This window comes from Cylas formicarius, unplaced genomic scaffold, assembly GCF_029955315.1.
Source record: "Cylas formicarius isolate icCylForm1 unplaced genomic scaffold, icCylForm1.1 PGA_scaffold_4__25_contigs__length_36172078, whole genome shotgun sequence".
NCBI classification, from domain to species: Eukaryota; Metazoa; Arthropoda; class Insecta; order Coleoptera; family Brentidae; genus Cylas; species Cylas formicarius.
This window is the reverse complement of record NW_026844334.1, coordinates 20,672,860-20,817,038: the sequence shown is the minus strand read 5'-3', so window position 1 is coordinate 20,817,038 and position 144,179 is coordinate 20,672,860. Positions and strand designations below refer to the sequence as shown.

The window sequence follows — 144,179 nt, the reverse complement described above, 5'->3', positions numbered from 1 at the left end:
TTATGAAATAACCGTGGAATATTGTACTCATTCAATTTATCTTGATAACGTTTTAATTGGCTGTAACTTTTTTGTTTCTAGAGATATCAAGGTAAACAAAAAAAACTTGAGGTTAATAGCCCAGTTTTTCCAAGTAACGTATAAAACAAAACACTATCAATTTCCCGATATATAAGCGTACATCATATTTTTGTAAATGGAACACCCTGTATATTATAAATGTGTTTAATAGAATATCTTATTCCAATTAAAATGATGTGACACACTTTTTATTTTCGTCCACTCGTTTTTGACAAATCAGCAAAAATAGGAAATTTTTATATAATTTTAAAGACTACCCTGACTGATGATGGTTGATTTATTGTCCATGTCATTATTGTTAAAATGGTTTTCGCGAATTTAGCATCCGCGAAAAGGTTGATATGCTACAAGTATACTCTCTGAATAATAAAAGTGCAACCGAAGGTCGTCGTCAATATATTAGACTTTAACTAGAGCACCGAGAAACTTGCAGAAAATGGTAACGTAACAAATGCTTAAAAGGCATACCGGAAACATAATGTTTTAAATGAAGAAAATACTGCAAACATATTAGGATTCTATGAAGCACATTCGGTTTACTCTATTACTAGAGTATATGAAGAGACAGGTATTTCTCGGGGATCAATCCACTCATGTTTTAAAGAATATAAATATAATTCATTTAAACTTGGTAAAACTCAAAAACTAAGTGCAGAACAATGTGAAAGGAGGATGCAGTTTTGTTTGGATTTTTTAAATAGACATTATGAGAATAATAATTTTATGGACTGATAAAAGTTCATTCATAACACGAAAGGGTTGCAATAGGCAAAATACGCGATATTGGTCTTTAAATAATCTCAGAAAAATACACGAAATAAAAAGGCAGGGGTACCAATCAATTAATGTATGGTGTGGTGTTGAAGATATGCATATTTTGGGTCCGATATTTATAGATCAAAAGTCAACTGAAGATCATTATTTGCAAGTTTTAGAGCACAGAATAATATATTTATATTTAAGATTTACCCCTAAATATATCAGCGCTGATTATATCGCAGCAATATGGTGCCCCTCCTGTTGTTGTGCAAGTTAAATATTTTCTTAAAGTGGAATATCCCCAGCCAACACCCCGACTTAACTTTAATGGATTTTTTCTTTTGGGAACATATCAAAAATCACATGCACAGAACTTCTTGTAATAATGTCGTGGAATTTCCGCAAAGAATTCCAGAGTCAAACAATATGCTAAGAGACAATCCGGAAACGTTACGAAATGCAAGACATCATACAATTAGAGTGAATGAGAAATGTATTCAGGAAAATACAGCAGCTTTTAGAATATTTAAAGAGTTTTTTACTTTAGTGTCTTGTCATTTTCAATGTTTTTGTCCTACCTTTATTCGTAAAACGAGTAAACTAAAATATAAAGCGCATTACATCATTGTAATCAGAATAAGATATTCTTTTAAAAACATGTATAATATACAGGGTCCTTCATTTAAACATATATAATGCAGGCTTATATGTCAAAAGATTGTGCAGTGTTTTGTTTTATACGGCTACTAACCCTACATTTTTTTTCCGTTTACCTTGATATCTCTAAAAACAAAAAAGTTACTGCCAATTAAAATGTTATCAAGATAAATTGAACGCACGGTACAAAACAAAGAAGTTCGGCAGCCATATTTCCAAATACATTCCAAAATGTAGTGATCACCGCCCAGGCATAAACGAACGACGAAAAAGAACCATTCCCAACTTAGCTTATCGGAATCGATAAATAAAATTTGTGAAAAGAAAAACTAGTATGCATACATCTTTATTATTGCGACCGAGGAGACATACAATTTACATATAAATTGGCTGTTAAACAGTCTGTGCAAAAATTCTTTACTGTATCTTTTTGTATCTGCCGCATTAATAAGTCAGCGTAAACGTCACGATAAACAACGGTTTCAAAGAAAAATGACTATTGGGTATTTTTTCCGCCGCCGATGTTTATACGTCTTGTTTGTTAGTAATAAAGTTGGCCCCCGATCATCGTTTTTCCTTTTTTTTCATTCCATAGGAGCCACCATTTTGGTCGCGAAAGAATATAGCACAAAATGTGAACGATGAAAACAAACAGGTTTGAATGAGGAAATTACGGTTAGCTAAAACTTTGCTCAACAATGACAATATTGAGATCCCAATGACTTGGTAATAGCTAGAAAATGTTAGGCTGTTTAAATTTATTCGAAGCTATAGCTTCGCTTGTTTCGATGGGTCAAATGAAAATTCGTTTAGGTAAATTTATAGTATCGGCTTATAATAAATTAGCTTTCTTTAGACTCTTCTCGTTTTTACAATATTTTCTGTAAAAAACGTTTGCAAGAGCAATTATTCACAAAAGCAATTTTGATCATAGTACATTGAAAAATCGACAAAAATAATTTTCTATCAATGAAAAACCACCTAGTTTCAATAATATTATCTTACATTGTATCAAAATTTTTGACAAGATGGTATAAGATTCTGAATATTAATAATTTTTCAAATCTTGTTACGAACAGTTCCCCGGGCAAATAAACCATCTAGCTCTTGTTTGCGAAATCTTTAGGAATATAGCACTGAACAAAATAGTGTTATTTTTAAATATATCAAAAAAATATAATAATTAGTAACTGGAAAAGGTGCAAGGAAATGTCAAATTAAGACGCACAAGAAAATCAAAATTTCGAATATGGCAATCAAATGAACTAATTTAAAATATGACATTTTCAGCGGTCATTATGAAAAATTTTTCAGAAGACAAAGAACGTGAAGTAAAGCTTAAATGATAATAATACATTTTTTTAAAATAACAAGAACGTTTATTTCAGAATTCACAAATCCACACGGAAATTAAAAATATTAAAAAGAAAACTTTTAAAAAGTTAGAAAATATATTTTAAAATTCTGCTCCACGTCTAATTTGACTTTCTTATTTCATTTTTATTTTAAAATTACAATATGATATAATCATAAATGTTTTGTTATAGAATAAAAAATGTTATCCGTTAGTACTTCGACCAACCCTATATATTTATATGCATAATAACTAAAATTATATATTTATGGACCCAGTCGGGCAGACATCTAAATTTAAACATTAAAAATATACAAACAAAAAACAGGCACAAACGAAAATTAATCCCTCTTATTTTAATAAATTCATCTTTACGGCATGTTTATTGGGCACCAAAAGCACCAGGTAACATGTTTCGGGTGTGCCTCCACGGTTACAACTCCCTATCTTGGGGTAATAAAGCTTTCAAAGAGTATCAGTTGCGTTGGCCGGTTTACTCGCCACAGATTCGATAATATCGTGTTTCAGGAAGGCCCGTCTTTCGGACGTTTCAATTTATCCTTGACCAATTTAAACACAAAAACTCCGTTAAAATAAAAAGGGAATTTTACTCCACTACCGCGACGTTAAGTCAATTAAGTAAAGTGCATAATCTGCATCTCTACTGAGAGGTATTTCGTTATATTACAGCTAGAAGTAAAAATAAATTAATTATACACGTTAAATGATGTTTGCTTGACGGTGGCAGACAATAGTTCAGTAGAAATACCATGAGATTGTGGAACTTCTATTGTTTTAATTCTTATTTAAACAAAGTTTCTGCAGTCTGCACTTTATAACTGGCAGTGATACATTTGCCCGAAAGGTTGTGTAAACAATAAATAAAGACAATGTAAGTTCGACAATGTCTTAGTATTAGGTTAAATGATCTTTATGATCTGAATTAATGACTTGACAGAAATGTGTAAATACAGTCCTACCATATTTTACACGAAAAATTATTTCTTTAATACAAAAGACTCTAAAATAGGATAGTAATTAACTGAGTTATAATATTGTAAGGAAAATAAATTAAGTCGTGCTACAAAAACTAAATATTTTATACATTAGTGATTCATTAAATAACTTTAAAAATTGAACTGAGGTGGCTTTTACTTGATGAAAATCCATTTATCAAAATAAATAAGAACTAAAAGTTCAGATTTTCAAGAAATTACCGATCTAGGGTGAGGGAAGCGTCGCTTAACCACGTCAGTTTCGTTTGCCACGAATCCGAGCCACTTCGGGATTTTAACGCACGGGTTTGGGAGCAATCGGATATTTTCGGAGATATTTCCCACGCTTTGAATTTTGACGTTTGTCAATTCTGACAGTCATGTCAGTGAATGTATTCGAGTTTTGCGAAAATGTACCCAAAAACTGACGGTCGTAGGAAAAGTATAGTATGCAACACGTTCGGTAAACTTTTTAACTCACCCGTTTCCCGCACTTGTTGCATAATATACTATTACATGACAATTGTTTCGACAACACCGTGTCTTTATCAATGTGACATTTGATAAAGAGACGGTGTTGTCGAACCAATTGTCATGTAAAAATATATAATTTCGTGAAAATCTGAACTTTTAGTTTTTATTTATTTTGAAGTAAGTTAATATATTATCATGATGCAATTTACTTCGTAGTTTGTTCCAAGCACTACACCATATTGCAATAGGTGTTCAAAAGAAGATACTAAAAATGAGCGGCTGTTCTTTTTCAAAATTTTTCTAATATGGAAGATTTCCGACTATGTACGCACCGCTATATCGTCTCTGTTTTGATCACCGATTAACTCAATTTTTTGAAAAATTAGTATTAATTTTTAATTGTTTTAATTAAGGCATAATCAAAGTATCAAATCGACTCGACAGGTCTAATATGTAATAATAATGTTCATTAATTAAACACATTGGTATTGTATTCATATTGAAGGTGCATCAAGTGCACTTTAGTTACGTTGCAAGCTTGTTGTTAAACGCATTATGTTCAGAATCATAAATAAAATAAAATTTATTTCAATAATATATCTCGTTTATATTGAAACATTTTTTTTTAATTATCTATTTATATTATTTAGTTTTGGTTAATTTTTTTTTGCTCTTCCGCTCTTCCGATGAAACGAAGCTTGTTTCTAATCGGAATTAATATTAATAAATGTATTTTTTTGGTCTAATATAATTGAAAAGTAACAACAGTCAATTAGTTATTATTAATTACAAGCAAAAAAAAAAATACCAAAATAGCTTCACGAGTGACATCTAGGTTCGTTCGGGCAAAACTTAAATCTGCTTAGGCCTATATCGAGCGGAAAGACAAACAATGTACGCTGGAAAGCCTCTATAAACGGCCTCTTTGCAACCCTAGTTCGAAATACTGGATCTACTCGGAGACGCTCGCTAGATGGAGCACAATTTATTGCCAGAGAAAAACCATTACTCGTATTTCCAAAGATGATCTTTTCAATAATGAGGAGATATAATTTACCTATAGATATAAATTGTTTTATTATTTTTATTTTTCGCATCAGCCTTTCAAAAGAGATCTTTTGCGACACAAAATAAAATACAACAAAACCGAACAGAAAATTTTTTTTTTTAGAGGAACTCAATGGCCATAGTCATACTAAGTAAATCCTCTAATGACAAGGTGAATAATTTATACTTTGTGTCCTATTGAAAACAATAGTTCCGTAATAAAAACAAAAACATAATGTCTCGAAAACTACCCCAAAAAAGTGCCAGAATTTCTTACAATACATGGGAGAAATAGTATAAACTAAAAAAAAATTGCATTCCATTTTTTTAAAAATGGTCTTCAAATGTCTTCATTTTCTACGCCATATTTGGGACACTCTGTATAATGTATAATGTTGTCTGACTGTATCATGTTGCAATAGGTAAGTTTAAGTTCCAGCAATATTTCTGACAAAAATCAGCTTCTTATTTTATTGCTAAATTAAGAAACAAATTAATATAAAAAATAAACAAGCTAGCAAGCAAGTTTGAAAACACTTTAGGAACTGCTAAACGAGTGGAGTGGAGAAGTTTAAAAGCTTTGCTTACTATACTTGTTCTAAGGACATTAGTTTCTGGATACATTTTTGCAAAACCGTACGAATACAAAAGTACCGACAACTCACAAAGTGGATTGCCACAATGTTTCTGATAATCGTTATTTGTAATATTACTGCCGTGGGTATGCAAATAAATCACGGACAGGGTCATAAAATTTTCAAAGATGACGCCGCAATAACCATTAAAAATTAACCAGTATTAGGTGCTACCTTAAGGACTGTGGCGCTTAATTAATATTAAAATAGGTATTTAAAAAACTGTCCCGTGGTGTGAAGCTAATAAATTCGAAAAATATACGAGAAATCCTGGTTTCAATAATATGTTTTTTAATATAAGTATTTCGATTCGATGCGTGAATATGCAGAGTTAAAAATTAGGTGATAAACATACTTTTATGTGTGAACGGGGAAAGATTCCAGTTTTTAAAAATTCTTCAGGGAAACGCACTGTTGAGTAGGTATAAACCCACCCATAACGATAATTCCATTGTGAATCTTCTATAGGTAGATCGTAAATGTAAACAATCAATAAACTCAGATTTTATTGCCCGTAAAAAAGAAATTGCACCCTTACAAAATAATAAAAATAGAAAGTATCGTCCATACCCTCCTGCATAACTGACTTCCAACGCCACAAAACCCTTTCACGGGGAGCAGTTACTGTGCGGGTTCATACAAGAATTTCCCAGTTTTATTTTCCTTAGTTTGAAAACTATAGCTGTACTTGTCATGGTGTGGTGGTTAATTTTGTGAAATAGACGTATTATAGGATTGTGCAGTGGAATATTATTTATAAACCAATGAATTAATTAATTGCTATCAGGGCGACTTTTGCAGTGTAGCAGCTATCTCATAACCATTATCTATTCGTCATGTAAGTAAAATTTAGAATAGTTACGCATTAAATTTTAAAAGAAATACTTAATAATATAAATAATTAAAAATATTACCTACGTAAGAAATAATAACTAATAATTATTTTATTTCCTTTTAAAGAAACATTTTATGCCAAACTAGGTAACTGTATCATTTATTAAAATTACTCTGGCTTTAAATTTTGTAGAAATACATATTAATAAAAACATTTAAAAATAATATCAAATCTAATCTGATCTTCATTTATTACAATTCCTTTTAACAAAATATCTTATAACTAAGTAACTACACTTCTCATTAAAATTGCGTCTAAGCAAATTTTCTCGAGTTAAAAAAAATGGAGGACAAATTTTAAAATTAAAAAAATAAAAAATTAACTGAAAGCCCGAAGCGATAATAATTACAAATATTGAATCAATTAATATAATGTATACTAAAATCGGCTTTAAATGCCTCTCAACTTCATAATGTATTTTATAAAGTCAACGCTATAATTATTTAAAATCAAAATTAGGAGCCGCTGGTGCCATCCCAAAGCGAAGACCCAAATTAATCTTAAAACTTACCTCCTGAACAAATCCATTCATAACCGGCGCTCCGTCACAGTTCGGTCAGTGACTCACAGATGGCACCGTATTAAAGCGCTCTAATCCTGAAATTAAATTAACAATTTTTACTATGCTAATATTTTCAGCAAATGGTAGGAGTGAGTGTAATAAATACGTCTAAAAGTTAATAATAAGTTGCAATAATATTTAAATATTGCGTAGATATCTAAATATAATAATACGAAAAATAATTAGGTATTACTGTCAAAACGTCGAAGCCAGTAGGGTCCCAAGGGCTTCCCAAAAAACAAGATTACACATCAAATTACAATGACGTAAGTACGAGTAGGTGTCAGAAAAAGATTTTTATGTGACACTTTTTACCGGCAGTAAAGCATCCGAATGACAGTAAATGGGACAGGGTAGTTGCAATAAAGTAGTCGTTAAAACGACGTTAAAGCGACGTTAAAATCGTAAATATGTTACACAAAAATATACGAGGTTTCCGACAGGTACGAGTCGAAATAATCAATAGACTTATGTGATAATAAATACTATAAATATTATTTAAATAAAGTCGAAATAAGACTCTTGAACATGTTTGCGGAGTTTTTTAAGAAAAATATTCGAATTCAAAATTTTCATATTATTCATTCTTGTGGCAGTGTCAAAGTCAAATCTCACTCTTTACTTTTTTAATAGCTAAAAATTAAGGAAATAAAAGATCAGATTGATATTTTACCTTATTATTTTATATATATTTATATATATATTATATATATATATATATATATATATATATATATATATATATATATATATATATATATATATATATATATATATATATATATATATATATATATATATATATATATATATATATATATATATATATATATATATATACATATATATATATATTACCTCATAAAGGTTTTTGGCGTATAAAAAAAATAAATATTAAATGATAAATGACCTTAACTTAAGCAAAATTGTACATATGCACGACGAAATTTTTCTTTATCCACTTTTGCCAATGTAGAAACCAGGCAGCAATTTTTCCATTGAATAGCTGCAGTGCATGTTTAATAAGTAGCACAAATTCATTTCCAGAATGATAAAAAAAGCCCCACACACAACCAAACCTAATAATAGCATCATTCCGACGTCTTAAAATGAAATAATAAAAAGATAAATTCTTTACGCTCCATAACATATTTTTTCCAAGCAAATTCGCCGCTTAACCTGAGCCCTTATAATATCTTAAATATCCCGCGAAATGTTCTATTTACCAACCTAACCGAATACAGACCCCGTATCTGTAGCCTCGTCGCCGGCGTTACAATGCCATAAAAAGAACGGGAATAGTCGAGTGTGTCGTAACTTTCTTCATTCAAAGAATTCCCAATCGATTTTTTGTACTAGCGGAGACATACCCACACTTTCGCTCTCGCCCGACAACCGAGCAATGAACGAATGAAACGTCCGGCACGTACGTTTCGAAGCGTCTAACCAATAGGGTAATCGTAATGGCCTCCGCATGCTTCGTTACACGGCCGGTAGATAGCAGTTATATTGCACATCGTAAATTTTATTTATATCCCGCCCATAAGCTTCGCAAAGGCGGGTCTTTAACGACGTGACGTCACAGCTCCACCTAAAATGAGGATATCAAGTTTTTCTCTGTCATTCCGTTATACAGTGTGGTATTATTTTTCACGTTGGATTAATCTCTGGCTTGCTAAATTCATAAATTCCAAGTTTGTTGACCGTGTTGGTTAATTGATACTTAGGACGTTTAAATTTTATAAATTGGATATGGAAATTACCTTTGAGTGTGTAGTCCAGATATGTAGTTTGCAGTGTTTTCGGAAATCCTAGCTAATGCATAGGTATGGTCCAAACGTTAGTGTTTATGCTTTGGTTAGATAGCAATTGAATGCTTGCTACCTATTGACACTGCTAGCGGTTTCAGAGATATAGTGAAACTTCTCAATACGGACGCCTCTATTAATCGGACAATGCTCTTTAAACGGACATGTTTTTTGGAACGAAATATTTACCTATAAAACAAACTCCTTTAACAGGACACTTCATTAAACGGGCACGGACAACACTGTCCTGACTTAAAAAAGCATGCCTTTCTTAAATGGACGTGTATCTCCAATAACAGGACAACGCAATGCTAAAATATCGGGGAATTACCTTTTTCATTTTTCATATCATATCGTTTTATTCATTACGCCGCCATTTTATTTTACAAGCAAATGCCGTAAGTGGATTCCACAAATTTTAAAAAGGCACGTACTAAAAACTTCTTACTTTGTGAGAAAAAATAGAAATTATTAACGTTTCGCAAAACGGAAAATTGGTCAGGGCAGAAAAATTTAAAATCGGGAAAACTTAAACTAGCCAAAACTAACAAAGCACTTGCTTTGAAATCCGATAAATGAAATAGTGGAAAGCTTTCCAAGGAGAGGCTTACAATTTTATTTTGTGCCAATATGGCAGGACAAAAAGAGGATTGGCTCGTGTTTGGAAAGACTGCCCGACCTAGGGCATTTAAAAATGTAGAAATTAAAAATTTACCGGCAATATGGAAATTTAACAAGATAGCATGGACGACACGAGATACGAATGAATGGTGGTTACAATTTCCTAGAAAAATGGCACTACAAAAGGGAAAAATTTTATTATTCTTGGATAACGCACGTGAGGTAAAATTACAAAACATAAAAATTATCTTGTCTCCAAATACGACATCACTATGTCAACCTCTAGATCAGGGTATCATACAGAATGTTAAATTCTGTTATTGTGGACTACACTGAAGTACATTTTATCAACGATGGATCAAGTAATGTCCGCCTCAGATCTAGCAAAGTCTGTAAATATTTTAGAAGCACTTTAGTTTATTAAGTCAGCCTGGAATAAAGTTTCGTCAGAAACCATATAAAATAGTTTCAACAAAGCTGGTTTTCAAAAAAATAATGATTTTTCTACATCAATGGAATGGGATCCAGAAGAATATCCCACTATCTACGATACTTGAAATGGAACGATGTGTTAGAGAAATTAACATAACGCAAGAAAGTCTTGGAAACTATGTTGGATCGACAATATTACAGCGACTGAGGAGACTAGTTTGAATATTGAAGAGGCAATTAAAAATATGAAAGAACCAGAACTGGGAGAAGACAGCGATCAAAAATATGATAGTGGGAAACCTAGCACAATTAACAGCTATAATGAAGCCTTAAAAATAATTACATCTCAAAGTTTTTGCTAAAGAGGACTGCATTGGATTTCAACACCTTAAAAATTTAGAAAATCATTTTCAGTCAAGTTTGTTGCAAAAAACAATAAATATGCGTCAGACTAGATATCTTAGAGTTTGTAAATAAATAATTAAAGTTTATTCAAATACATTTTTTTCTATAGTTTTGGTTAGTTTTGGTAGTTTTTAAAGAAATAAACGTAATACATATTTAAGATTTATTTTGTTTTTTTTTTTTTTCATGCACCTCTAATGAGCGGACAAAAAAATTGGGACAAAAATTTTTTACACATTACAAAGATAGAAATTATTTATGAATGGAACAGAGAAAAACGAAAACGAAGATAAACCAGGAATATTTGCTTTTAGAAAGAAATTAATTTATCAGAAAGAATATTATTTTAAAAAATATCGCAGCAAAGGGTGGAGCATTATGTTCATATGAATACAAATATAACATTACATAAAATTACATTATACCGAAACAGTCACATAAAGTATAAGTACTGTAATGTTGTTTCTCTTGCAACCAATCAAAACTCGAATGAAAAATAATTTTATTCAGTGAACTTCATTTCGAAAGGGGAATAATGGTGACGTCGTGATAGATCAGTGAAGCAAATTTTGTAATAAAAACGACGGCTAGATATAAAAGAAAAATTCCCTTATCTCATGCATTAACACGTTATAAATAAACAATCAACATTACGGTCCGGTTCAATTTAAATAAAATTCGCCTTACAAAAACTATTATACTTGAATTATTTTCACATTACTATTTGATGATCAAGCTATATTTTTCTTTAAATATTTGAAGATATAAAATAGAATTTATCTCATTTTATACTATTTGAGTTCACCAAAATTATGAAATGTACATCTAAAAGTGAAGTATAGAAATATAGAAACAGAGGCATTTACCCACTATCTACAAAAAAGCATTCTCGAAGTTACTATTCATGAAGCAAAACATTGTTATATGACGCGCGTTTTCCGTCGGAAGTAAGTAAGAAATTTGTTGGACGAATATGGACGTGCGCACAAATACAAAGTTTTATTAAAATTCAAGACTTCATATTTACAGGCTTTTGCATCTTATGCACTGACCTATCCTACACTTTTTTATAATGCTGTGGTTAGCATATCCGCTCATTTCTTTCAAGGCAACACAAATTTTTGAGATAGGTCGCGATTCAGTCTTTTATTATAGCACCGTATAAATTTCAGCTTTGGCACCAGAACAAATATAATTTAATTTTACAAAAATTAGAAAAAGGCCAATTTGGTTATTTTCCTTACTTATTTTTTTTCTATTTTTAAAGTATGTCCGCAAACCAATATGGGACTGACGATTAGGTAGCTATCATTTTTGGATATAGTTCTCCTTTTAATTAAAAAGCTTCGCACTTATAGGCGGATAAAGGTGATTAAAGTAGAAAAATCATAATTTTTCTAAGTATTTTCCGGCATACTATTTTGTGCTATCGAAGCCACGTACGTTAGTTTTTCAAACATATGTGCAACATATATAGATTTTGCCTTTGCATTTTCAGAGATATAAATCATCTACCTTCCTATAGTAGATTTGTTATCCTACTGTGTTAGTTTGCTAAACAACTTATATTAGCATGTCGATAGATAAACTATAAGATAGTTTATAGATATAAATAGGGACGTACATACCCCACTTATTATTAAATAACATTTTTCTCTTTAGTCTTATGTTTTATTCAACGGACTTGATTTTACATAAATTAAGTCGAACAAAAAACATTTAATTTGAATCCACACTTTGGGGGAAATTAATTTATTCAGCAATAATCTCCTTAATATGTCACTGTCAACCGATAAAGGCAGAGAACCGAAAACTTTAATTAGCTGAAATCTTTTAATCTTGTAACATACCTACCTGATAAATCTCTGACAGTCATACATAGGCATGAGAATGCCTAAAGGAAATACCCACGAATTTCTTACATTACTTTTCGGTACTATGTATTTCTATTTTTATTTAGGCAGGTATAAGTTAAAGCCGTCTTTGGTGTTCGTCACTCAGAATTGAATTTGTTTTTTCTTGGTTTATGAATACAAAAAAAAAAGATTTTTTTAATTCAATTTTTTTTAATTGATACAATCTACGGAGAACTAACTTTGGTGATTTTTCTCAGGTAGGTACAAGGTATAAAGTATTATCCTATTTTTGAAGTTTTGATCGGTTCGACTTCTGGCAAAAAGAATTACTATATAGGTGCCAAACTTACAAAACAAAAAATAAAATAACACATTTTCAAGAAAGACTAGATATCTCAATGACGAGGCGATAATTGTTGAGTGAAAGGCATTACAAATTGTCCAATTGAACTTATTTTAACCGATTTATTCTGACTTTATCTGTGATTACACCAGTGACTGAATTACCGGAATATCCGACTGGAGACGGTGCTTAGAATGTGCATAATATAGCATTTTTGAATAGTTGAGTAGGAATTAGAAAAAAATTTTTTAATGGATTGGTAATTAATGTAACTTGAATATAGTTGTTACCAAAATATATATATTTCATAGTTAAGTATTTGTCTCCTATATTTCTAGTATGAATGTAGCGAATAGAACAATCTTTCTATACAAATATGTCCAAGGATTACGCTTTGCCACTATAATAGATCCTTGTTTAATAAAAATGTGCGAAATTAATTATTTGGTCTGAATTCCATTAGTACTTAGAAATCAGTTCAATAAATAATCCTGACACGGCGGCAGGAAAGTGGGTATCTCCACTTAATAGTAAATGTGTGTTTTTTATTACATATTTCTAGATGGGCTGAATTTTATAAACCTTTCTTTCCGCGTGGCCAGAAATTATATGGCTTGGGTTTTACGACCGCTCCGGAGAGTTTCGAGCCACTTGTCAGTTGTGTAAATTCATTTAACATTTTCCAGAGCAAAATTTACGATCTGCAATTTAATATTTTAAGTATTTTTTTAAAGCGCCGGGTAGGAGATATTGTGTATCAAAAATATAGCATGTAATAGGAATACGATTTATATTATTATACGAAATAAAATAGTTTTGGGTATTAGCTAAGTAAGAGCATATCAATTATTCATATATTTATAATTTTTTGTTGATTGATTGGAAGTATTAGAAGTACAAAAAAAAAGTTTAAATTATTATTTTTTAAAGAATTTGCTTTCACATTTACTGTCTTTGGGTTATTGAAAACTACGCTTAGCAATGCCTCATGTATGGTTGATTCGGTAAATTTGAACGAGAAGCAAGTTTGGCTGGAATGCCACAGATACATTATTGGACAGTCTTCTGTCTGTCATCCTCGTCATAAATGCGTAGGGGCACTGGGGCTTTATGAAGAATCAGTAATCAAGAACTAGTCTTAGATTTAGTGGCTAGGGGTTGACAGATATCCATGAAATGAAAATTAGAGCTATGAGCTAAGGACATAGCGTCCGTCCTTGACAGGTTACATATGGCATGTGGTCAAGAATATGCTCGCTGGAATCAGGGATGGGGGAGTTTTCAGTGACATATCACGTTCTTGTTTGTGTAATAACAATGGTCTAAGATGTTTCCTCTGAAGACGTGAAGAAAGTTGCTAACTTCAATTTTTCATGGAGCGTAAGTTTCGAAACATGAATAGTCAATGCTAGATTAATAATGTGTTACAAAATTTCGCGTTTGGCTACATTCTGCAACTGTAAGATCTAATTTTCCACTGCTGCAGCAGTTAATAGAGATTTCCAGCTAATGTAACCTTTCTTATAGCCTATTGACCATATATGGGATATCATAGGTACAAAGCTGACTTGGTTGCCACATCTTACAATAGGCAGGCAGATTATCCCAATACTTGCCAAAATATCAATAAATTATATGTGGTTGGCTATAACATGGTATGATTTACATTATGTATGTTCCTGGTAACATGAAAATTGTTTGGTTTTTAATTAGCCATATTCTTCTTTTTCGTGTGCCATGCCCGGTCTCCTGAACGTTGGCGATTAAGGCACAGATGCACGTCCATTCTCTCATGTTTTTTAGCTAAGAGTTTTGCCTTCGTCCAACAACCCGCTTGCCTTCTATTTTCTCTTTTATGACTAGCTGTAGAAGATGGTACATTTCTCCGCGTAAGATATGGTTCAGCTAAGCAATTTTGCTATATTTTACCGTTACAATTATTTGTCGGTCTACAATGACTGATCTCAAGAATTCATCACCCAAGTAAGTCAGTCCATGGAACACGCAGCAATTTACGACGAATCCACAATTCCAATGCTTCTAGCTTATTTATCGAGCTGACCGTTAAACTTAAGCATTCCAGCCAATACATCAGAAATGATCAAATAAAACATCTTACAATACGCTAGTGCATTTTAAAGTTCAGGTTATCGTCGCAAAAAAGTGTTCTCATTTTGTGAAAAGTCGTTTTTGTCATCTTGACACCTTATATCAAGTCCGAACCCTTGACCAACTATACTGATCTTGTTTTCGTTAGTTTGTTTGTTTTGAAAATTTCACACCATCAATGTCCAACCAATGAACAACAATCATTTTTTAACGTTGCAATCGCACCCTGCCATTGGGACTTCTTTCATGTTGGGATTCTCAGGATGATATTACATTTTAAATATTTTAATATGGGGACCACTAGTTTGAGCAATCAAAGTACGTAAGAAATATGAAATACGCTACTATTAATAATGGTTATTCCACGTGGTACGAAAACTGACATTCCTATGTCACCATATTATTTTAGAGGTTCTCCTACCAGCTTTAGCTTTAGTTTGGTAAATAAAAAGTTTGTGAACATGTTATCCGTACGTTGTCTTTTATATAACCACGACCAAAAAGAAATTAAGGAAATTATTCTGAGCATGTTAATATTTTATAGTATACTAAACATATATTGTCGGGGTATTTGTAATTTCTTTATTTTCTTTCCCCTATGAATCACCCCGTATAAAATAACGAAACAACAATAAACAATTTTGCTATTCAAATATCGAAGATGCACACAACCCCTCACCCCCAGTCACGAAAACCGAATACATATTTTTAGTCGTCCTGGATCTCCCTGCAATATCTGCAGCAATAAACAAGTCGTCACCAGGCAATCCCGAAGGTAAATATATTAAAATAAAGGCATTATTGAATTCTTCTTCAGATAGGATATTCTTTACGGATATTTTTATTAAACTCGATAAATCCCAATTTTCATATTCCCAATTCGCTGCGCTCTCAAGATTGGCCCTGTGCCATTAGGGACTCACAAATTGCGTTTCCACTGTCAAAACCAGGTTGCAGGAGTTTGAGTGTTTTATAGCCCTGTCACGCGGTACGGTTTGGTTCGGGGCTCTCATCTCTCGGGCCTAAATATCTGTGCGGAGCTTCTTTTTTATTGCTGCGAATAAATTGATATTTGAATTTAATAGCAGCAACCAAAAGCTCAACCATCCATATATCTTATATTTGGTAGCTGTGTGATTGCTGACCTAAAGCATGCGAAGTAGATTTTTACCTACTTTTTCATTATCTTTGTCGGTTTTGCAGTGTGTTTTTGTACGAAGATAAATGCAATTAGAAATGGAAAAAATCAAGTATTTGCTGAAAAAACTAAGAATTGTCCATAAAAATATTGTTCAGCCGTCTCTTTCACATTTTAATTTCAGTACAACTTGAAAAGGAATTAAATATTTTATTCATATTCCCCACTGAGAAAAATTATTTTTTTGAAACATCTTTAGAAAGCCCCGGCAAAAAATAAAATCTTGTCATTGGTAGGGACGTCCCAATTCAATTCTCAAATAGTCATCACAACCTATATAGATTTAGTTCCACGGTAAATGCTGGCGTACATATTTTCAAGGTCATCGTTCTACTTGTTCTGCAAAAAGTCTTGCAGCGATGTAATCATTGATTTGATTTGAGCTTGGTTCGTAGATTAAAAATAGGTCCACTGCGTGTAACCAGCCGTTCAATCGTATAATCATTGACTGATCGTCAGTACATATATATTAATTCAATTCCTCTTTTCTCGGTGAGAAAGTTCCTTCAAACTCGTGCGTTGATGAAGATACAGATTTTAATAACCTGTTCCGATTTGGTTCCATAGTAGATGCTGCAGTACGTGTATTCAAGGTCCATAATTACACTTTTACTGGGAGAAGTCTTGCAGCGATATAATCCTGTTCCTTAAGCTAATACATCTAGTACCACTGGAAAATTACGAACATGTCAACCCCATGGGAGTATGTGACCTGATATGAGGTGCCCTGACCTGGATAAAACTGGGCAAACATTGCCAAAGACACACCTTTATGAACCGCAACGTATATAATAGGCGACGCTGTCATAGTGCTAGCAAATAGCCCACGGATTAACGTGTCGATAACAAGGAATAATCGCATTGTCGCAACCATCTCTAATTCCGTAATGGTTATTCGATACATTCGATATCTCTCCCCAGCATGAAACATTCTACCACCTTTCCTATCGCAATCTCGCACGATAAATTTAACAGACCCATTCTCGTAAAATATTCTGCCAACTACCCGCCTGCCTGGGTGGGTGTAACCAACTTCCACGATAACGCCCGAGCAACACCGGCTACGATTTGTAAGGCATCTTTAATTAAAGTAGGAAGACGAATGAAAAAAGGAGGAACAACGGTCGCTTTTCGGTCAGGTATAAAGAGTGAAATACGTTTGGTAATATTGAACGATATTCCGAACTAGGGGAGCTATCTACAGTGCGTCCAATTAAGTCCAACATTTTTATTAACGAAAAGCATATTTTTTTATATATAGCTTTAGTTTACATATAAAATTTGTTGACAATTTCTATAGAAGGTTTTTTTAAAAATAAAAGTTTTATATATGGTGGCGACTTAATTGAATATAGATGAAATTTTACGCATTGGGAGCTTTGAAATATACTGATTCAAGGAAGTGAATTCCCATCATTTAAATAAAAAAAATGTTTATTTTAATAGTATTTAAAATTTTTAAATATAATTCGGTAATCGTAAATTATGGAATGGTTATTTCCAGTAAATAATTTTAATATAAAATAATCTAAATTAAATTTTATATTGAAAACAACAAATAGGATGTTTACGATTTTGCAAACGGTTTTAATTTTTTTTAAAATGCAAAAAGTCCAATTTACTCCAAATTGAGTAGGAGTTTTGAAAAAATTTAATTTTAAAAAGCCATTGGTGTAATTCATTTTTTAAGCATATGACGAGTGAAAATTAAAAAAAAATTATTTGGCACGAGCGAAGCGCAGCGAATGTTTAATAAAAAGTTTACCAAACGTGTTTCATACTATAATTTTTCTATGAGCGTTAGTTCTTGGGTAAATTTTTGCCAAACAAACAGAATTGACAAACATCAAAATTCAAGCCGTGCGGTAAAATCTCCCAAAACATCCGATTGCTCCAAAACCCGTGCGGTTATATTCCGGAAATGTCCGAAGAGGCTCGGATTCGTGGAACAAGAAACTCATATGAAAAAGTGACGCTTCCCGCACGCTAGATCGGTGTTTAATTGCATTTGCATGTCGCATACAAAGGATTTTGGGACATGTGTTTATACGGACTGCAGATGTCTTGAGCGAAATCAGGGAAACATGTTATGAAAAAATTCCTATCCAAAACTAGTTGCAGAACAATATTTATAAGACCTGTTGATGTAGGTGATCCATAACACGTCCCAAATTCATTTTGAGGTTGGTTGTTGTAAGAATTTTCTCATTTAAAAAAATTCAGAGAAAGTGGTGGACATTAGAGATACGTCCATAAGTTTCTGAGGAAAACATGAACGCTACTCTGAATCATTAAGAAACGAAATTTTATTTTTTCCAGTTTGTTGCATTATCCCATTTCCTCAAACGGGTAATTTGAATTCATTTAAGTACGTCAGTAAGTCTGTAATTAGGACTCGAAAATACTAAGGTGTGATCGACCATGAAATTAAAACCCACTTGGCATCTTTATAGTTGCGTTCGTACCTCTAACAGCATAAGAGTTTTTTATCAAACTGCCAGCAATTGCGAATATTCAATCTTGTCCGAATAGGGTTTTAAACGAGCCACACACAATATAATTTTCGATTAAATCGTCCTCATGCAAAGAAACTGCGCAAAACAGCCATTCCGCACAAAATAACGAAAAATCGTAAATCACATTTGCTAAAATTATATTTGCGACAATCGCAGAGGGATTCACACAATAGTCGTAACGTACCGAACAACACTTCCTAGTTATTATGAAGTGCATGCGCGAAGTTAATGTTCAAAAAATAAATCCCACTACGTCGTGCACTCATCAGAGAAACAATGTTTACAATAATTGCCTTTTCGCAATGACTGATTTATAAATGGCTGAGTTATTGCCTCGTAAATACTCGAACGACTTATTTACGTACTACTTTGTCTATTAATGCACACGTATTAGTCAAGTCGTATTGCTTGTACTGAGCAAGCAATAGAGGTTCGTATTATTAAAACAATAGAGGTTTACAACAATTCTAGGGTAGAATTGTTCAACATTTTATTAGTGCATTACAAACACTGCAAGGTATTATGGTTAGTTTGTTTCACGCTTAATAGCACGTAATAGAAATGCCTGGGATTCTGATTTTATCAATTGATTTCGTTACTAATCTTTTAGTAAAACTTATAAAGCGCTTAGGTACCTATACATAGTTTATGGCATGGAAATGGCAAATCCACAGCATTTGGTTTTCTGTCTCGATTTTCGAATAAAATCAGAACTGCAATAAACACCTTTATATTTATTATATTCATTCCACCCTTGCGTTATCTTGTTGAATTTTGGGGAGTTTCAGTTCTTTGATTTGTTGGCTAGATTTTTTCATTTTCCCTTTACCGAAAAAAAAAATAGTAGTTCGTATTTCACAGACTTAGATTTCAAAGTTTCTAAGTTGTTTCTGTTTTGCAATCATCTTGAACCAGACATGTAGCGTAACGAGGCTATAATGTACCTACAAGGCAACATAAAAAAAATAGAAATTGTGTTTTTGTTGAGTAAATTGTAAGTACTGAATTTACAACTAAAAATAACCAGAAAATTTCAGACATTTTTTCTTGATATAAAAAAACAGTTTCCACCATCACCCAGACAAAAGCAATGGGAAGCTCGAGGATTGATTGGCACAAGAAAAAGGTGTATATTTTACCTGCAAATATTTCACCAAAGCCATCAAAAACGATTTTTAATCCCTGGTCGGCTTCTATGCAAACTGTCACCGTTCTAAATTTATTAGGAGCACTTTTGTGTTTAACCATTTTCTAAGGCACTTACACGAGTATTTCGAATGGTTTGTTTGACAACGGGAGGAGTCTCAAAAATTTATCGTTGTTCAGAATATAACCATGTCAGCCATATTTTTTACAGCCCAGTTTAATTTTCCACATGAAGAAATTTTTGAGTTACATTAAAATACACAATTATTGAAAGCAAAAACCTAGACCGCTATATGTTTCTTTATTTAAATTTTTAGTTTCTTTAGAATTTACATGTGAAATAAGAAGCGTTTTTAATAACCGCCAAAAATTTGAGGATCCTTGACAGAATAATTGATAATTTCGGTAGACCAAAAATCGAAAATCTCTAGAAGCATAATAATACCTGGGTGAATCTGTTTTAAAGGCGATTTTTTCTATGTCTTGTACTTTTTGGTCTCACTGGTGATTAATTAACAATCAAATAATGAAACCATTCTATTAATTAGATGATCTTGAACAAATTTTCTTGATAATGCAATTTGTCATTCAGAGAAGACCTACAATATATCAGCTAAATGTCAATATAGTGGCCTGTTCGTTCATCTATATATAGGGTTATTATTGTCGATGTATAGAACTTTAAGTTGGCATTACTGTTCAAGATGGCGACCGATTTAACAGCTGTCAAGTGATTTATTCTCAGTTTGGTTTGGCAATTCATCAAGAATAGACTCACGCCTGAACAACGCTTGCAAATAGTGCAATTTTATTTCGAAAATAATGGTTCTGTGCCGAATACGTATCGCGCACTACGTCCATTTTATCGTCGACAAAATCGTCCATCAGAGCAATTAATTCGATTAACCATGGAACGTTTTCGCACTACGTTTACTCTTATTGATAACTCGCATCCCCAGAGACGCCGTACGGTGCGTACAGAAGAAGCTATTGCTGCTGTAGAGCGTAGCATTGAGGAAGACTCGAATGAGTCCATCCGTCATCGAGCACAGGAATTGGATCTGTGTCCATCCACTTTATGGAAGTTTTTGCGGAAGGATCTTGGTTTACGCGCTTACAAAATCCAACTCGTACAAGAATTGAAGCCAAACGATCATCAAGTAAGGCGTAGATTCGTCGAATTTCATAAGCGAATTTTGTTTAGCGATGAAGCGCACTTCTGGTTGAATGGCTACGTCAATAAACAAAACTGCCGCATTTGGAGCGAAGCTAATCCTCAAGTGTATGTCGAAACACCGTTACATCCAGAAAAACGGGCTGTTTGGTGCGCTTTCTGGACTGGTAGAATCATTGGTCCGTACTGCTTCAAGAACGATGATGGCCAGAGCCTTACAGCCAATGGTGATCGGTATAGAGCTATGATTACTAACTCTTTCATTCCTGAATTGAATAACCATGATGTCCAGGAGATGCGGTTTCAACAAGACGGCGCAACTTGTCACACAGCTCGTGCCACAATCGATTTATTGAAAGACACGTTTGGTGACCGCCTAATTTCACGTTTTGGACCTGTGAATTGGAAAAGATCTTGTGATTCGACACCGCTAGACTACTTTCTGTGGGGCTATGTAAAGTCATTGGTCTATGCCGTAAGCCATAAACGCTTGACCATTTGGAAGACAACATTCGCCGTGTTATTGCCGATATACGGCCACAAATATTGGAAAAAGTCATCGAAAAATGGACGTCCAGATTGGACTACATCCGCGCCAGCCGTGGCGGTCATATGCTAGAAATCATATTTAAAATGTAATGCCACAAGATTATCTTTCGGATAAATAAAATTCATGTCAATCGAATAATCCATCGTTGTTTTATTGAAACTTAAAGTTCTATACATCAAAGAAAAACACCCCTTATAAATTCTTTTTTTTTGTGCAATAAATCATTTAAACCAATTATCTCATAAATTCTTATTTCGATGATCAAACAAAATTTTTTTTTTGTTAATATTTTAAGTTAACACTGAATTCCGATGCAATAACTTTTGTATTTAAAATTTGACGAATTTTTGAATTTGCATTTATATGACTCGAGCGCCATCTTAAGATTTATGAAACTGAATCATATTGACTGTACGTCATCTGAGTATTGTTTACAAACATGGAGTTGATGAAATAGTGCAAAGAGTTTAGATGATCTTTGAATTTAAATTTATTTTATGTCAGTACCTTGGATAAATCAGTCAGTACTGCGGAACGGAAAACTTGAAATTTGTTTCTCGTTCTTGACAGTTGGAATTTGTAGTAAAATCCCTTCCGGCTTTTAGTTTTAATAGATGAATAATATGCGAAAAAAATCCAAAAGTCTATTTTTAGAATCTTAGAAATTTTAAGTCAAAAAGTAACAGTTAGTATACCTACTTTTTATGTATTTTCACTTCAAAGACATGTTTGACTTGTAGTTAAGGTTTCTTGACAACCCTTCAACAACTTTTCAAATTTTTCCGATGTATTCAAAAATTATTTAGATAATATTTAAATGCCAAATTAACATTACTGTCATTGACCAACTGTACTTTAATTCTTGTTGATAAAACTTGAAGAGGTTTGATCCCGTTTCAATTGTGTGTCCCAGGAGTTTTTTGGAACAAATATATATAATATCCTGTCGAAGGTTATCGATGTTTTTTGGTATTCTTCAACGTTCACATTCATATTTTGGTCCTTTACCTTTTCTCATTAACTCATATTGATAATGCATTTACATTGTCCGGTTTCTTGCTACTTGCATATGGGACAAAGTTGTTTAAAAACTCTATACTTCTATTGACATTTTTTATTGCTGACTGAATCAGATTGCGTCAGCCTGTTGCAAAACATTATCCTGTAATTTGATACTAATCTTAACACCGTAATCCGTTTTCTGGTTAAAGGACTGCCCTCTATGACGTCCATGGCGTATAGAATGGTCACACTGCTTCTGGTTGAGAGTGACAGTGTGACATACGTTTAACGTAATCTTGTATTTCTATTACTATAGCAAGTTGTGATTGTTCTTCACTGTTATTGGTTATTAGTAAGCGACTAAGGGTTAATAAGATCGGTAAATTTCAAGCGCTTCGAAGTGAGAAAATTTATTTTGGTATGTTACAGCGCTATAATAATAAGTTTGTTAGATCCTAGCTCTAATAAATAAATAAATTAATTATGTTCCTTAATATCCATTTTATTTAATGCCTTTTAGTTTAAAACCAAATCCCGACTCGTGAACACGAAAAGAAAAATATATAGGGCAACAATATGTTTTGGTTCACGTAAGGAACATTCCTCGGAGTTTTCTTTTCCCCCTTTACTCTCAATGTAAAGGCCTTGTCGGTTGAAATCGTCGTCTGGATCATGGCGTAGCTGAAAGCGAACTATACGGGCGAAAACGGCTTTAGGCTGCGGGAGAATAGCCCATGCTGAGCCTAAATTGATCAATTCAATAACCGCAATGTGGCACTAAAGTTTCAGCCTCCGTTGTTATATTTATATAAGCCAGTATTGCATATTGTTATTGGGGGTATTCGGTGCGAAAGAAATGGTTACGTGTTTATTGCCGATGTTTTGGTTTGATCGTTGGCATGTTTTCGAGTAAAAATTAGGGTGCGCGCGGTTTTCAATTTAAAGCAATGTTAAAGTGCGCTATTTATAGAAATGAAAAAACGTTTTTGTAGCAAATAATTTAAAGAAAAAATCTTTCCAAAAATCATATCTTCTTCATCGAGGAAATATTTCTAATTTTTGCCAAATTGAGTTAATTTTTTGCTTTGTCGCAATTTTCGGTAGCCATTTTTTTTTACTGTATGATAAATTAACTGCCTAGCCCATTTTGTTTTTTGGATAAAACAGTAAGAACAAATCAAAAAAACTTTTATAAAAAGCGTTTTTAAAAACCAGCATATTTCCATATCTTTTACTCACCAAGATAATTGAATACACGAAATTATTTCCAGCACAAAATATATACAAAATTGGGAGAATCTTGAAATTTCCAAAATATTATCTAAATAATGAATTTAAGAGTCCTTGGCTCACATTTTTTCTTTACTTCATCAATTTAATGAAATGAAAAAAAATCTTTGATATTCAGTGACATCTAAGTCAAACCCTGTCAGTCTGTTGGAGTTGAAATAGCGGATTTATTTTTATTAAGACCAGAACTTTACATACTTATTACCTATAATCCAGTCCAAATAAACTTGCATTGTCGCTTCTTATTTGTCAAGGTTTTGCAACCAATTTGCGAACTACAAGCTACTAATTAGAAATATTTGCGTTTATTTACAGTAGTTACCTACCAATGGAATTAGATTCGCCTCTTTGTCTAACATCGACGCTACCATATTTTCCTTCCTTTAATTCATCGCGAGATTTTCCCTTGGACTCGATTGGTTGTTTTTTGTTTGTTTGTCTTTGAATTGTTTTCTTATTTGAGTGTGTAAGATATGTCTCTGGGTTCGCATCTTGATAAAACCTAATCTTTTCAAAAAGAAAAACTTTATTTGGTCTAGAGTCTAGACTCTACAAGGAGATAAGATGCTGAACAGTTTATTTGGAAGGAGTGTAGTTTTTGAGGGTTGTAGGTTTTGATATTTTAATTCTAGGACAAAAGAAGGTTCAAGATGGCACGAGTTTCTTTTCAAAGCTGTTAATATTTCTACTATCGATTAAAATACTGACCTCTATGTTTTCGTGAGCATTTTAGAATATAGTGTTATATTATCCAGGTATTTATGTTTCTCATGTTTCGGACTAAGGCAGTCAAGTAGTCTCTTAGCTCAGTAGCGCGAGACTACGAACGCTTAGTCTAAATCCTACCACCCAAGAAGGCACCGCCATAATATTGTGGTCGTTGGGTAATAGGAGCTCGATTCATTGCTAAACTCCTCACCAAAGAGGTACTGTACTTCCTCGAGTGGAAACGTGAGAATAGTTCGAGAGATCATCAGAGGACAGGGACACACCGCAGATAGAATAGGAACTCGGTATCCCTGCAAAACCGGTGATAGAATTGGTTATTAGTCATTGTACTTACTCCACGTAAATAATTTACCATCGCCCTTTAACAAGATTAATAATAACAAAAAATATTTTCAAAATAAAGTTTTAGTAGGTTAGATTACATACGGTAACTCTCCATTTGGAGATATTTCCAGTTATTTAATTTATTTCGTTTTAAAATTTACCAGCACCAACTCAATTGAAGTCGCAACGCAAGGCAGAATTCCTATTCACTTAAAACTAGCCAATACTATAACACCAATCTAAAAGTGACGATCTGTGAGCGCGGGTCTCAGTGTCGAGTATAAAAAATTTTATATGCACGGCTTCCAAAGAAATATTTATTCAGTTCAGACATTCTGTACAATACATAATATTAGGTTATACAGTTAATAATAAGAAACATGGCATCGAAGCTATAAATAACAGCACTTTAGTGCTATATTTACTTTTGTTTAATAATATAGTACATTCCATTAACAATTCGGTTGAGAGAGTATGCATCAGTGAAGTTACAATTTACATCGTACGAATACGAAACTTCTTATATATTTAGATACTACAGGTCAGTCAATGAACGATGATTACATTTTTGTAGCGATCTTGGTATTTCAAAATTAAATTACTTTTGCTTCTTTTCAAGGTTTAAATTAGTTTTGCTTCTTTTCAAGGTTTTTTTCATAATTCATTGACAAACGATCTAGAACACTATAAACGTTTTAAGTAACAATTTTTATAGGACAGATAGTCACATTCCTTGCGGTTATTTCCAAAAGAAAAATCAATCGCCCTGTGTAGAAATCATAAGGAAATTCTCTTTTAAATTAAACATATGTTTGAGCATTATCGAACTTTTCATTTAAACTAAGCGTACATTGATCAATTTTAAAACTTAACGAGTATATAATGTTTGTACCAAAATTTTGCTCTGTGTCATTTTTACTTAGTCTAACAAATACACCGCGAACTTTGCTGGCGTGCAAAGTGTTCGAGGTATCTGCGACATCGTTAGAACGACTTCCATTGCACTAAAATTTACCTCTTAAAATTAATTAACAGAAATTTATAACAAATAAGATGTTTTTAAGTGATATTGCACATTGTTAACAGAAATTGTTCATCAATGTAACTTAGTTTAACACGTTTCGAATTAGAATCCTAGCGATTTGAAAGAAAAAAATTATCACAGGTTGGTAATTTAGAAAAACAATACGTAATATTTTTGGAATATTATACACGGTGCTGTTTTGACTGATACCGCTATTGCCATTTTCGAAACTGTAACTGTTATGAGGTCGACTTTTTCTTTAATTGTTGTGAGTTGTGAATGGGAATGGAATGTTAAATAGTATATTCCGTGATCAAAAAGTTACCAAAAGACATCGTATATATTCCATATATATATAAATGGCAAAGAAAACTCTCGAAACGAAGGAAATTCATCATTGGATACACTGGTTCTGGTAGACCAAGGCTTGCAAGAACCCGAAATGATCCAATCCGGGAAATAGAATAATGGATGAGATAAAAATAAAAGAATGATAAATGAACGATTAACAAAACAAAAACTGGCGCAGGAAAAACAAAGACAAAGAAAAAGTGGGAAAATAACCGAGAACTTGGGGGGCAGAGCATTGAACGACGTTGGAGAACGTTTGAATTCGACTCAATGTTGGTGAGTGTTAAAATAGATATGAAAGAAGTGACCTTTTCTCTAACTGAACAGACATTGTAGTGCATAGCGGAGATAACAATAGTGGCATCACTTAAATTGGCTTCCGGTACAAATAATTAGGTATGCGATTTTTAAAATCCGACCAAACCGCCTTTCTCTTAACGGCAAACTTATTATACCCTACTTAGCGCCCCGGTGTCAAGCAAAAACGACAAGACGTCCACTAATACGAGATTCTCTTACTTATATTTACACATTCTGGTGGTTCTGTACAACTAGTTTTAGACCTATCGCAGTTTCAGCTATATAGCCCGAATATTTTTACAGTGATCCTACTCATTTAAGGATGGAAAGCAAATATATTTTTGCGCAGTTGATTTAATACCGTGTCTTTCTTCCAAACAATTTTTAACATTTCAAAATAATAAAGAAATGCCTCATGGTCGGTATATTCATAAAAAGTGTAAGAAATTTACGTCACCTTTAGGATTTCATTATAGACAGAAAAATTATTAGCGTTTTTGAACGTCTTTTATGTATATTTGTTATATGTATATTAAAATTTGACCATAATGACCACGTGACCGTGTGAGACACTTGTGTCGATTTTAATTTACAGTGGCAAAAGTTTCATAAAGGAGAATTATCGAACCATTCACCCGTACCAAAAATTGTTTGGAACGCAAATGAATTTACACCGAAATTGGAACAAAAAATTGCGTATACTCGTATATTTTTTACACACCGACATAAAACGAAAACAGTTGAACAAACGCGTAAAATAATTTTTTAATTACAATTTTTTATAACGTTTTGCTTTTCTTTTTATCGAAAATATTGTACGGGTTTACGTATCTATAATCGTGAGTAGAGAGGCCTCTAGCGGCCATTTCTGAGTGACTATTACATAGTATACATAAAAACAACACCGATGTTAACCTATGAAAATATTTTCGAATTTTACATGAGACGGGAGCAGTTACTTTTAGCCTATGTTTAATGGTATCACACCGAACCATACCTTTCTATAAATTTCAATGTACTAAAAGAGAAAGTGTAACGCTTGATGGTTTTCGCAATAACCGAAATAAGAATTTTAAAAAATCATGTTAACAGCAAATTACATTTCTCAAACAAGGAGAGCATATTTCCAACTAACCAACGCTTTTGATATTTCTTGCATATTCACTATGCTATGGATAAACACATGCTTTCTAAACAATATTTCCATCAAAAATTTTTTAAATAATTACTATGACTATATGAAATTATTTTTAGAAATTGTATGCTATATCCCTAAATGTAAATATCCTAAAGTATAAAATCAAATTTGCGATTAATTATTGTAAACAGGTCATAGTTACCTTCTTTCATGGTAGATGAGGTAATGTAGATTGGTTTAAATCACTGATAATTATTACAAACGATTCAAGGAGAAAAGGAAAATTTGGTACAACATGTTGGAAGTATTTGAAAGGTCTATCAGAGGCAATACAAGAGTTAGATCAAAACATCAGGGCAATAGTTTTGAAATAAAATAAAAAATTCGGAGTCAATGTTAGTAAAAAAATTTCAATTGTCTAAACTTCAAATCAAATTATTCCTTGAAAATTTGAGGAATTGCATCGCGCTTTGGGTCTGAAAGAGGCGATGGTAGAGAACGGAGTTTAAGTTTCTAGTAGATAGAGGACGGAACTGCTGTTTGTTGCCAAAAGAGTTTGAATTTAGTAAGTAGATATGGAACAAGCATCAACAGTCGTTGGTCTGAAGGCTATTGAGTTTTCTAAGATTTATTTAAATTATTATTTAATGTCAATAACCTATTTTAACACTCAACTCATCTCTCCTTTAAAACACTGACATTTACTTTAGATGGGAGAGTATTCAAAGCAGGCAAAGCGTTAACTTTCCTCTTCTTTGGGGCTGATTTAGCGAAAGGCTAAAAACAAGAACATGATTTATTAATCATTATCAATAATTGCAGTTACAATATGTGGGTAATATCAATTGTTCAACAACATAAATCGGAAAACCTAACTTTTCAAATTTTGAAAATAGTTTTTTATACTTTTTGCTTAGTTTTGGTTCTGGTAAAGGTGGCTTAAAATTTTATTACATAATTCAAAACTAAAGCACGCCTAAGGCAATAATTTTTCTAACTTCTGGTCACTATCCATGCAATTAAAAAATATTTGCTTTGTAAATAAGTTAAAAACTGAAGTTTCACAAAATCGAAAATCTGAGGTACAATCGCATAAAAACTTCCAAAATGCGCTAAAAAGATATAGTTCAGTGTATGGTATTATGTACGTTTGATAAGTATAATGTATATAGAGCGTAATTAGAGTTTAAAGTTACGAATAGAGTTTCTGTAATCTTTGCTAAAATGTAATTTTATAGGTTTTCTTTCTACCCTGACACCAAATTACGTATAATGTACTATGAGTTTTTCGCTACAAAAACGGGTTTCAGCTTGCTTGATCCATTAAAATACGTAACAAAAATATATATATGAACTATGTCATAATGCGGCGGATTTCTCTGTCTGAAAGCTTGGCACAAAAACGTGTCTCGTTCAAATAATTTCAAAATATCTCTCTAATGAGTAATTTCGTTTAAAACATTTATTGCTGAATTCATATTAATTTTTCCTAAAATAGGTTTAGTACGTAAAAAATGCTATCGAAGAAACATAAAACTGCCCAAAAAATCAATTTTAAGCACGCGCATGCTCAAAATAACAAAAAAAGTATATCACAACAACTGTTTTTATGTAAAATAACGTTAATAAAATGAGTTTGAGATCAGAGAAGTCTGATCGATAATAATAATAATAATAATAATAACCGTTAAAAAAAATACTATAGAGTTACTTTCAGTATAAAAAAATAACGTGAACACACTACAATTATGTACAACGAATTATTGTTTCAAAAAACACGAACTAACTAACGAAAGCCATGAAACAAAAGAGCCGCTTCATTGAAGTCCGATGTTTAACTAAGCTAGCGCACAACACGTGTCACTTGCGTGGCGTAAAGCTAAAATAAATTAGAACTCTGATTTTCCCGCAGGGACAAAACACTACGAATGAAAGAAAAGAAAGGTAACACTACGAAAATAAGGTACATAAGAAACGAAATCGTCCTCACCCTTGTCCAATATACTCGAATTGTACGACCTCGTACCTACCAATTTAGATTACCATTTGTAAGGTTATCCCAACGGGAAACACCAGCAGAAGCCCAATTTGCCTATGTACACCAAACAGAACATCACCGTCTATACAAAAGAAAAAACGACAAACACAACAAAAAGTCAAAAATTAATAAACAAAAACTTAAATGGCACGTTTTAAGTTGGAACTTTGGACACCGTTTTCAATAGATCCGAACCGCTCGTTTTCTCGAGACTCATCTTCATTGGATCGTGGTGATGCTGGTGTAACGACGAGTGACTCTGCTCTATCTTGGCTTGTTGCTTCTCTTGTTGTTGCTGTTTGTGCCTTTCTTGTTCCTCGCGTTCTCTTCGTGCTTGTTCGTTAATTTCCTTAACCGCCCTTAGTTCCTTTTTCAGCTTCATTCTCCGATTTTGGAACCAGATTTTGATCTGTCGCTCCGTTAGGCACAACGCGTGTGCTATCTCGATCCGCCTTCGCCGCGTCAAGTAGTGATTGAAATGGAATTCTTTCTCCAGTTCCAGCGTCTGGAAACGGGTGTAGGTTTGTCGACCCCGCCGCCGTGGACAGCCATTTGGACCTAGAATTAAAAATGCATATTATTTTTACGCGGCAAATGATCTACCCAATGCATAAATACAAATTGAATTTCAGTCCAGTATACCATTTGCATTCGCAGCATATAGAACACATTAATATAATATACCAAAAACAAGATTACAACTATAAAGTGTACAGTCAACTACCAGAACGAATTGAGTCATTAAACCCTGTGAATCAAAAAGGAAATAAAATAAAATTCCTCTGATATTGAGTTTTTTTATATTGAACTCAATTCATCATGTTTTTTATCCGTCACAAAAGTTTGCATATTATGCACTTATATACTATTACCGAGTTAAAACATGTTTATTACTATGGTTTATAGCCTTATCTCAAAGGGCAGTTTTTTATATAGCTCTTTAAGAGAACCTCAAGATTTATCGGGATTTAGGTCATCAATCCAAACAAAATCTGTGTCCAAGTAATCGAGTTTATGCAAAGGAGCAAGAACGTATTTACCGCTGAAAAGCAGATTCTTCTATATAAATGTGAAACTTTGACGATGATTTCTATTTAAATGTATTTACTGGCTTAGTCTTGTTATATTATTTGTTTAGCAATCAAAAACACATAGTGAGATATATTCTGAGCATATATAGAGAAGCAACTCATCCGAGCACAAACCTTGAAAACATCATTAATGTGGTGAACTTCTATTTCATCCCCCAGAGTTGTTTCAATACATCAAGGTTTCTGTGCCACATTTCTAGTCTAATCTCGTCGCTGGGCGTGGCGACTGCTCAGCGCTACTCGCTACGCAGTCTACAAAGCCGCTACACGGCATTGTATTTCAAAGAAGCCGCTTTGCGCTTGTATAAAGTGCCGTTCACGGTCGCCGAGATTGAAAATCATGGCAAACTTTTTTTACCATTTTTTTGCAGGGTCTTTCAGATTTTTGTCTATAATTGAAGAACCCTCTATATAATCGAAAAAATACTAGAAGTCAAGTTTATAGTACCGGATTTTCCGCGTCTTTTGGTTCAAGAATTTTGCCGGTAGGGTTTATAGTTTTCGAAAAAATATTTTTTTTCAGGGAGACAAAATAACCCAAAAGAAAATAGTTTAAATGCAAGGGCGAACTCCTACCCTTCTGCTAAATTCGAAGTCGATAGATTCAAATTTGACACATTTGAACACACACACATGGGACACTCTGTACAATAGGTGAAAACTTTAAATACAAAAGTTTTAGCTGACAACTGTTATGTATGTATGTATGTATGTTATGGTCGATTAACTTTATAGAGTTTTTTGTGAATACCGGCCACACCCTGTACATTTTTGAAAATTGTAAAGAATAGGAATTTATCACACCCGATCTTACGAATCTTTTCGTTCAAGAAATTTTTCGATTGCATAAACGGTTTTTGAAAAATGACTTTTCGTGGGCCCTTGTAAACGCGATTTTATTTTTATTTTTTTTTAAATACGTCTCGACTCCACACCCCTCCCCCCCCCCCCCCCAGTTTCAATACCAAGCTGCATATATGTAAGAAATGTAATTGCTTCAAATTTCGGAAACTTATCGTGTTTCATAGCGATGTTCAAAAAGCAGTTGAAAATTGAACAAAAAAGATTGCCGCCTATGTTTGACCACGGCCGTTTACACATATCTTGTGCACTCATGGACAAAGGGGCAAAAATTTGGACCGTCTAGCTGAAACCGTTCAGAAGTTATTGTCGAAAATGTCCTGTAACAGAGAACAGAGAACGGACAAACATACAAAAAAAATTTTTTTTCGACGCTGATCATTTCTGTATCAATGGCGGTCCCCTAGGACTTTATACGAGCGTAGATGCTTTCGCTAAAAATTAATTACCGAGGTATAAGTCTCGGATGATATAAATAAATAATATAAAAAATAAAAGTTATAATAAATTTTAGTGGAAAACATTTTTTAAAAAATCGCCTTCGTTCTCTATAGGCACTTTCTATAACGTAGTTTCTAAAAACTCGATTCTCAGAGATACCCCTTTAGGTCGATATTCATGCCAAATAATAGAGAAAGTTTCAACGTTTTTTTTGTTATTCGAGTGCATTAGAGGGCGTCGTAAAACCCTTTCGGATGGGATAGGTAAAAAAATCGGAGAATTCAGCTTTCACTCGAGATGAAAAGGTTTTCTGCGAGTCAAATATAGAGTAGTTCAGTCAATAACAAAAAAGATCGTAAACTATAAAGAGTCCTATTTCTCGGGATGCTGCTTATTTTTAGATAAAAGTGTAATAAAAATGCCGTTAAATCCGGCTTTCTGGGCGGGTATTTTCGGAAAGACGAAAAGCGTTGGGCCAATCGGTCATATGAATTTTATTTTAAATAAAGTAGAATTAAATGATACCATGTTTCAGAACATGGATACGTTTCAGTAAGACATAGAGGGCGAAAAACAAAGACATTGTCGGTGTTCATTCTACAAAAATCGAAATCTAACATTAAGGTTTAAAGTACCAACCAATGCAGACCCGAAAATGGCCACAGTAAAAATAAAATTTATTTCCTAGGGGATGTTTACCGAGAACGCAGTTGGGGTTATCATCTCGTTATGTAAAGTGTCTGTTTACAAACATATATAACTCCGGAATACAACTCCGGCAATTTTGAGATGGTCGGATTTAAAATGTAGATGGAAATATTTCAAGCGATGGTAATTCCGAGGTCGGAGCAGTAATCAAAAATTCAACTAACAAACACAAATAGTTAAAAAGACTTTTAAGAAGACAACTTTTTTTTTAACTATATAGATTTATCATTTATCAGTGGGGTGAATCTTAAGATATAGATTTCGTTATAGAAGGTTGGTTTTGGCCCCCCGTTCAGAGAAGAAAGCTTCTATTATCTATAAAAATTCTATTCTTAATTAGGAAGCAAAACAACCCTATGACACGGTACAATTGGTAAGAAACATTAGGAGCAAAAAAGAATTAAGTATCAAACACATCGTGTCGATCAATTTAGTGAGCCGCTGTTAAATGCGTATAAGCTTTTTTATTTATCGAATGGAACTGTCTTCTCGAAACTAATTTTTAGAAAAATAACGAAAAAAAGTCCACTTCCTTTTAATTCTTTTGTTAATCTTTTTTTAGACACAGACTGCAATGACTTTAACATTTCTCGCTATCCAGACAGACCAAAAAATATATTCGTTAAGAGTGAGTTTGCGTCTAGACATTTAAAAACTAAAGGTTACTAATTTTGAATTATATTTCTGTTAGTTTCTGCTAAAATTTTATGAATGTTGGTTCAAGTTTTAGGTTAGTTCTGGTTCAAGTTTCAGGTTAGTTCTGGTTCGTTTTAGTCTTTGCGTCGTTGATGCGTCCCAATTAAGTCCCGGTTAAGTCTGCTGCGATTCTTGCTGGGAACGTCGAACTGGCCCCATGTTAAACAAAAGGGTCAATAATTTTGCTTAGAACTTATTCTGCTATGCGATACATTTGAATTGTAAGCTACCAAAAACTACATCACAAATTTTTATGTTGTTAAACAGGCAAACAAAAGTCCCATTCCAAAATTTTTAATTTGTGAATAAAGTTAAGTTATTAGTTGTTATCAGTAAACTCCATGGAACTGTAATGACTCTGGTAAATGCATCCATTTTGCTAGGCAAATTTTATATGGAATGTTAGAAGATAGTAGTAGGAGTAGATAAATCGTTTTCTTGGTCATACGCGTTAGTACTAATTGCGGATAACACATTATTTCTCAATTTGTATGCCTGTCTAAGTTTTTCGAACCTCAGCCTTTTAATAACTTATAGAGTTATTATATTATTCAAATATGAATATCTGATATATTAAGTATTTCCATCTTTTAATAAAAATTGTTAATTTCATTTTATCATTTGTACGCCATAAAAAATAATCAGTATTTTGATAGTTTGATTGAAATTAATTAAAAATTTGCACTTTTGCAAAAAATAAAAAATATTACATTAAATATTTAGGCTAACACATATGAATTTTAAATATTTTTTAAAATATTACTCTTCAAAAAATACATTTTTTACATACTATTTTGTTTCAAGATATATGCAATTTTTTGTAATGTTTTTTAAAAAGTTAAGTTTTATAAAAATTGTATAATAAATAATTAAAGAAACTTAGTTTGGTCACCAAATAATAATAATGAATGATAATATATGTTTATTTTTTGCACTTCGCTAGCCGCAAACCAAAAACAATTTTCAAAAATACCAAAGCCGAGTCTCTAATTTCATAGCTACTTATATCAAAATATCTTATGATACATACATAATGTGTCCATTCATTAACATGAAGACATAAAAAAAACCTGTCTTCGGCTAATTATCTTTGACTAATAAGTTGATTATAAAAAAAAATATAATTTTCTTATCAGTTTCTTTACATTATTGGGAACAGCATTATATCATTTGTACACAGTCAGAAAACGGTCTTTCAAACAATGCTTAACGATCTGGGGGAGGAGAAATAAGACCCATATATTGAAGATTCAAAGAGTGGACATCAGTTCGGAATTTTATTTTTTTCATGCCCACCACTGCATGAAACTGTCCATGGATAACCAATTTGAGTTTATACGATATTCGATCATGTCGCCTGACACCGTAAATCAATCATAAACACCACTTTTGCACTCTCTGTATTCTGGTTACATCTTCTTGATCCAAACAAGGTCCATACACCGCATCTGCATAATTAAAATGAGAAAGTACCAGCGAATCTATTAATCTAATTTGAAGGTTAGTTTTTAAAAGGTGACATGGGGATAAATGTTTTTTAAACTCATACGGGCTTTTTGAATGCACTTATATATGTGGAGCTTGAAACCAAATCACTATCAAAGTTTAGTCCCAAATTTCTTGCGCGTTCAGCGCAAATTAAATGTGGATCTTTAAAATGTAATCGAAAGTTACCTCCTTAGATTGACCAAATAACATAAGGTAAGATTTGGTAGCATTTCTTTCGACTTGATGCGAATTTGAAAACTCTTTAACGCGCTTGATATCCCTGTCAATATTTTCCATAGCGTGCTGGAAATTTTCCGAAAAAACTGAAAAATATATTTGGGTATCATCAGCATAGGAATGAATTATGCAGTCCTGTAAACAGCTACTCGAATTGCATGTATAGATATTAAAAAGGAGAAGCCATAATATTGACCCTTAGGATACTCCACACGGAACAAACTGAAAGCGGTCAGTACAGTAACTATGCATAAAAGGGACTTGAAAAATCTAAATAGGGCAGTATTCACAAAAGAACTTCATGATTGATTTCGTCGAAAGCTTTTATATAAGCTCATATCACTCTCCGGAAGAATGTTGTCTGTTATATTTAATAATACTGACCTGCAGCTGTACCCTTTTCGATATCCTGACTGCGAGGAGGGTAGTAACTGGTTAATATCTAAATGATATTTAATTTGTTTTTCAAGAACCTTGGAAAATACGGATAAGGTGCTTATAGGTTTTAATTGACCCTTTGTTGTGATATTCTTTAATTTAGGTAATGGAAAGACCTTAGAGACTTACTAAGTGTTAGGAAATGCGGATTCGATAATGCAGCTATTGATTAGATTCGTGATAAAGGGAAGTATTCTATCAAGGCACAGAAGTATCATTCCCAAGTTCAATTTATCCACACCCATCGCAGGATATTTAATCTCTAGGATATGTCTCTTCGTTTTTTGTTACTGTGGAAAAACTTCTAATTAGGTGGACATCCAGTACCGCAGTTCTTAATCAAATATTTATTAATTTAGTCAGGATTATTTAAAAGGTCAGGAATATCAATTTTGTTATGTTTGTTTACAATGTTTAAGTCTCTCAATGTGCTTCATAATTGTTTCGAGTCCTATTTATTTGTATTAATGAAGTGTTCAAGATATCTTTTATTCTCATTACGGATAGCTATATTGGTTTCGTTTCTAATCTGTTCGTAATATTCCCATTGTGTGTTATTTTTAGTTGCAGTGAATTTTTTATAAGCTTTGTTTTTAAATTTATTTATCAACTTTATGGTATCTGACAACCAAGGTTGCTGTTTGTTATCCCATCACGTCGTTGCAATTCCGATTTGGATGCTGGTTAATATAGAGACCCGAAGGTAAGCTAGGTTCATTGTCTAAATGAGATTGTAACACACTATTACTATGGAGTATTTCGAACAACAAAAATGTTAAAAACTTACTCAAAATGTGAATGTCAAGTGCAGTCAAATTAAAAAAGAAAGCTTAATAATCTTTTGCTAAGAAAAGAAAAAACAGAACTGAATTGCTTGAAATTTGCTTAACACTTTGTAACTCGAAATCGATCATAGGTTAAAACCATGCTAAACCTTTTAAATTGTAACCACGAAATGACGTTAACACCACAAAACATCAAAACGAAACAACGAAGTGTTATCATTTCCAACCCCGGACTTTTTCTTACGCGGCTATAGAGATAAGGCTAGGGCAATTCCCGTGATTGTTTACGACAATGTACTTGGATTGTTGTACGTCGATTCATTACCCTAGATAAGTTCCCGTCGAGGGTTATTAACGGTCGCTGTTACCGTTGTGTACCTACCCTATAAGATAAAGATAAAGCTGTAGAGATAAAGGGTAAAATACGCGACCGACGCGACGATGCCATTCCGCGTTTTCTGGTTTCTGCAGGAGTTCACCTAGCATGCTGTGCAGAACCGGAATAACCCTAAATTCTTCCATCTTTAAAACGTAACATTTGTTAATCTTAACATAATAAAAAATGGCAATGGGCAAAATCAAGGAAATATATTTGCTTGTTTTAACGAATAGTTTGAATTGACGTACCAGTTTGTTTTCTATTTTTGGCTGTAAAATTTGAGCAGCATAACAGAATTCTCTTCGGTTTTAATTTTAATTTAATTCATAAATTGCCAAAACCCGACAGAAAACACATATTTTAATAACATCTAAGATAGGCATAAATAAAACCATCAGTAATATTTTTTATTCCGAAGGAAGCAAAGAGTCTCTGCTTAAAGTTAAAAAATAATTTAGAAAAGTTTCGCATATTGTAGGAAAGCTCATGGCGGTCCAAGTGATCGGTCCATATATTATTAGACAAGAAAAACATCAAGCCCATATTTTTACATTCAAAATGTTTTCTTCCGCGGACAACAACTAGAATTTCAATGATTTGTACATTCGTAGTTTTTTCTTGTACATAAATAATAAATAAATTAATGCTGACTGGATTTCACCGATTTGCTGGTTTGAAGGGGTGGCATATAATGAGGCAAAAGATACTTGAGCCTCCAACGGGATGCTGCTGTTTAGATATTTTTTAAATTAACTATCTAAATAATATTATTTTCCATGCAGTTTCCCTACTTTTTTTGGAATTTGAAAAATATTTCTTAATATATATATATTTCATTTTTGTATTTGTATTTGTCTGGCATGACCATTACAATATTTTCAAATTTACTTTCACCACAAATTTTTTGACATGTATAAAAAATTCATATTAACTGAATTAACTAAAAATTAATGTGACCTGATTCCAAGTATTAAACAAATTGCTAACTAATTGATTGTACTTATTTCCGTTAAATAAGCATTTATTTTACCAATGTTACATTGCGTGATAATTCTCTCATGTTTACGTGAATTTTAATCGCAATTACAAAGCGAATATTCAATTTTCCTATTAAATTTTAGTTCAACAAGATTCAAGCAAATGAAAATGACACTAAAATTTAAAAAAAAACCTTTTACAGACTCTCAAACTCGCTTTGATTCATATCTACAACTTTCCAAATTGCAAAATATTACGCAGCATCATCGTTGGCAGCATTAAAAAATGGTTAATATCTACTCAATACACCTGCGGAATTGTCTCTACTAATTTCTCTTTATGCGCGCCAACAATGGAATCCAACTAGAGGCAATATGGCGTACGTACTCGGTCGTTGCTATGGCGACCGGCCCTTTTCATCAGGGCAGGGTTGCAACGTCGATTTCCACCCTTGCTGCAGCAGAGGCGGCGGTGCCGTTCCCGATAAATCATCGAGATTGGCAAAGTGACTTACGGATGGTGCGCAGATAGTGCAATTAGTAGAGGCGATAGGTTTGCTGCTTTACTAAAACTTGTCTAACTGGGATAAGCAAAAGTTTAGAAAGTCGTATTTATGTCGAAATTGTATTAATTGAATCTTTAAAGATTATATGCTATAAAAAATCACCAACTAATCCTAATCGACTATTAGAATACAAGGTATAAGTTAGCTCGAAATACTAACAATGATCATTACCTCACACTTCCTTTTTGGATTTCTTGAGTTGATGATTTGCAGCATATTTTCCAGTGCAAAGAAAACCGATAAATTGTTTAATGCTGTTTAGAGCAAAGGTGGTAGTTATGTAGCTGCTAGTTTTATCGTCAAGAGTGTGATAACTTGACTTTTATATATGCATAGAAGAAAGGACAAGCCCAAAATATTTACGAGTTGACATGTAAATAATATTCTAAATGCACATGATTATGATTTCACAAATTTTGCAGATTTAAGATCTTAATCATATCTTCCATAGCCCAATTTAATAGTGTTACGGTTTAAGTTTAATTATTAGAGAGTTTAAAACCCAACAATCGTTTTACATCGTTTTAAAATTTATTTTGCATTAAAAGTGTAGAGTAATAAATTGAAGATACAAAATTTTCAAGGTTTGTAAGAAATATATCGATTGACACAAAAAGAAACACCAGTTAGTTAGCAGTTTATATATTTGAATCATGTCACATGGATATCAGTTACCTTTTAAAACCGCTCAAATTAATATGGATTTCTGTTATTCTAATTATACATGTTATACGTATCAGGCTGGGTATTTAAAAACGTTGAAACTGAAAACTATTAACAAATACGGTCTCAAAGTAAACCGAGATATCCAGCTTAAGAATAGTAATATTATAAATAATTTTGCAACATTGTTATTGTAAATATTTTTTTTTTCATTTCCACCTTATTTATTTTATGAACACCGAACACTATCGCTGATTAAATTGCTACAAACAGCAAACTACGCGAGATGCTAGAAATCGCACAAAACATTTGCTTTCTTATCTAGTAGTTTTCTTCCAGTCAGTCGATTGAGCAAACACCCTCCGATTACCATTAAGGGATTAAAATAGGACGAAAACAAGCCGTTGTGGGGTTTTGGAGTTCAGTCTGCGCCAAGACCTTGACGAAACAGTGGATTGAATCGAAATTAGAAGGAAACTGTTGCAGATACGAATGTACGTAGGTAAGTCTATTTTCATTACAAAAAAAAAATAGTGCGGAACTAAATCGCACAAGAGTTGTATTTTTGCGCTTGACATGACTATTAGGGTAAAAAATTATTATTGTTAAAATATATTTTTTTGTAAGTTGATTTTCGTGGTATCAATCATATAATATAAATGAAGTAAAGTATGTTATTAAGATCTCAATAGTGTTTTCTTGAACTTACACTCAAATTTCATTGGTTGTGAATCCTAGATTTCAGTATAAAAAAGGCACTACTTTTGAGATTTTTAATAAAGTGGAGACAAAATATAAAATTGCCTATCGTCATATTCGATTAATAGAAGTAAGTATACAAGTCTCTGCAAACATTAGCAAAAGAGTACAGAGTATCATTACAATTACGCTAAAACCAAGCATCGATGACTTCCAGCAATTGATTTCCAATACCGATTCTCTCAGACGTCAAAAATATATGTATATGTAAGAATAAGTGTTTTTTAAATATCATATTTATTTTACTTTCGCTTGAGCTACGAAGCAACAATAATTAATATCGCCGATTTAATACCAAATTATGAAACTATATATTAATAGCCACTACTTTTCCTTTTCAACTCTGCGTAGGTAATTATCATTCCCAGCACGTATACACCCTTTTCCGGATCTTTCCGAACTCCGTTTCAGTACACCCGGTGCATGAATCGTGACTTCGTTGATATTAGAACAGTGCTCGCAATAATTTACTCCGGTTGAATTTTTCTATTGCTGCGACCAATAATTTAATTAAGGTCCACCGCAGTCACCTAAATAGCACAATGAGAAAAATTATTGTGTTTTGTCAATCATAACCATTGATTGACGGTTTGATAAATTCCAATGTCTATTAAGAAAGTTTGAATTACCCAAAACTTTAGGTTACACAAACATTACATAAGCATTATCCCTCTCCTCTCAAACCACAAGATATACAATGAAAAAATTTAAGCAACACAGTTCCACCCAATCGGTAAGCCAGTTTTTTGGTGGCAATGACTTGGTTAAAGTGCTTGTTCATTTCGAAACTAATTAAATAACAGTACAAAAAATTCTAAAATCCAAGATTTTTTAAAATTACTTAAAAAATAATTATAATTTCGTTCAACTGCCACATAAATATCTGGATTTCGTTGGCTACATTTCACAAATTTCAACTTTTTTTTACTAAAATTTCGTCGATTTGACAACATGGCTCGTGCTAAGGCAGCAACAAATAATGCGCATACACGATTAGTATGTTGAAAGCGTCCTTTTTAACAATTCATTGCCACATCATGAGGACTCTGTTAGAATAATTTAGAGACTTATGAGAAATAGATGGTATGGGAATGTTATGCAGTTTGAATTCATTAATAATGGCAAAACCCACTGCACTTACGATACACTGGTAAGAGAGCGATAGACAAGTACAGTGGTAAGAGAAAGCAAATGTTTACAAAACTTTTAATAGTAGTTGAAGCATTTCGTAAAAGTGAAAAAGTTATCCGAGATCTTTTTCTTGTCTGAGAGAGCCAAAAAGTTCGGTTTTCTAAGGAATTATTTTTTCGGCCCCGTTCTAAAATACCCAATTATGTACTGATCAGCGTCGCTTTAAGACGTGGGCTTCTTTAAACTTATCGCCAGTCAGTTCGGGCGTTCCCGGTACTTCAGTCACTTTGTTGTGCAAAAATATGATGGTAGTAGAAAAAATATAGTATGCAAATATAGTATAGCTTTATCAACTTTTTCAGTGGCGGTCATCAAACTCGTTGAATAATATGCTATTAAACGCCAATCGGAAGCTACATTTATATCAACTATAATTTTTACCGGAAAAGCTCATGAATACATACATAAACGCAGATTTCAATCGGATTAAGCCATCATCAATAACTCGGTGGAAATTAGAATTGATAAGAAAAACCGTGAAAAAGCACAACGTAGGCAACTAAAGGAAGCCAAAGGGGACCGAGAACGGGCGAGAGAAGGAAGTGATAACTATAAAAGTAACGGGCAAGAGGAAATGAAAAGTGCGAAGAAAGGTAGAAAAGAGGGTAAGAAGCGCCATCTAGACGGGACATTGACACATTTTACGAGTGCCGGGAATGACTGGGTGGCGGTAGTGGAGGCGGATGATAACGAAACATGTTGCGTTCTAATATTTCGGTCTGTAAGAATTTATTTTGGGTAAATGGAAAATTTCGGAGGCTGCGGAAAATTAAAGTCTGTTCCGTTGCTTTAGTAGAAAAATATAATATTAATTAAAAAAATTTCATATACCTATAATGAAATCGGTTACGTAGGGTTAAATATTTGGAGCTCAATCCAAAGCAATTTTCTCACTTGAGAAAATCCGGCTAGTTTGGGAAATAAACTAATTGATTGTTTTCTATTTTTGCATGATCAATATCAATATAAGAATAATATAATTCTTTCGCTTTATCCCCACTTCAGAGAACATCTACAACAATCACAACTACTCAAGAACAACAAACAGGGGGGGAACATGAAAGACAGTTTTCGTATAATGAATAAATATTTTATTAAATTATATATTGGCCATTCTGGTCCAACACCTTTTGCCATCTTTCTGGCAGTAACATAATTCCCCTCTCATAAAATTTTGGTCCTTGCTGGCAAAAAACTGGTTCAGGTGGTTTTTGACATCTTCATTTGAGGTAAAGGTTTTGCCATCCAAAAAATTTTGCAGGGACCGGAACAAATAGTAGTCGGAAGTCGCCAGATCTGGAGAATATGGTGGATGTTGCAGTACGTCCCATTCAAGCTGTAAAAGTTTTTGGCGAGTGACCAAACTTGTGTGAGGTCTCGCATTATCCTGGTGGAACACTACACCCTTCCTGTTGATTAATTCGGGCCTCTTCTCTTTAAGTGAATCATTCAATTTGTTCAGTTGATGACAATAGACTTCTGAATTAATCGTTGTATTGTCCGGCAAAAGCTCAAAAAAAAAAACGATTCCTTTGACATCCCACCAAACGGAGAGCATCACCTTTTTTTGGTGAATGTTGGCTTTTGACACGCTTTGAGCCGGTTCATCTTTTCTGCTCCATGACCTCTTGCGTTTAACATTGTTGTATACAACCCATTTTTCGTCCCCAGTAATAATCCGCTTCAAAAATAGATCATTTTCTTGACGTTTGAGGAGCGAATCACACACGTCAACGCGACGACACAAATTTCGCTCCGTAAGGACATAGGGCACCCACACATCGAGCTTCGAGGTTAAGCCCATGCCTTTCAAATGGCCATAAACAGTCGAATTCGACAAATTTAATCTCTCACCGATCTCTGGTGTGGTTATTCGCCGATTTGCATCAACTAATGCCTTTATCGCATCTTTGTCAGCTTCGACCGGCCTTCCAGACCGTGGTGCATCTTCGACATCAAAATTGCCGGATCGAAATTTTGCAAACCAGTTCTCGCACTGGCGTACTGTTAACACGCCTTCTCCATACACATCCGTCAATTTTTTTCTCACTTGGACAGCATTTTTACCTTTTCTGAAGTAAAAAAGTAAAATATGACGAAAATGCTGCTTATTGCTCTCCATATTTAAAAGGGCACCAACCAAAAACTACTGCGTAGAATTAATAGAACTTTTTCACACACAAGCCTTGCAATATCAGCTCTCAAGACATATAATGGTTATGCGGCTTAAGTGTGAAGTTGGTTTCGAAAAAACGTAATTAAGTCCTCTGACGGGAAAAAACGAAATGACTTTCCGAACAACCTTATATAATATTATAAATATTATAGGGCGCTTGTCAAGATTAATTTGTCCGAAGCACGTTTTCATGCATTGGAAACAATGGTCAATACGAAAGTCAACCAGTCCGAACGTAAAATCTTTATGTGCGTTAAAATTCAAGGGAAATGTATGAGCGAGCCCATCGTTTAATTCAGCAGAAATACACACCAGAGTTGGCTTCATTTACTGATGTTTTGATAGTGCGGCAAAGACAAAACCAGAAATAACCAACAGAATCACGTCAAGATGTATACTGCAGAGCACGGTACAAAAGGATTCGCAGCCCATAAACGTCACTTATAACTACCGGAATAGTTAAACAAATATTCGATTTGTTTGCTGAATATTTACGGTATGGCTTTTACACCGTATTATAAATAAACAACTTGGTCAGATTTATGCAAATTTGAGTTGTGTGCCTTTGAATGTTATACCGGAATTTATAGCAAAACAATTCAATAAATTCGAATTCCTGTGCGCTTCTCTTCGGTACGAGAAACCCGGATTAGAGACCGTCAAAAATTTGGTAAAAATATGTTGGATTCTGATGCAGTATCTATATAACCTTTTTCATTTCGATAATAAAATACATACGATAAAAAAATTTATAAAGAATTTTAATAGGCAAACAGAACAAGAGAGAAAAGCAGATTTATATAATCCTTTATTTTCTATTTGTAATTTCATTTTATTTTTAGGAGCAAAACTACCGGATATATTATATCTTAAATTTTTGACTTTAGAAAAAATGATGAATTTGTTTTGTGATAAGGAAAAAAAAGTGTAAGTTCTGAGAGATTTCACAACGGCCCAGTAGTTCCAATGCATTCGAAGGCTTTCCAAAACAACTAAAAAGGGTTAATTGGCAAACGATTCAGGTCTGAAATTCAATGTAAACTATAAACAACACAGTCGGATAAATTTGGGTAAAGACAAATTTCATAAATTAATTTCACTAACGAGACAAGTTTGATCAATATTGTCCACATTGTTACCATGTATTTATTACAAATGTACCTAGGCATAACGCAAAATTTTTAGTGTGGTCCAAAAATACCAAAGGTTTAAAAGGGTGGTTAAATAGAAGAGATATTTTGAAAAAACAATCACAGATCTAAGATACAGCAAGCACGAGAACTACGAAATTGCACTTTTTTTAACACACACAATTTTGTTAACAGTTATGGACACAGGCACAAATTTTATTATAGTAAATAAAATCTTTTTTTTTTCTATACTCGTATAGTTTGCTGGTTTATAACAAAATAGCAGAAATGCACTTCTGTATGCTTTCGAGCACCTTCTAACGGTCGAATATGTACGTACTCGTAATATGCGGTTTGCATTCTAACGAGACTTGCAATTTCACGCTTAACGTATTCAATGCAGGGTTATATGGAGAGGGGGTCATTACAAATTCAAATATTTAATTAGGACAGAAATTATGTTTAGGATTTCGCGTCTGAAATGATTATACCGACGGCGATAGCGAACGTCTCCGTCTGGGATAAGTTTAGAATTTAAGTTGATAGGCGTGCGGGGGACAAATTTTCACTACACGTGGAGTTTGCTCGGGTTGATTTGATCTTACGGAACGATGTTCATACTGCTGAGTTAAAATCTAGATTTTTTAAGAATTCTAATTAGCTTCAACCTTGTGGTGTAATTATTACAATGCTAGGGGATGAGATAATAAATTCGATTTAACCCCACCTTTTGGAATGGAACTGTCAAACGTAACTTTATGATTTTTGAATGCTTGTGCTAGCTAAGGGCCTTACTGCTAGACTGAAAAATAGTGCAATAATATCGTTAGAATACTGATCTTAAGTTGTCACAATATAGTAGATGTTTTCAGTGTGATTGATTGACATAATTACAGCGTTCCAGACAAACTGATCACTATGAATTGAGGCCATTCAACCATGGAGTTGTCCACCAAAGACGTCAGCACTGGCGCGCTTTATTAGTGCTTGCAAGATCATAGGATTTCCATGCTTCGCATGCTAAAAAGGTTGTTACAATTTGCTAAAACGTAAGTCAGAAAAAATCAGTTGAATAACGAAACAAAACAGTTTCAAGGTCATGACATTAAATACATGACCAAAACCTAGATCCCAAAACAACGAATCAAAAGACAGTTGTATATTCTAGAGGTAAAAAGTACGAAAAAAGAACGGAAATGTACGACTCGAAGAACACGAAAAAGCCACACAGCATAAAATGGTCAGAAGTTCATGTTACCTACTGGAAAAGCGCCAATTTTAAAAAGTCCCCTCGTTAGCAACCCAAGCAGGGAAAACCCACTGTTAAGTCGGCCAAAGAAGAATAGCTTAAACTAGTATAAAGAATTAGTTTAGCTCACATTTGACAGTCATCTATCTATCTATATGAAACATTGTGTTACAAAATTGTCTTACTTTTGACATACCTACTGCAAACGTCTTCGACGATTTTGCTGTACATTTTGCTCCATCCCATAGGCGCTTTATCAAACATTGTTCGGTAATCGATGACCTTATGCAGCATCTAAATGAAGGTGCTTATGAAGCCTTCTACCGAAGGAAATTTTCGCAGATGAGATTTTATTAGCGCAGTTTAGTTTACTGGAGCTAGTTTTCTCGTAAGTGTTATTTATTCATTTATTTATTTTGTATCTTTTAAATCTTTTTAGTAATATGAAAACAAAATATAAACAAAAACTGTTATCACGACAATGTAGTTGAAGTTTTATTTAGTTGACGTAGGCTTACCAAAGTAAGCACTATTATCATATCGCTGCTCCGGCCGAAAAGTTAAATATAAATATTTTGTTGACTACTATTTAAAATGAGTTAACTTACTAATACAACGTTTTGAAAGTCACAATTATGCATGAGTTTTAGGGATAAGTACCCAAATTTCAGTTTCGTTTTTTGCTTCTTCTGAAAAATTATGGTTTTAGCAGTTCGATAACTGTTCTGCCGGATCAGCGAATATGACATTCTAGTTAACTCAATTTTTAATCTATACACAATCAACCATCTTCGCGTAGAGCTTCTAATAACCACTGGTCAAACTCATTTCCAAAACTTGTTAACGCCCTCGTAAATATTCAAAAATTTGCATTTTGTTCCAGGCGTAGACTTCCGAGCGGTCGCATGCATATTCGCTACGTCCGCATTTGGATCCCCACATGCGCGCCCCCGCCCAACACATTCAAAACAACTGCAGGCAGAAAGCGCAACGCCTGGATGATAATCCAGCCCGTTTATTCTATACATTTTCCATGCAAACTCCTATTTGCCAGACATTCAAATGGAACATCCAGAGCCGTGGTAAACGGAACGGGAGCCTCTGAAATTGCGGGAGTTTTTGCCCGTTCTACGTAATCAACAATTTTGGTTATTCCGTATTTCGTTTCGCTGGGATAACGCGCAGTTTGCTTTTTGGTATTACATTTATACACAGGATTTCTTGTTTTCATAATTTTAAATTCAGAATCAATGACGTTTTATCTAAAAAGGCAGGCGACATACCGTAACACGTATGCAGAAGTACGAGAATCCCATTCTAAACGCATCAAGATTTACATACTAAAATTTTCCTTCTAATTGTCTCATTAATCAGTATAATCTGGAAATTTCAATTTTCATCCCAGTAGATCCCAGATATTAAAATTTCGGAATTTCGATAAAACCATTTTTGTACCATTCACCCATTCGATCATTGGAGAGAAGAGTGTACTTGGTAAAGGGACATAATTTATTTATTGTTTTATTTATTTAATGACTAATGAACCAACACCAACACAAAATAGCAAGTGAAACTTGAAAAATGGAATAAACATTTACAAACAGTTGTAAACAACCTAAGCGACAAATTCAAATAATTTAGCAACATTTTAAAGAAACACAAAATGTTGACAATTTATTGTGCATTACTGCAGTCAAGTTTACAATATAGTATTTTAGGATGGGGAGGAGTGGTGGATGTACTGCATAAAAAATTGTAAATTATGCAAAAATAGTTTTGCAAAAAACTAGAAATTACTCTTTTGTACAACTGTTTAGGGAGTCGAAATGGTTTACGGATTTAAATATTTTTAAAAATAAAACCGAATTACAAAATATTACAAAATATAACTCATTCTTACAATACAAGAAATAGGGAAATGGCAAATGTGATAACAAATAAATGTAATAAACAAATTGGCCAAAGATCTTACATATTTTTGCAGGCCCATTTTTATAATTTTCTAGATGAGAATTTAAGGCAGATTCGTTATCTTAACACCATTTCATTTGTTTATATACAAAATGTGATGTATTACTTTTAATTTAAATTTCTAGTCGTCTTCAGAATAAGCATATTTTATTATTATTATTATTATAGACAGACTAAAGAGTCGAATAGTAACTGGCAGGTGAAGAAACAGCAAAACAAAAATTACAGATTGTTATGGAAAGTGCAAAACTAGGAAATATTTGGGGTAAGGATTGTGCGCAGAAATATTTCGAACTGCACAATTTCATTTATACAGGTGTTAAATTTCAATTGTGACATTTGAAATTTCTTGTTGAATTTTCTCTACTACTCTACGTTCTCCAATAAAAAATGGTAAATTGGTAAATTGTTGATATTGCTTTCGAACATATGACGGTGTTAATAGTAAAATAGATATGAAAATTTCAAAATTTTAATTTAAAATTGCAAAGCAAAAATTATACAATTTCGAAAAAGACATTTATAAATCGCAAGGATAATTCACAAAATATCTGACTAAATTTAGAGAAAAGTTTGCACGAGACATCAATGATTCCATCTGAAATCTACGATATAGATGCCAACATACTAGGAAATGTTATTTCTTAAAGCCAGTTGAATTTGATCTAATAGAAAGCTAAGCAGGCAGCACCTGACTTAAGCAGGTGGATTATTTTCATGAGTGACAAAATAGAATGGAAATGTCTAAAATTAAAACCAGGTTTTTCAATCAGTTTCCAAATTGTGAATAGTTCAACTTCTGGAAATACTACCGAAAAAATAGAGAGTAATCAAAAAAGAGAATATGAGTTAGGAAACGGAAACTTTAAAGGCAGTTCATCGCTATTATTAAAAGAACTTTCGTCAGAAGATCCAAAATAATATAAATCATGTTTGAGAATGTCAGGGCTTATATTTCGCATTGCATTGGCTTATTAAACAAACAAGTCATTTACCAGTAAGGACGGGGTACTATGTTAATTGTTATTGCTATTAGTGCATTTTTTTTTGGAGCAAGTAAGTGTATACAGTATAAAAGGTAACTTGCTCTGCTTTATTTGTTTACTTGCCTTGCCTTTTTACCTTAACTTACCTTAATGTAAAGTATCAACGTGCTGAACTTATAAGTGGGTGAAACGATGCTTTATTTAGATATCTAAATATAAATGTCAGATAAATGAGCGGTAAAGAGCAGCTAGGAGTTGTCGGACATAGTAGACACCATAGGGTTTTAAGTATTTAAGGTTTGGTAAATGTCCCAAATCATAAACCATAATCACTTTAATTTGCAGTCGAAAACTGACAAGATGAATTTTTCACCACTTAGACATAAAACCGACTAGAGCAGTCGATATAAAACATCTTCAGTGCAAATTGCCGGGATCTAAAAAGAAAAAGAAATAAATGTCAGAAACGTTTCGCCGTCGGCAGAAACAAAAGGAAATTCGTTTCTTTCAAGTCCGACTTTTACGAGTCTCCCGATGGTCGTTATGCCTGTGAAACATTTCAACCTATCTGCAATCGATTCCGGGGGATGTCTAGGAAGGTGTACATAATAGCAATTTATTGCCGCTTCAACTATTGTTTCCAATAGAAGTATTTCGTTACGTTGCGACAAAACGCTTTAAAATCATATTTACGCAATTTTCCAAATTGCATGCCTGCTCAGACTTGACGTTTAATTGTAATATGGTTATTGTGTTGATAAAATACAAATAAATTTGAAAAATTTGATATTAGAAAGTAATCTCGATGGAGCAAGTTTCAGACGTATTAAACATCGGAAAATTGCAATGATTGATCAATTTGTCAGTGGGATTTGTTTGTTATTACAACCTAATATAATGGAAGCATTTTTTTAAAATTAAAAATTAAAATTAATAATATGAAGGTTATGTTTAATTCATTTTTAGGGGTAGACATAATGTGTGTGTGAAAAAATTTAAGGTTGAGAGTTTTCACTCAATTTTGTGAATCAGTATTATTTGGTTATACGGTATTACTTTTATTCATTTCAATTAGCTCTTTAATTTCGTATAAGTATTAGAAAATCACAAACAATTTTGAGATAAAAAATAGTCCTAAATAATTCGTCGCGCTCAGACATTAAATAATTTTTGATATTGGTGAAAAAGACAATATTTCTCAAGCGGGGTAGTTTCCTCAGCTGAAGGATCTTTTTTCACAAGATCCCATTTTGGTCAATTAAATTATTATATTATATGTAAAACAATTTTTTTAATGTCCTTTTATGTATGGAATCTGTGCTTGCACCTAAAAATTTTACTGTACTTTTATTAATCCATCATGCCTAAACAAAGTCAAACTATTGATCTTAATTTCATCAATTATTTTATTATATTAGATTAGCTTAGATTAAAAGAAACTCACTTATCCTATTATTTGTCAAGTCGTATTTATCGAAGTAATAATACCTTATATTTTGCAACCATTGTATTTTTGTAACTAAAATTCTTCGTTTTGAAGGAAAGATGTTGCAACTTTCTCATGCACTGGCCATCAGTGACCTTCGTCTCTTTTATTTTTAAATAGCTAAAAAAAATTGAAAGAAATATGACGAAATTACTTTATGAATAAGTTTCAGATATTTTTTGATATATACGTTTTTGATTATTTTTTAAGAAACATATAATATATAAAAATATGTAAAATAAAAATGATTTGTTGAAAAGTTGTTTTTCGCCAAATGTTCTATTCCCATTATCTGACTAAAAGAGTTTTTCTACTCCCGTCGGTAAAATACCTAATTACCCACCGATCTAGCGTGCAGGAAGCGTCACTTTACCACGTCAGTTTCGTTTCCCACGAATCCGAGCCACTTCGGACATTTCCGGGATTTTACCGCACGGATTTGGAAGCAATCCGATGTTTTCGGAGATATTTCCCACGCTCTGAATATTGACGTTTGTCAATTCTGAAGGTCATATCAGTGAAACTAACGGTCGTAGAAAAAGTATAGTATGCAAGACGTACTCACTCACTCGTTTATTAAACACTCGCTCCGCTGCGCTCCGCTTGTGTGTGAAATAAACTCGTGTGTTAAATGACGTTTACTGCACTTGTTGCATAATATACTATTTAATAGTACATTTAATAGTATATTATGCAACAAGTGCAGTAAACGGCATTTGACTCACGAGTTTATTTGACACGAGCGGAGCACAGCGGAGTGAGCGAGCGAGTGATATACTATTTAATGGTATATTTAGTAGTATATTATGCAACAAGTGCAGTAAACGGCATTTGATTCATGAGTTTATTTGAACGAGTGAGTTAAAAAGTTTACCGAACGTGTTGCATACTATATTTTTCTACGACCGTTCGTTTAGGTAAATTTTCGCAAAACAACAAGAATACATTCATTAACAAGACCGTCAGAATTGACAAACGTCAAAATTCAAATCGTGGGAAATATCCCCGAAAACATCCGATTGCTCCCAAACCCGTGCGGTAAAATCCCGGAGATGTCCGAAGTGGTTCGGATCCGTGGGAAACGAAACTGACGTGGTGGAAAGTGACGCTTCCCACACGCCAGATCTGTGTGTATTTAGGTATTTTACAGATGGGAATAGAAAAATTCCACAATATAATGTAACATAAGACCGATTGTTCTGATGATAATATAGATTAAATAAAGTTTGTGAAAGAAATCGTTTTTTCCGGGATTTGAAATTTCGTTCTTGATTTCTTTTGTATCTTCTGGTCAAACTCGAATGAGTAAACCTTTTCGACTCATCACTGTCACACGTCGTTTACAACTCTCAAACCAGTAGGTCTGATAGATTGGATTTTTGTAAAGTCCCTTATGGTCAGTTGAGGAATATTATAATTTTCAACATAAATAAATAAAAATAAAATAGTCGGATTTGTCTAGATTTATTTATGAAACGTTAATTTTGTATGGAATAAATAAAAATCATTTGATTTTGCATATTATTATGCTTTATAAAAATTGCTATTCCATGCGAAATGAAATGCAAACTTTCTATTTATCTAATACATTTTCCCAGAATAACGCTATATCACTTTACCGCACGTTCGGAATTTTGCAAAACGAATAAGATAAATTCCGAGTTACCTTAATGACATTGCCTGAAAAGTCCGACTGGTATACCGAGGCACTTATCGTGAAAAATTATACCAGTTTGTGGGGAATAAATTTCAGCATAATGTGGGGTTTCTTTTTAATCCGATTTCGAAAATGCTTTTACTTGACATGTAGAGTTATGCAAGCGACGGAAGAATTTAATTAAGCGAAGCCGGCGAAATTTATTTGCAACGGACCGGCGTGTGTGCGTTTTATTTTGTTTACAAACAAGGAAAACATTTTTAAGAGGAGACGGTTAATGTGCCGTTTTGGAATAATTACTTCTTGCGGTGCAATATGTTCTCACAAGAAACTTGAATGCCGAAATTTAAAGCTTACCATGGCTTTAATGATAAAATATTCCGATTCTTGAAACGCGCATCGTAAACGACGTTATCGAACAGTAACGCAAGCGCAAAGATTAACACAAAATGTGGATCACAAAAATTGGCTTATTAATGATTTTCCATCAAGTTTTATTTTGGATTCAAAACTCGAACCAAGGGGAAACGGAGGAATTTCAAGTAATTACAGGGGGACTCCAAGGAATTCCAAGAAAATCACAACCAATTACTGAGAAACTCCAAGGATTACAAGGAATTCAAAAGGAATTAAAAGAAATTTTAAGCATAGGTGTAAGTAAGGGGTGTTTTCTTTCGATGTATAGAACTTTAAGTTGCAATAGAACAACGATGAATTATTCGATTGACATGAATTTTATTTATCCGAAATATAATCTTGTAGCATTACATTTTAAATATGATTTCTGGCATATGACCGCCACGGCTGGCGCGGATGTAGTCCAATCTGGACGTCCAATTTTCGATGACTTTTTCCAACATATGTGGCCGTATATCGGCAATAACACGTCGAATGTTGCCTTCCAAATAGTCAAGGGTTTGTGGCTGATCCGCATAGACCAATGACTTTACATAGCCCCACAGAAAGTAGTCTAGCGGTGTTAAATCACAAGATCTTGGAGGCCAATTCACAGGTCCAAAACGTGAAATTAGGCGGTCACCAAACGTGTCTTTCAATAAATCGATTGTGGCACGAGCTGTGTGACATGTTGCGCCGTCTTGTTGAAACCATATCTCCTGGACATCATGGTTATTCAATTCAGGAATAAAAGAGTTAGTAATCATACCTATATACCGATCACCATTGAATGTAACATTCTTTCCATCATCGTTTTTGAAGAAGTACGGACCAATGATTCCACCAGCCCATAAAGCGCACCGAACAGTCAGTTTTTCTGGATGTAACGGTGTTTCGACATACACTTGAGGATTAGCTTCGCTCCAAATGCGGCAGTTTTGTTTGTTGACGTAGCCATTCAACCAGAAGCGCGCTTCTTCGTTAAACAAAATTCTCTTATGAAAATCGGGAACAACAGCAATCTCGTTTTGGGCCCATTCGACGAATCTACGCCTTACTTGATGATAATTTGGGTTCAATTCTTGCACGAGTTGGATTTTGTAAGCACGTAAACCAAGATCCTTCCGCAAAATCTTCCATAAAGTGGATGGACACAGATTCAATTCCTGTGCTCGACGGCGGATGGACTCATTCGGGTCGTCCTCAATGCTACGCTCTACAGCAGCAATAGCTTCTTCTGTAAGCACCGTACGGCGTCTCTGGGGATGCGAGTTATCTATAAGAGTAAACGTGGTGCGAAAACGTTCCATGGTTAATCGAATTAACTGCTCTGATGGACGACTTTGTCGACGATAAAATGGACGTAGTGCGCGATACGTATTCCGCACAAAACCATTATTTTCGAAATAAAATTGCACTATTTGCAAGCGTTGTTCAGGCGTGAGTCTATTCGTGATGAATTGCCAAACCAAACTGAGAATAAATCACTTGACAGCTGTTAAATCGGTCGCCATCTTGAACAGTAATGCCAACTTAATGTTCTATACATCGAAAAAAAAACACCCATTATAAAAAGGTTTAGCACTCGGAAAGAAAGAAACTTGGTTCGTTTTTTCTCTGAGCATCTTGTTGAAAGTAAACAAAATAATGGAAGCCAAACCAATAAATGTTTTTGAAAACGTCAGTCAACTCCGAGTGAGTATATTTGATTTCTTATTCTAATGTCTTATTATCTGTTGACGTTGGCGATTATGTTGGCCCATCTAACTTTGTCTACTGCCGCCCTGAACAGTTCGACGGGAGCTCTTTTGCCTTCTAGTTCTTCCTGGGTGGGTGTGCAAGTTTTCTCTCCTTGATCGTCTTTAAGAGTTCTTTACTATCATTCATTCTTTGCAAGATGGTGTCGTTAGTTACATGGTGTGTCCATGACACGATAGCACCACATCTCAAATGCCCTTACTCGCTTTTCTGCAACTGCTCCATACCATAAAGTATTACAGAAAACATGTAACGTTTGTGGAATTGTAGCCATATTTGGAGATTAAGATTTAGATTACAAAGAATATTTCTGAAACGGTTGAATGTTGAGCATGCTTTTTCTGTTCGAGTAATAATTTCCCGAGAGTGATCCCATCTTTCATTCAAGCTGCAACCAAGATACGGAAATGTTTCTACTTTTTCGAGCTTAGTGTTTTTCACTTGAACATTAGCTTTGGTGTTCAGATTTTTGCTAATGATCATAATCTTGGTCTTCCTTGTGTTTAAGCTCATGCCAGTCCTCGCATATATTTACGATTCTGTTGATTAATCTCTGTAATCCTTCTGCGATGTATGATTCAGTCAACGCTCCGAGTAGACAATAAATAATAGAGGTGATACAACGCATCCTTGACGGACAACTTTTTTATATTTAATTCGGTAGATGTTGACTTTCTTGCTCAGATTATGGCTTCTTGTTGACTATATAGGTCTCAGGTCACTATTTAGAAACAATTATTTGATTTTTTTTTTTAATACAAGCAGATCGATGACGTTAACCTTAATTTCACTTCAGCCGAGTATACGTAGGTTTAAAAATAGTTCATAATATATATTCTAAACAAATCCATTGATAATGCATACATGCGCATCCTTGACCAGCTCGCATTAAAATATTTATTTATTCTGCGATCGATTCTATGTTTATTAGCCCATATACAAGCCCATCTAACTTTTCTCATTTCTAAAATTTCTCTCCGGTATTTTTCAAGGGGTTACTTTCCAAATGAATGATTTTATATCAGTTACATTTACACTGATTTGAATACCACCTTTGAAATGGCAACTTCAACAATTACAAACATAATTTTTTAAGACGTACTATGTGGTTACATCTGTGAACGGGCGAAACTTTTCCGATCTCCTCACCATTTTTGATTGACCTCCTATTACTCTTAATTGGCTACCAGTATCTGTAAGTGGAGGAGGATAGCCTACACTCTAGCACTTAAACCTCCGCAGGCTCATCGTGTTCCCTCCTGGACAACTCAGTCCACTTTACGTCAGCCTAGTGACTCAACGTAGGAGATGCCTTAGGGGATGGATATGATTCGCTAAGCATAGCTTCACCCCCAAAGTGTGATTAGGACATTTGCACAGAATATCTTCTACTGTCTCGTCTTCCTGTTTACACACTCTGGACGTGAAGGTGCTACTCAAAAACAATGTGAAATGTCGTTAGTTAAGTAAGCAATGATCCGTAAGAATACTTGAAGTGATGGGTAACTTTTTCCTCGACATAAGTAGGTATTGTTTGGCTACTATTATTTTAGAAATTGTTTCCGGAAGTTTTACTTTGTCGGATCTTTAATAACTGAAGGTCCGGTCTTATAAAGATTAGTCCTAACCAGCGGCCGGTGATAGCTTGCTACGTGTACATGCGATATCTTAGATTTCAGTGTCCTGTTAGGATTCCTACCAGCGTTCGTAGTCGAACGCGACTGAGACTGAGGGCCGGCCCACTATTGGTAAACTCTCAAAATGTAGAAAGAACTGCTTCCAAGTAATGCAATCAGCTCGCTCTTCAGCACACTGTCTGCTGTTCCAACGGAAGGCTCCGTTACCGCATCCCAGTCTAAATACGAATAAGAATATGCATAAAATAATTTTGTTAAAGAAACATTGTTGCAACATTCTGAAAGGAAGTACACCTCTGAGAGCGAAAATGATGACAATAAATCACTTAAACCGCAAAACTGTTAAGCTCTCATAAGCAATTATTTTTTAAATGACCGGTTCCATCGTTATTATGTTTTTCACTAAAATATAATTGGATTTAATTGCGATGTGCTTATCGGCGACATTCGGATCAGCTACCGCGACCATTTCCTTAGTCAGTTCCACACCTAAATATGGGCGTATTAACATTGTTACAGCAAACAACACTATATTGCCGATCGGTCTATTAAGCGTGCGTTTAAAACGCATTCTTACTTATTGCCGCCTCCTTTGTAATTGAAAATAGTTTAAGATACGCACGCAGTGATTAAAGCTTCTTTATGGTAGTTCCTGGTTGTATCGCAGCCAACGTTATTAAAGCAACAACCTGTGTACATACTTTAGCTCTCACGGATTTACCATACGCTAACTATAGGACGTATCTACCGAAGAAAATATTTACAAATTATTTGTAACCATAATATTTTTAACTATACAATCATAAAAAATATGTGTTTTATGTGAGCATCATCTGAAAAAGAAATTGGTTTCGTTGTTTTATCGACCAGTGTTTTGGTAAGTTATATGAAAACGGATATTAAATATTATTGTATAGTTTATCATTCAAAACTATCCTGGAAGACTATTGAAAGAAGTGGCAAGTGCCAAACTGACCAAACGAAAGTGTCACAATTTTAAACATATGTCATTTAGAACAGGTATCTAACAAACGGAATTAATTAAATTAGAAAACTATTGCAAGCTAATAAAAAATATTGAATGATTCTGTATGAATTTTAATTATTTTACATCAATAGAAATCGAACTTGGGTGGCTTTTACTTCATGAAAATCCATTTATCAAAATAAATAAGAACCAAAAGTTCAGATTTTAACGAAATTTCGTGAAAATCTGAACTTTTAGTTCTTATTTATTTTGACAATAGAAATCAAATTAGGTAAATAATTTCGTTATATATCATTAACCTTCTGAGGCCCCGAAATTAATTTTAAAACTCGACTTCCATGTCGGAACACAAATCCCCTCTCCGAAATTTCGAATAAATTTTAAATTAAATCAATCGTCGCACAGCCGTTGGAAATCCCCACTGTGCAATTTTACTAAAATTAAAATTGCTTTTGGGCTGGCAGATGAAGTAATTTGCTTCGGTATTTGTTTGGAAGCAAATTATGTTCAGATAACAGTATACACTGCATCAGATTCATTGCGATGATATAGAGGACAATGTACTTTGATCGAAACTTGCGTTGCCTAAATGAATTAAACTATAAGATATAAATGAAAGCAAATTAGATACTAAGCGAAACCATCCTAAAAAAATAATCAAACAATTCGATACATAAAAAAATGCAAAATCTAGTGAGCAAATATTTTTCAAATTTTAATTTTAAGGAGACAGTGCACTAATTACAGCAGCAATAAAGAGGCAAACCACCTGTACTCTCACCCCAAATGTTCCCCATCCTCCAATTACAACATGGCGCCCAGGAATTACCACCGCACCGATGCCAACTAGGGATGAAAACGAAATTACGCGCAATGGAGGAAACATCCAGGTTTGTATTGAGCAAAATTTAGTTATAATCACCGTTAAACACATCCCGGCAGGCATTATGATTAATAAGTTCAAGTTTTAAAGAATCTTCTATTTTTGTTGACATTTTCAGATACTTTTTACTTTTAAAAGGCATAACAAGTTCAGGTTTATATAATTTAGTGATGCGTGATTGTACAATAATAACAATAATAGGTATAGCGCTTTCAAGGTTCCTTCTTTTAGAAAAGATTATAAGCTCTTCTGCTTGCAAATAGCTTTGATGTGCTATGAGTGAACTGATCATTAACTAGACAATAATTTATAGCATTTATCGGTCTAGCCCTTATCTGCGTGGTCGTAAGAAGTGTTTGACCAATAATTACCAAAACATAAAAGATTGTATTCCTTTGAAATACGAAATACACAATTTTTCGCTTACGGCCCTGATATCAAAGAGGACGGGGAAATAGCGTAACGGCGGCAACAGCAGTTTCGTTGATTCACCCCCAATCGGATATTCACCCCCAATTTTAATTTTAAATGGCAGTAGGAATTTTGCTATGCAGCAGGAGGATTGCAAATAAATTACGTGGTAGGGGGGATATTGAGCCGGGCCTTAATTGCAGTCGTAAGTTTTGCTTTATTGCTTAATTGGAGCCCGTCTACAAAAATGCTGAGGTAACCTGCCAAGTCGCTGTGATATTAAAGTTTTCTTGTAATTAATGGTTTAATATAATCAAAACTTAGAGCAGACTTTGGCGAAGACAACGAATAAACAACTTTAATATAAACATTTTCCCAAGAGCCCTTTACTTCGTAAAGTGAGCACAAAAGAGCGAAGCTATATAAAACAGTCATCTTGTATGTATGCAACGTGCAATGGAAACAACTTTCTCCGGAGAGCTATAGAAAGTACATATTGCGATGGCGTTGTATCAAATAACCACTTCATCGGCTTTCAGCGATGACTTTTCTACCTGCGGGTTGTTTTTCGGTTCACGGCGAGAATCTCTTTCGCCTTTTTCGTGGATGTTTCGTTTCGGCTATTATTAAATAGAATAATACACACACCGATCCAAATTTAAGTTTTATAATTTTCCCTAATTATAACCGTTGAACTCGTTAAGAAAATAAAACAAATAATTATTGCTGGGCCTCTCTAACAAACTTTCGAAGTTATAAAATATCAACATATTTCTTGTCTTCTTGACACAGTCGAATTCAATAACTTCATAAGTACTGATTAGTGAATTGCAACCGTGATAAACAAAATTACGCTAAAGCACAGAAGATTTGATTTACTCTTGCTGGCCATCACTCCTGAATAGCCTAATTTTGAGTCGATCGGCTAGCATTTATAGTGTGCTAAAAGTATACAGTTTTTCAAATTAATAATAGTTTGTAGACGTTTATGCTTGTAATACTTGTTATATCTACATTTGGAAAATGAAATTTCTTAATTCAATAAGCAAAAATACAAGGTAAACTGAAAAAATAGATCTACAATGTACTTTTTGTTGCCTTTATTAATTATTGTGGTAGAAAAATATTATTCTTAAATGCGTCCACCACTAAACTGGTACATGAAACTTAAAGTTAACACAGACTCAATTTATGAAATAACAAAATCAACTTATTTGGTCAACAGGAACAGGAATTTTGATCTTCAATATATCTTTAAAATTCTATTTCGAATATTGAACAGTAATTCTTGCTTCTAGCATTGTAATCAATTCATAATCATTTAGGAAAACATGCTTTCAATTTTTTTTTTGAAAAAAACTTCCACATTCTACTGTAATACTATTTACAAAACTTCTGGATTCCTCCTGCGTCGGTTTTTGTTAAGTCGAATTTGCTAACGTTTCGACAATCATCCTGTTGGGTTCTTCAGAGCTTAACATATTAGTGACAGGTAAAGACCTGAGTTGTGGTTAAGATTGTTACTTTGCTTATAGATTTCTATAGATTCTCGGATTTTTTGTTGGTAGGAGAATTGATTGCATGGAAGAATTTTAGTTTTATCGAATAAAATTTTATGTCCGGTTTCGTGATTGTATTCGGCAACTACCGATTAATTTATTTGTCTTAGTCTTAAGGCTCTTTCATGTTCTTTGAGCCTAGTTGATATTTTTCGTCCGGTCTCTCCAATGCATTCCTGGCATTTCAAATGGAATTTTTGACGGATCAAAGATGTTGAGAGAATTTTGGACAACTGGTAAATCTGGTTTTGACGTTATATTTTTCTTTAGAACTTTTAATACGTGATCAGTGATGTTCTCAATGTAAGAAAGGACAACAGTGGCAAGTGTGGGATTGTTTTCGGTCTCATTGCTATTGGAAGATTGTGTTGAAGTGTATTTTGTGACGGAACGCTTAATATTTGGAAATTATTCGAGAGAAGAGCAGAGGTAAAGTGTTTTAATTCTGGGTTCAGTGACTCGGGCTGAGATAACTATCTTACTTTACTGCTCTGTAAACAAGAGAGTTGATAACCGATGATTTTAAGGTATCGATCTGTGTGCGTGGATTTTCTGTAAATATAATGACCCAATGTTAGGTCTGACTTTCGGTTGATAAAAATATCTTAGAATGGGAGATTTTTAGTTTATAATTCAATGGTGAAACGTGTGTTAGGGTGTATAGAGTTTAAATGTCTAAGAAAATATACTACTAGGGGTTCTTGACTATGAGACCAAATAACAAAAGGAACATCGACGTTATATGACTGACGAAGTTGTGTCCTAACATTGCCATTAAAAATGTAAATTAAATCATACCATATAATATAAAAATGATATAATGAATAAATAAAAAATAAATAAATAAATACAATTGAAAAGCTGACATGCTTTGCAAAGCAACATGGGGAAGCTAGAATTTGTGAAGACAGTGTTAAAAAATAGAATAAAGACAGCAACCGTCACTTAAAAGTTTGGGTGCTTAACGCAGTCTATAAAATCTTAAGCCGTTACTTACTGACGACTCAAACCCACTCCTCGAATTTCAAAAATTTAGATCCTAAGGAGGTACTTTCTAGACCAAAACAATCATATTTATAGCTTTGGGCGTATGTTCAGCGAACCCATTGCAAATGTTAAGTTCTACAATGTTGGTACTTTCAAACTCCATTCAGCTCTCACAAGAACAAGGAGTAATAAACAATAAAAACATACAAATATTAGTAACAAAGTCTTATCTCGGACACCATTTCCGCGTACAAAGAAACTTCAGCGAGGTTTCCTATTTTCAGAATTTTCATATGCAAAAATGTAAATACGAACGAAAGGCGCAATCGTTGTGACTTTATTGTTGCTTTGTTATTCGAAACCTTTCATGTAAAGAATGTTAATGTTCTGTTAAAAAGCGGGGGAGTCAAATTTCACGGCGTTTTCTAATGGTATCCTATAACGCTCACGCTTTGCTTGAGTTATTTGCCGTGTGCACCGCTGCGTCAAGTTGTGATTGAAAATTGTTCCATACCAGGTGTGAGCAGTTCAAACGTGCCTAATATATAGGCAAGCGTATAATAAGGCTTTTTGGGTTCTGTCGTTTATTTAAGATACTAAGTACCATTTAGAACATCTATCTATCTAAGCAGTTCAAGTGCATTGTTTCATCGTCAGAATGGCATGCTCACTAAGCTAATCGATATCACTACACTAATTTACTAACCTTGAACTCTGTAAGTAACGTATGAAATACGATTTGTTACTAAAGTCGAATATATATCCTAAAATGCTGGAGAAAATTGATCCGCTGCGTGTGTTGAATGAAAAACAAAGTGAAACTAAAACTTAACTAAGCTTAGGGATTCGCGTTTGATGGTGTATATGTAAAGCCTGGTTCACCTCTTTGAAGGAAAATAGCAAAAACGAACGAAAACCGTTTGACTCAGGAAAAACTGTTTTTGGTCAGTTTGAATTAGTATTGTCTCCGTTATTGGTTAGGGTTTGAATATTTGATAGAAAAAAGAGAATTTGCCCTTAATATTCGTTACATTGTCAATTATCAAATCGATATTACTTAATCATTTTATTCTTCTTTTTTTGTGGAATAACTGTAAAAATTTAGAAACTCATATTACCCCCGATTTCTTCAGAAGGGAAATGCTAATGAACTAAGGAAGGTGTGATGTTCAATTACACTACTGAATGTGTGAATGTATGAATGTGAATCTATATATCGATTAATATTAATGTCCTAGTGCCAAGTAGAATAGACCATTGGTTTCAGTTTCAGAATACAACGAAATATTGAATTATTGAAAGGACATTGAATGAAAAGGCGATTTCTATATTGGTTTCTTTGGTCAAGTCTAAAGTTCCATTAAAAAAACGAAACTAGGATTTTAAATATCTTAATCAGCATCAAAAGACTCCAACACTCTCGAATTTCACACAATTTGAAATATGTAAATATTCAAGCAATGGCGCATGATGAATAGATTTTTTTTGAATTAATAAATAATAAATTTCACTTTATAATAACCATTACTTTTAAGAAAAGTATTGGGTACTACCATATCGCTATAAAATACTCTAGTGGCCCTACTATTATCTACTAAGCTTACTTACTTAAGCCATTTATATTTAACATTTAACATTTAAATTTTAATATTTTATATTTCGGGCATACGTATGTTGGATGGACTCTCTCAAAATTTTGTTCATAGTTGCTCCATAAGTTCCTGTATTATCGACATAGGCAGGGTCTTAATATATCCGGTAGCAGCAAGCATCACAAACATATTTTAAGTGAAACGTTTAAAAAGCAGATCTGCAGTCAACAAACCCAACAAAACATTCTAATTAAGACGATTCAATTTCGTTTTCGAAACACAATTCCATCAATTGATTGAACTAATTACGTATACGTAATACTCGGACAATAATTTAGTCTGCTGCATTAGTTTGGCGCATCAACACGACGCGGGAAATATAAAAGCGATTACTCTCAATATCGGACTAATATCAAATTACCGAGTATGCTGGCTCAGCGGGCCAGCGAGCCATTATCGTGCCTATTACATGGTATTAACCTATGTAAGCGCCCTAATCCGCTAGTTTATGTTGCTATTAAGTCTTGGAACCTCTGTCGTGACTTACCGAAATTTCGTGATTGTAGGCCAGCCTTTCATTTACATATCGTGATGATGTGTATCGACGTTGGCTAAACGATACAGCGATGAGCTAGCCACGCTTAAAATTAAAACGACTTGTTTGCGCATTATTTTTGTCATTCGGCAGGAAATATTCACACTAAATGACCACATTGGTAACATTTCATTACCAAGACACTTGAATCAGCCGTATAAAAAAACAACGCTAAAGGAGCAAAAATAAATTATATTCAATGGATTATTAATTAATTTGTATGTGTACCTGTAGTCGATTCGAAATATTACATCAAAATATATGCTTTATTATTAAGTATTTTACTTCTGCTTTGTATATTTACTCCTATAAAAAATTGTTGGTTTCCGACCAATATATATTTTTCCAGTTCCTAACGCACCACGTTTATGAATTTAACTATAGTAACAACAAAAAACATTTTATCTAAAGCAAACGCATGAGTTTCACCAAATAATCTACAACTTAATGAAGCAACGGCGAAAAGATTATTAGTGTCGAGTAAGAGTAGGACAACAAGAGTATGTGCGTTAGCTTGGATGATGCTGAAATCATTTAGCTAAGTTAAAATCTTTCAAATGCCTAATTTCTCGTACGAAAACTGCGAAAAATGGTGAGTTACCAGGTATTAAAATCGACTTACTTTGCTTTATCTGATTCTTGTATAATTTATGTCACCATATTGTATGATAACTCCCGTTTTGCCATTAAAATACGCAAAAAATACATAGAAAAACGGCGTTACGGATAATCACAAATTAAAATTTTAATTAACACTGTAAACCATTGTCATTGTCATTAAACAAAAAATATGGCGTTCCTTCTATATTTGTTTTTCAAAACTTTTGTTGAGATATACTCCAAGACTGTTTGCCAAGATATGACAAATAGGTATGACAGCCGGAGTACAAGTCTCGGTCTTTAGAGAGACAAGTCACAAAAATCGAAACGAAATTGTCCTTATAACGAATTGCCACAATTTTTGAAACTATTAAATATATAATAACTACTAAAACAATAAACGCAAATATTGTCATTTTTGGTTTAGGATTTTGGATTCGTCTTTTAGCTCTTTTACAATAAAAAGTTAGGAATCGTGTCTTTAAATTATAGACTAAATAAATCTAGATTATCACAGCACACTGCACTAATATCAACTTTCATCAAAACTAATTTCAATTGGTTCAAAGACAGAAAACAAAATTGAAAACTAATCTTATTTAGAACAGTTTGTTATTTGCATAAAATTTGGTGAACATGTAACCAATCAATATGAGTTAACACCCAAATAAAAGAACATATAAACACCACTAACTGATAAACTGACGGATAAACTGATCTTCGTCTGTGTAATTTAAGGGAAGCAAACCTTCAACTCCTATTAATGTAATTATAATCTAATTAATTTGATCTCTATTGGCATGTAGGCTACAGGAATCAATATAAGTTATTTTCATGTAATTTGAACGCATTTACCTTCTAACGATCTGCCCTTCTACACAATTGTTTGTGTTCGTGTTAATAGTACTCTTTCTATTAACACAGAAAAATATGAGTTTATATCGAGAAAAGCAGATATTGCTGATTCATCTTATTAAAAAGTGGCTATTGAAATGATTTTAATTCATTTCAGAGTAATATCGAAGAGAAGGAAAGACACTTAGTAACAAAATATTTATTTTCCATGTCTATAACAACCGAGAATCGTCTGTTGAAATTTCTTCTAAAAGAAAGCCGAACGATCTTGGAGCTTTAGCCTTTAGCGCATAAATCAAAGTGATAAATATCTCCGCCATTAAAACTAGTTTTCTTGGTCCATCCTCCAGACTCCTCGTACATAATTTAAATATTATCCCTGCCCCACGAAACAAAATGTACGTATTTCAATGGGAACGACACAAAAGCAATAAATTTTAAAGCTGAATTTCTTTATTGTGGTGGCCATTAATAACATTATTCAAAGTAATTTCCTATTGTATTCGTCCACGCAAGTATTCAATATGGGGGTCCGAGCATGAATGCATATATTACAGTGTAATCTGGAGACAAATACTTGACGCAATATTTTTAATTTTTGAAGGGAAGCGTTTTCGAAAATAAAGGGTGAAATGGCCGTTGGCCAAACTCGTTTTCTAAAAAATTACACACTTGGTCTTGAATTATATCTACTTATACCATCAAAAATAAAGAAGAACCTTATAGAAAGTAGCTTTTACTAGCCTTTTATTCAGTCTACATCTAGATTTGTTTACAACCTAGATTTACAATTCAAATTTTCCTAATAAGGCGACGCCGATAGGTTGCGCTAAATTATTGTGAAAATTAAAAGTTCTATTTCTACGTTTTTACTAATTTGTGCCACTAAAATTAACCCACGCGGTCATAAAAAAGTCGTAAAATTTTTAACGTGGGTTCCACAATTTGGCTATGGAATGGATAAAAATAATTATATCGTAAATTCGTCACTGTCGGTTAAAGAAAATTTTATTCGAGTCCACGATTTTAATTCCTACAATTTCTGAACAATGGTTTTTCAAAATTACATAAATATAGTTTGTGGAAATAACAGATTATTTTATATATTGTTTTATTATTTTGCAAACATCTCAAAATACATTGGGTTGTACAAGAAACGATACAAAGTTTGTTAGTTCAGCCATTCAGCCATATCGATGAAATTATAACCCCTAATTGGACAAGAAAAAAGAAATAAATTTACCTCCACTAGGAAAAACACGTAATTATTTATTATCTGAGTTGCACAAAATTGGCAATTAACCTCCCTAATGCTCAACTTAGATAACCGGGAATAATTTAACCAAATTTGTAAAATTAGCAGTTAAAGTACAGAACTTAACTTGCATTCTCAAATGTTTTTAAAATATAGGTAGATACCTAACATAGTAAAGTTTCACGTTATCACCAACCGAGTTCGTCCCCAATTATCTTCAATTATCCAGGACCCAAAAAACCGAATTTTGAAATTGAAATATCGAAAATCATTTTTCCCTTGATTGTTGTCAACATTGATAATAACCCAAATTAATAATAGCAAACAGTTTATATAAATATATAATACGGTAATATATTAACTATAATGTAATAAATAAATGATATAAAAAAAACAACCAACCAACTTTAGAGAAAATTCCAATCCATCCACGTCAAAAAAAATTCATCCTTAGAGGAAATTGCAACGATGCACTGATATCTTACTAACAAAAATACGTGGCAATACTTGCCAAGCGAGCCATATTTATGACGCTAACCCGGCCTTTCTCTACCCTAAGATTAAAACTCATATTTTATATTTTACTCCGCTTCTCCCGTCTTGCGCGGTCGGTTGCCCTTTCCGCGACGCTTTTCCTCGAGGAAAACTTTTCGCGATCCATTGGCTTTTCTTTCAGACTTAATGAGTTCCAAAGTTTTCGGGAGTCATTTGGACTCACACTTTGCCAAATAAATTAGCCGTCAGCTCGCCGAGGCATTACTGGGATTGAATTTTTCGGCAGTTTCCTGTAACCCCATTGCCATTCGGGCTTGTAATTTTCTGCGGCGGTTAATATTCTAGTGGTGAAATTTCGTTGTGTTAAAATGTTGCGCAGTAACCCTAATTTGTATTGACCATTCGGAGGAATGAATTGGGAGAATGTGATTGTTGAAGATAATTCTGAACCATCCGCGACAGGATTGATCCACCGGATGTCAGCAACGTTAAAAAAAAAAATCAACTTGTAGGTAGGTATATAAGATCGCTAGGAAGTTTGAAAAAAAAAATGCTAAAATTTTTCTTAAGCCAGTGTAGAAATGCTGAAACGAAATTAAATTAGTTCAAAAAAGCAGAGATAATCCAACGATTCGGCATAATTTCTCAGGTGAATATTTGCTTTATTATTATATATTTTATTTTAAAGTTCTGTATAGTATATGTTATGGTTACTGTCCTGTTTTTCGAGTAATGAAACAAAGAAATTAACAACATTTTGCGACATTCTTGAGTTTGTTTTTCTAGAAACGTTAATATATTTTTTCTACTCCCGTCAATAAAATGCCTAACTACACACCGATCTAGCGTGCGGAAAGCGTCACTTTACCACGTCAGTTTCGGTTCCCACGCATTGGGCCATTTCGGACGTTTCCGGGATTTTACCGCACGAGTTTGGGAGCAATCGGATGTTTTCGGAGATATTTCCCACGCCTTGAATTAAGACGTCATGTCAGTGAATGTATTCGTGTTGTTTTGCGAAAATGTACCGAAAAACTAACGGTCGTCGAAAAAGTATAGTATGCAACACGTTTAGTAAACTTTTCAAGTCACTTGTTTATTAAACACTCGCTCTGCTGCGCTCCGCTCGTGAGTCGAATGCCGTTTACCGCACTTGATGCATAATATTAAATTGTAATTGTAAAATTAACCGACTTTGCGTATTTTTGCAAGAAACTATCTATGAAACTATGAAATAAATATATTCAAATTTCCTGCACTTCATTCCACTTCATATTGATTTGGATACTCTCGAATTTGGAATATATGTTTAAAAAACCGGTGAAAAATTTAGGAAGCAGGGTATTAAGTTTTCGATGCCCCTTAATTAGAATCCGTTTAAGACAAACCACCAATAAAACTTCTCGATACTCAGTTTCAAAAAATCGTGGTCTGTGTGAGTTTTAGATAGCAAAAAAATTACCAAAACCCACTTAAAAATTATAAGTGTAGAAGCAAAACTTATGCACCAATGACATATAATATTGTCACAAAAAAAGTCTCTTTGGGATCCATATTATGATGAATTGTCGTTCCATGCTATGCTTTGTTTCTTAGTGGGAAAAAGTAATAAAATGTACAAGGTGATGGGCACCTTAAAGAAAATATCGTTAAGTTCGGATAATTTGTAATGATAGTTTCCGTATTTCAGTTTTTAAGATCTACACACTTCAAATCATTTTTGCTGATTTGCATAGAATAGAAGGACTGTTGGTGAATGAAAGTACTGAGACAGCGGCGTTACTACGGGTAGTTTATTAGAGTAGTCGATGTAATAACAATTATACAAGATTATAGAGATTATAGAGATTGGGAAATGGGCAAGTAATCGAGCTATCAATTATTCTAAGAGCAAGTAAATAATAACTTATATGAAAGTACGAATAAGATCAAAATAGATAACTACATTTTTCATACTCCACTCTATTTATTCCCTCTTGCAAAAGGATTTTAACGTTCCTCATTTTAAAAGTGATGTCCTGTTTTGCTACAAAACCTTTTGTTGCGAAGATACCAATTCCATAGAATTTAATTTTGTTTTTAGATTTTTTTTTATTCAATTCCTTCACTGTGTTCCACAATTCCTTATTACCCCTGGATGCAATGAATGAAATGATCCTTCTTCATTTCAAACATTTTTTGACCCAGCTAAGTACTTCTTTTTTGAAGTAAAACTCTTTGGTGAACTGATGCACAAGTCGGTATTTACGTGATATTCAGACATATTTCATATGTTTTTAGGAATGTTGAGTTTTGGTGGCGAAGAACTTTGCACACATTGAAAATAATAATTTTCTCATTTTTATTAATCCATTTGTCAGCAACAAATTCAGAAACACTAGCGATTTTTAAGAACGAACTTTGCAAAAATTGCAGGAAAGTGAATATAACTCTAATTTTAAATACTAGGGGACAGCTAGTCCAACTAATTGTCCGTAACTCTCGGGTCACTTGACAATCATGCATAGGTACAATACTACGCCTATGGAATACGGCCAAGTTTTACAGTAACAGTTGTCTCGCATCAAAAAAGAGAGGACAAACGGAACTGTTGCATTAATCAAAATTCATTCATTCACTCTAATACTGTGTCCACCATTTTGTCCATTTCTGAACTGACGCAACGCCAGTCATTTTTAATTGTACTACACTGCATCCGTTAGCTAACGGCATCGATGTCACCGAAATTGGCATTATTAGCGTAAATATGTTACATATCACTTACTTAATTGAGTGGAAATTGTTTTTTAAAAACTATGATAATTGCGACGACAAACATTTAAAATATACATTTAAGGGAATAAATATTCAAATTGGGCAATAATTTCGATTAAAGGTTGACAATTTTGTCGTTAAGGGAATTTATCAAATGGCGTTTCATCGTTTTCAGATGGCGCATGGGCTCATTTATTTTTATCGAGTGCAAGGCATAAAACACCTAATGCAATACCACTGTGTTTATTTTTGTTAGTATATCGTTTCAGCTGGCAACATGGCGGTATTAATAGTAATATTACATAAACGTTTTATTGACCTCTGAAATATTTAACAACACAAGAATATTATACTTCTAATATGCAATATAATTTTATTATTAATATTTATTTATTTACTCTTTACATGATCTACGTTAAAGATACTCCAATTTTCCAGGCTTTGAGCTATGATCTCCTATAATCATAACATAACAATAATTAAACTAACAAGGAGGAGTCAGAAGTTCATTAATAAGACTCGGATTACCACGATTAGAGATAAGCTCATCGCATGCTCAACTCAAGGCAAAAAATCTTAGACACCTAAACCGGAAGCAGTTTTGCTTGAAAAATCTCACGTAATTTCACCGTTCATAACATTATTCCGATATCGCCCCAGTGCGGCTCATTATATTTCCTGCGAACCATCATCTTCCACCTCAAGCACTGCGTGTCTGCTGCGAACTGCCTTAGAATGACTCCGATCTCTGGCGGAATGGCCGTAAACTCACTCAAAACGGCAACCTTACGCGTGTTTATGCATCCTTAAAGCATTCAAACTTCCATATTCTTAACGTTTGGGCCGCGACTTTGTGTGTTTTGCGCGCCTCCATGAATTGTTTGCTTTATCAGAGCTTTCGGATCGTTCTCGTAAAAGTGTTGTTGCCTATAACGCGCTTTGCTAATAAACATTTCAAAACGCTGGATTGGTTCATGTTTGAATTAGACTATGCATTCAAAGATCGCATATTTTCGATTTTAAGGAAACATTGACCTATTGAAATATCAAGAACAAAAAGCCTGTCCTTAATAATGAATAAAGGATAATTTATTTGGTCAAAGAGTAGTTACAGCTTTATTAACACACGTCTTATGTTCCAGTTTTGTTCTAAAGTCCCTAAAAATATTGTTGGAAAACAACTCAGGAAAATTACAGGATTGCTAACAAGACACAGAGCAAGCACTTTGTTGAGGATACTGTGTTAGCGGCTGCGACGACCAATCAGGCTTATCAATAACATTACGACCAAGCAGATGATAAACTGTGTTAATGGTATACAGATTTTATACCTTTAAAAATGGCGTGTATATAAGGTCCATTTTGAAAATTTTTCATGATAGTTTTTCCGGTTAATTATAAAAAACTCGTTAGCACCTAATAGAGTCATTCTTCGCAGATAATCAAATGTCAACCAAATCGCCACTTAATTTATTAGCAAATATACATTATCTTGCAGCTCAGATTAACAAAAGGTGCGTTTTTATTGGAACTCAACGTTGTAAATCAGTGGGGCAAAGCAGAAGCTGTTGTTAGATTTACAAGCCATGTAATGATAACTTTATGACGCCATTAAAGGCTGAGGTGTTTAGAAACGTTTACAACCAAAATTACGATCTTCTAAGGGTTTTATGGGGTTCAGAATTGATGTTTACAATTTTTTTATACCACTGAATTTAAAGGGAACGCCATTCCCTTACCACGTAATTAAAAAAAATGTAATTTATCGACAAACCTATTCTAAATTTTCAAAAAGAGAAAATTGGTTCGACCTATAACTAAAATTCTGAGAAAGTCTCTTCGGTAGTAATTTTTATCGTATATATATTCCAGGCACTTTCATCTGTTTGGGACATCCAACACATTACACTTATTTCATTCCCTCGTAAACATTGCCAAGTAATTGCAACAATTCATACGTCAACTTAAAGTAGCCATTCGCATGCTCTCAACCGAGCCCTTTCTGTTTTCCCGCGTTAATTTTATGGAAATAACGCCATTCGTTTACCGCAAGTGTCAAAACGGCCACCCTTAAATGTCGTTCCTCATCGCCCTTTAAACTATACTCTCACCCTTTAGTAATTTGCCGTATTGGTCCCCTTTGTGTTGCGCCTTTCGAAAGGGTGATTGCGTGAGTCCAGTCTTACGTTCTACGTTTGCGGAAAATATTCGCGATACTGTTGGTCAAACGGGAATTGCAAATGTACAGGGTTTTTATATATATATTTTGACACCCACCGACAAAGTTTATTAAAGGGGATAGGCAAAAACTTTGAACGCAATGTTATTATCTTCTGAACGTAGCAAATAATAACAAATAGGTTTCACTTTTTATAATGGAACACACTGTGAATTTTTACTTAAAATGCACTACTAAACTTGATTTCAAAAATATATGATTTAGCCGTTTTTGCAATAGCTTGAGTTTATTCTTCAATAATTGTTTCAGAAAACATGAAATAATTTGAAGATGTATCTCGAGTTCGACGTGAATGTCACCAACGTTTCCCGGACAACTTATACAATATTCAATAACTAACTGTAGTTATTTCAAAAACGAGTGATCTAAATTAATGATATATTGTTTAAATATTTTCATACTGAGTAAAAAAAGATTTAAATTTTGTAAATGAAACAATAATGCAAATACAGCGATCATTTTTTTTATTGATGTGTTCAAAAGATAATAGAGAAAAAATCATACAACTTTTATATAAAAAGTTACCTATCCCATTCAATAAACTCTGTAAGTAGGTATAAAATTTTAAATGAAAACCCTATAACATAAATGTGGAACGGACTAAAGAGGGCCGTAATTTTTATTAAATTAAGTAAACAAGATTTGCAAGGACAAATATCTTCTTACTCAAAATTTATGCATTTTAAAATCTCTCATCACAAATAATAGATTACATTGCATGCCCCAGTAAATTTCAAGATTACTTTACAATTTCTGGTTTTCTGGTTGGTTTTCTAAAGTTTTGTGGAACTTGAATTTCAATATGTCAGTTGAATATAATAAAAAGGTTCATTTATAGAAGACTGTTAGTTTGAGTGAAGTAAATTTACGAGGGTTGGTGTTACCCTTAATAGTATAACTTACTATTACCATTATTGGAATTTTGACATTTCACAAACAAACATCAATGTTTATCAGTGCATTACTACAATGCTACAACTGGCTACTCTACAGCAAAATAATTTCAGTAACCAGTAAAGTACCTCAGTATCTTTTTACCTCAGTTACCTGTCATAGTTGGTAACAACAGAAAAATTTAAGGTACTGAGTTTAATCTCCTCCTTGAATAATCAAAAAATTTTCTTAAAACAATGGCTTTTAAAAAATGAAATGAATGAAAAAGTGGCCGCGATAAACAAAAACGAATTTGGGACAGTAGCGATTATTGCATCCGTGGGGCCTCATTTCATGCAAATGCAAATATATTTGATTCAACTGCTCACAGCATCGAATGCCCTTCTATATTTTATAACCCCTTTTGATCAATCCGAGGGACGACGGGAGAGAATCTCGAGGGGACCATTGAGATCGACCCATTCTGATAGAACTTGTTGGCCAGTACGGATGATACGTGATTATCATGCTCAGGTTTTTCGGTTTAGAGGGGTTATACGGAATTTAGGACCCTGGTACACAACGCGGAGATAATGGCTGCATATATATCAGATGAGATAAAAGCCTTACGGAGGTTTTTCCAATTTCGCTGAACGCGTACGGGTGTCGAATTACACTGAGCAAAACCAATGTATTCGTGGAGTAAACGGAAACAACAATTCTAAATAAAAAAAAACGAGCATATTGGTTGGCACAAGAATAAAGGCAGCATTCATAACCGGTGCTAACGTATTTTACGACTTCTAATAAAGCCGTTGGATCAGCACAGAATGAGCTGAACGTGTTAAATAACGAAATCGGTCAACAGTGATTTATTCATAAGCAACCGACAATAAAAGTTGAAACTATAAACATCGTTAAAACGGCGAAACGTTTTTAAAAGAAACACTTAACCGGATCTTAATTGGATTATTGTTTCGGGAATAATGGAGACGTTAAAGTATGATATACGGTAGGAGAAAAATTCTTCCCGATGTGACACAAATTCCAATCTTCAAACAAGCACTAAATACCTATTAGAAGCAGGAATAATTATTAAATTGAAGGAAAGCTTACCTAGAAAATTAAAAATTCCCTTAAGAAATAGTATATTATGCAACAAGTGCGGTAAACGGTTTTGACTCACGAGTTTATTTGACAGCCGAGCGAGTGTTTAATAAACGAGTGAGTTAAAAAGTTTACCGAACGTGTGGCATACTATAATTTTTCTACGACCGTTGCTTTTTGGGTACATTTTCGTTAAACACGAATACATTCACTGACATAACTGTCAGAATTGACAACGTCAAAATACAAAGTGTGGGAAATATCTCCGAAAACATCGGATTGCTCCCAAACCTGTCCGGTAAAATCCCGGAAATGTTCGAAGTGGCTCGGATTCGTGGGAAACGAAACTGATGTGGTAAAGCGACGCTTCCCGCACGCTAGATCGGTGCGTAATTAGGTATTTTACAGAGGGGAGTAGAAAAAGAATATTATCAGCATTATGAATTAACGATTATACAACAGCAATCATGAAAATGCATTTAACATTTATTCACAACAAACAATTAACAATACTACTCATATGCCTCATTTGTCCCTTGACGATTAGGAAATAAAATTGAATATATTTTGGGATGTAATTTTACAGGTAATTTTAGCTTACCGGAACTAAAAATGTTAGTTTAAGAGACCCATACGACTTTAACATGACCTCTCGAAATGTTATGATGTTATTTTCAGACACCCTATATAGAAAATATACATATTTATGGAAGTTATCGGGAAAAATTAAGAGAGTGAGCAGAAAATTTAACTGGTTATTTAAACACTGCGAATTCGAAATGCATAAGTTAAAATTAAATATATATATTTATTTATTTATTATTTTTAATTCCAAAAACCAGTCCTTTAAAGCTAATAGGGTTTATGACCAGAGCCATCACGTGTTAATTCAGAATTTCTGCGATTCTGCGAGTGAAAGGCAAAGATGTAAATCGTAATTTTTATTTTCAAATAATTTCATCCGATTATATTGAACGGCGACACGTAACAATCTCGGTTATATACGTATACAAAGAAAATAATATAAATGCTTTGGCTTTATTTCATTTAATGGCGTGTTAAACGACCAAGCGGAATTCAACATGACCCGTTCGTACGATTTTATTATTTTTATGGCTAATTGTGGTCAATAAAACTCTAATGTAATTCATGGCACGGTTGCCAAAATATAAAATGTTTTGACTGTTATTATGTGAACAGCGGCGCACGTTTATCGATTATTAACGAACGTATAGACAGCGGAAAATTGTCCGCATGCTTTACGATCGAATGTAAATTGCTTAAGTTTAGCAATGTATTTTGATTAGTGGGAAGAAATAGAGTAAAACTAAATAAAATCAAGTGAATGAAAATGTCAACGTGATCAAGGTAAAATTTTTAGAAAATATCTGAAGCTGTGTGGACGTAGTTTGTTCTTGACAGAGAATTTAAAGTAGCAATCAAAAAATAATAAAAATGCTCTTCGTTCAGCTTATGAAAAATTCACGAACCATCGCGGCACGCACCTAAAAACATAAACAAAGTTAAACAAAAGATAAATTGAAAGCAAAGTACGGGCACGGCCGTAAACATTAATGAAACATAATAAATGAATCCGATTTAAAATTATAACTAAAAATAAACAGCCTATTTAGCTTATTATCAGGAATGATCGGACCAATAATTCTACACTTTATGGCTCTAGCACACGCGAATTTCTAATTAAATGTACGGGGCACAATCTTTCGGACGCATCAGGTTTACGTTTTAAAAGGCTCGGAAGGCCATGAAAATATGGGTTTTACTTCATTTGCACATTATGCAATCTGACTGCGGATCTAGAAGACCACTTTTGTGATGTGCGTGCATTGCAAAGGAAAGACAAACAAAATTTTTTATAGTTTGTGTTGATATTTGGATAGAGAAGGAATGTTTTAGATTTTATACCTATATTTCGTTTCTTTTCCCAAATAATTTTCCACAGTCCACTCCTATTGACAAACCTACGGTCCTCATTACCATTTCTAGCTAATAGAAAGAAACATTTGTTTTTCATAATTTAAATTCATAACTTGAGCATTTATTTATCTAAACTACCAATTTATCTGCTATTATAAGTGATCCCTAACGTACACAGCGAGCGACCTTAAAAGAATACTAATCTAAAAAATTTATTTGCTGGATTCAAATCAGCAGCTAATTGATAATTCGGTTAATTTTGCTTAATCTTTTATGAACGATTTAATAATTTAAGACGATTTGTTTAATAATCTAATGGTATCGACGTTAAAAAAAAAACGAATGAAAACTGAGGTTGCTGACGAACTTTGGAGTTGCACAGCTTGCGGATATTTATTTAACTGATCAAAAATTATCAATTGAAATAAAAACATATCTCTGCAATATAATTAGAAATTTTGTAGGATATTAAGGTCTGCGTAAATGCCAAATTGAAACTAAATCAATGTTACATTTTTGACCAAAGGGTAGACCTTCAATAATTTTAACAACTCAAGATATTCTATTCAGGAGTCAACCGATAACAAACAGTAGGACGCTAATTGGTTTATTAATATTGCCTTAAAAGTTGCGGAGGCATTTTAAAAACTAACGGATAAAAAAGTAGAAGTTCTACCATTTTAGTTACTAGTTTGTTTAGCTACGAGCAAGGCCAAGCGGAATAAGCGTTTAACAAAAGAATGTCTGAAGAAGGTTCTGACGGGTTGCACACTCTAATCCTATGACTATTAGTTCTTCAATTCATTTTTTCCAAACAGCACGACTGACAAACGGTAACGTGATAGAAACCTCCGAGAACATACGTTTTTTAGACTTAGGGAGTAGAAAAAAGCCCAAAAAAGCCACATTATGATTATTGTCTTGCAATCTGTTGCTTATAATTTTAGAAATCATCCGTTTTAATGCATAGAGCTGCATTTTCGACAAACATTATTGTCGTTTCCAATACGCTTTCAGACACGTTCGCTGCATGCGATTCGAACCCAGACCCAGTTGTTTGTGTCTGGCTTTACAAAATCCTAGCGAATAAGTTGTTATTAATATTGTCACGTTTGTATCAACAACGGAGAAAAAAAAACAAAGTAGCCACGGGTAGAGTTTTAAATACAAAATTGAGTTGCAATGGTGCGCTTAAACAACTGAAAAAATTAGTGTTACTATAGAGAGTTGCGCAGGAGAATTATTATGTAAAATAAATATAATAAAGCGTAAGGCAACTTGTATTATTTAAAGAGAATTTTGAAAAAAATATGACGTTAAGGTTGTTAACATTATTTTGAAAACGCGTCTTGCTTTTTTAAGACTAGATTCACCCAAGGTCTAACTTCCGTACTCGTATGTATTGATAGTGACAATTTTCTTTATCAGAAATTAGGAACATCACAACGAGTCATTCTATGTTTTGCGTAAAATTAAAAAATAACTTGTGTTTATTAATTTTTCCTTGAAAATTATTGATTTTTTCCCTTTTTACCTTTTATAACTTGTTTTGGAGACAATAAGTCATTGAAGCTGTTAATTATGTAGGTTAAATAATAAATTATGTTTATAACACCTAATAATATATTATAATGCCGAAACGATACAATAACATAGAGCATGTTCAACCAAGACGGATCTATTATGGCAAAAGCCATACTTATCAAGCGTTATCGAACTTTACTTTATCGTAAAAATTATAAGGGATAGTCTGGATGCGTATCTACTAAAAAAAATAAGTTCCATATTCCGTATTCCTCCATAAGCGCATTCGTTGTTTTCTTGCAAATCATAAAAAACCATTTCGCATCTCAACAAATCTCCATACAGCGAGCCGTCTGCTTCGTCCCTCTCCCGCGCAGCTGAAACGACGTGACGTACGACTACACGGAATGCATGCACAAACTTCTAATTTTTCTTGGAGCCACGTTATCCTGGGACGTCTCTAGAGCCCTCTTCAAGCTATTTTACGACCGAGTTCCCCTCGTGCCTCCACCGCACCCCCCAACGAGTAAATACGAAGAACAAGCTTGATCGCGCAGCGAAAGAGAGAAGAGAGCCGGTATGGTATCACTTTTTACGTCGCGTCAGAGGTGTATTCAGCACCACGACGAACAGGAGGAGGATTAATAGATAATTAAAATCGCGAAATCTTTTTATTATTAGATTAAAGCGATCATTTCGACCGGCATTTCAGATTGTTCACACTCCAGGACGTATATATGGCTGAAAACCTGTAAGGGCGTATCCCGTTTTCAAAAAATACGCCCAATAATTAAAATGCAAAAAAATCCAATAACCGTAAGCAAATTAAATTGTCAACGATTTCGTTTTTATTTCTCCTCTCTCTAAGTGTAGTTAATAAATAAGTAATAGTAATTGCTTTAAATGTTCAAATTTTAGCCTAAAATAATTTACAGAAATGATGAATATATTAGATTTTTTTTTAAATAAGAAATAATTCAGATATGTACCCTAAACATATTTTTTTTCCATATGTCAGATGGAAATTATTTGGTTTGAAATACGTTTCTTCAACCCAGCTAAAGGATATAGATAACTCGGTAATAGACTTAGTAATAAACATAACCGAACAAAAAATATGGTGAGAGTTCTGTATAGGATAAAAAAGAATTGCCCTTTTAATATTAAATAACTTCAAACTAACAGACATTTTCAAAATATTTTTTTAGTAAATTGAGGTAACATCATATTGTAGGAAAAAAAGTGATAAAAGTTATACACAAAATGTAAGAAAAAATGAAGAGTGGGTTTGGGGTTTAAATGAACATAGGGAGTCCTATAAACGATAAAATAAAAATTCTCTTGAAGTATTGAATAATTTGAAAAACAACATTCCTAAAATATTTTTTCCACGTGATTCTTGAATATTGATGCTTTATTGCATATTCATATATCCAGATGCCGAGATTCCTTTTCATTTTTAGCTAAAATATTGCAAAATCATCGTAGTCCGCACCTGAAGACCATCATAACTTTTACCTCGCCTCTTTTTCCGAAACCCACTCAAGATTTGCGACGTTACCTTGGTTTGTTGGACTGATTTATTTGATTAAACTTTTGTTTTATTGTAGTAAATAGAAAATTTTCTCAATCTAGATAACAAAAATGCAAGGAAAGAACTGGACGGAAATCACATTAACTCCGAAAGTATCCAAATAAAATATGCAGGCTTATACCAAATAGACCTAATCAACATTTGGGTTCAATTCACGTGCTTGATAATGAGCTAGAGAACAGACGATAATTACATTTTTCCCTCATACGAGAACAAACCAGTAATAAATGGTATTGAAACAAAATTCGCTGGCTTTAAAAGCTAGTTGCTTTATAACCTTTAACATTAACACATTTTCGTTCAATATACCGCGGATGTTTCAGAATATTCAATTTTAGAATCCTCATTATTGGCACCTTATTATTTTTTACATTGAAAACAGGCACGTGATTGATATTTTCCTAAAATATCTAGTTCTCATCCTCTACGGACATCACTGGTAAAAACCTCCCACTGTAAAAGCTATTTTTAATTTTATCTTCCTTTAATGTATTTTTTCTTGTAATAATTTAGTACAAAAAAACACAATTGATAAATTGCAAATATTTTTTGCAGAAACAACTTGGGAACAGTATAAGGAAATAAACAAAAATTGGGCGTATTCGTGAATACTTACCAAACGTAAGCTTTCTGGTTCTGTTGCTATTATACATTACAGATCCCTCATGTTTAATACCTTCATATCTGACACACTTCTTACAACCCACATCGGCTATCGAAAAACAATATATCCCGTGACATTTTCGGATAAATCACCTTAACATTGCAAAAACAGGAACATATACATAATTCTTTTCATTGCAAAATATCGTAAATAAGTCCGAAGACTGAAACGTGCCTCACATTGTGAATCACACCATGTATGTGGTAGGTTGTTTAGTCGGTGTTAAATTACTTTTACGCGGGGCATGTTTTTAAACCTTTCCAACTTGTTCGTGATTTTTGCTTGAGAAAAAATGCATTCGGGCTAAACCAATTTAGCGATTCGACCATGGGGGACACTTCGTAGCGTGACTTTTGTCCGTCGAAAGACGCAAGAAGTAACAGCCGTTTACATTACAAGGGTACCATATTTGACGTGCATAATTATTGAATAATAAACAAACCAGCATTAGTAATTGGAATTTTTTAGATACTGATATACTGATAGATACTGAAACGCGCGTTAAAGATTATAAACCATACTAAACTATCAAATTATACTATCATGTACATAATTAGTCAACACCTAAAAACTCGTAAATTAATAACGATCAATCGTCCCTTGATTTACATAATTGGAGGATCTAAAAGTAATAATACCTGCTTAAGCCAATTTAATAACCTTTAAAACACCTCGAAACGAACTTTCGCTATAAACGAATTGCAACTTTATTCCATATTTTGAAACAAATTTGTGTAATAGACTCTCACAATATTACGGTATATTCCCAACAAGAACATTAACAGTTCCCTGACTAACTTCTATTAATAGAAGATAGACACCAACGGCGCTTCTAACAAGTCCATAATTCAATCTACCACGATAAATATATCAGAAGTGCAAGATGCAATATCGAATCCCACGCGCACCACACTTAGTAAAGTTATTACAATAATGCATTCGAGCGGTCTGGCGCCGTTTCAAAGAGAAATTTACCACTCGATTCTAAAATTCTGCTCAAAATTTATACGCCCGTTTGATATTTCATACGCGTTGACTCATGGAAATATTTATTTACGGATAATTATCAAGGACTTCTTTACTTAACCCCAAAAACTTAAAACCCAATTTATTTAACGGAATTAAGTGTTTCTTTTACAATTTTAAACGATGTCTCTGTAGAAAAATCCAGAATGTTGAATTTTATAGGAAATAAATATCGAGAACAGCTAAAAATACCTCACCTGCGGATGAAGTCAATAAAAAAAAACTTAAACCAACACTAATTGAACAGTTATAACATGTTATACACATGAGATACAAAATCTCTTTCGACGTTCAAGAAATAACGCATTCACAAAAATAATAAAAACAAATAGCTCACACTTTATCTAAAAATAAAATCGGTAGAAATGGGAAGAAAATGCTAAAATATCTACCAAGACTTTATATACAAACGAGGCACAAGAACTCATTAAAAAAAATGCGTCTCAGAAATCTAATGTTTGGAAAAGTGGTATCTATTTTTTTATGTCTTTTTTTGCAAACATTTTTCAGATTGCAAGCAACTACGAACTTCATTAGTTAATTTTGAGCGACATTAAATAATTTCAAAATTTATGAAGCGGAGTCGATATCCTAATTATTTCAAATAACGGATTATATATCGTAGATCTACTGTTTACAAAACTTCTGGATTCCTCCTGTGTCGGTTTTTGCTGAGTCGAACTTGCTGACGTTTTGCCAATCATCCTGTTGGCTTCTTCAGAGCTTGACTGAAACTGAATCTGAATCCAGAAGTTTTGTAAAAAGTATTACAGTAGCCTGTGGAAGTTTCTATGAAAAATTGTCATAGATCTGTGGAGAAATATTTATTGCTACCAAATGGTGGGCAATAACTTACCTATCAACTGTACTGATACCTTTAACTGAAAATTATTATTAATCAATGCAATTAGTGGCATCCCATTGCATCTGTTTTTAACAATTACTCCATAAAAAACGATCTGCTAAAAGTTAAACAGTTAAGTTAAAGTTAAATAAAACAGGTAGGGTATCGATTTCACCGATAAAATCATATAGAAAGAAAAATTTCATAAAAATCGTTTAGTTTCGAATTGGAGTTCCAAGTATGGGCGGAACATAAAACAAAAATAATTTTTTTGAACTGAATGATCCTTAACAGTATTTTATTTAGGAGACCTCTTACGTCTTACTTTTGTGTATTGTTCACTAAATCCACTTTTTAAGTACGGTATATGGTATTTAAGAGATAATTTGCAAAATTTTGCTTAAGAAACTAGTTTGTTTTTTTTTAATTTAAAAAAAAAACAAAATTTATCAAAACAGTAACGGTGAGTTTACTTTTTCAAAAATAAGGATTGAAATCAAATCTAGAATATATTTCTAATTTTAACTAAAGGTTTGGTAAAAAACAAGTAAATATAAACTGCAAAAAAAAGCGAAAAAATCGACAATGAGACAAACAGAAAGTTAAGTGACTCACGAACTGAACCGCAGGCCGCAGCAGCCACCCGAATTTAAACGGCCTTGAACTTAAATAAAACGCTGGTCCGATTTTGTTATAAATAACATTAAGTTAAAAGAGTAATGTGATGCGTTATTCGATGCTTAACGCCGTTTTAACTTCTTAAATCTCGCCGGTTATAGTTCATAAAATATTTGAATGGCGATTTTTATTAGTTTAAAAGTTGTTTGATGGCCGAAACATGCAATTTCTCATGTTTTTGTGGGTTTTAAGTTTCGCTACGTGCTCGAGATCATAAAAAGGTTGATTGTGCAGATTCATCATGACATAAGCGATATGGGAACGAAACAGAGTCAACTGGGGACATAGTTGTGGTGTGGGTACTTGACTTAACAACTAAACAAGAGCGTAATTCAAATAATTTTAGAAGAGTGGCGTAACTTTGAAAATAACAAAAAATTTCCATGTTGAATTCTTGAAAATCTTTGAAACAAATCAAAATCTAAAATAATTTTTGATGATATTAAAAAATATATAGCTTTAGCAACCTGAGTTTTTCGATAGCGTTATATTATGTAATATCAACTCTTCATCTTATAAACAAGTTTGTACTGTTGAATTTGGAGACTATTGTTATTTTTCCGATTGATTTACTGTATATACAAATCCAAAGCTACCTTGTCATTTATTTATTAATTTGTAATTTAACAGGCACAAAATAATCCGTCATAATAAGAAAGTATATTTCTTCAGAGTTATGACTGGGGTTTTCCAGAGTCACGCTGTACATCCGACAGCACTTCTTTTGAGAAGATTTTGATTTTGATTTTCGTACGGTATAGGAAAATTTTAACAAATTTCCGATAATTATTCTATCCAAATTAGTTCATAAAAACAAGAAAGGGAGCAAATACTAACCAACCAATACAAGCTTTTCCTGAGCCCAAAAATTAAATATGATGGCAGTTTTGATCAGATTTGGCTAGTTTTTAGTCTTTTCCTTTTGTGATCATTGCTTGTGAGCAATTATCTCTGCTCCCATTGCATAGATAAATTCCATAAATTAGATTTTTTCAAATAAAGTAATAGATTACCTATTTTTTTTAAATATAAACTATTTTACTTACTTAAATTCCCTAATTTAAAAATTACATTTCGCAATTGTACACCTTTCACTTTCAAATTTGAACAACATAATGAATTTTACTCGCCCATCTTTAATTTATATTTTGTGTGTATTGTAAATTTTGAGATCACGAACTTATATCTTTATTTATTACGTACATTTGTCTCTATTTATGATATAATTTGATGTAATTTTAACTTTTTTTCTGGATCTTGTGACAATTATATATCACTGCGACACTTGTGTTATAAAAATTTACTTCACACACACTTATATAAGTTTGTAAAAAAGTATAGGTACTAACAAAGTGAAGGTATATCTACAAAGCTACAGTATTTTTTTAGAAAGTAGGTCGCACCCATAAAAGCAAACCCGTTTTTTATTGAACGCTAAAGGATTGTAAACGGGGCACAAAGGGGTGAAAGTCTGAATTTTTTAGCGTAACCAATCCTCTGATGGACCGCCGTTAGTGTGACCTCCGTCACACGCTTTCCAAAAATTTCCTAATCTTGTTTGTTATCAATTATTTAACGTAAAGGGTAAAGTTTCAGTTGAACCGAGAGAAGTTCGCAAGAAAACAGTATAAAATATCCACTTTAAAATTGTTTATATATTCTGTCACATTTGAACGTGACTGACCTTGCTGTATGAATACGCACAGAAATTATTATTTAAACTGCAACGAACTGCACATAAATAAGTGTGTACAAGGTTATATTAATCCTTCTCAATTACAGAATTGAGTTTAAAAATTGGTTGTAAAGCTTTACAATTCCCTGCAACAGCTTTTTAATAGTTATTTATAATGGTAAAATTATTCAACCCAAAATCATTCGAAAAAAATTCATATAATTTAACAAATGGTATGGGTCTAAAATAAATTACATTCATTCTGTTTAGCATTATAGTGTCAGTACCAAAAAGCCAAATCGATTCATGGACCATTTGACCGGTATCTGGCCCTAATCTCAAAAACGGCTTTAAAAACGCCAACTTTCATCGGTCTGACGTCACAATACACAAACAAATCTGGCACATCATACGGAAGAACAATTTAAGTTAGCATTTGTTTGTTGTTTATTTTATATTTACTGTGATTAACGTGATCAAAAAACAAAAATGAGAGTAAATAATAAAAAAATCCAAAAATTCCAATTCAATCTAAGTAAATATTATTATATATTACATAATATTATGAATATATTTATATATAATTACCCTTTTAACACATATTGAGATGCTTAATAGCTTTTCTGTCGTTTTCTCTTTTTTTTTAATAACTGATGTTGAATCATTGCTGGAAAATTACAAAATAGCAAAACCCCAAAAAAAAAACGCTGAACTCACAACGAGCATTGTTAACTAGCATGTGACGTCAGCACAGTTTTATCCAATGGAAAAGGAATGCTTTTAGCAAAACTAATCAAAGGGTATTAATATATTGTGGGACTAATATTTTTCGGTAACCATATTCGACAAGGAACTTTATCTCCTCCTAAATTTAGATTAAAGTTTGCTTTAATTACTTAATTCGATCTTACATTGACCGCACAACTCCGTCATCGATTGGATTCAATATATAAAAACAATTATTATATTATAACACTACACGCATACAATCGACAATGCAGTCTGGCGCACCTCTAGAAAAACTAATTGGATAAATTATTTCAGCGCCGGTAGACCGCCAATAAAAAGCGCAACGACCCGCCTAAATTTTGTTGTGTCTACAACATCCGTCGCGGGTAGACTCGAGGGTTATTTCGTTATTGTTTTCGCTAAATTGCTCGGCATACTGGACACTAATTTGATCGACGAGAGACTTCGGCGAAATCGCAATAAAACATGATCATATGGCGATTTCGCTAACTTAAACTACATTAAAAAGAAAAATAAAAAGGAATATCTACCATTGTACTCACCGCAGACGACACGGTCAAAGGGGCTCATCCAGTCTGCAACAAAAAATAATTATTTTTACCACATAGAAATACCATGACGGAAATTCGTCGAGTAAACTTTCACACTTATTTTTTATACGTAAAATATTGCTATACCCAAAATTGCTGTGTAGTACGGTGTTTTAAAACGGCTCTAAATCTAAAAGCATAATCGTAGTAAAGTAGTAATAGGTGATAGTATGCCAAGTGGGAAAAAAATATCAAAAAACCACAAATTAAAGCTTTCAAAAATTGATGATGATTGCCTATGCACACCTTGCTAATAATCTAGAACATCAAGATTGAGGGGCTCAAAGGTTACAAACGTGGGATTTTTTGTTTCACGACTGCCAAGAGACGTTTGGCCTATTCATGTAGGGTAATAATTAGTCAAACAGAACATAGTCAAAAGAACTCATATCTGAGAAACCAAGAGCTCCTACTCTATCGACCTAATCACTTTGATATCAGGAGACAAAGTCAGAAGTAAAAGTTTCAACAAAAAACTTCAGCATCTGGCATCTGGCTTTTGTATTTTTGAGCAACAGATAATTTCATATAATGGCGGCTACGAGAATGCGACGCGACGTCAGTGTCCCAGGGACTTTTATAAGCTCATTAATATTTATATCAACCGACACGCCAGCCATTAGAGCAATAATAAAACTATATCAGCTCCTATAACAGCGGCCGTTAAACTATCTCGTCCATTGTCGCAAATTATAATAACGATATTAACGACTAATATTTAACCACAATATTAGCAACATTACTTTTATACTATTGACTTGATGTGGTATACATATTAATTAGTTAATTTTATGGGACATATTTTACAATTCGGATTTTAATTAGACATCGGATTTTAAATGTTTGCCGCTATCTCAAAAACATGATGGGCAATAATTAAAATTATCCTTTACAAAAATATATTGTTCGAAACTCGAATTTTCTGGGTAGATCTAAAAATTTTTAAAAGTTAAAATAAATAAATAAAATAAAAAATTAAATTAATATTAACTAATAAATATATACTTCATATAAGGAAACAATGAATAAAAAACGGTCATATATACTTATACGCATATTCTAGGCCAACGAAATGCTCCCGACGACCAGTGAGTATTATTTATCTCATGAAAGATTAGCGGTTAGAAAAAATTTGGTATTAGAAATTAAATGAGCAGTACAAAACAACTGTTTTTTTATTTTCAAATTTAACTAAATTACAAGTACTAACTGCTAACTAACTACTGAAAAACGATGCTTTTGAAATATCTGACTTGAAAAATAAAAATATTTTACAAGCTTTTAGTGAATCAAATCCTTATTATTACAATAACTAACGAACAGAGGAAAAAAAGAGGAGAAATGGCATTTATGAGAGAAATATAAAGGTTTAAACTGGATCGGATAATATTAGAAAAGCATATAAAGATGCAGAGAACTAGCAACAAGATGCCATCTGGACAAATGAAATCAAACCCATAAATAGATCGTTGATCTATTAAATGTTACAAATTTTTTCCGATCAGTAATAAATCAAATATTGACTAAAGTAGCCAACCAATGTGGGTAGTGTGTATCGTGTTATACTACTTCTGCAATTTGCATTTATATTAATATAATGAAATATTAAACGGTTTGAAAACAAAGACAGGTAGAGATCGTTGCGCTTAGCTAATACTTTTGGTGTTCTCTTTCCTATTGATTCATAACTTTGCATAAATTTTGAAGAATATTATAGTAATCAAATAATAACAATAAATCACCGCATAATTAGTTAGTTAATTAAAGTCGTTATCACGATTTAAACGGTTTTTACCATAATTTTTAAGATTTCACTTAAGGGCAGATTTAACTGTTCTAATCTAATCTCCATAATTTGATAAATTTAAAAAATATGGCTGAGGCCGATTAAAGTTTTGATTTCGTTGATTCCAATCAAAGGTTTAGAAATAATTGTCTGGTGAGGATCAAAATTATTTCTACAAACGACTATGATTATTGAAATTTACAGAATCTTAGGTATACGAGGTGCGACTATATCCACCCTTCAAATCAAAATGAAATGCCAAACACTCACCTGTGATTGACATCCAGGGATATCGCGGAATATCAGGAATAGGCTGCCCGCCAGGGGCGGTTGTTTGGGAACATGAATTTAAAGGATCGACCACGGCGCTTGCTGCCTGGTGGTAAAACTGAGCTGCCACAGCCATCGATGATGCTGCTGCGCTCACTGAGCTGGCAGCGGACACCGCCGCGCCATTTTGGTGATGATGTCCCAGCGTGTAGTTCACCATCGAGTCTGTAGGGGCTACGTTTCCAGTCAGTCCCGCTGTATATCTGGAAGCATAACTGTTCCGTGTCTCTGATGATTTTTAATGTCTTCAATGCGAAATATTCGTAATAATAATAACAAAAATAAAAAGAAAATTTTACTGTATATAAACAATTGCGGATCAACTAATCTACATGTTTTTATGTTAGAACCAAGCTTTTTGAAAATATTAAATAAAAAATCGATCCCAAAATAGCGAAGCGAATTGTTGTTGAAATATAATAAGAGGCTGGATGAAATACGATTTTCTCGTCGCTCTAAAAATCAATAAATTTCTAAATTTACATTACACATGTCTTTGAACGCAATATTTAGGATGAAGGTCTTCTTTCATGTTGCGAACACAAAGTGGATGTGATTCTATCGTTAAAATATTCACACAGACGACGATTGAAACATATCCAAAAAATATTTATTTCCTTTCATCAATTCAAAGGACGGCAATTTCGAATAACATTAATCAGAAAATAAACTGAAATAACGTGGCTATGGTTGTCAGCGATTTTGAAAATTAGACATTGTCAAGATAGTTTCAGATAGACGAACAACTAATTTAGCACATAACATTATATTAGTTCAGAAATAGAATTTAAAATGATGAAGCATGCATTGCAATAAATTCATAACCCTATAGTTGTGAGTCAATTCAATATAGTTTTTTTTAATCTCAATTGAACCAACAAACCACAGTATATAAAATAAAGGTAAGTACAGTTTACTTAGATCGTACATAAAATATGCTATTTCCAATGACAATTATTTATCAAGGTAACAATAAGTTTAAAATTAATTAATATTGCTTAAAGATTTGTAACCTAAAAAGCAAATAAAAAAAGAAATGTTTTTTTTTGTATAAAACTGTTGTCAATAATACGGTAAACTATTGTATAATTTTTTTAAAGAGAATTTATCAGAGAATTGTTTGGTAGACTTAGAATATCTAGATGGTCTGGGTCATTGAATATTGTTGTTGAGTGCCTGTCTAAATTTACAATTGAATAAATGTTTGAAATTCGTAAGTCGGTTTTGAGAATGTTAAGGAATTTGTTAAGGAAATAGGTACGAAGTTGCTTGGTATAGTTATTGTAGTACAATTACAAGTTTGATAATGTTTTGGTTTATTGAGGGTTTAGGTGTAAGTATTTTATTAAGGAATAAAAAAGTGCGTTTTGGCTACAAGACGATGAATTTTAGGTACAATTTTCTTCTCAAAATAAATGTAAATTTTGAAAAAAATTATAAATTTTTTAGGTTACTAAGAAAAATTATGTAAATTGTTTGTACCTGTAATAAATCATTAAACCGTCGATTGAATACAAATGTCCACACTACTAGTAAATCAAGGCAATTTCAAGGCAGGTAAACAATTCGCTTTGTAATAGTCTGCATGCGCGCGCGTCCCAAATTTGTTTCGTTCTTTCTGCGCAGTGTAGATCTGCCAATATATGCGCAAATCATAGTGCGTAAAACTCATGCCTGATAAACAGTTCTTCAGATCTTTGGCAAATTAGATACCAAATTATGAAATGTTTCGACGATATATTTTATCGAAAATCGATGAATTTAAAATTTCAATTTTTGCGTGGAGAGACTAATAAATAGCGACCCGTATATTCGATGCACTTAAAAATAAAATAAAATTTCAAAATGCATAATGGTTATTTTTAATGTCAAAAAATTAATGAATAAATTGCGTGTGGCGCAAAAAAACGAGGTTTATTTCATGATAAATTAGCGTAATAATGCATCAATTTAGCACACCATTCATTAATTAAAAAATGATTAATTAAAATTAATGAGCAATCAATAATCATTTTTTGCGGATGTGTCCCTTGGTTTTCATACTCAATTGCCGTCGGGTTGTCGAAGAAATTCATATTGACATTACGGCCAAAAGCCTTACTTAAAAGTCACAGAGGAATTGACAACAAAAATATAAGAAAGATTGGTTTTTGGTCAACCATCTTAAAACGTAACAGCTATAAGCTGCAGGGCTTATAGCGTATTAATGAAAAAAAAAACTGGTGCAGTTAAAGTGAGCTCCGACGGATAAGAGAACGATTGACACAGTTAGTAATATATAAAGTTTTCATTATATGCCAAAGTTTCATCCTTTTCAGAATAAACATTGCGTTTCTACCGCGACAATGCTGACCTATGATTCCCTCGATGTGACTATAACTATAACGACTTATCAGGCACCTAGGAGACTATTTTTCTCACCTGCAAGACTTATCCGTAGCAGCATCGACGGCGGCGGCTGCAGCCAGAGCGGCTGTACTAGCGCTGGTAGAAAAAGCTCCGGGGACCATGGTCCCGGTTGCGGCGGCACCAAAGGCAGCGGCTGCTACAGCTTGCTGCTGGTGGTGGTGATGGGCGGCCGCGGTGGCAGCCGAAACGTAAGGGTACATTCTGGACGCGGGTGAAGTTGACGATGCGCTACTGTTCGAGTGCTGGGGAGACGAACCGCTTGGCGAACCGGAAGAACTGTAATTTACGACGGAAGCGAGACTAGCTTCGATTGACGAGGTGCTGACTGGACTTTGGAACAACTGTTGATGGTGGAACTGCTGGTGGTACTTCGGGAGCATACTATCGATGATGAATTTGGAACTCATCGCGTTGCCGCGATCGCAACAATGTCCCGATCACTGCACCCGGAACACGCACTGATTATTACCATAGTACATAGCAGGATAAGTGCTATTTCCACGGACGGCGGCGCGTCGCACTTCGAATTTTACGACCGTTTAACCCTATTGCCAGAGTCGATTTCTTACGCGTCCTTCTCCTCTACTTCTTCGAATCCTTTATGACCCATGTATGTTCAGTCTATAGCCCTCTATGCCTTATCCGCGGTACTAGAGCGAGTAATGGCGCGCCCCTCCACGTCCGTGCCAATCGGAGCAGGTGCGGATCGGGCCAATGACGAGAACGCGCGAGCACGAGGCAGTTCGATACACGCGCTGGCTCCGACTCGAGACGGCTCGAAGGACCGCGCCGCGTGCGGTCGCAGTAGGCCGTGCACGCGGTTACGTTTGCCAGATCGCGCTATGCGCGTCGTGAGGCTACCAAACGAGATGCATTTTTACCGCCACTCATTGCCTTACTTATCGATCGTTACTTGCTACACTAAACTTAAATATCACTAATTATAGTTGAAATGTCCACTACGAACTATACCAAATCGTCGACTCAACTTATAATAAATATTACAAAATTGTAATAAATCACAGAAAACAGACACAGACCTATAAAAAACTCAAAAAGGTGAAATGAAATTTCCGACATTTTCACATCAAATGTGGGAACATAAACACATCATATTAATAACCATCTTAAATTTAAATTTATGATTTTTTTTTGTATTTTAAAATTTTATTGAACTGTAGCAACAAAACAAAACAATATAATATAATGACATATAGGTATTCCTAGTAATAATAAAAAAACCAAGAAGCAGGTGAGAAAAAAAGAAAGCTGAAATTGAATTGTTGGACTCTCTTTACATTTTGAAACATCAGTGTACAGTGAGTCAAAGTTGATGTCACACGAGTACCTAATGGAAAATCGCGACAAATTTGTTATAATTAATTCTTTTTTTTGTGCTTTTATTGAAATAAACCAGTGCAGCTACAGTTGTGGTTTGATCAATTTGTAAATTGGGAAACAATTTTTTTAAACTCCAGATATATTTCACGCGTTTAAAATATCATGCAAGGTATTTTTGGCCCAAATTTTTTGGGCCTCGCAAAAAAATAAAACTTTTCGCAGCATTTTGCAAGAATGCCCAAGATTTGGAATATATGTCATTTGTAGATCATAAGATATTAGGTATAATTTATTAACATTTTTGACTATTCACTAAAGTACTAACACAGAGGCTACCACAACGGAAAAGTTAAGGCATTTAATTAAAAAAAAACAAGAACTTATTTTTCTAAATCGTCTGAATAGGCTTTTATATCTTAATCTTTAAAAAATATTGCTTTAATTGCAGCCCGCTTCTTCCCATTGTTGCAGAGCCATCTATGGATAAAAGCCGCAGTTAAAGAGAGAGAGAGGTCGGGTGATGGTAGACGAGGCCAGCTCGCTCGTATCGCTTTTGGCTGGGGGAACCGATTTCCAAGCAACAGGAACGAATCGAGGAATATTTTAAAACGATACTATGAAAAATAAATTTTGTCTATGGAGTAAATTTATTTTGCAGAAGTGTTAATTAGGAATGGGTTATTCCATGTTTTTTAAAATCAGATTCAAAGTAAAAGTCAACAACACCGATCAAGAAATTTTCTTTCAAATTTTCTAAAGAATAGAAACCTTTATTGCATGGTATTATAACTGATAGAAAAACGACTATCCTGCGACTTAGAAATTTGCGGAAATGAATAGGTTTAAGAAGGAGAAAAATTAGTAACTAAAAAATGTATATAAGGGAAAAATCAAACAAATATTGAAAAGATTATTCAAATCCTTTTCTGAAAAATATAAAAGTTTTTAATCTAACACTAGTTATCTTATATGATACGACAACACCGTTTTGAAAAAATAATTTTTATTCAATGATGAACATAGTTTATGCTCTATGGCCGACAAATATCTTACTAACTGAACTACAATATTAAATTCGGCGTATCGTTGCAGCGTCAGCTTCTGCGGCGTCAGCAATCTTAGACTTTGGTGATGACATAACTCACTAAAAAGGTTCTCTCGTCTGAAGTCTGTCGAAAAGTTGACTTTAAGACGATACTTTGTTAAAATTCTAACTATTATGTTGAAAAGTAGGCAAATTCCTTCTTTAAACATTGCATAATTACACAAAGTTCACAATTATTAATTCATGAAATATATATTCTCATTAGATTTCTCGTTATCAAAAACAATGAAAAAAAATCAGTTATGGATCTTAGTCTTACAAACTAACCCTTAAAATTCATCCGGATTCTACAATACACTAACAATAACAAAATAAAAAGTTAATAATCTATATTTTTAAATATAGATTCGATCAACAAAAAAATATGGCATTAAAAAATATAATATTATGTGTATTATTTCACGCCAAAACTCTATATATCTACTTCAAAAAAGTAGTTTCTTCTGATGTAAGAACTTGAAGGAAGATTTTAGCACGTTGGTTAGTTTTAGTTAGTTGAAAATATAAAAAAAATATGAAAAAAATAAGAAAAATATATATAAAAGTTTTGGTTAGTTTTGGTTAATTCTATCAGGTTCTATGTTTATTATTATATTCTTAATTTTTTATTATACTTTTTAAGATCTCTATAAAATATTGAATCCTTTGCATTTATTTTTTGTCTACAACTTTGGGTGAGTATGCAGATGGATAGCAAAACAAAATGCTGAAAATTCCTTTACTGTGAATGTCAAAATATTTCCATCTTTCTGAAATTAGGGACTTTTTTCTTTTCATGTTAATTTTTGCTGTTTATTAGCCATTAAAATGTGGGTTGCCATTATAACTTCGTGTTTTCAATTTAAGATAATTATTTTTTTATTATAATAACATGTAATGTAACGTGAGGCAATTATTTTCAATAAAATAATAAAGGAAAACAGACAAAGTCCATGTATTTTTAAAACCAAGTGTGATAAGAAAATGGTTTTTAGAATAAGCCTATCAAATTGTTATTGCGCGTGTCATTCGATAGTTTGTTTAGTTTATATTTAATTCCGAATCCGAACCTGTCTTGTTGTCGCATATAAAATTTGACCTTTCCCACTTTTTATCCGAAGACTACCCGTCGCGATCGTCACTTTTAGATGGTGTTTTACTGGTCTACAATGGTCCATTACGTTGTTACTCCTCCGCCATACCAAAAAGAAAAACATGGGTTCACCTTTTTTTGTTTCTGTCCTAAATTATCCTAGGACAGTAAATTATATAGACGTCCCATAGAGATAATGACCGGTATTTTTGTGGTTTTTGATTTAAATTATGGGACTCTGGGACTTACCTTTTGTGTGCCGACTCGGAATTCTTACCTGGAACGGAAAAAAAATTATTTAAAATAAAAACACACTTAAAAATATATGCATATATCGATCCCAATGGATTTTAAGATTGATTAATCCTCTAATTAAGAATTAATAAGAAATTTTAAAAATAATCTCGCTTCTTATATGTTTTTAGTTCCGTAACACCAAAAACTCAAAACAAAGTCATTAATTAGTATATAAAGATTAAGTAATACATATTAATAGCAAACATTAAAACCCAACAGAACATTCTTAATGCTGAAAGGAAATATATAATACAGAGCAGGTTCGATAATCCGAATAACAAAAATAACAATAATTATTATCGAATTATCAAATATGTACTTACTGCTTCATATTTAGGAGTATCATTAAGTCATCAGCTTCATAAAAGTTGAAGCAATTTTCTTTTTATCCTATTATATATGTTATTTATTTACTAGACACGAGCTATCATCAACAACTTGGAATTATTTTGACAAAATATTTTAAATATCTTCTACAACTAGGACTACTACTACAAACCAACCAATAGCAAAAAGTTACGAAAAAAAGTCGAAGCATAAGTTAACGCGAACTATTTTATCATAAAAAAACAGGACAATGGTGGATGCACCCGATTCTATCTTAGCGATACTGGGTTCTGTTAAAATCAGTGGCATCCTGAATTTATCTCATTCCTCCGGCAAGTCGTTAATATTTTACGATTTCTTCCTAACATAAAACAAATCGTTTAATGACTCTATCGCTTGTTCATTTTAATGTGTGAAATTGCACATCGTTTATTTGATTACACCCTCAAACCGCAAGACTTTAAATATTGCTGATGTGGCGAGATGTGGCCACAGAATTTATTATGGTTATTGCTTATGGAATTAGCTAAGAGAGAGTGGTTGGATATTGGTTATGTGGTTAAAATAGTCCAATTTCTTTAGTTTCAAATTTAAATTTTAATAAAATTAATACCAACTAACTCACTATGAAATAAAATCTTGCAAATTTATTCATGTTACAGAAATCAGAAATACGATAGGTATAAAAAAGGCTGTATTTGTCAATAATTCAACAGCCACCCACCGCAAGCGATAAATTGATAATATTCTCAACTTCCAAAATCAATCGATATACAACTACGACAACGATCGACAGCGCCCTCTAGTTGTCAAGGCAAAAAGTTTCTTAAGGGTAGAATATTCCGGGGAGGTAAAAGTGGACAGTAGTGTTCTGCAACAAGCTGAACATTTCTGTAATAAGATATGGTTGTCCAAAGTGCCGTTCAATGGGATTTTTTGTTCAACCCAGAACTTACAAGACTTTGTATAGATATTGATAATATAATATATTGGATGTATTTGATTATTTATTTCCTTTACCAAAAGCAATAGTTTTTCAGAAAAAATACCAAGACCAAGGATATATGAGTGAAAAACTCAAAAATAATCAGGTACCTCCCGTGAAGTACTTTATAGGAAAGAATAAGTTAAATAATTATATAGGGAACTCATTATCAGTTCCCACTGATAACCCAAATTATTATGTAAAATAAATTAATCGGATATCAATGAAAGTCATATGTCAACCAGCTAGATATGAAAAATATGTGGACAAAATATGAAATGAATGAATGAACTGATTGAGATTGTATATGAATAGGAGGAAGAAGGAATGGTGACAGTATAGTAAGCAGGGTCCGGAAGCTGATATCACTTCAAAGATGGATATTACCATGCTGATTTTATTATTTAAATAGATATTTTAAATTAGAGAGGAATTTAAGTGTGTGTTGAATACGAAATTGTGACGGTCAAAATGTATTGCACATATGTTGCGAATTAGAGAGAAGACATAAGAGAAATCGAGATATGAATGAATGAAGCGTATTTAACAACATGGTTTTATGAAGATAAGATCTATTATGCCAAATATATTAATTTATGAACAAGCGTTATTGGAAGCTTACGAGAATAGATTCCAGGTTGATACAATTTATACTGACTTCTCGAAAGATTTCGACAAAGTTGATCATGAAATACTTTAAAAAAGTTACAAGCTGTTGGTCTTCATGGTGTCTTTAAATGGTTCCGTAGTAATATAACGATCACAAAAGAATATGTTAAAATAAATAAATACATTTCTTCACAGGTAGAAGTCTTTTCTGCTGTTGCCCAGGGTGGACACTTGTCAACACTTCTTTTTAATTGCTTTCTCAATGATATTAGACATAGGCGTTCGTTTCTTGCATTTTATGACGATTGACAACTATTCAAAATAATTATTATAATGATTGTATTTTGTTAAAAGATGACGCCAATAAACTTTGTTCTTGATGCAAAGCAAATAATTTAACTTTGAATATCCTCATTTCCCAGGTCTGAGAGGCCTATTATATTTGACTATAAACTAAACTCATTGCATTTGGAAAAGTGGTGAACGTTCTTGGCATATGGCTGGACAGCGAGCATATCGATATAATTGAGCAATGAGGTTGCTAGGGGTTGACTTTAAAAGGGTTTAATAATTTCTTCACAATAAGAGAGGTCTACTAGGCCTTGCTACGCTCCATCCCAGCAACCCTACTATGCAGTGCATAAAGAAACTCTGGAAAGAGTGCTGAATGAATTTCTAAGAAATCTGATATCTGTAAGCTGTTTCAAATTATGAATAACACCAGACCATTGAGGCTCCTGAATTACTAGCAACTATTGGGTTTTACGTATTTCCTATAAATTACTGGAATAAGCAACTCTTTCAGATTAATTTTCACAGCACTAATTATGACCATAATTTTCCAATATCAAAAAATGATGTGATAGGCCAAAAATGTACCAAAATCGGAAAGCACCTGTGCGCTTAAAACTTTTTCTATAGTCAGAAATGTCTTGTTGTCTTTAATTGTTTTCTAAATAAAATTTTATTAAGATGCAATTTTTTTTCAAATCTATATGTTAATTATGTGTCAAATTTGATAAAGTTTATATAATGTATTATTTTTGTTACTAAACTGTTTTCGAGTATTAGTAGTGGTTGTGACCACTTTCATAATTTGACCTTTATATTTGAGTGATTATTTTGTATAATTTATGACCAAACATTATAAATTCTATGCATGCTTAAAAATGTTTCATTTTGATTCACTATGTTTAAAGAAGGTTTATGTTTATTTTGGGTTCCACAATACCCACATGGAATGTACACGGCCTGTGTACAAAGTGATGGTATGCGTATTGTAGCTATAGTTAGGTATCCACGATTCTTAAAAATATTCAATTTTCACATATATGGACGAGAGTTTAAAGCTATCAAAATTATTCTTTGAAATGCATCCCCCAAATATAGAATTTCTAAGAGCGTCACAAAAAAGTGCAATTTAAGTGACGTAATGAATGCAGAAGATACTATCAGTGTTTTAAATATCTTCCGCCAATATCCCACGACGAAGGTGTTTAATTAAGTCCACCTTTTAAAGCAACACCTTGGGCACCACGCCTGATCATTGGAAATTTTTAAATAGGTATACTCAATTATTTAAGTTGTGTAATAAAACCATATTTAAAACATCAATTGTAGTAAAGCTGAATGTTTTGAGTCTAAGCATTTTTTTTCTATAACCCTCTCAAAAATACCCATGCCTACCTATGCACGAATCTGATCTGCGGAAAGTGTCACTTTAAAACGTCAGCTCCCCCCTCTTACGAGTCACTTCGTTTCAGGTATTCGCGGGTTTGGAAACGATCGGAAGTTTTCGGTAAATTTTAACCATATAGCTACTAGAAATATAGAGGCTCTACTGGAGCGATAATACGGGACCTTATGAAGCAACTATGAAAACATTTTGAGAGCATTCAGCATGAACATGCGCGAGAATTAGAATCTAGTTTTTGAGCTTGCGGCATTTTCTCAAAATATGCCTAGATTTCGTCACTTGTTTTCTTTTTTCACTCGTTCATCAAGCACTAGCTAGAAAATCACGATTATTCAGTTACTAAATAATTAACATTATTACTAAATTGGTTAAGTTTTACTCAAACATATAAACTGATATTTTGTGCAGTGCACCAATAAGGTAGCAAGTTTATTATAATTGATATATTATTAATAATATTACTATTTAGTCATTTATTGGGCACGGACCGAGTGTTTAATAAAAAGTTTACCAAACATGTTGCATACTATACTTTTTCCTACTCCCGTCTGTAAAATACCTAATTACACACCGATCTAGCGTGCGGGAAGCGTCATTTTACACGTCAGTTTCGTTTCCCATCGATCCGAGCCACTTCGGACAATTCCGGGATTTTACCGCACGAGTTTTAGAACAATCGGATGTTTTCGGAGATGTTTCCCACGCTTTGAATTTTGACGTTTCTCAATTCTGACGGTCATGTCATTGAATGTATTGGTGTTGTTTTGAGAAAATGTACCCCAAAACTAACGGTCGTAGAAAAAGTAAGTCTAGTATACAACACGTTCGGTAAACTTTTTAAGTCACTCGTTTATTAAACAACTCGTGAGTCAAATGCCGTTTACCGCACCGTTGCATAATCTACTATTTCTACGACCGTTAGTTTTTGGGTACATTCTTTCAAAACAACACCAATACATTCACTGACATGACCGTCAGAATTGACAAAAGTTAAATTCAAGCCGTGCAGTAAAAGCTCCGAAAACACCAGTTTGCTTGCGGTAATATCCCGGAAATGTCCAAAAGGGCTCGGATCCGTGGGAAACGAAACTCACGTGGTAAAATTGAGACCATTTCAAATTACTTATTATACATTCTTCTCGAATTGAATTCATACTTGGATAGCGAAGTCCAAAAAGCTTTCCAATAGAACACCTCGCCGAAACAAAAGATTTATGAAAATTGAAATACTATAAAAAAACATGTAAAATTTGTTGACAAATTTTCCCATTAAAATCCAGGAGCATGAAAAAAGGTAAAACTTGATTTGCAGTTTTTTCTCACATATGAACGACAGCATACAGGTAGGACATAAAAACATCATAGAAAACCTGGCAGGTATAGAAAATGTTTGGCATTTTTTTTATATAAATATTTTAGGATGCATCTGACAACTTTGTAGAATTTGTATTATACAGAATCATCAATAAATGAATGACTTGTTTAAAATATTAAAAACCCACCGACAGAAAAAGAAAATGTCGTATTATTACATTTATACATAATTTAAGTATTCATTTTAACTTCGAATATCTTGTATAGGTACAACCATAACTATACACAAGTTCGATTTAGCAACGCTTGTCTTCAAAAAACGATAACGAGCCCTAAGTCCTTGCGCTGTCTTGGTCATAAACCGATCTTTAAGCTAACCCTTTAAGACCCCCTTATAAAACATTGTATAAACCAAAATTTTCGCAGAAACGAGGTCATCCCAAACCGATATTTTCATTCTTACGGGTTTCAAGAATTGCGTCCTTCGTTTTTTATCGCTCCATGACAAGAATACCGAAATCTTCCCATAAAAAAGGGTTAAACCTGTCATTGAATTTAAGCCGGCGGAAAATGATGGGATATTATTGGACCTTGGCAGTGCACACAGATTGGGAGGAAGTTGGATTTAGTTCTAGTGTTAAACGCGAGTGCACAATGTTATAGCATTAAGCAACAGGATGTATGGTGAATATCAAAAACTATGTGACGAGTGAGTGATAACAACTAAAATATTACTAGCTCATCTAGATGGCAAATGGCATTATTTGCCATCAAAATTTAGAACAAACTGAAAATTCTACAAATTATTTTATTTAGATTGATTAGTTCATTCCGCTATCTTAAAATAACCTGAGAATGAAATTGCAATTGCTCTAATCATGATGAAGTACTTTCTAGACAGAGAAATATTTACTCATAGAGACGGGGTATTGGTCGTTCAAAATTTTTGTTTTTTTTTTTCTCATTATGGTACTTTGTATATTTTGTATATTAACAAATCTTTGCTAATCGGGTTAAATATATTGTAACGTGCAATATAACTAATAACAATATTTTAATTAAAAAAAAGTTTTTCTGCTTAAGTTTTTAATTTTTTTTTATAATTTGTTGTAATATTTGCGAAAAGCAGAAAATGTATGGAGTAGTCAAATAATGAATTATGTTACTGGTCCCATATCTTGCAGAAATGCTAAATATTTTCAGTATAGTTTAAATAAAGAATAGTTATCCCCTAACTTATTTTTTCTGGAAAAGCAACGGTGTCGCTGGTGATTGGGTAAAGTAACTTGGAGTATAAGAAAAACTTTGTCCGTATAGACCATTTCAAAAGTTTCGTACTCCACCTCGTGTAATCAAATAGTGGAAGTTTGCGCTTCCTGCCAGAGTACCTTTAAAACTAAAATCGATAAAGTAGTCTCGAAGTTTGCTCGATGCTGGAGGCAAACGCCTTGAAGCTTTCAATGTTAAGTAAAAATGAATGTCTATGTTCTACCTTCTTTACTAAAATAATTCCAAAGGACACCTTGCTTATGTCCTACAAAAAAACTGCTTGGTTCAGTTGCGTTTCATTCGAGATGAAGTTTGGAATATGGATGTGTAAGATATAGGTTGTTAAGTTGTAAATTGGGATGTTTTAACCATTTTTTCTGCAAAAATGCTGTTCACCCCGAAACTATAAAATTATTTTTAAACTTAGATCAATTAATTATGAGTACAAAAAATATGGACTTTGAATGTTTTTAATTTTAATGCCAATGAAGATGTTAACCAGAAAGTTCCATCTTAAGAGCTAATAAACTATAAAATGTAGTAGGGACTATAATTGTCAGCATAAGTTGGGTGAAGTAAAAGAGAGACTGCGAAAAAAAAAACTAATTGTCCCAAAAATTACCTTATATTTCCTGATAATCATCATCGATAGAGAAATAAGAAAGTCTTTACCTACAACTCGTATTGACCTTGACGTGACGCAACTAAAACTCTGTACGTCTCGACAAACCGACAACGGTCACGTCTCTTTTACACCGTGAGACAAGAAAAACGTACAAAACTTATTACACCCAACAACAACTACTTAAATTGATAAATAAATATATCGATTGAGTTTGTAGCGTTGTGGAATTTAAAAACGCAATACAAAAAAAACGTAGCTGGAAACATCACAAAAAATGTAGAGAATCTAGTGATAGGAAAAGGAATTCGGTATCACTTTCTTCAAGAATCCACACACAAAATTATAAAGTCGGAATTACACCCTTTTGTTTTTCATAATATTCGAAACAGCGGTGGCAACAAAGTTTTGATAAAAAATGGATGTCGGATGGTCATTCATTTTTATATGTCTTTATTTGAAATTTTGTGAAATATCCATCACTGCCAGTCAAAAACACTAATTTGTCAACTTGTCTAATGTCGAAATTTGTCACTAGGTGTAATGAACAACCGCAACTCATAATTTTAAATATATTCATACCATTACCTCTATATTCTTACACAAATGATTAAGAAAATAATATAGATAGCCAGTAAGAACAAATATCAGACAAGAAATAATCTAAAATTTAAAAATGATAACAAAACAATATGTGTTGATTTAAGTGGACTTCAACTCTGTTAATACTGTAAGCAATACCAATATAAAACTAAAGATTTCATGCATATAATAAAACATAAAATATTTATTTGATACTATTCGTAAACTAGAGTGTTTTGATTAAAAAATAAATTTTAGTTGCTAATAATAAATTATTAGGTCATCTAAATTCAGATTCATTTATTTATACAAAATACTTACATGAAGTTCTAAGATGTGCCGTGTAAATAGCAACAATAAAAAACAACATTGCCTGCTTATTGATAGCTGTAAATTTATTCGCATTTTCGCATAATTCGCATATAATTTCTTTGCAAAATTGGAAAAAATGAAGCATTCGTTATTTTTGCTCATGGGGTATCTATATACCTCTTCCCCTTTGCCTTGAAAATCAATCCGCGATCCGTAGGGTTCTCGACGAGCAGGCCACAACTGTTGAATGAGATTTTATAACAAAACATCAACAGAAAAAAAATTAATCGAGGAATAAGCCCCGGGGACCTTTAATCCCGAGAGAAGCGGACAAAAGATTTTTCAAGGGCGTTGCCCGCGGTTGCCAGTTGGTCGATACGAAGCAATATGGCCGACAATTCGACCCAAACATGGAAGGCGACCCAACAGAAGCTGAATTTCAAATAAAAAAATAACCAGTCCAGAATTTGCGACCAGACTATGCGCTATTTTACGATAGTTTCTGATATTTTTTTGTGCAGACTGAACTGTCGTTTTAGTCAAATTTGTTGCGTGCCTGTCGGTGTGAGTGGAGACGATGACGTGACTCCAAGATATTCGTCTTGTCTCGATTGAGGTAGGTCAGTGGTCTCGAGTTCAAGTTTATTTTGAGATTGTTCGTAATTTGGGAAATTATTACCGCTCATTGAAACCCGTTCTAAATGGAAAATGTTACGTACAATTTAAGATTTAAAAAACAAATGATTATATTAGGTTACGAAAAAACATAAATTAATTCAGCATAAGATTTATTTCAGAAGTATATCAAAATAAAGTGGGACGGAACGAATACTTTCGTTTTTTTTTAATATTCTTCAAAATCTATCGCATATACCTCATAAGTACTCTGATATACATCTAATAAATAATGGCTGGGAAAACGTAACGGTCATTACTAACAGGAACATTGCAATCGGTTTGGCTTGCCTCCTTAAATTCATGTTTTTATAACATAAACAAAATAAGGTGAATTTTGAAAAGCATGTTTCGCAATATTTTTTGAAAGGTTCATTTCTTCTTTCAAAATACTGTTCGGAATTAATTCACAATTGTTACTGTGAAAGTACATTTTTCTGCCTATACTATCAGAGCCGTATGGCAAGGGCAAGTGGCTGGTTGATCCTCTCCAAATTTAGGTCATTTGTGGAATTGCCATTTTAGTATATTTTTTTGAATCTCTAGTTTTTCCTTAAAAAACAATTTTGATATCGAAACCTATTACTCCAATGACACTTTAATTGATATTAACATAAAAAGCACAATTCATTCTGCATTCAATATTTAAAACCAAATTTTTTGTTTGCATTCTAAATAAAATAGAAATTTTCAAAATAAGAAAAAAAAACAAACACATTTTATCTAAGGGATTTGGATTAAATCTTATTATTTTAAGCTCAGGATTCTATAGGTATTTCCAATTATTAATGAATCATATGGTAGAAAACAAATTTAAAAACTTTATGCAATTAGTCGAAGATATGGAACAATATTCGCAATCGTTTAGATATGCAGTAATCTTGCTGCTTATCATTTATTATTCTCATTTTAATTCAATTTACCTCTTGAATATTTCATTTCATAATTTCACATAGCCAGGCAAAAAATGTCCCGAAAAATTCCTCCAAAGTCAATTTTGCTGCTTATCATTTATTACTCTTACTTCAAATTAAAATATTAGGAACTTCTGATGAAACCGAAATTTGAATTTTTTCCTCTTGATAGAAGCATTTAATTTAATTTACATATTGCATATTTCATTTCATAATTTCACATAGTCAGGCAAAAAATGTCCCGAAAAATTCCTTCAAAGTCAATTTTATCGCACCAATGATATGATGCCTGCCTATACGTAATTTGGAGTCATATAAATACTTTTTAATACATTTTTATTTTAATCGTTATTAATATTCTTTGGAGCCGTTTTTCATTAATATTAAAAACAAGAACATTCGCATTGCATTATTTTTATGAACTATGAATGAAATCTAAATAACAAAGTTACAAAAATAACTAAAGCGAAGGACATAGCCTTGCTGTTCGGCCAACATATTTCATATTTTCTTATATTACAATGAGCTAACATTTTAACGTGAATTTAATAAATAGCGCTAATATGTTTCTGGGGTTTCTACATTTGTGTCGGGCCAGTGAAACTTCGGTTGAATAACGAATTTAGTAGGTTATTGCTGTCATCAATTACTGATGAGTGGGCCGCGACTTGTCCGTTAGTTTTATGGGGTTGTAAAACTTTTATTGGATAACAGTAGCTTCCTGACGTTCGCTTTAAATTTGTTCCGTTCTTGTTTTCAAGGATGTTGCCGTTTTATTCCTTTAATGATTAAACAGGAGTGGAATTTTGTTTTCTTGTTGCTTTTATTGGAATTCTTTGCCAGAACGGCCTAACCTAAGTCGTCTAACCAAACCTAATTATATTTTTCCTTCTATTAAATTACACACAGCGATACTTGGAAAAATAAAATGATAATAAGTAAATCCCATTACGTATTTGGATGTTACACTCCCAAAAAAAAACTGTTCTTTATTTGTCACCACCATAACCGAAACAGTCCTAATTGGTTAAATTTATGACGATATCGGATGGAAGTAAATAAATCTCCTTGATCAATCCAGGAGAAACAACAGTGAACTTTAACTAAAACACTGTAACTGGCTCTTTTGTTAAGGGTGGCCCCGGACCTTGACTCACAAGGTACTAGACCTGGCACTTTAGAAAAAACATCCCTAAAATTAATTCGCATTCGAAATTAATAGATTTAATCTGGAATTGGGTTATAACTTTAATAACATCATTAGGAAGCCTGAAAAAATTCCTTTTTTTTGTTTTAGATCGATTGGCGCACTGATCTTTATAAGTGTAGGATATGGACCGAACTGTTTAAATCACTGCACCTTCAAAAATACGGTACAATATTGATATTGTTATGGTATTTAAAACAAGCTGAAAGAGCAGTTTGATATCTTGTCCACTTCAGACTTATGCCAAAATATAACTATTTAACATTTATTTTATTATTATTTAATTATTATTTTAAGTTTATTTTCCAGGTTTCCACTTAAAATATTTTTAATATATTTTTTTTAATTTAATATTTTTAATTAGGTTTGATTGTGCTTACGCTCATGTTTATTTAAAAGGCAAACAACACGAAACAAAAACTTTATTAAATTAAATACCAAATAGCTATCAGTTGCACAAACTTTGATGTTCAGAAAAAATCAAATAACTGTTTATAAATCTAGGACAAATATTGATATTTTTGAAGCTTTAATGGAACAATCCTTGCATTGCATTTAATGTAATAAATAAACGTATTTTTTTTACTGCTTTATGATGGCGCTGATATTAGAAAATGTTATTCTTATGGTAAATAAAAAATATTATGGAATGAAAAACAAGGGAGCCCTTTAAAAAATGAGGGTCATAAATAATGAAAGCAAAGGGTTCAAAACGGTTGTCCGCAATATGGTTTAATGCTGACCGAACCATATCGGGGCACTAACTAAAAAATCTAAAATCTGTTATTTATTAGTTACGGTTGAGCCTCTGAAGAAGTTATGACATTATAATCGCTGTTTTGAATATCAACAACCAAATGAAATGAGACTTATCAAAAATTCATGATTCAGTGACGCTGCAAATGACAAAAGTTTTGGTACAGAGTTATAAAATTTGACAGAATAACTTACATCGAAAGATGAGTTCCAGTAAGCTACACAGCCACATGATTTTTTTTTAAATTTCTCAGATGAATTTAAATCAGTGTATATATTTTTATAAAAAAATAATAATAATTCTACATTGTCTATTTCAAATTTCAGATTTTTGACTTTTTGACCCAAAAACTTTCTTTCCCGGAATTTCTACATCAAAAACAGCTGGTCACATTTATTATACCTGGCGTACCAGATATGTATAATTAAAAAATTCTTTGATAAACCTCGAGGTTCCGTGGAATCAATTTAATGGAATCGTAAAAAATTTTACGACAGTCATAAAGATTACCCGCATTTATGATCTGTTGTAGTTATACGCCCTGGATCTGTGGTGTGTTTATAATGTGTTAAATGTGGAGAGCTTTTCGAGCATAATATAGATCAAGGGCTTTAGAGTTTCCTAATATAAAATTTAATGAAACCTCAATAGAAAATGTTGACGTTTCGAAAATTTTCCGCAGCTGCAAAATCATTAAAAATTTATTTTCATTTGCAGGATGCAAAGAAATACTAGATCGAAATTATACCATTAAATGGAGTTATTTCATGCCCATAGATCAAAATAGCACTGGGTCTTTTGGATAGAGCGAAAGAAAATTAGCAAGAACATAAAAAACACTGAAAAGTGCTGTCATTAGCCTCATTTATATTCATCATTTGAAAAAGTTAATTGACCAAAATATTTTGCAAATATAATCAGACAACAACCGAAAATTTAGCGACTTCGTTCCAGCAGAAGATAACCCTCGTAACAGCAACCTTGAAAATAATTTTATTAAGTAAAGGGTTTTTACGACTTATAAAATAAAATAGTAAAAGGGTAAGTGAAGTCACCCGCCACTAACGTAGAATAGCACCCTTAAATAATAAAAAAGGTATTTTTAGTATCTTCTGGAGGACGAAAGTGCAATTTGTTTTATAGATACCTAAGAAATAAAAACGCTTTAGTCAGTTCGAGTCTGTGCTTAATAACAGAGTGCGGCAGTTGTGTGAGTTGTTAGAAGTATCAGACAATTGATTACACTTCATTCATGACAGACTAAGTAGAAAGTATTACTTCTACTGACGAAATAAGTAGTTTAATATAAGTAAGTACTTAGCTAGGCATGCAATCAAACAATTTTTTTACTTTTACTTAGTTGAAAATTATCATCTTAAAAGTATATCTTAAGATTGACGAAATAAACAATACCTTTCAAGTAGGCAGAGTTTCCTATATTTGTATATTAAAGTATTTTTTCCAAACGCGAAAAACTTTGATAAATGGGTAAATAAGTACGTTGTAAAATTGAAATGCTAATAAAATAAATGATATTCTTTGTGAAAGGCATATCGACTGATTTATAGTAGCTATAGCAAATTTGATTATTTAATTGGGCTAAAAAAACTACATTTTGGAATGTTTTTTTTTCTTTTCTAATTTATTTTAGTTGTGTTCTACTACTATACAGTTTTTGCAAAATTTAAATTCATCATTCCATAAGGCTAAACTTTGGGTTAGTCCTGAACATGTTTTAGTGTGCAACCTTATCGCACAGTAATAATAATAATTCAACAACATTACATCTTCACACGAATTTACCAAAAGAAGGGAATTTGAATACTATTTAAAACGAGTTACTTAAGATATCATTATAATTATATTAAAAAAAAAACAACATTCAGAATTCATAAAACTACGGCTGGATATTCCAGCCGCCTATCTTTGTACCTCAAGACTGGCATGAAGCAAGAAAGGAACAAAATCCTTTTAGACTAACTGCCGTATAAATCAATTTTTTTCTACAGAGAATCTTAAAATCAATATAAATAGAAAAGTGAGGTTTAGGCAAGTTTCGCTATACAATACAATCTTTCAAAACAGTTGATGTGAGTAAAAGAAAATCGGTTTCCAAGAAAATATCCGAACTCCAATTCCAATTGGAAACATCATTAATGGATAATAATAATAATAATAATAATTTATTGATGTTAACAACCCTACGATTTTACACAAGTCAGCAAAAAACATTACAAAGGCACCGCGATATGACGCTAAACATTATTAAAATGGGTAAAAAAGTCATCAAATGAGTAATAGGCCCCATCCAGCAGCAGTGATTTGACCTTAATAGAGAATTGTCTCCCCGGTAACTCTCTAACGCCTAGAGGCAATAGATTAAAGAATTTAGCGCCATAATAGTTCATATAATTTCTAGTCTTTGCAATTCTTGAGTAGTTAATCAACATATCATTTCTGTTTCTGGGAGATCGTTTATATAGATCAAGAATAGAAGAGGGCCCATAATGGATCCTTGGGGTACTCCACGTTCAACAACTCTAATTTGTGATGATTTTCCATTCAGGACCACGCTCTGCCTCCTGTTGGAAAGATAACTTTGAAGGAATCCAACCGATGAGGGATCCATACCATACCTCAGCAATTTACTCAGAAGAGCAGGATGCCGGACACGGTCAAACGCTTTCGAAAGATCGCATAGGACTGTGCCGGAGTACTCTCTGCACTCTCTGATCAAGAACTCTACTAATCGCTCCACAAGTCGATCTACCACGTCTAAACCCAAACTGGGCCGGAGATAACAAACGGTTATCATCGAAGTAAGCTGCTAATTGACAATATAGAATCGTTTCAATAATTTTACCGATTGTGGGGATAATAGATATTGGACCATAATTATTTATATCATTTACATCGCCCTTCTTGAAAACTGGAATCACTCTGGACAACTTCAAGAAGTTGGGAAAAATACCATCGGATATACACCTGTTCGTCAGCTTAGTCAGTGGAATAACTATTAAGTCTTTAATGTAATGGATAATATTGATATTTATATCGTATATGTCTTTACTATCATTACACTTAAAAATGGTCAGGATGTCTCTTATTTCAATATATGAGACTTCACGGAAAGAAAAACGGTGAAGCCAAGAAGAAAGGCCCTATTGAGTTAATGGGATTTATTCCCCCAAAAAATCAGGGATTTCACAAAATTATGAACTCTTGTTCACATACAACTGGTGGGAGGAGATAACTGGTTCACCTAAAAAGAAAAATAAGTAAAAATAAATATTCCAAGTTTTAATAAAGTAATATGACAACCCACTAATGAACTTACATTATTTTAGTCCGTTATCCATTATGTGAGTGATGAAATGTGGGCTAATATCCAGTTGTGAGTTGGGAAAAATTAAAGTAAATTTTTCTTAAAAGCTATTCGGAATTACATGGTGGTCGAAGAGTCGGAGGGGATATTCTCAAAGAAAAGTATTTCAGGAATTGGATGTCCAGGAATTTCAAATTATCTATGCAGTAGTGGTATATAGTGACGAATTCAAATTTTAATCATTTAATGCTAAAAATAATAATAATAATAATAAAAATAATAAAACGAATATTCTAAGTTCCTTCTCTTTAATAAATTAGATTGGACTGAGTTAAGTTAAAAAACAGGTTAATTAAAATTATTTTTAATTTGATCTTATCAGCAAACTTTATCGTTCTCGGCAAAATAATCCTGTGCAGCATTTTATTTGCCTTTTTCAATGAAAAAGGTAACTCTTTTTAGCTGCCTGGTACCTATACTTATTCAAGCAGTAAAGTTATTACACCCTTTTAATTTAAAATTTAATAACTGCAACAAACCTCACGGGTCGAATATGCCTCCCGAAATATTAAGACAATAAATTAGCTCCCCTTACAAAGTTGCGCGTCTTCTACAATGTAGCCATTTCTTGCGTGCGAAACATCTGGCCTTGACTAATAAGAAATATTACATGAATATATTAAGCAATTTCGCCGCCTTTGGGCCTTGCGAGACGGCCTGTGCAGTTTCCGAGAAGCGTGCAGGACCATATTCTTGTCGGCATCCATTTTAAACATGTGCTGCGGAAGAGTATTTCGGATGTTGTTCTAAAACTTAGTCTCAGCGTTTAATAAACGAAAGTCTTCGCAAGTGAAAAATTTACGAACTTACGCCGACTATATTCAGTTTTTAAATGGTGCAGAGCAATAAAACCCCGTTATAACATAAAAAAGTATTACAGGGCGGCCGCGACCTCGCAATTATTTATGTGAATTCAATAGTTTGAAACTGAAATTTGTCCCTTTTTATCGCATGCAGAGCCACTTGGTTTTAGGTCAATTTTCGTTTGCCCGTTGCTGTAGTGTCAAAAATAACAGCTATATCAGGAAAGATGATACCAGCAAATGCCATAAGAACACGCAATCGTCATCTTTTCTGAATACTAATTAAAGTTATTATTATTATTAAAATTAAAATGGCTGATCGGCGCAAGTCTTTAACTGTAAAAGAAAAAATAGAGATTATCAGAAGTATTGAGAGCAGCATCGTTAAGGCGAAAATTGTCAAAAAAACAATATCTAAAAAAAAACAATTTGGAATAATCGCGAAAAGATCAAGAAATCAAGTGACTGTATATAGCGCAGGATTAAAAAAAATAAAAATCCTGCTCTTTTACGATGGTTTCAAGTTCGAAGATCCGAAAATATTGCAATAAGTAGTCCAGTTCTGAAATCTAAAGCCGAAGAATTAGCAAGGGGATTACAGGCTGAGGATTTTAGTTGTTCTGCAGGTTAGCTAGAACGTTTTAAAGTTCGTCACAACATAAACATAAACATCGGACAAATCGCTGGAAAAACAGGAGTTATTAACAAACAATCTGTGCTGAACTGATTAGACGATAAGTGACGAGACTGGGCTATTTTACAAGATGACTCCAGATCGTACCTTTAAATTTAGAAGACAAAAGTGTTCGAGTGGGAAGTAGTCGAAATTGAGGTACACCGTTTGGGTTTGTGCAAATATGACAGGAAGCGAAAAATGCAAACTTCTTGTTATTAGTAAATATGAACGACCGAGATGCATGAAAAATGTGAAAAATCTACCTGTTATTTATAAGTCAAACCAGCGAGCGTGGATGACTTCAACAGTTTTTTATAATTATTTAAAGGATTGGGATGAAAAACTAAAACGTCAGAATAGAAAAATATTGTTGCTGGTCGACAATTCTGCAGCTCGTTACAAAAATCTAATCCTTTCAAATATCAGATTAGAGTTTTTATATTAAATTATTATTATATTAAAATTCCGTAAGACATATGACCGCAGATATTTTTTGTATCGTTTGATCCAGTCATTTAAAAATAAGGAGCCTTTCAACATCACTACCCTAGACTCCATAAAATGACTTGCACAATGTTGGAATGATGTTACTTCAACCACTATTTCAAACTGCTTTCGATATGCGGGTCTGATAAAATCGGAAGATGAGTTTGATTCAAACGATGACTTACCTCTAGTTCAGTGATTCGAGAAGCACAAAAATAATGACGACGATGACTGGGAGGTTCCCGTAAGTAATTGGCTGTGCAATAGCTGCCAAGATTTAACCAACATTGAAATGTATCTTCCTGAGCTAGATAACCTCTCAACTGTTGTTGATTATTTAATAACAACGGAGTTATTAGCTCTGGTAAGGAAAGCGACGATGATGTTCAACAGGACGAAGTACCAAATTATAATCTACTGATAATGTAATTGATGATATTATGCAAGCGTCCTGGAAGGGGTTGAGAAGCACATCAAGAAATCCTTACTTGTATATCGTAAGGTTTAAATAGATAAATAAGTTTTTAGTCTAGGTAGTTTAGTTTCTCTTGTTTTTTAGTACCTATATTAGTGTTTATTAGTTTTCTATTTTTATATAAAATAAAAATATCTACGTACCTACATAATTTCTTTTGTGATTTTTTTACAGCGTACTTCCGCTTATAAAGTACTCATTTTCTGGTCCCTAGAGGGTACTTTATAACAGGAGTTCACTGTATATACATATATCAACGGGACAACAAAAAAAATGTATTACATTAAATTTAATATTTGCAATATTTGCAACCTGGAATTCTTCGACACTATGAAGTGAATGGATGCATTTCCGGTTTGAGCGGAAACTTTTTAATTTGAAGTGCATTTTTGGATTTGGGAGAGATTCGGTTCGGAATTATTATTGTTTTTTATTAGTATTGTTTTGTATAGCTTAATTTTGAAAGTTATGTAGCTATGACCACAATAAATACTATTTGCCAGGTCGATTGTTCATGCCAAACAGCATTTAATGTAATATAATGTAATGAACTACTTTTTTTTTGGCTAACCTAGTTTTTTCAAATATAATAATAGTGTAAACAAACATTTTTATAAATAAAAGTAACATTTTGAAAAACTGTTAAAAATAAGCTGACAGGAAGGAAATATCAAGATAAATAAATACATTTTTATGAATTAAAAATTATGAATATTATGAAATTGACAAATGCAGAAAAAGTAAATATGCTTCGAATATACGAAAAAGCTCTCGACAAGCTCATGCGCATACAAAAACCAAAACCAAAATGATTGAGAAAAATAGTCGTATCCTGCTTGGAATGACTTTCTTAATCCAAAAATTCAAAAAAATGTGTTCTGTGCCAAAAGTTATTGCCACTCCATTGTTTCTTCTGGCTTTTCATTTAGGCCCATATTAGTTCAAGTGAATTAAATTTACACTGATGTGGTGATAAGCACAGGACCGTAACAATTTGTTTGTCCGCTATAGCTTCACCAATTATTTTGACTGGTTCTCTAGAACTTTCTTGTAAAGTGTTCCCGGATCTGCTGCCTTTTATTATATAGTTAATTAATATTATAATTTAATATTCAACATCTTTCGATATTTTCTTTTAACGTAAAACTAGGATTATCATGAATATACATTTCAAACAATCAATTTTGCGTTCAGGAAGACTTTAGCATTATCGTTATTAATGTTGATATTATAGATTACCTGAAACATCGCCCAATTTGCTCGGAATCCCTCGCTCCATTTAGAAATAGACTTTAACACGCCTTAACTAACTACAGTCAATATTAAATTTTAATACGAATATTAAATTAACAAAGATCGCCTTTGCGAGTATTGGAAATTGCCTTTGCAATCTCAAACTAATCTCCTATTAATTCAGACGATTAATCCAAACGTTTATCGACATTAAAATTTAAAATTTCTCTTTGCCGACAAGTAAATGTGTGACGCGGACATTATTATGAACGTTAGCTATCGTAAATATCAATTGATACCCATTTAAACACTCAACCTTCTACACTTCTTTGGAATGTCGAGACCACACGGATTATTTTTAAATTGCTTTCATTTTCCTTATCGACAATTTTCTGAACTGAAAGAATGTACTTTTATCATTCGTTAAGGCTCTTACTTAGTTTAATATGGCAAATTTTAGAGCGGTCATGTATTTCACTGATAAGAAACCACTACCTAGTAAAGGGATTCAAATTGGCTCTAAGTGGCACAATCTGCAAGTTCACCTGATGTGCCTATATTACAATCAAATCCTTTAAAATATATTATTTTTTACCATCCTAAAAGAAATCTCTTCTTACAGCAAATAAGCGTGCCAAATTTACAAAATTCACTAACCTAAACGTTTGACCCTTTAACGCTGGATCACCATGAACCAATTTCATAAATAAAAAAAAACAAAATCACCAAAATATAAAATCAAACAACGTGACGTGGTTAATGGGGAAATACATTTTTCCAGGAATTTTATCTTAACTTGGTGGAACTTCTTAGAATATAATGTAATCAGTGACAATAATGGCAAATAAATATGTATCCTGTCACTCTTTATAGTCATCGCTTGTTGATTATAAAAAAATTAACAGAAATGGTACAGGATACATCAGTAAGAGTATATCTCCATTTTGTCCATTTGTGCAATTATATTAGCTATCTGCTGAAGCTATATTTATTGGTTATTGCACTGCAATTTTAGTCGATAGTGTTGGGAGCTTCGCATAAATTCCTGCCCTCCCCAAAATATGAATAATTGACATTAGCAAATTTTCTATTTTGGTCTGTAATACACTTATTCAGCATGTAGTCTCCAGGCAATTGCACAGTATAATGTAAAGTATTTGGCAGACATTTTCTCAATTACCGTAACGTTCGGACTTAATGCCAAAAGTAACACTTGGGTAGGAGTTATGCGTCGCAGTAGTACGATAATCCTCCATTACAAGTCATTTCCCAAGGTGATAGGATGATCCCACACCAATAAATTGCGGTCCCTTCAGATGCACGCAGATTACATATTATGAATCACAAAGCACCGCATCCCGTTACTATAAATATATGTTATATACCTTAACGTTTATGAGGGATTTGGTGGGTAAGTCTAGCTTCGCTTCGTGTCGCTTTGGCGACGGAAAAATTCTAGCGTTTCCATCCATAGCGATCCTCTTTAGAGGATCCATTATCGTTTGTTCGGAATATGTGTCACGAATATTGAGGTAATCGCAATTAGATACATTGTGATAATTCTGATTAACTCTATTTAAAATTTTAATTCATTTAATTTGACCTAGACGATTGGAAATTAAAATTACTTTTTGGGCATTATTGTGTGGATTGGTTTTATTAGATTTAATTTTTAATCTATTCAAATATTTTTATTCGGTCATAAAGTTTCCAAGTTTAATTCAGATTGGTAAAGAAAAAAATCAGTAAAAATTCCTTTTAACCAAGTTTATATCGGCCTTCTGGAAAAGTTAACCATTATTTTGGTGGATCTTAGTAACTTATGAACGTGATACGTTATTGAGGAGGCGTCTGGTTGGTGTGACGGTGATTTACGTGATGAAATCTTAGTGTCGTCCATTAGGAAGAACAAAATTTATATTGTTGTCATGATTGCACAAAAGATGGAATACTGTATCTCCATGTATCGCCATTCCCCTCACAATGTCATTAAGTTCGTGGTCGATAGTCGATAAGAAAATGTTGCCTAGTTGACATCCCTCAAAGACCTCTAACCAGGATATGGTGTATTAAAGATAAGCTTAAAAGAACGTCAGATGATGTCATGCAGACAAAATACAGATTATACTAACCAAGGGCCGTTCATATAAGTACAAATAATTATACTTTGGTGTCTCTTCTTATCCTCATTGACCTTACCTACACCTAGTTTCGAGAGAGCAATAAAATGTACGTGGAAAACCGCAAGCTTATATCGTTAAGTTCAGATAAATTATAATGATATTTTACCTCAAACTGTTTCTAAATTAAAGTCACACTAATTTGCATACAACAAAAATAGCTATACTTGAGTATAATTATAGAGATGGGCACATAATTGAGATATTAATTGTTCTAAGATCAAGTAAATAAAGACTTATTTAGACGTAAAAATAATATGAAAATAGATAACACGGTGACCTGATGGGGCAGGATTTATTCTTGCGCAGAAGTCGGTATATTTGTTGACTATCCAACTCCAATCATATTCGAACACATTTCAACTATTTTTGTAATTCCGAATGCTGAGTTTTGGTGGCAAGGAGCTTTGAACACATTGAAAATCATAATTTTCTCATTTTAAGAAAGCGCAATTTTATTGATCCGTTGCCAACAACTGCCGGAGAAAAACCTTGTCAAGTTTTATAGTTCAGTAATGATTTATAACTCTATCGCATTAAGAAACAGAGGACATGGACTCTTAAAAATAACCAACAAATTACATAACTAGGAAGGAACATTTAAGCCTCTCACATCAGTACTAATTTAAAAAAATGAGATTCGAACAAATTCGTGCGCACAAAGTTTAATCCAATACTCTTCTCACGTCTAATTATTCGTGACATTCTATTTTTCTAATGTACAACTATCAACTATAATTCCACAAGCCAGCGATGTCTATCAGAAATTTGTAAAATTTAAAGCGCTGAAAGGAAAACAGACCATTACGTGATTCCCTATCACAATTGCCGTTCCAGTATAGCTCACTTATTGAGTAAATGTGCTCCATGCCTATCGCTTCGGTCCGTAATATGAGAAAAAATTTAATAATCATCAAAGTTTCAAGCTTAATCAGAAAACTAATTTTCGCAGCTTCTGGTAACTCTTGCATTTGCCGTTACAATAATGAAATGGCATACGATTAAACTTAGAACAGCAATTTTAACTTGTCTGCTTCTGTTGCCGTGTTGCCGCATGTTGCAAATGTTTCTAAATATTTTCGTTTTTGTTAAACTGAAAATTACAAATAAATAGAAGTCGTAAAAGGGTGCGAATTGCTCGTTAACTTGCAGCGAAAAATGCCATAAAAAACGCGTGTGTGCTTCATTAATAAATTTTCCTGTAAATTCCAATTAAAAATAATCAATTTAAAATAACTGTCAACCCACTTTTCGTTTTATTGGTTACTAGATTTCGCGGTACGTAGGTATGCTACAAATATTCATTTATAAATATTTAAAATGAGGAAGCACGCCCGCTTAGTATGTAAATTATTTGTTTGCAATCGAGATTGCGTTTTCAATTTTGCGGCGGTTGCACCGCATAAATGAGTCGCATTTATTATATTGATCGGTTAGCGATAAAATAAATCAACAAAAATGTACGCAATGTTCTGGCGGAATGTAAATGGTACAAATTCCACTCATGTATTATTTTAAGAATTTGAAAGGCAAATTTTGATACTAATGCATTAAGTAGACTAAATCCCGCTACTCGCTGTTCGTTGATGATTCGCATTAACTCGAAAATCTAGGGCAAAATTTCAAGTTATAATTCAAGAAACTAAATAAAACTTATAGTTTGTAATAGAAATTAAAAAGTTTTATATTTTAAGTCGAAATGTCGAGCACAGAATTTAATACAACAATGTAGCGGCGTTTGATAAAAAGACAAGTGTCCGAAACAGGGTCACAAAACGCCCAAAGCTGCCCTATGGTATCAAAATTTCGACATTTTTCGGAAATAAAAAACGTATATTTTTTTCAAACAACTAATAAATTATACTATATATACTAATAATACCTTCTTCAGAGGTTAACGTAAACAGGATAATTGGCGAAACGTCAGCAAGTTCGATGTATCAACAGCGACGTGGGAGGAATCCAGACGATATGTAAATAGTAATAGTAATACTTTGCTTGTGCGTTGGCACTTTGTCTTCACTTCCTACACCATGTTTGAAATACAATTGTTCATCTTCGATATCTGGATCGATCATAATGTGATTGTGAATATGAATATACCAGCGAACTGCACGGAGCAACGCATTTTATTTTTGTTTATAGATGTCGACCTTGGCAAGGGTTTACTGTAGCGAACTAACTATATATTTTATTAATAAATATTAAACAAAATACCATTTCAATGTTGCTTTAGCGAGTTTCTTGTTGTTCTCTCCAAATTATATTATTATTATTATATTACAATCTTCTATCTCCTATTTTATCTTTATTCAAATATTGAGGTTCTTGGGAAGCTTAAATTTTGTTATCAATTTTATATGTTTACACTCAGCAATTTACCAACGGGTAAAATCGGCATATTAAACAGCATTTTAAATGATATACTATTTGAGTCCCATATCTGACATTTCTTTCATAATACTCACGTTTTCTCAGAAATTTGGCATATTTGAATTATTTGTAAACGTTTTTAAAAAAAAATTATTAACATAATTATTAATAAAATTAATTAATATAATAAAGGAAGCGCACAGGTATGACTTTAAAATTATTAAATAAAAATTTTAAGATTTAAATTTACAGGAATTTAAATTAAATTTTACTTTATTAAAATTTAAATTATTTAAAAAAAATTGAAAAACATTCGTTGCTTTCTGCGTGGTGTGTGACCTAACTAATGATTCATTAATCATCCTTAAACGTTGAGCACATAAGAAACCTATTTTTTTTATAAACGTATCCTAAAACCCAAACCCATCTTTTTACTTTGCAAATCCATGGTTTTCATCCCAAATAACATGTTATGATGTTGTCTATCCGCCCTGCCTAATATCATACGGTAAGAAGAATATTAAGATTAAGCGTATTTTTAAGCCTCCAGCTCACTCAAACCCAATTTTTCTGCTTAATACCATACCATATTACAAACTAATACTATAGTGGTAGGTAGCTCTTTTCCATTACATTTAGTTTGCAATGTTAATTGGGTTAATAACAATTATTATTATAATATCTTATTATTTTATCTATGTCGAATATTTTTCTCTTTTTTGGTGTGAATTGTGTAGAATAATTGAATGCTCAGTATCACACATCAATAAAATATAATTATAATCCTATTTTTTGAGTATCTTACTTTAGATTTAGTGCAACGGCAGTCATCATTCCTGGAATATTGAACTAAACTGCTCCTACATAATTATTCCTTATATTTTGTGTATCTTACTTGATTCACTATAGGCTAAACTAAACGCTAAAACGATTTATAACAAAAATAAAACAATTTAATAGATTAATAAATCGCGACAAAATCGTCAAAAAAGAAAAATTATGAGAAAATAAAAACTCTTGAATCAGAAATCTACATTTATTTAATTACAGTATGTATTCATTTAAGAAATGATAAATTCCTGTAGATTTAGTTTTCGAAAACGCGGATGGATGAGAGTGAAGAGAAGCAAATAAATATTGTTCCGAAAGTTCCGCACCCTCTCTAATTCCAAACGAAAAAATAGACAGAAACCGTTTTCCGTAGAAAGGGGAATAATATTTCCTTATTCAATGTTAAGTGTGAAAACGTGTGTGAGATAAAAGATTGGTTTGGGATTAAAGCAAGGTGCCGCTCGCTACGAAACGTCATTTCGGTCGATCCAGAGCGGAGTTCCCTAGTCAGACGTTTTCAATGTTTGAGAGAAAATTCCCATTGCTTCATTGGGACTCGGATACTCCTTCGGGAAAGATTGTTTTCGAAAACATTGATTTAATTCAATTTTAATTTAACAACGCGTAACATTTTAAATTAAAATAAAACAATTTGAGTTTTTATTTACTTATTTCTTAGTATGGTGAATTTTAGCCGCTGCCCTGAATGTATATGGACAAAATTTACCATAGGTACCAGTGTCTCGTCTCTTAGATCGACAACATATTATGTATATGCAAATATAATTTATTTATAAATAAAAAAATTAAGGAATGTAAACGCGCCAGTTCTTACGAAGAGATTTTTTGTTCCATACGTTTTGTTCTATTAAAGCAAGTGTTTACAGCCTCAGTAAAACACAGATAAAGATAAACGTAAATGTTTCCTAAAGTATGAGCAATTTTAAGTCAAAAATTTGAAAATATACAAATATGACATCAACAGAAAAGACTAACGACAGTGCAACTATGTAACTAAAAATTTTAGATAAAAAAAAAACGAACAATGTATGTAGGAACAGGGTGATGACATGTTTCTTTACTATTCAAAAATATACGCCAGACTTAAAATAAATTAGATATTAACCAAACAAACCAAAACATAAAGGAACTTAGTCGAGGAACTTAGTCTCTCAACAAATTAAATTGCTTCTTGTATGTGATAATATTTATTGAATAAAAACGTTTTATATGACCGAAAACCCAGGAAATATTTTGTTTAGACTAGCAGCACTACACACACAAAAACAGTGAGAAGTGGTTACTTAAATGGCATTTAAATTTCAAATTTTTTTAAATTAGCGCGAAATAATTACACTAAATAAATTCTGTATTTTTGCAAAACAATTTTTAATAAGATTTTGCCAAACTTTGAAAACGAAAGAAAGGAATAAATATCATGAGGATGAGCAATTCAGTTCTTGATTTTGTGGAATCTTCTCAAGAAGACAATAGCAGAATCATAAATCAAAAATCGAATGCTGTCGGGTATGACAATGTTGCTTTACTTATGGTTAGACTGTGTCTCCCGGCCATACTGAATCATATTACTCATATCATAAATGTTTGTTTAGAGACTGGGTACTTTCCATCCATATGGAAAACAGCCATAGCTGTCCCAATTCCGAAGGTTGCTCCATCCGGAGACCAATCAACCTATTACTTGTGCTTAGCAAGGTGTTGGAGAAGGTTGTTCATCAGCAAGTACTTTCATATACAACTAGTCATAATATAATTCCATCAAACCAGTCAGGTTTTCGTCCAAAACATGGCACGCTTACCGCTTTACTGCATAGCAATGATCTAATAATAAAAAATTTAGATAAAAATGTTTAAATGATACTGGCCATACTTGACTTTTCAAAGGCATTCGATTGCGTGGATCATGAGTTATTGTGCGCTAAACTAAAGCACTTTGGTTTCACGAATCGACCTGTATCTTCTTTCCAGTCGTATTTAATAATACGTAGCAGTTCGTTATATCTAATATCGGAAAACCAGATTTAGGTAACGTTACTTCGGGAGCGCCACAGGGTTCAATTCTTGAACCTCTGGTGTATCTGTTGCACACATTTTATATGTCTAAGGAAGTTAGATTTTTTCAAATTCATTCATTTGCTGATGACACCTAACTGTTACACACATTTAACTCAGCTAAGTATGATAACGTCGAAGCTAATCTTAGTTTGGATCTCAAAAAGTCTTTCTCAATATAGTAAAAAACCTAATTTAAGCTAAATTTAAAAAAAACACAAATTATGCTATTTGCTCCCCCTGGAAGCTATAGTTTTTTGGTGATCATATTCAAATTCAATTGGATCTTAAATTTACAAATGAAGCAAAACTTAGTAGTGATATTGGATGGTCAAATAAGATATAGTGGCCGCATTTCTAATTTATGTAAAAAGATTAATATATCCCTCAAAACGCTATATGGAAATAAACATATATTGAAAAATCCAGAACAGCTGTGCTCGATTCGTTTATGGTTTGGGAAATTTTGATCGTATATCAGAAAAATATTTGGGATGAAATGCCCCAGCATAATTCGTCTACCTTTGAACGCTGGTTTAGCTATTATGCTTTATAATAATTATGATAAATATTTTGAATCCAGCTCAATTCTAGTATTTAGGAAAACATTCCATTTATTGGAATTATAAAAGTCTCTGTCCAAAACAAATTTGTAGACTCTCATTATTGTTATAGCTTGTTATTTCATTATTATTGTAATATTCGGTTAATGTTGAGTAGCTGAGATCAAGATCTTAAACTAGACTTCGCCGTTTGTGTGTAACTATAATAGCTTGTATTAAGTAATTTTGTTTAAACCTTGTGCAATATTTTAAAACATCTCAATAAAGACTATTATTATTAATATTATTATTATTATTATTATTATTATTAATGGAAAATTCAGTAGTTCTAGCTTGCCGGTATCGTTTGGAGTGCCGCAGGGCTGGGTGCTCGGGCCCCTGCTGTTTATAGTTTACATCAACGATTTTCCTTCTCACATACCATGTAAAACTACGCTTTACGCGGATGATACAATTCTTTTATCCCGATCTAGAAACCCATATGAACTTAGTATTGACAGTGTGGCCAATAAGACTAGACCGCGTGAATGGTTCGGGTCGAACTCCTTACAGTTAAACGAAAATAAAACAAACAATCTTATTTTCTCTTGTAGCAAGGTGCACAATTTAAACAATGCTCCGGTTAAGGTACTTGGATTCTGGATCGATCGTACTCTTCTTATTTATTTATTTATTTACTTATTATTTTTTTTTACCTAATTTTTGTTTCAATGTTTGGTGTTTGTCTATCTGATAATTATGTTGCTCTCTATGAATGTTATTAGAATGTGTTTGATATTGTGACTTGCCATTTGTTGTTCTTGTAATGTATTTAATGGCTAATAAAGTCTAAAGTCTATTATTATTGTTATTATTTTTATTATTATTATTATTATTATTATTATTATTATTATTATTATTAATATTATTATTATTATTATTAATAACAATTAATTGATTTCTGCAAGTCCCTGTCATTTTATTTTAACGAATAGACCATCGAAATGAAAAAATCAAAAGCGATTGCAATTTTCTAGAATGTTTATTGGAGAATTCCGATGTCACCGAATATTGTACGTGATGAGAAGCCAAAGACACGAATTCCGAGATGTTATTAAACGATCCCGAATCTAATAATTTCGTAGAAGATCGTGTCCCGAATATTATGGCACACGGAAAAATCGACATTCTCGAGAGGAAACGGAAAACGAACCCGGTGAATGACAATCGATTCCCTATTATTATATTTTTCTTCGTTATTTCGCTCTTAAAATTTTATTTGTTTGCTTTCGAACCGTTTCGCGAGACTTCGTGAAGCAACAGCTCTTGTTTCAGACGAAAATGTTTTAATTTTAAATTTATACCGGCGATTATATTTTATCGCATGCTAGAAAACAGTTTACAAGACTTCTAAAAGTGAGGGTAAATAATTTAAGGAGAATTTGTCTGTCAACGAGCACATTACGGGCATTCCTAAAGAGCTTTGAAAATTCAAACAGTCTACTTTTGCGATAAATAAAAAAAGATAAAAAGATTTTAATTCGTAGTAAACATATTTTACAAATAATACTTGGTTCTTTTAAAAGCCTGTAAAACACACATAAACAATGTTTATTCATCATAAAATTTTAATCATTAAAGAATGTTGTAAAACAGTTTAATGGTTACAATATGCTAAATATTTTATAATTAAAAATTCGTGCACTCCGTAGAAACAATCGCGAAGTTTGTTATTCAATTTTGTTCCTAAATACATATATGAGTTTATTTTGTTTGATCTATAATAGCCAAGTTTCCTTTGGTTTTTGGTGAAACATACAATAATGTACTTTTTATAGTTTGCCTGTGCCACATTTGTATTGAAAACAAAAATGCTCTTGGCTAGCGCTCTTCACGAAAATTGTTACTAGATTTTATACGTAAAAAGTAAATCGACAGTATTCTTCTCTAACTATAAAAAACAATAGTGAGAGATTGTCAAAAAAAGCCAATAGTTTTTGAAGGTCTTAATTTAAAATGACAATTACTCTAACAAAACGTGGTAACTTCGATATCGGACAAAATCTCCAAAAAATTAATTAATTATCCAACGGTACGAGTTAAGTGCTAAGTAATTTTTCATAGAATTATTATTTATTTATTATAGCCAAATACGGAATTACATATTTCTCTGTGCCCTAGATTTTATTCATTAATTTGTAAGGATTTGTAAGGTTACCTAAAACACAATTTATTGTCCGAGAACCATTCTGTTCAAGGAGTATATTGCTCCTTATTATTATTATATTATTATTTTATTGCCTAGACAAATAACTACTGTTCACATTTCTTGCGACATCTTTCACCCTCTGAATATATATATATATATATATATATATATATATATATATATATATATATATATATATATATATATATATATATATATATATATATATATATATATATATATATATATATATATATATTATCTATGCTTCATTCCAATGCAGACAAAATTATTTTAAACACTGCGCCTTTTAAACCTTTTTGACTCGTGATAAACCAAACTTTACCAACCTGATACATCATTTTTAAAGCCGTGCTTTCAAACACAAAAAATGTTGTATTAAACTGTTATGGATATATAAAAGAATCCCTGAATAGTGAATTACCCTGTGTAATTTACAAACGGCATCTGAACATTTAAACTTTTTTTTCCATGGGCGCATTCGATTTCACCAAAAATACTCTTAGTAACAAAGGAAGGACTTTTTACAAACATTTTGTACAAATATCTCTCTCTACCACTTCCTTTCGGGACTAATTTTTTCAAAGAGACTGCAAATAGTAATTTCCTCGAGACCTGCAAGAAATCTTAGTTTCATTCTCAGTGCCTTTTCGTTTTATCTGCCGGCGAAATATAATTTCTCGACAAAACTCCCGTTCCTCGTGCTTAAAACTGGACTATAGGGAAATAAGCTTCTATCTCGCATGAGAAAATGCTTCAAAGATGCAAAATACCACCGCCAGAGGAAGTCGGGAATCTGCATGGTTTTATAATGCATGAAATTTATGTTTGAGTTGTGCTTCTCTTATCTTCTTTAAACTTTGCTGTGATAAAACCAAAGTAACTAAAGTACATTCCAGTTTTTGATATAAATTTTAGGTTTATAGCTAAAAAAAGTTAAAATATCCATATAGTCTAATTTTTAAACAATAAGTAATTGTTCATCCATACCGGGATAGGGAGGGGAAGTCAATTGAGGTTAATTGTAGGTTGCCATTTATCTATTAATAATAAATAAGAAATCTATTAAAATATATATTATTAGCAACCAGGTAATAAATGTGAAAATATCTTTACCCTTCGCATGCCACTCAATGTTTCAACAGAAGTTTACGCTCAACAGGAACATTTATGAATACAAACCCTTTTTTTTTTCTCTTAATTAAGAGTCAACCGTAAATTAAAAAGAAGAAACCAACCGATATAACGTGTGAAATTTTAAAAACTCTTTAGAGGTACTTCTTTACACTACATAATAATGCGGAACAAATTTTTTAGCACCAGCAAAATCAAGCTAGTAGACTGAGAATAGAACGTAAAATATAATAAAATAGTTATTATCCACAATCCAAGACAAATGCGAAAAAGTTAAATAGGTGATTCCTGATTTAAAATAAAGGGTAGTTTGGTATTTAAACATTTGGACAAAAGCTAACCAATAGGAAGATATCTCGTTACAAATATGGCGGAGAAAGATTGTTCTAATTTTTTATCTTAAATCGAAAATGAAATGGAAAAATTACTATTATAAAAAAACATTTTGCATATTTGTTTATTTTCTTAAAATATGTTTTTATTTCATGTTTCATTTAGAAACTTTTGCAATTTTTTCATAATACCGTTTGCAAATAAAAAAAAATAAATCTAAAGCATTGCATAACGATATAAGAAAATTATTAGATAAAAGGTTCTAGTGTGCTGCTGCCATTTCTTAAGGAGTTTCTTATTATTATTTTATATGATATTGCTCAGTTAGTTTAAATACAAAATACAACTAATTCATAACTACATTTTTTTTAAATGTAATTTAATTTTAATTTAATTGTTCAATAATAATAATATTCATTTAATAATGATGAATTACATTAATGTGCAAACGGAAATTGCTTGGAAGCTTGGAATTAATTTCAGAAATGTTTATTAACAAATAATTTTTAAAATGTAATTGATTGGAATATCATTAAATGTTTAAAAAATACAACTAAATTATTTCTATATATTTCTTTTTATTTTCGACGTGCGATGCTTTACATTGAAAATAGTAAGTTTTATGAAAAAATTACAGGAAACAAAATAGTTTCCGATATACCTCTAATACAGGAAAATATATAATTTTCTGCCATATTTGTAGCGCGACTCTAAGTGTTTCGCATTTGTTTTGAAACACCAGTTCATTGCGCAAAATATACTCAATACTAGAACCTAAGGTTAATTATGTTGGACATGCAAATTTTAAAATATTAGAAGTATTTTGAACGGATTAGCATTTAAAAAATACTAGTCGAACGTTCCGCCACAGATAAGTTATAATTTATCTAATATACTTTGTTACTTTTTTTTATTTAGGCTTTGCATATGAGAGTTGTTCTTGGATATCTATTGACTTTTTTGACACAAATCCAAATCGCACTTTTTAACATTAATAACCAATTATTATTGTAACAGAAATTATTTTTGAAGGATTAACAACAGTAGCAAAAATGTATAATGTAATTCTCCATCTCAATATGAAATGTGAGCACTTATCAATAACGCAACTCGTGGATGCTTGTTCATATTTTTCTCGAAAGAAAGCAAAGTTTGTTTTCACCACGTAAGGTACACCGAATACGCGGTGTGTTTAATCATTTGATTTTTGTCTGGCATTAAACCGGATTCTGGCAACACAATTCTTTACTTTTCAAGCCAGTATCGCTACGTTGTCGCGAAAAGTTCGCACAAAGTCTGCTGATAACGTCCCGTGGACGTTGTAACGGGGGTTGAAAAGTTATTGAATGTGCATTGTGAACTATCGACTTCAGCTTAGAATTCATACCCAGCAACTCGTAATTTTGAAAAAAAAAACGCCCTTCACTAAGAACCATAATTATTTTTCAAATAATTTACTTAAATCCTTCTAATATAACAATATAATTGTATAAAACTACACTTATTGATTTTGAAGGAACCGACCAAATTAAAGGGGAAAATTTTCTGGATAAGAAATCGGCCATCAAGTCTTAATATAACAGATGACGCGATGCAGACGATATGCAAACTAAACACCGGCTGGTAAAAATGGCGAAAAATTGAATAGAGGCGAGGGCTGAGGCGCACAATTCTACTACACCCTTAGTAAGGCGGGCAAGTGCTGACTTGAAAGAGGAATTTTAATTGGACGTTGAGGCGAAGCGCAGTGATAATTTTTAAATAAGAATCGATAATAGAAGGCTTGTTGCGACTGTAGATTTTTAAACAAAGTTGTCAATTAGGTGTTTTAACTAGGACAACAACACAGTTAGCTAGTTTGCTTTCAACATTAGTAGTTTTGGTTAGTTTAGTTTAGAAAGAACCCTTAACTCACGAGTTTTTTTGGATAAGAACAAGTGCTTAAGAAATTTATAAATATAAAATTACATGAACACATTCACTAAGTGACATCTTGAAACATGCAGAACGATCAGAGAACTGACAAATGTTAATCAGTGTTTTATATCTAACTAACCAAAACTAACCATCCGATCCCGCTTCCAACCCGCAATTAAAGTACTGGAAACACTCGAAACCAACGTCTTCTTTTGGAACCTGATGAGAAATGTTACAAATGCAAGAAGACCAAATATTGACTTTGACTATAACTAAATTTTTTCAAAGGAAAACCTTCTTAAAACGGCAACTTAATTTAATCGTAAATCGTTTGGGAAAAATTGGATAAATGTTATTTTGACTTATTGCTCCCATGCGGATAACTTATGAAACATCCTGTATATATTAGTGAAAAAGTTAACAATTAAAAAAGAGAATTTGAAATGCGTCGAAATTAAAATTATTCGAAGCCTACGTGCTACTGTTTTTATTTACATAATTTTGTCGATATTTCTTTTGTTTACTTAGTAATTGCTCATATCATAAGAAATTGTTCGTTTAAGTCTTGTGATGTGATTCCGTATTCCCTACTTTATACGACAGAATGACAATTTTATAATTTGGTATTTGCTGATTTCTTTTGATGGCAAATATTTAGATCCTTAAAAGAGATGCAGTTATGGGATGAACGAATGGAGATTAGATTAGTTAACAAGTACAAATGGCAACTTAATAATATCTCATTACGCGGAATTACCATCGCACTCGCACTTTTACAAATAAGGCAGCACAAGAAATTTGAAGCTTGTTCTTGAAAAAACCATATGAAAAATAATGCTAAGTAAACCGGGTGTAAAAAAGCACAGTTGTACCCTATGATGTCACCTAATTTAGTGTGCTTAGAGGTCTCTAGAAAATCTTTTCAGAACACTGGAGATTTTAGCCAATTTTTACGAAAGTACCTTCTAAAATTAAGAAATAAGATTTGAGGAACCTTACACTTTTATTGATGAAAAAAAGAGGCCTATTATATAACAATATATTATATGGCAATAATATAATTAAAATATTTTTATGGTCTATAGCAGGGCTTCTTAAACTGTGGGTCGCGACCCCCAGGGGGGTCGCGAGACTACTGAAAGGGGGTCGCAAAGATCTGATACTTTTCAATCATTATAAATAAAATTTTAAAATTAGTATACACACTACGTACAAATATAAATACAAATAAAAATCATACAAAATACTATTACAGTTTTATTATAACTATTTTTTGAAAGAAGTGGCAATGCAAAACTGTTATGTAGGGCCTATAAATGAAAATATGGAAGTAGCATATTATACAAGTTTATTGCTACATGCTGAAGTTAGGTGGCTATCAAGAGGTCGAAGTTTGAAACGATTATTAACTTTAAAAGATGAAGTTCTTTTATTTCTAACAGAGCAAAATTCTAATTTGGCCGATTATTTTCACGATAATTTACCGCTTCTCAAGCTATGCTATTTAGCAGATATTTTTGATAAAATCAATGATATGAATTTATCAATGCAGGGAGTCTGCGTTAATATGTTTATGTTAAAAAATAAACTTGAGGCCTTTGTTAAAAAAATTCTTATATGGAAGAACAGAGTGGAAAGTGGATCGCTCGAAATGTTTCCATTTACTGACGAGTATATAATTAGTAACAATATTTCAAAAAAAGATACTCCTATAACAAAAATTATAGTTAATCATTTGAAGGATATGGAAGTTTACATGCATAGGTATTTTCCCAATGATATCGACACACAACAATGGATTTGCAATCCATTTTCAATTGAAATGGAAGAAATTAATTTTTTAAACTTAAAAGCACAAGAAGAATTTGCCGAATTAACAAGTGATACTTCCTTGCGACTCAGATTTTCTCAAGTGCCTGTGCATGAATTTTGGATAGAAATCAAATCGGAATATCCCCTACTATCGGAAATGGCAATGAACAAATTACTGCCATTTTGTACAATATATTTATGTGAATCAACCTTTTCCACATTAATTTACATAAAATCAAAATACAGTTCAACTTTAATAAACGTTGAAAATTTATTACGATCTGCACTAACTCAAATTGAGCCTAGATTTAATTATTTGTGTAAAAATAAACAATCACATCCGTCACATTAATATTGCTTGATGTTAATAATATGTTTTTATTAAAAAAATTGTTACAAAAGTTTATTTTTTCTATTGAATAAATATATATATATATATATATATATATATATATATATATATATATATATATATATATATATATATATATATATATATATATATATATATATATATATATATATATTCTCACGTATTGATTCACGGATGGAAAAATGTGATGACACTATATTCCGGGATATCATCCGTTCGCTCGTTGAACTCCGACTGGAATCCTGCATCCGACTGGAATCCTGCAAATCTTGCATCCGACTGGAATCCTGCAGACGTTTCGCCAAAATCTCACTTGGCATCTTCAATGCTCGCGCTCCGAGTGTTCGAAGTGTTTTCGGAGCGCGAGCATTGAAGATGCCAAGTGAGATTTTGGCGAAACGTCTGCAGGATTCCAGTCGGATGCAAGATTTGCAGGATTCCAGTCGGATGCAGGATTCCAGTCGGAGTTCAACGAGCGAACGGATGATATCCCGGAATATAGTGTCATCATATATATATATATATATATATATATATATATATATATATATATATATATATATATATATATATATAAATTAAAATTTCCTAAGCTTGAAGGGGGTCGCTATATGAAAAAGTTTAAGAAGCCCTGGTCTATAGTTACTACAGTTTACAAAGAGCAATTCAATTCCACTAAAATTCGAAGTATTCAGCTGTGACTCGATTCCAGAGCAATAATATAAGTAAAATATTTTTTTCGAACTACACTTACTAGAAAGGCTTGTAGATGTACAGTGTGTTAAATTAGAAGCAATTCGTTTTTTATTTGGCTTGTGAACGGTTCAAGACTAGTATCGTACTTGGTCAGCCCACAGTCAGTTTACAATGCGCAACCGAATTCCACTAAAATTCGAAAAGTACTCAGCTGTGACTCGATGCCAAAGGATCAAAAACCGGTCACTCTTCAATGGCGACTTGCGCCGCCGCTCTCGCATCGCAGTTTATTTTAAATAAATTTTCTCACCGGATGTAAAGTGGTACTTGGATTTGTATTTATACCGGCCTAAGTGGTTGTTTATTTTTTAAAATGGGGTATAAATATTAATTTTAAGATAATGAACGGAATGGAATAATATACATTTGCATGGGCGGCTAATAGAAAATGTCAGCGAAGAAGTTCAATTATGCTTTGTAAGATTGCGTTGGGAGATACAGGTGCATAGGCGGGCGTAACATCCCATCTCAATGTCCCAATTTATTTTACCTTACTTTTTAGCACAAAGTACAAAAAAGCTAAGTGATATCCTAATTGTAGTGATTATGTTGTAGTACATTAAAATAACACATCACAAAAAGCGAATTTGAAGTTACACTTCCTTACTTAAACTACAATTGCCGTATATTAATTATTTTCCTAACTGATAGTTAATTAAGTACATACAATATACAACTAAAGCACAAGCAATACAAAAGAAGAGGGAAACCAGAAAATAAAAGAAAAAAAGGCCATGTCAAACGTGTACCTGTTTACATTAATTTATTTATATAAAAAAAAGTATATAACAAAATGAGAACAAGCAGACTTTTTGAATGATGTAGGATATTGCCGAAACCAAAAGAACTTTGAACTTCCGTCTCTTACATTTGATTTAATTACACTACGTTTCCGACAAACAGATCACCGTTTCTTAGTAACTGTAATTGTTTTAGTTTCAACACTGAAACACTCGTAAAATTCGTAATTCCGCATTATCAATCAATCATATAATAATCAAACGAAATCAAAATTTAAAAAGGGTTTTTGAATGTTCTTGAACCTTGAATTTGTATAGTGTAATTTAGTAAGCTTTTGCAAAGCAAGCTTCGTATAGGTGTCATTGACATGACAGCATATAATTTAATGAAACAATCTCAAGGTCGAGGTGCAAATGGCCAAAATACTTGTTTTCTCTCCAACCTAATAACCGTCGATTAATTCAAATGCGTTGAGACGGTAGCAGTTCATAAATAAAAAGGTTATAGGTATTATATACAAAAATAGTAAATACGTTTTTAAACTTATTACTCAAAATCATCAAGAATTACGCATTTGACTAAAATGGTTACTGGATATTTGGCAACACTGACAGAGAGATGTTCGGTTCGGTCCTTCGTCCTGTTTGATCCGATTACAAAAAATTTTCTTTGTATCCTAATTCGACCGAACAAAATATGATCGGGTATTACATCCGTTACATACAATCAAACATTAATTTAATTAATAAGATATTGAAAATAATAATTTATAATTTATTCATAGTTATTTACTTTCATAACGAACCATGCATAACCATGTAAAACACATATCGTTTAGAAAGTTTAATTACACTGCCAATTAAGCCACATTAAGTTAATATTAATTGCAATTTATCTTCTTGTTTTGATCTAATAATTTGAAATCGTTTCGCGTCGATGTAAAATGAAATTTGCTAAATCTAACATGAACTTCGAAATTAACTAAATCTATCAATTATGAATCCTATTATATAAATATAATGATTTAACGCATTAACAGTATATTTATAAGTTTTGGTTGTGTTTAGGCTATGATTTTGGTTGGCTCATCGCGATAGCTCAAATCGATAGCTGACCCCTCCGTATAAAAACTAACGCGGCGCCACTGAAAACGCATCGATTCGCAGCCACTATATCCCCGCAAACGTACTTTAAGTTTAATGGCGAACGATTTATTTATAATAATTACAGTACGCTGCAGCCTCCATTGAATAATAACTATAATAAATTAATCGAGACGGATCCTTCAGATTTAATTTTCCGAAGTGGGTGTCTGAGCGTCTCATTGGTTAATTTACGATATCGAGGGCCGAGAGTCAAAAAAGGATGCAGACAAACAGTTCTTTTTTTTTGCTTTATTTTGTCGGTGTGAGATAATTAAAGGTCTTTGGTCTTTGGTTGCTTCATTTAGCAAGCGAAAATTTGTTATTTTGGTTTATTTTTGGCTTTTTAAAGCCGCTGGTAAAAAAATTATCTTTCTAAGAATATGCGAAAAGTAAAGCTCATGAAAGAAATATGACAACGAATTTCACTTCACATCATAAAATTAATCGCAGAAGTATCAATATCCTTTCTTGGTTTCAAGTTGGATAAGAGGCTTGATTCAAAGGCGCATACTTGGGATATAGGTATTTGGTTAGAGTTTTTGCTAAGTACCTAGATGTTAAGAGGGTTCTGACGGCATGGAATGCTTATGTCCATTACCAGGTGGCACTCTATCATATTCGGGTAAAGTATTTATATAACATATTGTACATCTAACAGTTGCTCACAATTGGTCACAATTGTTCTACGGGATACAGAGAAAACATATTAACAAATAGAGTATATCTGATTAATTTACCTTAATAGCGCATTATTTGGATTGTCTAGTGGTCTATATTTCAAATTTTTCTTTTATTTTTTTGAACGACTTGCTTTTGCAGAGTGTCGAAAAAAATTTTTCTTCACTTCCGAAAACCGGTACGTGATGTTGGTTTGACGAGCAACGCGCGAGAGCCTCTACTTTTCTCTTTTTTTTCCCAAAATTTGGTGTTTGTGCGTTTATCTCAAAAATGCGCTGCTTGATGATCTTCACCCCACAACCGTTAACTGTATCACCTATTCGATTAAAAATAACGAATTCTTTAGATAATAAAAGCAGTAATTCGACACGAAACCGATAGTAGAGAAAGTAATAATAATATTAATATCAAATTAAAAAAAATATGAAAGAGGTTGAATATAGGTATTCAAAAAAATTATATCTGATCTGTGGAATAGTACATTAAAACAATATGAAAGAGGTTTATCTATATTCAAAAAAAATCCATGTGATCTGTGGAAGTGTGAATAAAGTCACTGTTGTAATTAAAAAACTTAAAAAATATCTTAAATCTTATTTTGGAAAAATATTATACATGTTGAAACTGTCCCTATATTAATGACAGGGTAAGTAATGATTCCTCGTGGCATGTTTATGCGTCTTTAAATGAAACACTAAACATCTGTGATGAATTTCCTTTGTACCTATAAAAGTAATGACATGTTCTACACCCTTTGTGAGTATTTTATGGAACCAATAAATACTAATGCATCTATCAGATATTTCCCTCACTATGAAAGCTCGAAATCCCCAGCGTATCCGTGACGCACCTTCTCGCGTGGCCACGTCCCATAATCCACAAATAAATAAAGTTATTACAAAACTCAACCAACTACATAATTTAGGCGAAAATCCGCGCGCCAAACAAGTTTAAAATTGCCTCGAAAATTTTCAAAAAAAAAAACAACAATAAATTAACTTAGCCATTCTCAAAGATTTTGGTATTGGATAAAAAACTACCTGCTCGCGAACCCGCCGCTCCATGTTGTGCCGCAGTAAAACTCAGATTATATTCAACTAAAAACCTTTAAAAATGACCGTATTACATTCGACCATTGCCATAATTTAGTGGCAAAATATTTAACTCCCCTGGTATGTTTGTCGGTACATTAAATTAAAAATATAATGGCTATATTAAACGGCATTTCAATTGGTTTCATAGACGTGCATTTTTTGTTTTGTTCTGTGAAATATTTTTACTCAGAAAAAAGGCCTAGCTTTAATTAAGACCCTAGTAGCCTCATTCCTAAATGTTTTTGAGCAGATTAAGGAACACAAAACCACTTCATATGGTAGACAAAGGGTTCAACAGTCAAACGATTAGATAAAAATAATTCAAGAAAAGGAAAATTGTATTTTAATAATTAAGGTTTTTGTAACTTGAAGATGTAATACATTTATTGTATAACAGAAATATACCCATAAATATTGTCCAGACGATAGAAAATATATAGTTGAACAATAACATCCAAGCTCGTATTAATAACAAGTTAACTAACTCTTAGTGGGTTGTTATTTAATATAATTATGGATGAAGTGATAAAAAAAGTTCGTTTGGGTAGAGGGTACAGAATGGGTAGTGATGAAGTGACAATTATCTGCTATGCAGACGATGCAATGATATGCGCAGAGAACGAAGACGATCTGCAGAGACTTTTAAACATCTTCAACCGCACAGGCAAGCAATTTAACATGACTATCTCAGCCCAAAAAACGAAATGTATGACCACATCAAAAGAGCCGCTCAGATGTAAACTGGAAGTGGACGGGCAAGTAATTCAACAAGAGATGAAGTTTAAATATCTGGGTATTGACATTACCAGTTATGTAAATGTGGTGGACGAAGTGAGGCAACAGGTAGCAAAAGCCAATAAAGTGGCAGGCTGCTTAAACGATGTAATTTGGCGAAACAAACATCTGAAAAAACATACAGAAGTACGAGTCTGCAAAACAACGATCAGACCGATCATGACCTACACGGCAGAGACAAGATCAGATACCGCAAAAACTAGTCGACTTCTGGAGACTACGGAAATGAAGATTCTCCGCCGCATCTCAGCAAAAACACTGCTAGACAGAGAAAGAAACGAAAACATCAGACAATCGTGCGGAGTGGACAACGTGAACGACTGGGTGCTCCAAAGAAAAAGACAGTGGAATTACCATATTAACCGTATGCAAGATGGCAGACTAGTAAAAATCGTTAGAGACAAATCACCTGACGGAAGACGGAGCGTGGGATGACCGAGAAAAAGATGGAACGACGATCTCAATCCAGGTTGGGAGGCGACCCATGAAGGAACAGGCCATAGGCCTACCATAGAAGAAAGAAGAAGAAGTTTTTGTTGTAAATTTTTTTTACTCAGTGTTTCTTTAAAACGGATCCAAGTTTGGACACGGGAATAAATATCTAAACAAAATAATAATCTATTCTAATTTTTGACTGCCTAACCATCGATCACCTAATCCTAATCCGAATATCTCTGAATTTGATCATTTTTTATTTTCATTAATTAATATAGCACAATTGATCAAAAACAGTGCAATAACATATAGAATGTTCTAGTTACAAAAAGTAAGTTGGCAGCCATTTCCGGTATATAACTAAGTGCCACCATCTTGAAAATATTTTTTCGACGTTATTATGACATAATAAATTTTCAAATTTTCACTAGCTGCAGTTTTTCATAAATCGCTGAGCTGGCCGGTTGTACACCCTGTATATAGTCACTATAACTTTTGAAAATTAACATTTAAAAACATATCTTGGAGCCAATGCACATTTTACAATTTACCAATCAAATAGTTTGGAGAAGGAGTTAATTTTACACTTGCTACCCTTCAAAATTCCAAATTCCATCTGTAAAATGCTTATAAAAGGGGTTATCGTTTTTGATTAGACCAAACCATACTCTGCAAATGCTGCCTGATGCTAATATTATTGAAAAACATTGGCAATACTCCAATAAAGTTTTCCATTGAATAATGTCATGTTATTTCAAAGCAAACTGGTCAGGATTATGAATATTTGAGATTCTACAGAATGGCTTAAATCATATTTGTAACAGCTTTATTTCGGGGACAATTTTTCGAGTTTTCGGAATTATAATGTCAAAAATCTACACTCTAACTACCTACCGAGTAAGTCCAGTAGTTACGAAGCGTTTGTTCAAATACATACCCAATTCAAGAAAGGGTTTCGCACTTATAAAATGTGTTCTCGCAAAACGTAAACTTTATAACTGCCCAGACAAAGGAGCGTTTGTGAAAACATAAAACAGGGAAAAGTAACGCTAAGCGTATCGCTGTCGGAGGTTATTAAAATCGTTAACTCGAGTTGCGAAAATTAAAATTTTCTCCTTTATTGTGCCGTTCGCATGAAGCAGAACAGACAATTCGCTGTAAAACGAATGAGAACACAAACATTTTTGAGACGATTGATTTCATAACTTTATAAAATAATCTGAGGTTAATTCTGTCCATATTAATGATAGACAAAACTTATGTAAACCTTATCCGCGTATTCAAGTATTATATAGAATCAAAATTTCTCTTTTTTTTAATACTTTATTTCCAAAACGCTATAAGTATTGATAGCGCTCATGTTAAAATGTTTTCCCTTTAAACCGATTGCAACGTTAACGCACACAGTATCACATTCCACAATTGCTGCATATTGAGGGCCTCCAAAACTTTGGAGAAATTATTTAAGAAATAAATAAAAATTATTTAGGAAATATGATCCTTCGATAGGTGACAAAAATTTGAAGTACTAACTATGGTAAGAAAGTTTTCTAAAACATAACTTTTATTCCAAATAATTTATTCCAATATTGGGGATACGACCGGATTTTCATTAATAATTTCCACGAGAGCGGAACTTATAGCTGGTCTGCAAAGTTTTGAAAATGACTTTTTCTCTGGACCCCTTTGGATATAACGTCATCATTCTGTGTCCGCACTAAACTCTTTGTTCAAGTAAACACATTAAAATAGAAATAAGGTCGCATAATCTCAATTTCCAAATATTAATTCAATATCGATTAGTATTTAGTTCATAATTTTTCAAAACCAATATTGTACTCAGGCACAAATCTTCCTAATGGAACCAGATAAATTTCCCAATGAATTCCGAGCTCATTTTCTTACGTAAGCCCCTACATCCAAACAGGACTGGTGAATATAGATTTCCTAAAACGTGATGGCAAAGAAATTTAACACCCCCTCCCTTTGAGTTTTTCATTCCACCTCATTCATTTACATGAACCCTTATTATGCCTTTCCGGGCGAGAAACTGCGGAACAAGTCTGGGCTCGCAGTCGGAAATAAGCTAGTTTAGGGAAATTTCCAGGCATCTCGCGGCGGCCATTTCGTGTTATCAGTGTAATTTCAAGGGGATACTCGGGCCATAGTTGTTCGCGAAATTGTTCCGGTAACAAGGTATGCCCGCATTTAAAAAACACAGTCTGTGAGAGAAAAGAAAGAAAGAATATAAGCATAAGTAACGAAGTTATTCTTTTAAAGGACTAAATTAATTTCCGTAACTTAAAATGAGGAAAACAATTATCCACGTCCGACTGCTGGAATTCGATAGAAAATTTATGAATCTGTCGAAGCCACGTACACTTTAAATACAAAAAAAACTGTATAAGTTATAAGTGACGGTACAAATCGAAACATCTGATATGCAGGCTGATTCAAAAAGAAAGTAATGGGTAATCTCTAAACTGGAGGTACTAGGCACCAAAATATTTGGATTGAGCTCAAGTTACCTCATGCAAATGTATAATAATAAAAATTGGCAGTCTAAGGTTTTCTGACATCACAATTACGAGTTAAAAACTTAGATTTTTATTATTCGTTAGGTTATGGTTGAAACATGATGAAAATCTGAAAAATGATTAATTTTTCATAATTATTGGCAGCTTTTTTTTTGTCTAAATTCGCCTCATCACGTCACGTTTCAGCATTTCACTGTTTCATGTGGTTTATAGTTCGAGGATGTGCATATCCATGCATGCATACCATAGTCACATACATACATGTATCTTCATTGGATACAACTAAAAATTTTATGTTACAAATGTATTACCTACATGCATTATAGAAATCTAATAGTATATTATGCAACAAGAGCGGTAAACGGCATTTGACTCATCAGTTTATTTGACACGAGCGAAGCGAGTGTTTAATAAACGAGTGACTTAAAAAGTTTACCGAACGTGTTGCATACTATACTTTTTCTAAGACCGTTAGTTTTTGGGTTAATTTTTCGCAAAACGACACAAATACGTTCACTGACATGACCGTCAGAATTCACAAACGTCACAATTCAAGGTGTGGGAAATATCTTCGAAAACATCCGATTGCTCCCAATCCCAAGTGTCCGAAGTGAGTCGGATCCGTGGGAAACGAGACTGACGTGGTAAAGTGACGCTTCCCGCACGCTAGATCGGTGTATAGTTTAGTTATTTTACAGACGAAAAGTTATTTCGTGGTTAATACAAAATGAATTGGTTGTATTTGCAAATTTTCTGGCTGACATAATAATAATTAAAAAATCGATACCTCGTCTATAAACTCTAATTTTCAGCCCATAAGGATATATCCAATACACTACTACTACCACAGACTTTGCGACTTGTGTTGCTATTTGTTTCTTTGCGCATGGTTGATTTTAAAATCAATATGTTGGTGTATTTACTGAGATAACACCAGAACTTCATATCACATCAATCAGGACTTCTATCATATTTGGAGTTGAATCGAAACTTGAATTAAATGAAGTCTTAATAACACATTCTAGAGATGCAGAGAGCATATAACAAGTTATAGGTACGTTAAGCCACAACTTTTTTGACACAATAATTAATACATAATAAGAAGGTTTAATGTTGTTTATTCTTCAAGGGGAAAATTTAACGACAAATATCACTTAAGCAATTGTTGTTGACATTTTTCTTCTTCATTTTCTCTGTATTTAGTTTTTGTCATAACATATTAAGAGCTCTCACGACTATTGCTAACCATATATTTTGTAGTACTAATAGGTGATGCTATTTTGCAAGGATTCAACATAATGTTATTATTACCTTAACTTTAATAACTTTTTGCACAATTGCCGATGGTTATAACATCAACAATACTTCTTGTTACTGCATATACCACAAAACATCAAGTAGATGACTGTAAAAATAAAGAAGCGACCTTTTAATGTTTCCGCAACTGTTCCTATCTTGCTAATGGCGACCCTTCCTACGCTAAATTTTCCTACCATATCCCAATATTGCATGCATATCAGAATAGCGAGGTATTTAAATGCATACACAAACATTGTGCTAGTATCAGTGCTCATACGCGATATGTGAAGCGCATGTAATATACATATTTTGCACTGAAAATCTCTGTATATATTTATGTTCCTTAGATAGCGTCCCCAATGTTGCCAGATCGTGTACTTGTTTGCTCACATCGTCAAAAATTGCATTTGCATTTACAGAGTTTGCAGTGGCTTTGTATCGCACGCACCGGAAAGCGGAAGGCGCGTGCACTTGTGTTGATTGTGGTGTCTGTTCCGAAGTCGCACAGAATAGAGAATTGTAAATACTACTCCATAGACTGCCCCGCGGCGCCATCGTCAAACGACCCAGCACCCAACGCGAGAGGGAGAATAAACTTTCTCTAAACAATAACAATTTCCAGAATACGGTAAATCGGCAACACCGCAATGCAGTCGAGGATGCGAAACGACGCTTATCGCCCGTGGCAGTGACATTCTAAAAACAGAAGCATCTCCGCTGTAGTATATATGCATGCAGAAATAGTCAACATTTGCCGACGGAATTATGCAAGATCGCAGTTAAAAATAGGAAAAATATGTAAAGCGGAATGGAGTAGGGTTTGCGGAACACGTCCCAAACAAATGAAATTGCAACGATGGTACAGTCCGCGTTATAATACAGCCTGACCTGTTCTAATTGAAACTGAAATTAGCTATCGCAAGCAGCTACGGCATTGGTTCAATTACCGCAAGAATTGTATCCACTGATTAAAATTGTGATGCAAAACAAATGAAATTGTCTCGTTTTCCGGATTTGGTCACAACCAATTTAATATCAAGCGACTACTGCGCTTTTAGTACACTGAGAGAAGTAAAAACAATATTCGCACCGGTCACGGGGTTTTCTGTGGTAACAAAATTCTTTTTTCTGCAGTAGGCAAGTGACATTTTCATTAGAATGACTTGCTCTTCTAATAAATTGACTTTACAACTGTAACAAAGCTATTTGAATTGGAATAGAAAAAAAATCTAGCTTCAACTAACCTTTGGCTCCTGCAGATTTTTTTTTTAATTGCATGGGTATATCTTTAATTTTTTTATTTAATGATGAAACTTGCCTAGTTTACCAAATAATGTAATCTAGTAACCTAGGGTACATATTTCTCTAGACTCAGCTTAGTCTGGGAAAGAGGGCATAGAAATAGAAGAACTAGACAAAAAATATGACAGCTTTAACTTGCATAAGAACATCAAAGAAATGATTGGACACCGGAGGAGTACCCATTCCACATATTCTTAAAGATAGCGAGGGAAATATAATTAGAGATACGAAAGAGAAAATGGCGGAATGGACGAAACATATTCAATAATGACAACAGAGCGGATATAACAGTTAATCGGATTAAAAAGGACCTCCGATATTAAAAAAGGAAGCCATGTGTGCAATAAAACTTATTGCAGAAGATGTAATTGATGTCCTAATCGGCGTCATTAACACCATATATCAGACTGGCTCAATACCTGAACAATACCTTCAGTTGACTTTCGTTGCGATCCCTAAAGAGGCAAATGTCGCAACCTGTGCTGACCATAGAATTATATCTTGAACCGAATTTTCATGACCCTCGAAACGGAAGTAACACTCAGTTCGGTTTTAGAAATGGGATGGATACAAGAGAGGCACTGTTTGGCACGAATGTCTTAGCGCAAAGATGCCTCGACAAGGTGCAACATGCAAAACATTCTAGCGGCTATAAACTGGTTGCGTTTGAGCTCTGGTGTTACAGAAAGATTTTGAAAATATCGCTGACAGAAAGGATCTCAAACGTTGAGGTTTACCAAAGGATGGAACGCAAACTGGAAATTCTTGTAACAATCAAAAAGAGGAAACTTGAACACCTAGGACATCTAATGACGGGAGCAAGATATAGCTTGCTGTAATTGGTTGTACAGGGAAAGATCCGAGGGTAGACGATGTGTCGGAAGACGAAAAATATCTTGGCTGAGAAATTTGAGAGACTGGTTTGTCTAACAGTACTGAGCTATTTAGAGCGGCTGTCAAAAAAGTCCGCATTGCCATGATGATTTCCAACCTTCGATGGAGGATAGAATTCTGAGAAGAAGAAGTCTTGGATTTTCTAATCCGAATAAAATGATATGGTTAATAAAATAAGGATTCATTATTAAAATTATTAAATGAATTAGATAAGAAACAAAAGCAAAATGATTCTAATATTACAATAATTGATGTATAACCTCACAGAGGAAGAAATAATAAATTATCCAGAATATCCATTTCGTTACTATTAACCACTCAAGAAAACGCCGCAAGTATCTTCACCAGGAAAACGGAGATGAAACTGAAATTTCTTTAGATGGCATGTGCATATGAAATCTTATTAGAGACGAAAATGGTGTCATTTAATAGAAAATATTGCTACTATTTCTTTGTCGTTGCGTTCCTACTCCTGTATGTCGTTTTCTAAAAGTAGGACAGTACTTTTTTAAGATAGACAAAAACACTTAGAAAAATTGTTTCACTGAGCGAATAAAGAAGAATTTGTAGAATACATAGAATAGTTTTGGTTAGTTTGCAAACAAAATTTAGATTTTTTTTGTTGATAATTTTTTTTTCCCTCCTAACAACAACCAAGGGGAATTTCTATATTTTGTCAAGAAGCGTCATATTTATTTTTGTAAGTAATTTTAAGTTTTAAATTCAGCTTAAAATGAAATAAATACACAAATAAAGTAAATTAAAGATCAAGCAAAACCGAAAAACGAAAAATAAAATCCAATCGCAGTGGCAATATGCACAGGTGCAAGGCATAACACTTAACAGTAAGTATATAAGTATAACGAATTTTTCCTCTCATACTTCAAAAACATTCCGGATACTGGTAAAAAAGTAAAATTTGGAAAATTAAAATATTGCGACATATTGAACACATATTTACTCAATTACAAGAGCCCAAAATTAAATTATATATATCTGCATCAAGTGCAGAAAGAGACTTAATAATTAAGTAAATACTATTATGGTAGTGTGTATTGTCACAATTAGGAGGCTTATTTTGGTTAATTTTAAATATCGTTGTTATAAATATTCATAATATTAAAATAAATTATTTAGACTTAAATTAAAATATTTTCTCAATACGAGTGCCTCAATGCATTGTTTCGATAATGTATTACGTTATATTTCAAAATACTGTAATCAATAAATAAAGCCGTAAAAAAACAAGATTGCTTTCGAAAAATCGTAGCTGGGCGGAGCAAGTTCGTAGCGCGTAGCGCGACGCAGCTTTTTATTTTAAAAAAGTGGCGCTTCGAGGTTTCTTGTCCTAGAGAGACGCATTGTCTTTCTTTGGCAAAATCGATGTAATTATATTGTGTACACACTCTATATAAAGCATTTTTTACTTATCGCCGAATTTCAAAGTCAAGACAATATAAAATATTATACAAGTAATAACGATTTCCAATTATAATATTCCAAGTATCTCGCGCACCCTTTATGATAGACGAAACCTGCAACTCTCTCTCACGATACAATATTCGAGACTGTTCAAAGCAAATTATTCCATGTTTTTTTTTACCCATAATTGACAGACCCTGTACATAATTGAAAAAATTTCGCAAATGGAGGTTATAGCCCTGGATCTTCCACAGTTCCTGGTCCAACAATTTTTTCAATAGTAAATGGTTTTCGAGTTCAGTTTTTTTCTGAAACCATGCATTGCGCCGTAATAATCAATGACGTCATCGCGTCATGATTGAACCCCCGAAATAGCGACTTTAAATTTGATTTTTTCATATATCTTGACTTGACTTTGACTATGACTATGACTTTGTGTGCACCGATTGGTTATATTTTTTACGATTTTGATTATTTTTGATGATGATTGATGATGATTTGATAATAATTTACTCTGTAAAAGAACATTTTTCTAGGTCTTTTAAATTTTTGCCTATAATTTGAAAACCCTGTATATAATCGAAAAAATGCCTGAAATAAATATTATTGCACTGGATCCTCCGCGTCTGCTGGTTAAAGAATTTTGCCGATCGGGTCAATGATTATGGAGGAAAACATATTTTTCTTGAAGCCAAAATTACTAAAAAAAAAAATTCAAAAATTTTTAAAAAATACTTGGTAAAATTGCACCCAATTTCTACTGATTAAATATGGACAAGGACTTTTACTTCTCTGCTAAATTTGAAGTTGATATCTGCAAATTTAGGAAAATTAACACATTTCTTATTTAGCACGGAATATCGGGAACACCTTGTACAATAGGTGAAAATCTTAAATACCATGCGGGCTATATCGCAATGTAAAATAAAGTGCAATCTGAATAGTCTTTCAGTTATAACCAATGTTTCAGTTTTTTTGAATTTGCGGCGCACCCTGTATATTTTTGAAAAATTGTCCAGAATAAAAGTTTATGGAACCGTATCTTCTACTTCTCCTAGTTCAAGAATTTTTTTGGTCTCGTAAACGGTTTTTGAAAAATGATGTTTGTTATGGATCCTTGCACACGCGATTTTTTATTTTTTTAGAATACTTCCCGACCCCCGAGTCCTCTCCATTTTCAATAGGTTCCGTCACGGGGCAAAGCTGCATATATGTGCCAAATAAGAAGTCAATTGCTTCAGATTTCGGACAGTCAAATAACAGTCGAAAATCGCGAGAAAAAGATGGATGGCAGCGTCAGATCAAGGCCATTTCTTACAAGCTTTTATGTGTCTCGTGGAAGGTTAAAAAGAAGGCAAATTTTAATTTTGTAGCTCCACCGGTTCGAAAGTTATTCAGGAAAAACGAAAAAACGAGAACGGAGAACGGACAGACAAAAAAAATTTTTTTGACGGTGATCTGTACCAATGGTGGTCCCCCAGAACCTACCGTTACCGAGATATAAATTTTTTATACGAGCGTAGATACTTTCGAAAAATTAGATTTCATCGATTTTCGAAAGTAACACGAGATTAAATTTATCAAATCAAATATTTCCTAAGATCACTTCCTTCCCTATCGTGCTAGTAAATAGTCAACGATATATCCCCACTGTAGTTCCATATACCTCTCCTATGTCTCTATATACCTCCATATACCCCTTCTATCCAAATACCTCCATATGTGTTAGGTATAATGGCATATATATGGAAGTATATGTCAGGCATACGGACTAGTTGAAATGCACTAACCTGTCAGCTCTTACATTGCATCGACCGAAAATGGAAGGCTAAGCTAATTAATCGTTGATATGTAAATAGAAATTAATGTCTTAGATTATTTACTAATGTCTGATAAATAGGAGCGTAAAATAAGAGGGACAAGAGAATGAGGGGATATTTAACAAATTTTTGAAAAATAAAAGAATCCTTAATTTTTCACTTTACTTCAGACAAGTAGGCAATTTTAACATCAATAATCAACGAATTCACTTGCAATCGGCATTTCTTAATTGAGAAACGCAAATTACACGAAGAGTAATTAGTCAGTAAAATAATTTCGCCGCGTCCAACATAGGTATAGAATTATTCCTATTACGAGTAAACTAGCCATCCAAGAAAAATCGAAAACAGGATACCGCGTCCATCTTTCATCCGTAGAAGCAACCATCAAACGCAGTAAAAATCTATTCACAATTTACACGTTCTTTTTTCTCTAATTCTAAACTATGTTAAAATTTACACAAGAAATCCGGTAATGTTAAATAAACCGCGGCTAAATTATGGTTATTCAAAGGACGACATTAATATGACCTTAAATCACTTTTAACATATTTATAACGGCCATATGTTAAATCGGTCTTATAAGTTGGAGGCTGTTTTTACTTTGGTGCCGCGCAAATAAACACCGCCTTGTATATGCTGATAATGTCGAGAGTTATGGCTTTTATAAATTTACGCCGTTGCATTTTAATAAAAATTAAGGATTTGTTTAATGTAATCTTAAACGGATAGCGGCTATTTACGGCCAAACAACAAGAATGTCGCAAACAATCCATTTACCTATATACCTATCGAAAGCACACACACAGTAGTACTTATGAAAATAAGATAATTTCATCAAAAAGAAAATTTACCAATAAAAGTAAAGGGTGGAAGCGACCTGAATAATGATAAGAGTGTACTTTATCGACGACGAATTAAAATATCGTTTGTTGTGGTTATTTTTCTTGTGTGTGGTTATTTCTCTTCTAGAAACAGAGTTTGTAAATTACAGTTTATCGACAGTGTGATTATTAATTTACATATCTTTACCTAGTACTACATGTAAATAATATGCTACAGTTTCGTTCATACTATGAATGAATGAAGTTTTGAAGGCATGTTTTAAGCGCAAGTTTTATTCGTTGATTAACCTCGTGCATGAAGATCACGCCAATGTAAACTTATATTCAGTCTGTTTATAGGTTTTAATAAACATAAAAATAGGCAGTTATGATATTAATTTGTGTTAAGCTCGCTAACCATTGATGTGAAAGAAAATATGTTTGTTAATTTGTTCAGCAGTCGTCACACTGCGCTTGCTTAAAATACCTTTAAAATCATATTTTTTTATCTTTTTCAAAAGATAAAAAAAACAACCTGCGTCCTTTGTCCTATAAAATTACTTACTTGACATCATCGTATGAATGAATTCTCATTATAAAAAATTGTCTTGAAACTCAGCAATATCTAATTGCTAAATTCTATTCTACTACGAGACGTCCTACTATCTATAAGTACCTTAGGTAGGACCATTAGGTTTCCTTGAGATTTTTTATTTAGTCTAATCTAAGATCAGTGTGACAGATGTATGTGCCATGTAAACTCAACCGAAAGAAAAAAAGCAGGTTAAAATTTCAGAAATACTATAAACGTCTTCATTGCCTTGAACCAGACTGAAACATTTTTACCACAAATTTAATGAAACTAGTTAATTGATGACATAATCATTCACCCGCCCCTTCAATTGTACGCCACTTATTTGATATAAAACAAGAGAATAATTAATTTACAAATTAGAGAAAACGAAGGGGGTTAGCGGCAGAGATAAAAAAGGTTCGTTTACTAATTTTTTTATCCCACACTCATAACGGGAAAAATACCAACAAATTTAGGAAATGAAATATGAATTATAACCGATCATAGAAAAAGAGATTTTATTAAGGAGATATTAAATATTTTTCACATATGAATTGATTGAAGTTAAATTTAAAAAAAATTATTTATTTTTTTACCTATTTTGATGAGGTAACGTCATCTGTTTTTGGCTTCGACTGGGGTGTTGATATTCATCTATTTTCCTTTACCTTTTTCCAATAGGAAAAAAGCTCACAACCTAACAAAATTTGCATAAAGTCAAGGCGAAATAAAGAGAAAAACAGCAATCCGAACCTAAGTATTGTGCCGTGTGGCACCTCCTATAAACATCGTAGTTTACATGGCAGTTAGAAAAGGCAGAGTTGAGGCACCCACCTTAAAAACTCGAGAAGAAACGAACGGTCGACTCGGCTCATTATTTGCGAACATTACATGCGAGCCGTTTCCCATAAACAGCTTACAATACAGGCGGGGGTACGTCACAGATTTTTGGGCGCAGGGGCGTAGAAAAAATAAAACTACCCAACTTTGAAAAAATGTTTCACATTTACAGCATCAGTTTAGATTTAAATTTGAATAGAAATCAGCAACCTTTTTGTCTAGTTGTACAGAGTTAATGTAGTGTAGGTATTATAACGACATTTTTTTTAGATCTCCATATAAGCATGTTTTATAAAAAAAACATGCTTATTTTATTTTGTGTAATTAATCGTATTTATATCATTATCATAGCGCGAATCTTATAAATTTCAACTATTACAAAAAAAATGAAGTACTAAAAGGAGACCATTTTTGCATTTGGTCTATACTTTATTACCAGGTTCGACTACGCAAAAAAATAATTTTAATCAGTTATATGCCAATAAAATTCAATATTTACGTCCCGAAGTGTGGCTGAAATTTCACTGGCATAAAAACAATGAC

At 33.0% G+C, this 144,179-nt stretch overlaps 2 protein-coding genes across 4 annotated transcripts; one reads left to right on the top strand and one right to left on the bottom strand.

The window, feature by feature from the left end:
• Positions 1-29,967: 29,967 nt before the first annotated feature.
• LOC132700453 (homeobox protein abdominal-A homolog) lies at positions 29,968-88,947 on the bottom strand. 3 transcript variants are annotated; one of them, XM_060667778.1, is made up of 4 exons: positions 88,553-88,947; positions 86,072-86,346; positions 83,956-84,000; positions 29,968-30,371 (listed from the first exon to the last, which is right to left on the bottom strand). In XM_060667778.1, exons 1-4 carry the CDS (start codon positions 88,945-88,947, stop codon positions 29,968-29,970), a joined length of 1,119 nt encoding a protein of 372 aa, XP_060523761.1. The 3 variants fall into 3 exon arrangements, with proteins under 3 accessions (XP_060523761.1, XP_060523762.1, XP_060523763.1); XM_060667779.1 differs by having other exon boundaries at positions 86,072-86,334; XM_060667780.1 differs by having other exon boundaries at positions 83,968-84,000; positions 86,072-86,334.
• Positions 88,948-131,407: 42,460 nt separating this feature from the next.
• LOC132700944 (uncharacterized) lies at positions 131,408-132,124 on the top strand. Its single transcript, XM_060668544.1, has one exon. The coding sequence runs from the start codon at positions 131,408-131,410 to the stop codon at positions 132,122-132,124; it is 717 nt and encodes a 238-aa protein (XP_060524527.1).
• Positions 132,125-144,179: the final 12,055 nt, after the last annotated feature.

Coding starts and splice junctions, on each gene's coding strand:
- LOC132700453 (XM_060667778.1), bottom strand. CDS start 88,947: ATGAGTTCCAAATTCATCATCGATAGTATGCTCCCGAAGTACCACCAG. Junction 86,347..88,552: donor GCTACGGATAAGTCTTGCAG/GTGAGAAAAATA, acceptor GACACGGAACAG/TTATGCTTCCAGATATACAG. Junction 84,001..86,071: donor TCCCTGGATGTCAATCACAG/GTGAGTGTTTGG, acceptor TTTTTGTTGCAG/ACTGGATGAGCCCCTTTGAC.
- LOC132700944 (XM_060668544.1), top strand. CDS start 131,408: ATGGATGAAGTGATAAAAAAAGTTCGTTTGGGTAGAGGGTACAGAATG.